The 120,461-nt window shown below is 43.1% G+C and overlaps 1 protein-coding gene across 3 annotated transcripts; it reads left to right on the top strand.

Moving 5' to 3' along the window:
* The first annotated feature begins 56,478 nt into the window (after positions 1-56,478).
* On the top strand, positions 56,479-103,987 carry LOC121291996 (protein IWS1 homolog). 3 transcript variants are annotated; one of them, XM_041213716.1, is made up of 16 exons: positions 56,479-56,633; positions 62,820-62,935; positions 64,709-65,072; positions 68,572-68,631; positions 69,121-69,748; positions 78,496-78,562; positions 84,649-84,761; positions 85,404-85,554; positions 89,245-89,327; positions 90,556-90,685; positions 92,091-92,208; positions 93,060-93,171; positions 95,995-96,066; positions 98,857-98,913; positions 99,202-99,313; positions 103,181-103,987. In XM_041213716.1, the coding sequence occupies exons 1-16, from the start codon at positions 56,597-56,599 to the stop codon at positions 103,304-103,306; spliced, it is 2,346 nt and encodes a 781-aa protein (XP_041069650.1). In that variant the 5' UTR covers positions 56,479-56,596; the 3' UTR covers positions 103,307-103,987. The 3 variants fall into 3 exon arrangements, with proteins under 3 accessions (XP_041069650.1, XP_041069661.1, XP_041069669.1); XM_041213727.1 differs by lacking the exon at positions 68,572-68,631; XM_041213735.1 differs by lacking the exon at positions 95,995-96,066.
* The last annotated feature ends 16,474 nt before the right edge of the window (positions 103,988-120,461 follow it).

Genomic DNA, 120,461 nt, shown 5'->3' with positions numbered 1-120,461 from the left:
TGCTATGTTCACCACCCACCTGCCTTCACTGGTATTTTACCAGTGGCAGGGCAGGGTTTGGACAGTCCGCCTGGCCTTTGGCTAATTGAGGCTCTTAATTACCAACTAATAGTCAATTAAAGGGCCTCCTTGTGCTGTCACTAGATTGTCCTACATTGGTACTGGATCACACAATCTTCTGAGTCAGAAACTCAAGGGCTATCAACTGAGCCACTTTTAGGAGAGAACTGGTATCAGGAGAGCATCTAAGAGTAATTTGGACGCTTGGTTTAACCCTTTTCAGCAATGCAACGTTAATCATTTCACTTTTCAGGAATGATTTTGAAAGGAAAAATCGCGAGAAAAACAGAGAACACAAACATTGTCAGAGTGCCTCAAAAAAGTGGTAAGTGACCTAGAATTCCAGTATGGCCAGTTAGAGTGAGACTGTGAAGGGATCTTCAGGAAATGGGACTGTTACAGTTTGGCTAACCCCCAAACTTTGTACTCGTGGCCAGCTTAGAAGGTAGCTTCCATCAGCAGAATCACAGCTCAGATGAGGGCTCAAGGATTAAAAATCTGGCTGTTTGCTGCTGGATTATGGTGGATTGATGCGATTTTCCCACCCAATTCCTCTGACTGAAGTTTTTGGCCTTTCCAGAACTGGGGCATGTCTCCTGTTTGGGTTTTGAAATGCAATGATTACTACATGTCTTGTCTGGCTTGCTGAAGTCACATGACCTCTGCGATGCGGCATGGAGCTGGGGAAGCCATGTTAGATTCAGTTCAATAAAGACATTACACTAGAAACATTATAGTCTTTGAACTCGTAACATGGTGTCAGCAGTGGAGCTGAGATTGAGCTTTGAAAAGTTGGAGAGAAGCCACAGCTACTGAAAAAGGAACACAGAACTGTTCAAAGCTGCTAAAAGCTGCTGAAAAAGGCCATTGACACATTCCCCTTTTCATAATGAGCAAAAGACACAATCTCCAACATGGTGGGATTTTGACCCATCTCAGAGATATGCCCAGGACTCCAGCTTATCTTCTGACCTTAGAACTTTTAAATTATTTTCATGTGCTCCTGGGCTTTCCATGTAACAATGAGCTATTACTCTGTGTGTGGAATCATGCTTGACTTGCACTAAGTGCGGTAGCGGGCAGGAAAAGTAATGTTTTCCCCGTCGGCCACAATGGCGGCTTTTCACGCCGTATCATCCCAATCCCGCCTCATTAATCAAGCATTCCAGGGAAACACATTGTTTTGATGGCGGGCGGGCTCTGATTTGCCCACCATGTCATCACCTTGCTGCTTCCTCATGCCGAGCTCTATATTTAAAGTGCAGCCGCATACACACCTCTCAGTATTTCCAGCCTAGGACTGCTGCACAGAAGACATGGCCCTGGAGGGCAAGAAGACTGCAGCCCCTCCCCCAGTCCAGTGACGCATCCCTGGAACACCTTTTGGAAGCTGTGGGGGCCGCCGTGATATCCACTACCCCCACTCTGGGTGAATGCCAGCAAGCAAGGTCATTAATCCAGCATGGGAGGTGGTGGCAGTGGTGGTCAACACCAACGACCTACAAAAGAGGACGGCCACCTAGTGCCGAAAGAGGATGAATGGTTTCACCCATTCCACCAGGGTAGGTCACTCCTCTCATCACTCTCATCTCATACTCACAAACCCATCACACATCCACAGGGATCTCACACCTCAAAGATCAACACCACTAACTCTCACACACACCCTCACATCTCCATCAGGCTCAAATCCTCTCAAGCTTGATTCCCATCTCATCCATGGCTCCATTCACCACACAAATAATCCATACAGTGCCATGCGTCCTGCTCACACTCTCTCCATCTGTTTCATGCAGGAGAAGCTGGCTCTAAGTATCAGGGAGAGGTCTCAGACAGCAGTGGAGTGACCCACATTAGGCCCCTCACTCACTTTGAGGAGTGTGCCATCGCGCTGACTGATGAGGACGTGGACCATGCCTGCGGTGACGGTGAGATTGGCGGTGAACACTCACATGAGGATCCGGCACCAAATTAGCCCTCTCTCAATGCAACTGTGAGTGCTCCCTCTCTCTCCTGCTTTTGATTCTGCTGCCATGCACTAATTATCTCCACTTTGGTTCACAGGAGCTGTGCCAATTGACCAACACCCTAATCCAGTCAGTCCCTCAGCTCCATCCAGGTCCCCACCTCCAGCCAAGAGGACACCTCCTCTATTGAAGAGCTGGAAATAAGCAGCCTGGAAGACCCATCACAGCGCTTACCCACACCCTCCACCAGTGCAGGGACACACACCTTGGTCGGACCTAGATCTAAAGCAGGCTCGGGTTCACAATCTGGTGGTTACCGTATGGACACATGTCCACAGCAGGAGGAGGCAGGTTCAGCTGAGCTCCCCAGCACTCGGAGGACTGCTGGGGAAAAGATATCTGTGAGGTCCGAGTCAGATGACAAGCCTCTGGATTCGACCTTCCAATTCATCCTGGAGAGTCAGCAGAAAGTGGGGGAACATCACACAGAACTGTTGGAAGCCCTCAACAGAGTGGCATATAAGTCGGAGGAATGCCTCTGCCTTCTCTCTGATGAAGTGGTGCTCACATGTGCAGATCTGGAGGTCCCCATGGGAAGGATGGTGGATACCATGGAGTCCCTGGTCCAGCAGAATGTGGAGATGCGCACAGACCTGCACTCCATCATGGTAACCATGGGTGAGTTCCTGCAATGGCAACGCGAGGGGGAAACAGGGCAGCTTGACGTCCCTCCAGGTGCTCCTTTCTCTCAAGGGGTCAGGCCAAGACTCCCGTGCACCCGAAGAGAGGAGGAGCAGAATCTGGACACTGCTGGATCATCCACTCAGGAATTTGAGGCTGTCCTCTTCCTCCAAGTCCTTCTTGCCTGTGACCCCCTCAGAGGGAGCAGCAGGAGGACAACGAAAGCAAGCCAGGGCCCCAAAGCTTGGGCTTTCCAGAGGACTGACACCAAAGTCATCAGAGAAAACAGGGTCAACCATTGCACAGACTGTCTCCACTCATGCTGTGGATGACAGGGCAGCACCTAGAAGTGTTTAGGCCTAGAAAAGTTAAGAAATTCTTATCGCAGTTGGTTGCATGGGCAAACACATTTTGTCACTTTATAATCTGAATAATGTGTAATGGTGTCTTTCCGCTTCATTTACATGCTTTGCAAGTCCTCCCACTGCATTCCCCCCCCCACCCACAGTAGTAGTTCAGCTGCATGCACCCAGCCCACGAGTGATTCTGGGGGGAGAAGTGTACGTGTGGCAGGGCCTTTCGGAGCCTCGTGCAAGCACTCTCCCACACATGTGGATCCTTGCTCCATGACACTCATCTCAATGTACTGACTGTTTTTAATGGGAGGTAGTGGCGTAGTGGTATTATCACTGGATTAGTAATCCAGGGACCAAGGTTCAAATCCCACCATAGTAACTTGTGGAATTTAAATTCAATAAAAATCTGGAATTAACCACAAATCTGTCAATTGACTGGTATGTTTTCTTGCCGACATGGGTGATAAATTTGACATGGGGGGATGATTCCTGCAAGCTGGGCTTATAATGATGTGCTATGTATTGCAATGAAGTTCCTGATTTCTGGTGGTCGGAAACATGGCCCTCCCTTGATGGGTGGAGTGGACGATTGCAAACATATTTCACAACGGCGTGAAACCAACTATTAGCCTTCCCCCCATGTTGTCCACTCACGCCCGCCATGACATCTAGCGCCAGTGAGCACAGGCAATTCCACCCTGTGCATCAGTGAGACGTTACTCTGCTCATCGGTGAGTCATTACTCTGTGCATTGGTGAGATGTTACTGTCAGTGACATGTTACTCATGTCAGTGAAATGTTAATTTTTGTCAGTGAGATATTATTCTCTGTGTCAACGAGACGTTACTCTGTGTCAGTGAGATGTTACTCTGTTAGTGAGACGTTACTCTGTGTGAGCGAGACATTACTCTGTGTCAACGAGATGTTACTCTGTGTCAGCAAGACGGTTCTGTGTGTGCCAGTGAGTTGCTATTTAGTATTTCAATGAAGTGTTATTTCTGTTTCAGTGAAATGGTGTGATAACGTTTTTGTGAATTGCGTCTGAGATTTTTCATTTGTACTTATCTTGACCTTTCCTTTTAATAAGGAACACAACCAGCTCAAAGAGATAACAATCTTGCAACCAGTGAGCTTCCTGCCTCTAGTGCGAATGTGAAAGGGATTCTCATCAAGCAAGTCTTGGAGTCAGGTAATAAACCAATCACATCACACACTAGGATATAGACCAATTATATTCTTGGGCTATGATACAAAAGGTTTCTCAGAAACATAACTTGGATGAGGATCATAACTGGGCTAGCTCTTTGGAAGAAGCATACAATTACAGCACAACTCTCTCCATAGCCCTGCAAAGTTTTCCCCTTCAAGTATTTATCCGTTTTCCTTTTGAAAGTTATTATTAAACCTACCTTCATCAACATTTCAGGCAGTGCATTCCAGATCATCATAACTCACTGTGTAAAAAAATTTAAAAGAAAGAAAGGCAAGATTTGTCTTTATACAGCTCCTTTCATGACCACAGGATAATCCAAACCACATTACAACCAAAGAAATACATTTGAAGTGTAGTCATTGTTGGAATGTAGGAAATACAGCAGTCAATTTGCACACAGCAAACGCTAACAAATAACAATGTGATAAGAGCCAGATAATCTGTTTCTGTGATGTTGATTGAGGGATTAGCTATTGCCCAGTACACCAGGGATAGCTCCCTACCTAACTTCAGGATAGTGCCATGGGACCTCTTAGGTTCACATGAGAGGGCAGATGGGGCCTTGGCTTAACGCCTCATCCGTTAAAGATGGCATATAATGTCACCCTATGAATCCCTAAAGTGACACCCTATGGCTCATAACAGGCCACATCCCTTTCCCTGCTCCCCATCCAAGAGATATCTTTCCCTAGACTGGGAATGGAGTGTAACACAAAGAGACCATAAGGCTTCATGGCAACTTGTGACAGTTAGTGCTGGAAAATGGGATTAGAATAGTTAGGTACTTGTTTGACTGGCACAGACTCGATGGGCTGAAGGGCCTTTTTTCTGTGCTATAGATCTCTGTGACTCAATGACTCTAAAACGGTCAACAGTGACATTCAGGACATAAGGCTGATCAGAGTATTGATTCTAGTGGTTCCTTCAGAGAGGACAAATGTCAATAATCTGAAATTTTAAATGTTGAGAATTATGAAGGATTTTGATAGAGTAGGTGGGGAGCAATTATTTCCAGTGGCAGGAGGACTGGTAACCAGAAGCCACAAATTTGAAATAAGGAGCAGAAAAACTAGAAGGGAGATGAGGAGAATTTTTTAGGCAGCATGTTGTTATGATCTTGAATGCACTGCCAGAAGGAGTGGTGACGGCAGATTCAATGGTAACTTGAAATTTGCAGGGCTATGGGGAAAGAGCAGTGAAGTGGGATTAATTGGATAACTCTTCAATGAGCCACCATGGCCTCCATTAATCAATGGCCTCCTTATGCGCCGTATGATTCTATTATCTGACCCAGATAATTTGAATACAGGAGAGGGACATCTAAGTGTGAGCAAAAAGGAAGGTAAGTATTCCAAAAATAAACCACTCCATTCACCCTTAGCACACCCTGCTTCAACTGCCTTACCAAGCTATATAGAATTCTTTCTGGAGAGATATTAGAGCCTTAGAAAGAGTTCTAAGAACCAGAGCTTGCAGTTAGTCATGCAGAAAGGATTAACAAACTCAGACATCTCTCACTGAAGTAAAAAAGGTGAAGAAGGGATCAAAACGAAGGTGTGAAAGTTATCAACAATTTTGAAGTTGTTTCCACTTATTTACAAAATGTATCCGGTGGGTATGACATCGGAATTATCACTGGAAGAATAAAGGGAGAAGCTAGCTGGATCATAGAATAATACAGAAGGGGGCCATTCAGCCCATCAAGTCTGTGCTGACTTCTTCAAACAGCAATCCAGTTAGTCCCACTTTCCCCTCTTTCCCCATATCCCTGTAATTATTTTCACCTTCAGATATTTATCCAATTCACTTCTGAAGGTTATGTTTGCACCATTCCAAATCCTAACCAATTATTGCATTTAAAAAAATCCCTCAGGCATAAGGCAGCCCTTGGCTTAACTGTTGATATAAAATAAATACTGTGTGTGGCCAAACAATGTGCATATTAAACAAAATGATTGCCATGCAAATTAATTTGGTCTCAGCTTATGATTTTAAAAGCTCTGGTTCTGTTGCCAATTATTTTAAAGTTGTGTCCTCTAGTTATTAACCCTTCGACCTTTGGGAGCAATTTCTTATTATTTATTCTATCTAAATCCTTCATGATTTTAAACTCTCTTAGCACTCCCTGTTCTAAGGAGAACAACCCCAGCTTCTCCAATCTATCCACACAACTGTAACTTGTAATTCCTGGAGCCATTGTAGTAAATTTCTTCCGTAATTCCTATGAGATTGCTCATTTGTTGGCTTTCCAGAAGGCAAGGTGGCAGGTGAGTTCTGCTAGCAGGGGAGGACCTTGACGGGATGGCATACAGGAGATCACTGATGAGCTTGCACACTGGAATGCATGCATTGTCTAGCCTGCTAGATATCCTCCTGTCACTGTCAAGAAGCAGGGAGGAGCCTGACTTCAAGATGGCAGAGGACATCAAGCAGAGCTTGTCCTCTTCACAGCCTCTGCTCCATCTCCCTATTGTACTCACAGACCCACAGGCACTGCCACGGTAGAAAAGCAAGAAAGATGTGCTAAGCCTTTTTGAATCACTAGTTAGGCCTCAACTGCAGATGGTACTGTAGTAAACATTCAGAACTGTAGTAAACATTGAGGAGGACTGAGGAGATTTCAGGAAGGCAGATTAATGAAATGGCAGATGCAGCTTAATGCAGAAAAGTGTGGACGGATGCAATTTGGTAGGAAGATTGAGGAGAAGCAATATCAACTAAATGGTATAATTTTCAAAGGGTTGCTGGGACAGAGATACCTGGGGGTGTACGTCCACAAAACCTTGAGGTGGCAGGACAGGCATTTAAAAAGCATAATGAGATCCTTGGCTTTATAGGCATAGATCACAAAAGTAAGGAAGCTATACTTAGTTTACAAATCATGGGTTAGGATCCAACTGGTGTATTGTGGCCAATTCTGGGCACCACACTTCAGGAAGGATGTCAAGACCTTCGAGAGGGTGCAGAGGAGATTTACTAGAGTGGTACTGGGGATGCAGAGCTTCATTTTACATAAAATGACTAGAGAAGCTGGGATTGTTCTCCCTAGAGCAGAGAAGGTTCCGGGAGGTTAATAGAGGAGTTCAAAATCATGAAGAGTTTTGATAGAGTAAATAAGGAGAAACTTTTTCCAGCACCAGTAGGTTGATAACTGGGGACACAGATTTAAGGTGCTTGGCAAAAGAGTCAGAGGTGACATGAGGATAATTTTCTTAATGTGTGTTGTTTCGATCTGGAATACACTGCCTGAAAGGGCGGTGGAAGTAGATTGAGGAAGAACTTTTAAAAGGGCATTGGCTAAATACTTGAAGGGAAATATTTGCAGGGCTATGATAGGGCAGGGGAATGAGATTAATTGGATAACTCTTCAAAGAGCTGGCACAGGCATGATGAGGGCCAAATGGCCTCCTTCTGTGCAGTATCATTCAATGATGCTACAATAAATTCGATGAGGAATATTGACATCTGATACATTCCATTCAGGAATTTCAAAAAAGGGAATTAAGGGTGCTGGAGATACGCACACGCTCAGTCAGCCTGAGGATCTCAGAGGGAAGAGTAAGAGCAAAACCTGGAAGTTGGGCACTCGCTGCAGAGGATTATCCTTGACACAGGTATAGCACAACAACAACATTTATATACAGACTTTAATGTGGAAAAAAATCACAAGGCAATTCACGGAATCAGACTAAAATGGATGCTGAGCCAAAGAGGAAAATATTATCACCATCAAAAAATTTGGTCAAAGAGGTTAGCTTTAGAAAGGGTCTTAAGGGAGGAGAGGAAGATGTGAAAACAGAGACTATGCTATGGGCATAGACCCCAGTGGTGGGCAAAGGGAGAGAGGGTGCATAAGAGACCAGAGTCAGTGGAATAGATAGTTCTGGGATATTCTGTGGCTGGAGGATATAAGAGATAGGGAGATACAAGGTCATGAACAGATGTAAACACAATTTTGAGAATTTGAATTTGAAAGTTTGGGGGATTAGAAGGCAATACAGGTCAGCAAGGACCTTGGTCCATAACATTGGTCCTCCACTGCAGCGCAGGCTGAACTCTATCGTTGACGCCATAGTTGGCGTCCAACAGGCTGTACATGAGATGGGTGCAGGGCAGCTTGATTTCACTCCAGCTTCCCCATCTCCTCAAGGAGTCAGCCAGGGACGCTTGTGCACCATAGGGAGGAGGAACAGCAGGTGTTCACCCCGGCCAATCAGGTGACTCTGGGAGTGTCCGGCCCATCCGAATCCCCTCTTCCTGTGATCCCAGCTGCTCCAGCTCCACAGGCCGAGGAAGTTACCACTGCAACACAGCAGGAACCTGTAAGCAGGCTGGGGCCCTCCATTTCTCAGTTCTCCAGAGGATGCCCACCAAGGTTATCACAGACAGGGCATAACAGTCAGCAGGCTGCCTCCATCTCCGCTGCAGATGTCGAGGGAGCATCAAGACATAGCAGTGGGGTTAAGAAGATAAAGAAGATGTAATTGGACAGCCTGGGCACGGGTTAATCACTTGTACTTAATGTTCACTATTGTAAATAAACTTCCAAGAATGTCTCCTTGCCTATGGCTCCTTGTTCTGATGAGCAGTGTTTGTGTCACTCAGATTTGAAACCTTTCTGCACAAGATAACGGCAGATGTCTCAGTCCAGAGCCTCTTCTCTGTGGACTGTGTAACCTTCAGACCAAAGTGATGGCCTGGCCTCATACTCCCTGAACACATTAGTGATGCGTGCACTTTGATGGTGCTTGTCATTGCTGCCAGACTGTTGTGGGCAGGCGTCATAGAGTTCCATCATTCTCTCTGTGTTCTCTCAGCAGCTTTTGAGGTGGGGCTGGCCCCCATCTCTTCAGCATCTGTAACCGGTGAAGCTGTGCTCCTGAAGGGGTCAGGTGCTGAAGGCTGACAAAGGATCAGGTGAATTTAATGTTTCACGGCTACGTCTCCATGATATAGCCCTGTTCACAGGGCGCAAGCAAGCTGTCCTCGGCCAGTCAGGAGTCAGGCATTCTCAGAGGCTATGTGAAGTTCTATGGAGTGTCCTCACTGCATGTTGTCATCATCCTGGAACCTAGTGACTATTAGGTCCTCCGCTGTGTCTCCATGATATGAGCCTGAGCACTGAGGGTATGTGCACTGCCATCAGCCACACAGGAGTCATACATTCACAGATACAAGGTGAGGATGTCAGGACTGTGCTCACTGCATCTTGTCATCATCCTCCACGAATCTTGTGGCTGTAAGGGCCTCCCGAACATGCCTGCCCTGTTTGGTCAGTGCGATGGCTTCATCATCAGCATCCTTGCCTTTGAGGTCCTCATCACCATCATCCCTTTCGATATCCTCCTCATCAGAGGATACATGCAGCTCCTCCATCTCCCCTTCAGCCAGGTCCTCCCCCCATTGTAATGCCAGGTTGTGGAGCACGCTGCAAGTGACGATGATGCGCGACACCCTCTGGGGACTGTATTGCAGTGCTGCACTGGACCTGTCGAGGCACTGGAACTTCATTTTCAAAATGCCTATTGTTTGCTCCAACAGGTTCTGGAGGCTTGAGCCTCATTGTACCGTCGCTCTGCTACAGACTGAGGCCGCTGCACTGGCATCATCAGCTACATCCTCTGTGGGGTAGCCCTTGTCCCTGAGGAGTCAACTCTACAGCCTCCCTGGATCCTGCAAGATGTCAGAGATCTGAGACCTGCTAAGGATGTAGGAGTCATGGACGCTTCCTGGGAATTGTGCGCAGACCTGTTGGATGTACTTGTGATGGTCGCACACCAGCTGAACACTCAGCAAGTGGAAGCCTTTGTGGTTGTGACTGTTTGTTGCCACTGGAGTTCTAAGCACACACGAGTACAGCTGATGGCACCCTGCACCTGTGGAAAATCTGAGATCTGCACAAATCCCAGTGCTCTTGCTTCCTGGCTTTCCTAATCCCGGACGAAATGCACAAAGTTCTGTGCCTTTGTGAAGATGGTGTCCATGACCCCCAGGATACACTTGTGCATGGAGACTTGCATGATCCCATGCAGGTCACCTGTGGACCCCTGGAAGGAGCCATTGGCGTGAAAATTGAGTGATGCAGTTACTTTCACAGCCGCTGACAGTGGATGCCCTCCATGTCCCCAAGGTGCCAGAACTTGCAGCGGGTGGCATATGTGACAGACCAGTTCCCCAGACGTGTGCAGTCTTCAGCAACACTTGTTCTCCATCATCTGCAGGAATGACAGGCACCACCTATAGACCCTGGGTCTAGTGTGGCACCTACGAGTGACGGCTCTCTGTGGATCTTCAGCTGCGTGCACAGCAGGCCCTGCTGCCTCTTCATATTGAAGCAGGTGTTCCTCTCTTTGCCAAGCTAGGCACCTCTGCCACTCTCTTCTTCTTCTCTGGTCTCTACATGCTATGAGGCGTACCGTTAAATCACCATGATCCTGATGTCCTCCTCCTGCAGGATCAAAGACACGTGTGGATTAGCATGGGCGTACTAAGAACCTCGCTGGGTTAAGTCTGAAGACCCCTTCATGCATGCAGGAGAGTGCTGGCCACTTCTTGGATGACCAATGTGTAGTGCGCTCATTGGCTGTCTGAAACCCCACCTACCTCCACTCCACTTGACCGATTTATGGCAGCTTCAGCCATTGGACTGCATGCTGTGCTCTCAGCTCGAGCACAGGCATTCACCTAAACCACATTGCAAGGGCTGTGAGAGCCTCCACCAGTGGCAGTGCCGGGGCCACCTTTTGCAAGGTGATTGTACAATTTGCCCAGCTGGCCAATTGCTCTGCTGCCCCCTAAAATGCACATTTATTTGCAGCCTGTGGCCGAGGGGTGAACATTTCTGGAGATTTTGTGGCACATCCATGCTTTTGCTTTGCTTGAGTGGGCAGAAAAACTTCAGAGGCCTGACTCCAAGCCTGTCAATGGAGCTGCAGCTAAATGGTCTAGGCTGCAGAAGTATGCTCACTTTTGACAAGTTTTTCCAAGTGACCACTTCCCTCACTCCCACCACCACCACCACCACCACCACCCCCCCCACCCCCCCACCCCACTCCCCCGGCATGTGCTTGAGTCGGCTGGGAAAAAGTGACTTGCCTGTGCCCTCTGCGAATGTGCAGTGCCTCTTCCTTGATGTCCTACAAAGTTGTGTGCACTCACCTCCGAGTTCTCCTCGAAGTTCAGGTCGCCAGGTGTACGCCTTTTAAAAGCAGTCATGAAGCACGTTGTTCTGAAGCTACGCTAACGTGGGTGGTAAATTTGGCGTGGGGGGATGATTTCAGCAAGCAGGCTTATAATTAGATGCAAATGTATTAAAATGACATTCCCAATGTTCAGCGGCGGGAAACGCAGCCCGCCATTGACAGATGGAGCGGATGATCGCAAATTGGTTTCACAACAGCCATAAACCAATTTTTGGCCTTCTCACCAAAGGGGCCAGAAAATTCCAGCCAATGGATGGTTGGTTGGGTCTTGGTGGCCCAATAGCATCAGGGAATCGGTACAGAGGCCTTACTGGATCAATCAGACACTGTCTTTCACCTCAAGCAGATGGGCTTTATTCATAAGCCAATTATTATCCAATATTGGATGGCGTAGCCAAGTTTCAAATGTATAAATCTTAAAACTTCTTAGCTGTCCAGGTAGGCTTAAAACACTGGAAGTATAAACTTTAAAGAAATACAGACTCGTGGCAATTTGCTAAGTAAAATAATGGAAGGACTAGATTGTATGCACAATGATTAATTAGACAGGCTGTGGAAAGCCAGGGGTTACGCTGAAAGGTTACACAAGGGTAGAACTAAGTTAGTTGTTAGGCCATTCTTTTTTTTCTAGAGAATAGGAGATCTCTGGAACAGGTTGCCTAATCATGCACTGAGTGCCCATTGCTCGGTACTTTCAAAAGAGAGCTGGACCACTTCCTCACTAGGGTGGAGATCACAACATATAAGAGGCAGATACCAAGTAAAGTAAGTCATGGCCAATGTGGTCTCCTACACTCGTTTCAATTGCTTTCGGGAAGTCAGAGATGATTTCTCCAGATTTATTTTCCCTAATTAGTCTTGGATGATTTTTATCTGGATTTTGACCTCTCCCAGGAGACTTTAAGGACCTAGGTGAGCAGAGAATGCTGGAATCATGAAGCATTAGGCATCATGGCTCTATGAGACAGGCTGGATGGATTACGTGGCCTCTGCCTGTCTGGCATCTTTCATGTGTTAGTGTGTAACAGACTAGAATGGATTATGGACAGGATAATACACAGACTGGGGTATATTTTACATAACATAACACATGAGCTTCAACTTCTTGAGAATATTTTCAGAGCATTATTTCTGTTTTTAATGAATTTCCAGTGCTATATATTTCCATGACCGAATATTAGAGGGGAGGGATGAGAGCACAAGTGCTTTGCTCACCAGCAAACACAAAGGCGTGGGTGAGGTAAATGTCTCAGCCTGCTAGTGGCCAGGTCAAGGAGCCAAAAACTTCACTGGTTATGTTTTGAAGGATTGTGGATTGAAATGACAGAATCGGGTCCCAGGTTGGACATTTCAGTGATAAATAATAAAGTCCACACAAGGTGGACACGAGTGAGGCCTTGCCCTCCATGTCTAGGTTTGCCTCTGAATTGTTCTCACATGCTTTCCTCATTTCCTATCTGACCAGAAGAACGATGATGAGTGCGCGGTGTGCAGAGATGGAGGTCAGCTGATCTGCTGCGATGGTTGTCCCAGAGCCTTTCATTTAGGCTGCCTTGTACCCCCACTCACAGAAATACCCACGTAAGTACTGGAGCTGTGGAAAAATACATCACTTCATAGATTCAAAGAAGATTGAAACACAGAAGGAAGCCATTTGGCCCACTGGGCCTGTGTCAGGGAAGGGGAAACAAATGAACTTCTACACTACCTGCTGATTCGAAGGCCCTGTGACAGACAAAGTGAGAGAGATCCAGGTTCAATCAGTTATCAGTGCCAGCTGTAGCTTAGTGGGTAACATCTAGCCTCTGAGTCAGAGTTTGTGGGTTCAAGCCCACAGGAGTTGAGAGCACATAATCTGGATAGGCACTTTAGTGCAGTATTGAGGGAATGCTTCACTGCTACATGTGCTGCCTTTTGGATGAGATGTTAAACTGAGGCCATGTGTGCCACTTCAAATGAATGTTTAAGGCCCACGACACCATTTCAAAGCCGGAGAATACTTCCCGGTGTCCCGGTTATCTGGTCAGCAACTTGTTAAGGCTCCTTCAACAGCACATTCCAAACCCATGACCTTTACCACTTAGAAGAACAAGGGAAGCAGATACATGGGAATACCAGAACCTGCAAGTTCCCCTCCAAGTCACAGACCATCCTGACTTGGAACAATATTACCTGTTTCTTCAATGTCGTTGGTTCAAAACCCCGGAACTCCCTCCCTAACAATCCTGTGGGTGTACCTAACCACGTGGACTGCAGTGGTTCAAGAAGGTGGCTCACCACCAGCTTCTGAAGGGCAATTAGAGATGAGCAGCAAATGCTGGCCTAGCCAGTGAAACCCACATCCCACAAAAGAATAAAAAAATTGTCACATTACTCTTTGTGGGACCTTGCTCTGCAAAAATATGGCAGTATCATCTCTTTAAATGTGATACAGAACCAATGAATTACTTTTGAAATCCAGTCATGGTTGCTGTGGAGGTAAATGTGGCAGGTAACTTGCACTCAGCTAGGTTCCCCAAACATCAATCAGACAAATGACCTTGTCAATCTGTTTTCATGATGTTGGATTTAAATGACAAATGACTAGGAGAACTTCCCTGCCCTTCTTCAAATAAGTCAATGATATTTTTTACATCTACCCAAAAGGGCAGACAGGTCTCAGTTTAGCATCTCATGCTGAAAATGACATCTCTGATGATACTGGGAAGGAGCATCAGTTTAAGTCATGTGCTGAAGTCTTGGTGCTGTTTCACAGATGTTAGAATTCTCTGGCACTTCAACCAAGCTGCCAGTCTTCAAGTGTGAGCACAGGCACTGGGGGTAATTTTAGCTCGTGGTGTTGCTGTAAAACGGACAATAGACTGATTTTCTGATCCATTTACTTCAGTCAGATTTGGCAGAATATTTGACTGTGGGGTGCATGACAACTGAGCACAAACATAATCCTGTCCGCATTCAATGTAGACCCTCATTATAAAGCTTTCAGTTATAATACTGCTGTTTCACATCCCATCTTCATTGTAAAGCTCTCAGTTATAATACTTTTTTACACACCACATCCTCATTGTAAAGCTCTTAGTTATAATATGCTGTTAAACACCCAACCTCATTATAAGGGTCTTACATTTGCATCTTAAAACTTCAGTTGTATATTCATAATAATGTAACAAAAACAAAAATAGCTGGAAAAACTCAGCAGGTCTGACAGCACCTGTGGAGAGGAAGACAGAGTCAAAATTAACGTTTTGAATCGGAATTATTCTTTGTCAGAACAGATGATGAATTATGAATTATTCATAATAATGTGTTTGATCTCCTAATGCACTCTTGGCTGTTTGTGTTCTTGCAGGACTTATTTTTGTTTTGTTTCTGTATCTGCTCAGTGGCACCTGGAGATGTTTGTCCTGCACTCACAAAGGTGGTGACACTCGAACTACAATGTCTGCAGTGTCTGAGAAGAATCAACAATCACAGAGCGCAGCAGGAGTCCAAGTAAGTCATGTCCCATTGAGCTCCACATTAACCCATTTTCTTTTATGGCACAAAACTTCAAAACAGCCAAATTGTGAATTAAACAATGTTTAATATCATATGTGGCATCAATACAGAAAAATTAAGACAACATCAAACTGCCCAAACCAGACCAAGAATGGCCAACCCAGTGAGCTATGTGCTCTACTGTCAGATAGAAATGTCATTATTCCCTAAATTGTGCTCAGACAAATCTCCATGGCAGTGATGCCTCATGGTTCAAATGATACCAGTCCCAAATGTAACCAGGTCTCCCTAATTTTTTTTCCTCTCATGACTGCCCCATGATGTCCTTATTTATATCTCCATAATACTGCCCAATAATGCCCTTATCTCCATCACAAGAACACCACCAAGTAGTCTTCTCATTTCCATCTCCAGGGCACTGCTCAATGGTGTCCTCATTTCCCTTTTGAGAATGCAGGGGCAAGTAGCAGAATTGATTGCTTTCTATCTTTCAGCTTGCTAACTAAGAGTAGGGGTAAAGGGCAGTTATTTTGAGTGGAAGAAAGTGAGCTGCCACCAGGATTAATGCCAAGATTACTGATGTTCATAATTTATATTAATGATTTAGACTTTGGAATCAAAAATTCAATTTCTAAATTTGCAGATGACACCAAATTAGGGAGATAGTCAATGCATTATAATACAATGTAACAAGTTACAAGAAGATCTCAATAAATCTGCATAATGGGAATATAATCGGCAAATTAATTTGAACACATATATGTGTGGGATATTACATTTTGGTAAGAAAATTAAGGAAGTTACGTATTACTTGGATAATAAGAATCTAAATGGGATAGAGGAACAAAGGGACCTGGGAGTGAAAATGCACAAATTATGAAAAGTTGTGATGCAGGTTATTAAGACCATAAAAAAAACAAATGAAACACTTATTTCTAAAAGGATAGAATTGAGCAAACTTGCATAGAACTTTGGTTAAACTGCACTTGGAGATGTCTACATTTCTGTTCACCATACTACAAAAAGGAAAGGATGCAAGAAAAGTTTACAAAGCTGACACCAGAAATGGAAGGCTATTTTTCTTAGGAAAGGCTAGGTCTCTTTCCTCTTGAAAATAGAAGGCTGAAGGGTGACCTATTAGAGGTATTTAAAATTATGAACATTTTGATACAGTACACACAGAGGGAAAGTTACCATGTGTGGAGAAGAGTAAAATTAGAAGCCATCAATATAAGACAGTCACCAAGAAATCTAACAGGGACTTCAGAAGAAATGTATTTATCGCGAGTGGTGAGAATGTGGAACACTTTACCACAGGGAGTAGTTGAGCTAAATAGTATAGTTACATTCAAGAGGAAGCTAGATGAGCTCATGAAGGCAGGCTATGCTGATAGAGTTAGAAGGGGAAGGATGGAAGGAGGTGTGAGTGGAATGTAAGTGTCATGGATTTGTTGGGTGAATGTTCCATTTCTGTGCTGTACATTCTTTGAAACTCTATTTAAAACCGATCAATAGTGTGCTCACTTTCATCTCCAGAATATTACCCTATAATGCTCTAACTTCTATCTATAGTCCATTGGCTAATAATAGTGTTAGCTACCTGTATTCTCATCTATGCATTTATCACCTCAGAATCCAGATCTCCAAGACATAATTGCTGACCTTGCTAACATCACCCTTCAAAAGTTAATCAAGAACTTGGCCAATGTCTTTATTTCCCTTCCATTCTACCCAGGGGGTGTAGCAATATCACTGGACTAGTAATCCAGAAGTCCAGGTTAATCCTCTGGGGACATGGATTCAAATCCCACCATGGTAGTTGGTGGGAATTTAAATTCAATTAATAAATATGGAACTGAAAGTTAGTAATGGTGACCATGACAACCATCATAGATTATTGCAAAAACCCATCTGGTTCACTAATGTCCTTTAGGGAAGGAAATGGCCATCCTTACCTGGTCTGGCCTGTTGACTCCAGGCCCACAGCAATGTGGTTGACTCTTAACTGCCCTCTGAAATGGCCTAGCAAGCCATTCAGTTCAAGGGTAATTGGGGATGGGGGACAAATGCTCACCTTGCCAGCGATGCCCTCATAAAAGATTTTTAAAAATTACCCTTGTGCTCTGAAAAGCTAACTTTGTAATCTGACCATGTCTCTCTCATCTCTCAGCTGCACTCCCCTCATTCCCTCATCATGTTTCCTGCAGCATTTCCTCATCTGTGTGCCGTACACCCTCCTCCCACCACAGCACATCATTGTTTTGCACATCCCAGTCCCTGATAGAGCATTGTCTCACCTTTCTCACTGCTTTCCCCTCTCAGTTTCCTTCCCATCCATTTTGCTGGAATTGGGAGCTGAATTTAATCCAGGATTTCTGGCAGTAGCTCATGTTGTCTGCACCAGACCCCTGATCTGCTCACTTTCCTGTGCAGTGTCTGTTTGTTTTCTGCACTAGGTGGTCTTATACCAGCAGAGGTTGGTGGGAGAGTTGGAGCAGCTGCTGAAATCATCACCATTCACCAAGAGAGAGCATCCTCTCAACACTGGACTCCCATCCACATCAATAAGCACACCGCCATCTTCAACACCCTCTTCAGCCTCATCCTCCTCTTCAGCCTTTTTCACTGGCAACGAGAAACAGCTGGTAACACAATGTGAATGATGCATTACCTGAAGTCTGTATTTGCTCCTTTGCTCAAACACCACAGCCTTTCCACTCAATCGCCCCACACTAACAGAGACTGATCACTGAGGCGCCCCCTCCTCTCACCCACTCTACAATCACAGCCTGGAGTCTGCAATTTCCCCTTCCCCACACTATCACAGCGTGAGCTCTCCATTACCTAACTTTCCCTACAATCATCCAGCATGGAATTTCCAACCCTCACCTGCCCCTCCCCATCGTCATGGTTTAAGGGCAATGTTCCTCACAGTCTTGGATCTGAGCCTTTTCTCCTTCATCAATTGTCTGGGTTCCCCTTCTCCAACCCCACCATAACAATCTTGAATTTGGGTTCCCTTCACCCAACCCATCCCGTGACAGTCTGGGATCTATTTATTCCCCCTCACCTATCCTACCATCATAATTTAGGATCTCTGCATTTTCTTTCTGTCACTCCACCACCATATTTTGGGATCTCAAAGTACCCCTTCTTCTCTTATTGTTGACATAAGATATTCCACTTACTTTAACAGGGGTTAACCCTAACCCCAATCCAAACCTCCTCCCTCATTCTTCCTACAGTCTGCTTCTCCACTTCTTTCTTCCCCGCCCAAGCACTCCCACCTGCACCTCCCTTCTTCCCTCTACTTCATTTCTAGCCTTCTTTCATTTCCTATTTCACCCGCTTTCATTTTCCCACTCTTCTTCCCTAATTCTATCACTGCTGTCCTTTCCCCACTTTCCTTTCTCCTTAATTGCAACCCTTCCCCCTTCTTTACCATCCAGACCCTTTTCTCTTTCCCTTCACCATCTTTCCTACCCAAGTCCAACTGCTCCAGGCCGTAGTCAGGAATTCCCATTATTGCTAACAACATTGTCTGTGAGGGAGTAATGATACTCCTAACACCTCATGTTCATATCTTCAGGTGCTGCTGCAGACTTGTGAAAATCAGGCACTCAACCCCAGTTGTGGGGTGTGCAAAGTTGGGGGAGATCTGAAACGCTGCACGCACTGCCATGGAGCCTTCCACTCGCATTGCCACTTCCCTACCACCCCAGAGAATACAAGGTATGTAATCAGAGCAACTGGGACAGCAGCCATTAATGTTAAAGTAACTATACTGCATGAACTCAGTCTGCCTGCTATTGGGTACGTGTTAAATAACTATATTGTCCGACACTCAATAAGAAATTAGAACCATCATTCTGTTTGGGACCTTTACTGACCCCATGACTTCATCTGTCTCACAGGATGGGGAGATGTATCTCCTGTACAAACACAACAGTGCTGAATACACCAACTGAGCCTGAGGTGCAACAGAAACCCCCAACAACACAAACCGTTCCAGTAAGTCAGTGATAATGTCTGAACCTGTACCACAGTTTAACTGTAAGTTTATCTAGCTGGTAGTCAAGTTGTATGTATACATACATTTGTATATGTTTTTATATGTTATAAAAGTACAAGGTATTATCCTTGCTTCAGTGGTAGCAGTCTGAGCCAGATGGCTGCAGGCTCAAGTCTCAAGAGATTTGAGCTCAGAATCTAAGCCAACACATGAGAGAGTACAGCATTGTCATCAGTGCTATCTTACAGATAAGACAGCAAACCGGTGGCAGTAATAGGAATGCTTCAGGTACCTTCGGGAAAAAACAGTACCAGTAAAGGAAAGGGGGTGTTAAGACAGTGGCAATGGTACAATTAAAATGTATTGCCCTGAGAACCTACATTTGATTGACCATGAGAAGATTTTGGAAAAACAACATAATTGATGTTCTGTCCAGAGGTTAAAGGTTGTAGGAGAAAATGCAGACTTTGAGTTATGATAATTCTCTGATCTTGAAATCCTGCTAATCCTACTTGTCACGTGCACTTGCTTTTGTTTTGGTTAAGCCTTTATGACTTAGTGAAAATAGGTAATTGTGAAATATGAAAAGGTTACTTGCACAGAATGTAATAAGCTATTTGTTGGAAGTTTATGATGATAAGAACTTGTTGTGAACAACTGTTGTTGTAAAGAAACTGTTAAGCTAATGGAAAGCTCATTCTTTCCTTCAATGTTCTTCTGATGAAGTATTTTTCCCCCAAGGGTGGGTAACTGAAAATTTGTGGAATCTATCTTGGTGACGCTGCCATTTAATGTGCAATTTGTGGTGTGTTTGACCATGGCTTGCCTGTTAATTTATGTTAATTCTGGATGTTAGAGTATGAGATAGATCGTTTGCTGTTTGTTTGCTTTGTTGACTCTTGTATAGTAAATTTCTCTTGTTTGTTTAAAGCCACAGAATGTTTGTAACTTTATACTCTTGGCAAATACCTGGGAATTCAAATTTGGTTTACTTTACAATAAAAGATACGGGTCCCTAACCCGATTGTAACAGTGATGGCAGGTCAGGCTTAGCTGTGGAGCTCCAACTGTTCAACATTCTGCTGACGCTCACTGCCTAGGCCAAAACCTGAAGAATGGGCAGTTGAATGAGCTTGTAGAGGCCAGCCAGTACCAGCACAAAACTGACCTGGAAGGGGTCAGCAGTGATAGAGAGAAAACCAGAGGAAAATGTTGAAGGAAAGAATGACCAGCAAATCAGTGGGTGTCTGTTGATTAACCACGCTCAAAATCTGAATTACATGACCAGGACTGATTAGCGCTCACCCCAGCTCTTCCTCAGACATTGTGATGAGGACCTGATCTACATTGCACACTCGGTGTAACATTCAAAAGGGAACATTCCAGGAACACATGAAAGGAAGAAAAAACAAAAACAGAATTACCTGGAAAAACTCAGCAGGTCTGGCAGCATCGGCGGAGAAGAAAAGAGTTGACGTTTCGAGTCCTCATGACCCTTCGACAGAACTTGAGTGAGTCCAAGAAAGAGTGGACTCTTTCAACTCTTTCTTGGACTCACTCAGGTTCTGTCGAAGGGTAATGAGGCCTCGAAACGTCAACTCTTTTCTTCTCCGCCGATGCTGCCAGACCTGCTGAGTTTTTCCAGGTAATTCTGTTTTTGTTTTGGATTTCCAGCATCCGCAGTTTTTTTGTTTTTATGAAAGGATGAAATGTTATTCTTAGTCAGGGTGTACCCATCATGTCTGGGTCATGTAACAATCTTCTAGAAATACAATGATCAGCCATCTTTCTTGATAGTGCAATGAGGGATGCACCCAGGTTCATTGACAGTCCTAGAATCCCAGCCTTGGATCTGATAATAAGAGTTTGTGAAATGGCCCTCATTCCCACAAGGCATAGGAATCCAAGGCAGCAAGTAGGAGACAATGTGTTAAAAGCAGAGCACACTGTCTGTGTATCCAATAAACAGGAGGTTCCACTGGGTTGCAATGGTCTTTTCAGTGCAATTGGCCAGAAATTGTCCAAACCATTAGAAAAGATCAAGGAATTTCATGTGCAAATTATGTCCAGCCCAAATCAACGTTCTGCAATTTTTTTGCGCTAGTTGAAAAAAAATTGCACTCAAAGCTGGCCCTCCTCACAAAACTGCCCATGCTCCTGGTTGACTCGCCATGGCAAGTTCCCACTCATTGCATCTATTTGCAGGCTCTTAAAGTTAAGCTGTTTTTGGGGGTAAGGACACCAATAAATATATTTTAGAAACTTCATTTTTTTTATTTTACTGTGGAACTGACTACTGTACACCAGTGAAACTGGCAAATGGTTTTCTATAGTTTTTTAAAGTCATTTTCAGTTATTTAAAATTGGGTTACTCAGACCGGTGGATTAGACACACTTTTACAAATATTTAATAATTTTTGATAAACCATACTAATAAACCTGCACCAGGTTACCACTCCTTTTTTATGCAAAAAGTTTTTAACAACAATTACATTCTAAAACACTGCCAGATTGCACTGGTTAGTGGTAGATTTTCCATTCATTGATATACAAAAAGGTTTGAACAGAGGGCTGAGTAAAAAATATCTTCTGAAAATGAAAGCAATTTGCACCCAATTCATCAATTGCACCTAAAGAGGGATTTCTTGGCCACTGTGTTCAACATTTAACTTCTTGTTTTTTTTTCTTCCTGTCTCTTTAGAGCATTGAACATGAAGCAGAAGTAGATTCATTCATTAATGAGCAGCTCTTCAACAAGGAGGAGCTTGACTCGATTCTCCGAGAGGTGAGTTCATAGCAAACGCGGGAAAAAAAGAAAGGATCAACCAAACGTGTAGGGCCCGTGCGTCAGATATTGTCTGTTCACACTCTGGGACTGGGTGGCACAAGGATAGTAGATACACTGTATACAGAATTGAAATTCTTAATGATAATTCTGAAAGACAAACTCCAAGTAAGCAAAAGAGAAAGAGAGATCTAGTCTGACTCTGATGATTGGTGTATCTGAAATCATCAGTAGGGTAATTGCTATACTCCAGAAAGCCAGTTGATGAAGGATGGAATGGGAGCCAATCTTTACACACTGTTATATGCATTTATTTACAAAGTTACACATTACAAGCCTACACCTCCTGACCCAACAACCCAATGTCAATCTGTGTTTATTTATAGAGGCATAAATGTATCCCCAGGTAATGCCCACCACCTGCATACATTAAACACAATGAATACACAATTAATAGATACCCTTCTTTCTCTTTAAATAAAAATTAAAGTTTATACGTCTAACCAAAATTTCAAAACAAATTAAATCAAAAACCTCCATAATCTGCACAAAGCATTACATTATAAGACACTCATTGCTACACTCCTGATAACCAGATGGTAAAAGAAGGAAGCAGTACCAGTCTTTACTTGAAATAGATTTATTCAGAGTGAAACATTACAGGTGTACATCTCTTGACTCCACTCAACACCAGTGGCAGTAAATGTCTCTTTATATGTGCTTAAGTGACCACTCAATCACTGCCCTTCATCTTTGTGTACTAACACCCATCCTCTAGGACACTCAACAATTTCTTTGTATATGCAGTTCTCTTTGTAAAACAATCTGATAGTTGATGACTTGCATCTGCCTATTTAATTTTAGAGGTTTCCTCTCTCTCCAGCATTTGATTCAAGCCAGCAAGGTAAATCCATAATATTTTCTTATTCTCACCTTTTGTAGAGTGTACATGATCCTATAATGAACCATTACCTACAAAGCAGTCAATGGAACACTACATTCAATATACCAATTGTATAGAATCTCACATAAAGGATTTGACAAATAGAATTCCACATTCTTTGCCTCCACAAGTGCCAGTGCTTCAGCAGCAAAAGTAATTTTAACAACCCTTTTTGTTTTCTTAGTTTTTCAAGCTAAAGGACAACTTTTCCCATTTTCATTCATAAGAAATATTCTGAAAAGCTGAACTAAAATACCCATCAGGAAGATTAGCGTGGGATGCATTCCTTTGTGTCATCTAAGGATATGAAATTAATTCCTCCAGATTTAATTTTTCAGTGTTTTATTTGCCCTTAAAATATTCTCTACTTTAGAATGTTTCATCATAGTACTTAACCCCAACGCATTAAGACTAGCATCTGGTTTAGTCTGAGACCAAACAGGAGGGCTTCTGTTCCGGGACTATTCTGTGACCTTTATTTAATTGTATAATCTATTCAAACTGTGGCCTCTTCTTACACTTTTACATCTGTCAAAACTACTACTGTGGGATCTCCCTCTTGCACCATCAGAAGATCTTTCTCTGGTATGGGACTGTTTTCTGATACAAGAGTTACTTCAGAACCCACTATCAGTGCTTGCACTGTGCTTTCTCATACTCCACTCTTTCTTCCATTCTGCCTGTCTATGGACCTTCATATTTGTCCATCATCCTGAACGTTCAACCAATATTTAAACTTGCTAGCAGCTTTTCCTTCATGTCCCACAATTGTCACATCCCTCCATTCATTAGACCCCTCTGGAACATATGTCACCCGAGTAACCATTGTGGGCAATTGGCCTTTGGATGTGATAGCCCTGTCCTGTGTGCCATGATCACTGCCATTATCCAGCCCTTGTTCTACCATATTCTGTTCCTTGGGACCTTCGTCACAAGACATATGAACATTTGAGGTACAAGGTACCTCATTTACTCCTATGAGCTGCTTAGATTGTGAGATTTTATAATTAATTCTGATTAATCATGAGAAATGAACCACAACAGTTCAATTGCCATATATGTGAAGTACTGTCTTACCATCATGATCTATCACCTTATCAGACCCTTTCCATACCCTATGACCCTCTCTTTCATAACATACCAGATCACCTGAATTAAGTTCTGTCTCAGAATGTCTCTCTACACAATGTCTCAGAGCTCTTTGAGTTTTCTGAGACCTCTGCCTTGATGAAAATCTGTGTTCCTGCATGTAAAGCAATCAAATGTGTAGAAAAAAAAATTGAACTAAATATCGTACTTCCTGGAGCAGCAGAACTACCACACCACACAGAAGACAATTTGGGATTTTGCCCATAGATTAAGTGATAGGAACTATATCTGGAGTGCACTGTGCACTGTTCATTCATCTGGAGTGAATTCTTTTGCATAAACTGCCCATGCCAGGGTGGATGTCAACTTGCAGTATAGTTGATCAACTGAAATATTATGCTTCATTTCATCAATCGCCACATGATCTTTTTCAGAGTTCATTGCTGAAATAACTTTCAGCTGTGGTATTCATGATCATAATGCCCATGTTTTGACACATGTCTCTGAACTCATCATTGGCAAATTTCCCACCAGTATGAGTCAGAAACGTCACTGGTGCCCCAGTTAGAACTGGTAGCCTATTCATCTGAGACAACTTGGTACAATACAGCAATTTAAATGTTAATATTGGTCCAGGGATCCCTAAATTGAATTTTGTCAATCTTTTGTAGTCTGTTCAAGTTTAAGATGTATTCTTTCTTGGAATAATCAGCTATTTTCCAAAATCTATCAAAATCTAACCATGCCTCGTAAACGTTTAACAGATCATCTTCCTTGTAAATTTCATCCAAGAACCCTAGTAGAAAGTCCAAATCTTCATCACTATCAATTGATGGACATCCATCTCACAAAATACTTTACTTCTGATTTAATTTTTTGTAGAAAATGAAAACACCCAAGCAATACCTTAGTTCCTCTTTGCCAGGGATGTAACCCATGTCCATATATCCCCTTCATTTTCCCACTGGTCATGTGGTTCAGACTCCAAGAACATAGGAGAGTAATCATAACTCAACAATTGCTTCCTGCCATTTTCCACAACAGCAAATAGCATTTTAGTTTCTCCAACCTTCACCTTTAGGCAACTGTCCTCTGCTACCATGTTATACTCTAGAAAGCCAGTTGGTGAAAGATAGAACTGACACTAATCTTCACAGATTTTTATAAGCATTTATTTAGAGTTACACATTACAAGCATGCACATAACCGAAGAACCACAGTTTCAGTCTATGGGTGGGATTTTCCACACCCATCCGCCGCTGGAATCTTCCTGTACCCCCGCAAGTCAATGGACTTCTGGCTGGGATGCCACCTCGCCCACGGTGGGTCCCACCCACAATAGGAGCGGAAAATCCCGGCTTATGTCTATTTATAAGTGCACAAGTGGATCTCTAGTTAATGGCTATAACCAGAACGCAATTAAACACAAGCAGTAAACAATTAACAGTAATATAGTAATCACTAACTGAGAGATTTATTTCTCATCTGTAAAGAATGCTCTTTCATGCAGATCTCCAATCCCGGCATAGAAATCGAACAGCTAAGGCTGCATCTCTTCAGGCTCTTTGTTATCCATCCAAAATGCGTCTCCGCACATTTCTACATGTTCAGTTGCACCTATCACTTCTCTCTCTATTCTTTTAATCCATGCGAACACACCTCCTAGAATATCCTTTTACAATTAGCACTATTCTATCCTGTGGATCCTGCTTACAATAGGAACCTTGGCTTGTGAAAACTAAAAGGTAGATTTATATTCTCTGAAAAACATTTTACAATAGAGCTGTTATCTCACACATTGACTGCAATAGAAGTATACCTGGCATGTGGCCGATATTAGGGATGGGCAATAAATGCTGGCTAGCCAGTGATGCCCACATCTCATGAATGAATTTTTAAAAATTGACTGTCCAATTATTAGTAAGCTAAAAAAAAATAAACACATTGCTTGGCGTCTTCTAGCTAGGTTTAAGATTTCATCCATTCTTTTGAATGTTTTATTTAAAAATGCAAATAGCCCCCTTGACACCTTTGTTTCTAAACTTCCCCATGTTTATGTAATTACCATTTCATACCGACTTCTTTCTATACATCAAAGCACCCAGACTAGCTGACTTTAATCCAATTAAGACACTTACATACACACACATAGGGCCGAATCTTCTGGTCGGCATGCCGAGGGCTGGCCTGACATGCCGACATGTAAAATGACATGCGGTGGTGTCGGGTGTGCGTCCTGACGTCATCACGTGTCATCTCAATATTTCGTTTGGTGGGCACACACCGGCCAAAATTTCAACGGCCTATTAAGGCCATTAAGCAAGTAATTAAAGTAGTTCAGAACACTGCCCATCCACAGGTAGGATGAGGTTTCCTGAAGCTTTTATAAAATAAATACATAAATTTTTCCACCTTTACAAGCATGTCCCAACTCATGTGACACAGTCACATGAGGGGGCATGTTTGAATAAATTTTTAAATCTATTCTTTATTAATTCTCATAACCATTCAATCTCCCTGAGACAGCTCCATGCCTCAGTAAGATTGCTGCGCTCTTTTGCCCCGACTCTCGCTCCTCCCTCCACCTGCACAAGTATCACTGAGCGCTTTCTGCTGCGCATTACGTTGGGCAGGCCTTAATTGGCACGCTCACATAAAATGGCGGTGCACAGCCAATCGCAGGCGGCGATTGGCTCCGTGCCCGCCCCTGCCCAGCCTGCCCTCCATAGGAAAAGCCCAGGAAATAGACACAGACATCACTAAACTCTATTTAAAAAAGAATGATTTCCAATAACATTATAGACATTAATCTCTTCATGACATCCAACCAAAAGTGAATCCACACATTTTTGCACCTTTGGTTGCACCTTACATTTCTTGCTCCATTCTTTTAATTTGTGTCTTTCTGAAATTTTACATTCCTCCTCACTGCTTGTTAATTCCCTGCTCCTTCTCGACATCAACAATTTTCAATATCATCCTTGCTCTGCCCAATCCAAATCATTGTCAGATACTGGGAAAATGATATCTGTACTATCCTTGAGGTACGCCATTGCTAACCATTTCCATTCTGAGCAGCATCCAATAACCTTACCCATGTTACCGCTGTCAATCAATCAGTTCCCACGAACACTTCTGCTGCTTGGTGTCTATTCCTTATTCCAGTTGTTTTTGCACTGTTTATTCCTCATTTCCAGCTATGTTATTCAGTGCCTCTTCCTTATTCCTATTGTTGTTGCTCATTGCCTGTTTCAAATTGCCACCATTGTTGTTCAGTGTCCATTCCTCATTTCCACCATTGTTATTCGCAGCTTGTTTCTTTTTTGGTACTCTAGATGTTTGCTATTTGATCTATATTTTCACCATTGTTGACCAGTGTCTGATCTTTCTTGCCACTGTTGTTGTTTGCAACCTGTTCCTCAGCCAGAATTTTGCTTTTCGGTGTCCATTCCAAGGGCAGAATTTTCTGTTCTGGGGACTAAGTGCTGTGGTGGGTGGGAAAAGAGGCATATCTCTCACCAGCCAAAATGGCGGGTTTCCGCACCAGATTGTATGCTTTTCAGCTCAGTAGATATGCATGAACGTGATCCATGGTGGATCTCATGGCTGGGCAGGCTGCGATTTGTCCACCTTATCGTGACTTCAAAGGATCATCTTTCCGAGACCCATACTTAAACTGCACTCGCACATCATTCACTCTCTGCCGCCTGGACTAGCCATGGTAAATAATGGCCCTGAAAGGAAAGCAACAGACTGGCCCCAGGTTTAGTGACAAAGTGCTGGGGTTACTTCTGGACAGGGTGGAGGCACTTCGGGACATCCTTTACCCCCAAGATGGAAAACGGGACTCTACCAACCTCACCACTCTGGCTTGGGAGAAGGTCGCCAGTGCAGTCACTACCAATGCAGCCCACAGGAGAAGAACCATCCACCAGGATAAGTCAACCTTCTTCTCACTCTCAACTCTCAAGCCCATCAGGCATTCGGAGGTTTACGGTCCACAGGACCAGTGCAAGGGAAATTGCCACTGACTCTCTCACACATTCATCTCTTTTCACATCCTGTGCAGCTCGCGACCTCAGCCTTTCCTCAGGACCCTCAGAAGGCAGGCATCCGTATCATCTGCCTTGGCATCTGTTCTGCTCACAGCCTGTCTGTCTGTCTTTATGCAAGACAAGATCACCCACAACAACAGGGAGAGATCTGGACCGGAGGGGATGCCTGAACTGAGGCCCCTCTGAATATGAGGAACGTGCAGCAGAGCTGGACAGCAAGAAATGGGACCATGCCTGCGCTGAGGGTGAGATTGGCATCTCCCAGCCCAGTGAGGACCCATCACCATTTCGCCATTCAGCTGACGAAACTGAGTTTTGTTGGTATGTTATGTTGGCCACTCTGCAGACAATCACTAATAACCTCATCTCTCTTTTAAAGGCACCAGCACAAAGAGGAAAAGAGGCACAGACAGCCAGCCCATCAGCCCAACCCCCATTCAACCATGGATGAGGTCTCAGAGGATCCACTACACGAAGACTCATTGCAGCATTCACCTACACCTCCACTAGCGCAGAGACATGCACCTCAGTGTGACCTAGTTCTGGAGTAGGCTAAGGGTCACAATCTGGTGAACACAGCACAGACTCGTGTCTACAGCAGGTGGATGCAGGGACATTCAAGGTCACTAGCACTCGGAGGACCGCTGGAGGCCAAGATTCTACTAAGTCCAAGTCAGATGACGAGCCTCTGGACTTGGCCCTAACACAGATGTTGGAACTGCAAAGACAGACACGGGAGTATCCGGCTGGGTTGTCAAGTCCCGTCACCGGATTGCAATGCATGATGTAGGAATCCATCCGTGTTTTATCTGATGTTATTGCTCTGAGATACCAATGCACCAAGGTCAACATTGGTAGGATGGCGACCGCCATGGAGACCTTGATCCAGGACCTTGCACCCGCTATTCAGCAGGATCTACATTCCATTGCTCTAGGCATAGTAGGATCCATCAGTGGCTCAACAAGAGGGCGACAGGGCACCTCAACCTCACTCCAGGAGTGCCTTCTGCTCAAGGAGTCAGGCAGGGGCCCTTGACTGCCCACTGGGACAAGGACCAGCAGCTGGACATCCCAGGGCCATTCACCCTGGTTACTCTGAGTGTCCAGCTGATCCTAATCCCCTCAGCTTGTGACTCCATCACCTCCAGCTCCACAGGCCAAGGAGGGTGCACCTGTCCTGCAGCAAGGGACCCTAAGCAGACCGGGGCCCTCCAGACCTCAGCCCTCCAGAGGATGCAAGCCAAAGTCATCTCAGACAATAGGGCATAGCAGTCAGCAGGTTGTCTCCAACTCTGCTGTGGATGTTGGAGAAGCACTAAGACATAGCGGCAGAGTTAAAAAAAATTAAGAAATACTAGAGCACAAAGGTAGCATGGGTGTTCACTATTTGTACATTCTTTGCACATATGTAAATATATTTCCGTGCATTCCACTTCTCATGTTGTATATGCCACTTCTTTCTGATAATATGCTTCATGGTCACTCAGGTGTTACTGATGCAGATGTGCCATCGGCCTCAGCTCCATGGTCTCCAAAACCATCTCGTTATAGTGCCTGTCTGCTGTCTGCTCTGCAGTGACTTGAGTGAAGAGTGTCTAAGAGCTTTGTGGTTGGCCAGGGCATTTATGAGTTTTGCTTCATAGGTTCATGTCATGGTGCCTCATGAGCTCCTTTAGTCCCCTCCATTGTAGAGTGATCAATGTGTATACTCCAGGTGGTTTCAGGCAGGCTTGAGTGTGCTTGACTTTGGAATGAAAACTCGCAGCTCTTATGCCCTCCTGCCTGCAGCGTTATCTAAGGTCCACGTGTACATCTGAACATCACCTCAGTATTAGTCCCCACCTTCCCACCTCCATGATGCAGAGCTAAGGACCTCATAGAAACATGCTGAACTTTGCGATTCCTGCCAAAAGGTTACAAGTGTGCAGTCTAGGTTGTGAGTGTAGAGACCCCAGAAGACTCACCTGGATATGGGAGGATGTAGCACAAAGTCAGAAGGTATGTCCACCATCTTCTGACACTAACCCTCTGCCATGTCTCGCATAGTCAATTGAAAAGGCAAAGTGCTACTTACAATGGCATCAGTGTGACTAGTTTCGGTGCGCATATGTAAGACTGTTGGAATGGAATTATGGAGCCCTCAGACGGGATCAGAGTGATGCTGCAATCGATCTGATGTGTGCTCTCTATTTTCAACGATTTAGGTCCTTAAGACCTAGGTGGAGTGTCTACATTTTCAGGTCCAGAAAAGCATTGACTAGACAGTGTAGGATAATGGGAGACCAGTAATGGAGACATAGTCATGATTGCCTCATCTATACCAGACTCTGCATCTCCTGACCCTTTCACAATCCACTGAGTGGTGAATTGACCTGCTGCATGCATCCATCACTGAGAGTTACAGATGACTGCGATGTCGGGATGTATGTAAATATTGGGGACTGAAGAGGATGAAGAGATCTGAATACTGTCCTTCAGGAACGATTGCCTGTGTGGAGAAACTGCAGGACGGATTCAGAATGTACCTGAGACATGAAGTAGATAGCCAATGAGTGATGATTGTCGTCCTTGAGGAGCCTTCATCCATGGCAGCTGGGAATGATGCAAGATGTACGAGTCATGGGAGCTTCCAGGGTATCTCGTACATACCTGCATAATCTGCTTCTCGTGGTTGCAGACCAGCTATACATTTAGTGAGTGGAACCCCTTCCTATTAACGAATTGAAGTGGCTGCTGCCAGGGAGCTTTTAAAGCCACATGAGTGCAGTCTATGGCACCCTGCACCTGTGGGAATCTGGAGATCATGGCAAATCCTATTGCTCTCACAGCCTGCCTGCCTTCATCTAGGGAGAATTGGATGCAATTGTGCACCTTGCTAAATAGTGCTCTGCAGCCTTTCGGATGCACTTGTGAGCAGATGCTTGAGAAATCTGACAGAGGTGCCCAGTGGAGACCGGGAATGAGCCACTCATGAAGAAGTTCAGAGCCTCAGTGACTTTGAAAGATGGATTCCCAGTCCCTGTGGCCTCAGCTCCCCCCAGATAATGTGGCAGATGTGAGCAACCATATCCCAAGACTGACACTGTCTCTCGCTCATCTGGAGGAATGAGAGGCATCTTCTGTAGACCCTTGGTCATGCCACATGCCTATGCACAACGCCTCTGGTAGCTTCTGCTCCTGGCTGTTGAGGGGGTCCCGCAGGCCCTTGATCATCAGGATGAGGCCCTTGCCTTTGCCCAGCCTGGAGGCAACGGGCCCTTCTTCTCCTCCTCCTTTTGTTGCCTGATTTCCAGGGTGAGCACAACGTTTCCTGCTCCATCTACCATGCCCTTGTGCCCGTCTCTGCAGAAGCAATGAACAGAAACATGTATGAATATAAGGCTGCAATGGTCACCCCACATTCGCTAACTAGGGAGTCTGTGTGGAGCCCGTGGATTCCTATCATCCCAGCCACTACATCCCCACTTAATCCCATTGCAGTGTTTACGGGCTTCTAGATCACCTCTAGTGCATCAATGCACATGCCCCCACCCCCTCCCCCCTCCCCCTCCAAAATGATACACATTTGACAGTGCTTTGACACAGGAGGTTAGATGTCAGTGAGTTCTATCAGGTGGCAGAAGCCTCGCTCAGGGCACTGTCAGGCTGCATCCTTTGGATTACACCACAGCCAAAACTTGCAACCATAGTTTGATAGTTTTTGGGGGTTGGATGGGAGAGTGTAGGTTCACAGAGTGAACATGCCAGCTGCAAGGTTAGAGAGCTTAGGGCCATTAGGCAGATGCATTTTGGTCCGTGGCCTCTTTTCAGTTTATCCCTTCTGACCCTTGGGATTTCCCACAAGAGGGACAAAGGGTCTTTGCAAGCCAATCCTACAATGGCCCCAATCAGGATTATACTCTCACATCAATGCGCTACAAGAGTTAAGATGCCACATTCCCTAAATTGGCTTTTGACTGTTCCTAACGTGTCTCAGCTGTGCCATCCTCTCAATTTGGAAAAACAGAAATTATTTGGATACCCCTTCAATTGACCCACAAATGCAGTGGTTAACTCCTCGCACAAGCCCTGAGAGCCCTCCCATGGCACTTTTTCCCCAAACTTGTTTCTCAACTGCATCATTGGATCAGCTTGAGAAATGCTGGTGCTGGGTTTTTACTGCCAGGCCAGCTTTGAGCAGCAACCCCCAAACCCCATGACCTTTGAGATCACTCCCATCATGCTGGAGGCGCATCATATTCAGGTTTCCCTCCCTCCAATCACTCTCCTTCCTCCCCCTTTCATCCTTGATCCCATCATGATTGTGGGTGATATCCCTGTCCTTCCCCTTGAACCATTCAATGTTGATGTCCCATTGCCCCATGTTTACCTGAGTCCTCCTCATCTTGAGGCCTTTTACACTGTGATTTACAGAGACTACCCCACCCTCCCCCTGCCCATGAGGCCATTGCGTGCCTGCCCCCACATTACTTATTCCCTATCTACAGGCTGCAGGTGCATCCCCTGACTGTGACTGTGCCATCTAGTATGAATACACCAATCGCCAGAACTGATGTATGTGAGGGACTTACCATGCCCACACCATGCTTGGCATGACTGACACAGGACTGACCAGCCCTCCCTGGACTGGGACCAGGACAAGCATGCCAAACACAGCCCTCTAAGCCCACCAGTCATGTGCTCTGTATGCACCATTTCCCTGTCTCCCCTCCCCCCCTAGCCATGTGTCTGTATGCAGCCTTCCCCAGTCCTCCTCAGTCATGTGTCTGTGTGCACCCTTCACCAGTCTTCCCACCACCCCCCCACAGTCAAGCCTTTGCCCTCCAGCCCCTTCCCCTGCCTCTGTCTTGTCTCACCTTACCCTCTACCACAGTCAAGCTTTTGCCTTCCAGCCATTTCCACCCTCACCCTCCCCCACTACCCCCCCTGCCTTTCCATTGGTCTGGAATGGTAAGCCTTAGCTCAGAGACCCCCACGCCTCCCCGGTGGCCTTGCTTGTGCAGCCTGGCATAGAGTCAGAGCAGCTGCGAGCGCAGGACTATGGAAGTCAGGTAAACATACCTCGAGGCCACAAGTGAAATGGTGCTCGCCAGGTGCACGTCACTTCTACCTGTTTCTGAATCACGGCAGTCTAATTAGCTGTCAATGTGGCCCTATGATCTGGGGTGGGGGCCTGGTTCTGGAGAGCTGCCTTTATAATGAGCAACCATGGTAATTAAATGAATGTAAATGTGATTCCTGGTGTGGCGCAGCACAGCAGGCTACCCAATCCACCTTGAAAGTCAGGAGCGGGCAATCACAAACTTTTTTTATGATGGCGGAAAACTGACTTTTGACCTCCCGTCCTACCCGCCATAACACTCACCGCTGATGGCACCAGAAAATCCCACCCCAGGTTTTGTTCAGGTGTTTGTTCCTCATTCCCAAACCACTTTTTCTTTTTTATTGTACTCTCTAATCTCATTTCATGTCAATTCACATTAAATGCAACCTAATATCAGACAGCTGTGTACATCTGCATTTTCAGCACCTAACGCTTTAAAGATCAGCAATTATGCCCTCTTTCCATGACCAGCCCACGCTCTGACCTTTTCCTTATCCAGGCCTGGGCTGCCCTTTTCCTTGACACTGACCTGGGAACATGATCAAGTGTGGCAGAAGAACAAACTGATACTTTTAACTTTGTTCTTTGATTTTTGTCATAGAACTCGATCGATGGCATCTTGCAGTGGGCTCTGCAGAACATTCCCCGGACCTTGTCCGAGACCCCTGGCCTTAATCATTAACAGAGGCCTTCTTCTGTGGAGAAGCTGACCTAACATGAACAGAAAGGTGCGGTGTGCAAAATCTTGCAGGTTTAGGAATATCAGTCGGTGAAACAGTAGCTGGTGACTGATCTGACATGTTGTGTCCCAGACTTGTAGATATAGGTTCATGTCAGTTGACGTATGGCCCTCCCAAACTCAAGAGCACTGAAGACAACTGGGGAGGTCATTGCTGAAGGAGCTAAAGATGGTTGGGCGAAGATCCAGGAAAATCAGCCATCTTCCCTGGATTGTCCCAACGTTCTTTCATTTAAAGGGGGCTGGCAATAATGCGTTGGGCAGCCGAGTTCTATGGTCGGTGTGGGGGTTGGGGGAATGAAATTTCTGGTGGTGCCCAAAGGGATAAGAATCTTGCAACAGGCCTCTCAGTTCCATTTTTCTTCCTTTCTCCCCACTCTGCTACGCAATTGTGGGTGGAATAGCAGAGGGAAAACACCCAGCCTAAACTGTGGAAATGGACTTCACCATAACTGGGGCAGCACTTCTCAGTCTAACTGCCCAGGTTCACTGGCTGATACTGTGTGCTGTGATTGTGATTAGTGAAGCTTACTTTATTAAGTATTTGATGGAGCAAAGAGGCTGAATGCTGATATCAAATTGGGGGAAAATGACAATCAGTGAGTAAGAAGACAGGTAATTGCTGAAGGGCAACAACAGCTTAACAGAGTGATGAAATGAGTAGCAGAGAAACGTAAAGTCACAAACTTTAAGAAAACCAATCGTGAAATGAAGTTGCAAGATAGGCTCGGAAGTTTAGGATATTTTTCACTCAGACAAAGAAGGTTAAGAATTGATCGGCTAGAGATTTTCAAAATTTTGAAAGATTTTGAGAGGCTACATATTGAAAGGCTGTTTGCACCGGTTGGTGAAAAGTGTGGGGACACAGTTTACAAATACAAGTACAAAAGGGGAAGTTGAAAGTATTTGTTAGAGGATAATTAGAACATGGAATGTTTTACCAAAATCACAATCAACAGAGGCACTGAACAATCAGTATCAGCCAGTGAATCTGGACAATGTTCACTGTCCTTTCACACTCTGTGACTGGGTAGGACAATGGGTGGGACCACACCTGGAGTATTGTACCCCATTTTGGAATCCATATCTAAGGAAAGATACACTTGTCTTGGAGGTGCTGCAGCAAAGGTTCATTGGATTGGTTCCTGGGAGGAGGTGGTTATCCTAGGATGAGAGGCTGAGTAAATTCGGACAATATTCTCTGGAGTTTAGAAGAAAGAGAGTTGATCTCATTGAAACATACAAGGTTCTGAAGGGGTTGATAGGATAGATATTATGGGGATGTTTCCCCTGATTGGGGAATCTAGAACACGGACAAAGCCTCAGGATAATGGGTCTATCATTTAGGACTGAAATGAGGAGAAATTTCTTCACTTGGATCTTTGTGAATCTTTATAATTATCTAACCCAGAGGGCTGTTAATGTTTCATCATTGAACATTTTCAAGAGTGAGATAATAATAAGAATATAAGAGATAGGAACAGGAGTAGACCATTCGGCCCCTCGACCCTGCTCCGCCATTCAATAAGATCATGTCTAATCTTCTTGTGTTTCGATTTCCACATTCCCATCTAACCCCAATAACCTTCGATTCCCTTGCCTAACAAGAATCTATCTACCTCTGCCTTAAAAAAATTCAATGACCCCGCCTCCACTACCTTCTGAAGCAGAGAATTCCAAAGTCGTACAATGCTCTGAAAGAAAAAATTCTCCTCATTTCTGTCCTAAAAGGGCAACCCCTAATTTTAAAACAGTGCTTCCTGGTTCTGGATTCACCCATAAGAGGAAACATCCTTTCGACCTCTACCTCAAGGCTGTTCAGGATCTTGTACACTTCAATCAAATCACCTCTCACTCTTCTAAACTCGAGAGGAAACAAGCCCAGCTCAGAAGACAATCTACTCATTCCAAGTATCAATCTAGTAAATCTCATTTGAACCACCTCCAATGCGCTTACACCCTTCCTTACATAAGGAGACTAAAACTGCACACAATATTCAAGGTACGGCCTCACCAATGCCCCTTACAAGCATCCTTACTTTTATAAAAATAACTTGAAAAACTCAGCAGGTCTGACAGCATCTGTGGAGAGGGATACAGTTAACGTTTCAAGTCTGTATGACCCTTCATCAGAACTAAGACATGTAGAAATGAAATGAAATATAAGCTAGTAGAAGGGGGTGGGACCAGTGATAGGGGGCCAGTGATAGGTGGAGGCCAAGAAGAGACTGCCAAATATGTCATAAACAAAAGGACAAAGCAGTGTTGACGGTGGTGATATTATCTAAACGATGTGCTAATGGGGACATTAAGGGAAGCAAGCTAGTGGCAGATGGCCCAAGTGCGGTTGGGGGAAGGGATCAAAATGGCTAAAAGGTGGAGATGAAACAATAAATCAAGATAACTTTAAAAATAGGAGGGAATAGAAAAAAAAGTTGTAAAAAAAATTATAAATTATTGGAAAAGGGGGAATCGGAAAGAGGGTGGGGATGGAGGAGAGAGTTCACGATCTGAAATTGTTGAACTTAATATTAAGTCCGGAAGGCTGTAAAGTGCCTAGTCGGAAGATGAGGTGCTGTTCCTTCAGTTTGCGTTGAGCTTCACTGGAACATTTCAGCAGGCCAAGGACGGACATGTGGGCATGAGAGCAGGGTGGTGTGTTGAAATGGCAAGCGACAGGGAGGTCTGGGTCCTGCTTGCGAACAGACCTAACATGTTCCGTAAAGCGGTCATTCAGTCTGCGTTTGGTCTCTTCAATGTAGAGGAGACCGCATTGCGTGCAGCGAATGCAGTAGACTAAATTGAGGGAAGTGCAAGTGAAGCACGGCTTCATTTGAAAGGAGTGTTTGGGCCCTTGGACGGTGAAGAGGGGGGACGTAAAGGGGCAGGTGTTGCACCTTCTGTGGTTGCATGGAAAGGTGCCATGGGAGGGGGCTGAGGTGTAGGGGGTGATGGAGGAGTGGACCAGGGAGACCCCAGAGGGAACGATCCCTGTGGAATGCAGCTGGGGGGGGGGGTGAAGGGAAGATGTGTTTGGTGGTGGCATCATGCTGGAGTTGGCAGAAATGGCGGAGGATGATCCTTTGAACGCGGAGGCTGATGGGGTGATAAGTGAGGCCAAGGGGGACCCGATCACAATGTTGAACACTTCTTCCGCCACCTTCGTCTCCGGGCTCACTTCTTTGGGCAGCAGTCCTCTCCCCGTTCAATGGATCCTTTTACCCGCCTCCAATATTCTCCCTCCTCCTGGACCCCTCCCTCTGGATTTTTACCTGCTCTTGATCTTTTCATTGAGCACTGTTGGTGTGTCATCAGTCATCTCAATTTCTCTGCTCCTCTCACCCACTCTAACCTGTCTCTTTCTGAACTTGCCTCACTCCGTTCTCTCAGGTCCAACCCTGATTTTGTCATCAAACCCGCTGACAAGGGTGGTGCTGTTGTTGTCTGGTGCACTGACCTCTACCTCACAGAGGCTGAGCGTCAACTCACAGACACTTCCTCCTACCTCCCCCTGGACCATGACCCCACCACTGAACATCAAGCCATTGTTTCCAGGACTGTCACTGATCTCATGTTCTCTGGATATCTTCCTTCCACAGCTTCCAACCTGATAGTCTCCCAACCTCAGAAGGCCCGCTTCTATCTCCTACCCAAAATTCACAAACAGGATTGTCCCGCCAAACCGATCATGTCAGCCTGTTCCTGCCCCACGGAACTTATTTCTTGCTATCTTGACTCCATTCTCTCTCCCCTTGTCCAGTCTCTTCCCACCTACATCTACGATTCCTCTCATGCCCTCCATCATATCAACAATTTCCAGTTCCCTGGCCCCAACCGCCTCCTCTTCACCATGGACGTCCAATCCCTGTACACCTCCATCCGCACCAGGATGGTCTGAGGGTTCTCTGCTTCTTCCTCCAACAGAGGCTCGAACAATCCCCATCCACCACCACTCTCCTCCATCTGACTGAACTTGTTCTCTCACTGAACAATTTCTCCTTAGACTCGTCTCACTTCCTTCAAATGAAAGGTGTGGCTATGGATACCTGCATGGACCCAGTTATGCCTGTCTCTTTATGGGGTATATGGAACATTCCTTGTTCCAGTCCTACTCTGGCCCCCTCCCACAACTCTTTCTCCGGTAAATTGATGACTGCTTTGGTGCCACTTCATGCTCTTGTCTGGATCTGGAAAAATTTATTAATTTTGCTTCCAATTTCCACCCCTCCATCATTTTCATGTGGTCCATCACTGACACATCCCTTCCCTTCCTTGACCTCTCTGTCTTAATTTCTGGTGATAGACTGTCCACCAATATTCATTACAAGCCTACCGACTCCCACAGCTACCTCAACTACAGCTCCTCACACCCCACTTCCTGTAAGGACTCCATCCCATTCTCTCAGTTCCTTCACCTCTGTTGCATCTGTTCTTATGATGCTACTTTCCAAAACAGTTCCTCTTGACATGTCTTCCTTTTTCCTTAACCGAGGTTTTCCACCCACAGTGGTTGACAGGGCCCTCAACCGTGTCAGGCCCATCTCTTACGCATCCGCCCTCACACCTTCGTCTCCCTCCCCGAGCCATGATAGGGTCCTCCTTGTCCTCACTTATCACCCCACCAGCCTCCACGTTCAAAGGATCATCCTTTGCCATTTCCTCCAATTCCAGCATGATGCCACCACCAAACACATTTTCCCTTCACCCCCCTGGCGGCTTTCCACAGGGATCGTTCCCTCCTGGACACCATGATCCCTATCACCTCCTCTATCACCCCCTACACCTCAACCCCCCTCCCACGGCACCTTCCCATGCAACCACAGAAGGTGCAACACCTGCCCCTTTACGTCCCCCCTCCTCACCGTCCAAGGGCCCAAACACTCCTTTCAAGTGAAGCAGTGCTTCACTTGCACTTCCCTCAATTTAGTCTACTGCATTCGCTGCTCGCAATGCGGTCTCCTCTACATTGGAGAGACCAAAAGCAGACTGGGTGACCGCTTTGCAGAACACCTTTAGTCTGTCCGCAAGCATGACCCAGACCTCCCTGTCGCTTGCCATTTCAACACACCACCCTGCTCTCATGCCCACATGTCCATCCTTGGCCTGCTGCAATGTTCCAGTGAAGCTCAATGCAAACTGGAGGAACAGTACCTCATCTTCTGACTAGGCACTCTACAGCCTTCTGGACTTAATATTAAGTTCAACAATTTCAGATCATGAGCTCTCTCCTCCATCTCCACCCCCTTTCCAAACCCCCTTTTTCCAATAATTTATATATTTTTTTTACAACTATTTTTTTCTCCTCCCTATTTTTAAATTTATTTCGAACTATTATTTCATCTCCACCTTTTAGCCAATTTCGATCTCTTCCCCCCACCCCACCCGCACTAGGGCCATCTGCCACTAGCTTGCTTCCCTTAATGTCCCCATTAGCACAAGTTTTAGATAATATCAGCACCGTCAATACCCCTTTGTCTTTTTGTCTATAACATCTTTGGCAGTCTCTTCTTGGCCTCCACCTATCACTGGCCCCCTTTCGAGCTCTCCTGTCCCAACACCTTCTACTAGCTTATATTTCATTTCATTTCTACTTGTCTTAGGTCTGATGAAGGGTCATACTGACTCGAAACATCAACTGTATCCCTCTCCGCAGATGCTGTCAGACCTGCTGAGTTTTTCCAGGTATTTTTGTTTTTGATCTAGATTTCCAGCATCCACAGTATTTTGCTTTTATCCTTACTTTCATGTTCAATCTGTCTCATAATAAAGGATAGCATTCCACTAGCCTTCTTAATTACTTGCTGTACCTGCATACTAACTTTTTGTGACTCGTACTAGAACACCTAGATCCCTCTGCACCTCAGAATTATGCAGACGTTCTCCCATTTAAGTAATACTCTGCTTTTTCATTCTTCCTGTCAAAGTGTACAACTTCACATTTTTCTATCTTAAACTCCATTTGCCAGATCTTTGCCCACTCATTCAACCTATCTGTATCCATCTGCAACCTCCTCATGTCCTCTTCACAACATACTTTCCTACCTATCTTTGTGTCATCTGCAAATTTAGCTACCAATCTTCATTCCCCTCATCTAAGTCATTGATGTAAATCATAAAAAAGTTGAGGCCCCAGTACAGACCCTTGTGGGATGCCACTCGTCACATCCTGCCAATCTGAAAAAGACCCATTTATGCATGCTTTCTGCTTTCTGCCAGCCAGCCAATCTTCTATCCATGCTAATATAGTACCCACTACACAAGGCGCTTTTATTTTCCATAATAACCTTTGACATGTCACCTTATCAAATGCCTTCTGAAAATCCAAGTACAACATGTCTACAGGTTCCCCTTTATCCACTGTGCATGTTACTCCTTCAAAAAACTCCAACAAATTAGTTAATCATGATTTTCTTTCCACAAAACCATGCTGATTCTTCCTGATTGCCTTGAGCTCTTCTAAGTGCCCACCTGTAACCTCCTTAATAATCGATTCTAATAACTTCCCCGTGACAGAAATCAAGCTAACTGGCCTATCGTTTCCTGTTTTCTGCCTCCCTCCCATCTTGAATAGAGGGGTTATATTTGCTACTTTCCAATATGATGAAATCTTTCCAGAATTTAGTGAATTTTGGCAAATTAACACAAGCACATTGACTACCTCATTAGACCTTAGGACCTCTTTTAAGACCTTAGGATGTAATCCATCGGGACCCGGAGGCTTGCCAGCCTGCAGCTCCATCAATTTGCTCAGTACCATTTCCCTAGTGATTTCAATTTTACCAAGTTCCTTTCTCTCATTCACCTCCTGATTGCAGCTATTACTGGAATGTTTTTTGTATCCTCTATAGTGAACACAGAAGCAAAATATTTGTTAATTTCTTCCGCCATTTCCTTATTATCTACTATTAACTCTCCACTGTCACTCTCTAGAGGACCATCACTCACTTTACTCACTCTTTTCCTTTTTAAATACCTGTAGAAACTCTTGCTATCCATTTTTACTTTTCTAGCTAGCTTCCTCTCATACTCTAATTTCTTTCTCCTGACTAAACTTTTAGTCATTCTCTGCCATTCTTTATATTCTGTCCAAACATCCTGCCACTCACCTTTGTGGAGTTATATGCTTTTTCCTTAAGTTTGATACTTAACTTCTTTAGTTAACCACAAAGGATGGGTCCTCCCCTTAGAGTTTTTGTTTATAGTAGGAATGTACTTATTCTGAATACTCTGAAATATCCTCTTAAATGTCTGCCACTGGTTCTCTATTGATCTATCCTCTAGCCTAGTTTCCCAGTTCACTTCAGCTAGCTCATCTTTCATACCCACATAGTTGCTCTTATTTAAGTTTAAGATATTAGTCTTAGACTACTCTTCTGCCTTTCAAACTGGATGTAAAATTCAATCATATTGTGGTCGTTGCTACCTAACAGTGCCTTTATTCTGAGGTCATTAATTAATCCTGTCATGTTACACAATACCAAGTCTAATATAACCTGCTGCCTGGTTAAAAATCCCTGGATTGTTACCTAAACCAGGTGCAAACTGGCATAGGCAAGTCAGGTTAGGAAGGTGAATTTGTGGCTGAAAGACTGTTGTGGGAAAAGTGGGTTCCAGTTCGTGGGGCACTGGCACCAGTACTGGGAAAAGTGGGATCTGTTCCACTGGGACAGTCTACAACTGAACCATGCTGGGACCGGTATTCTTACGAGCCACATAACTATGGAAGTAGAGAGGGTTTTAATCTAAATAGTGGGGACAAGGGATCAAATTTGGGAAGATGTGGTAAATCAAAGAGCAGAGACAAGACAAAAGAAAAAGGTATAATTACGGGAAATAAAAAACAGACCGTGATAGGAAGGAATAGAGAGTACAAATCTAACAGTAAATCAACAGATTAAACCAGAGGTTATAAAAAGAATAAAAGCATAAAACTAAAAGCTCTGTATCTTAATGCAAGTGGCATTCGAAACAAAACAGATGGACTGAGAGCGCATATAGAAATAAATAATTACGACTTGATAACCAATACAGAGACATGGCTGCAGGAGGACGTGGATTGGGACCTGAATATTGAAGGGTACAGGATATTTAGGAAGGATAGGAAGTGAGGAAAAGATAGAGGGGTGGCTCTGTTAGTTAATCATGGAATTAGCAAAATAGAGAGGGATGATCTAAGTGCAGGAAACCATGATGTGGAAACAATTTAGGTAGAGATGAAAAATGGTAAAGGCAAGAAGTTATTTGTGGGGGTTGTACACAGGCTACCTAACAGTAACTACATGGTAGGGTTGAGCATAAAGAAAGAAATAATTGGAGCTTGTCAGAAAGGCACAACGATAATCATGGGAGATTTTAATTTACATATAGACTGGAAAAGTCAGATGGGCAAAGATAGCCTAGATGAGGAGTACACTGAATGCTTTCGGGGTAGTTTCTTAGAACAGCATGTTTTGGAGCCAACCAGAGAGCAGGCTATATTAGACCTGGTATCATGCAATGAGATAGGACATAGTGAAGTAGGTAGCAGCAACCATAACATGATGAACTTTATATTCAGTTTGAGGGAGAGAGGAGTGGGACTGAGACCACGGTTTTAAATTTAAATTATGAGGGCATGAAAGCTGAACTGGCTACAGTGATTTGGCAAATTAGGTTAAGGGGTAGGTCAATAGAGATGCAGTGGCTAATATTTAAGGGGATATTTCAGAACGCACAGAATAGATACATTCCAATGAGTAAGACAGAGTCCTAAGGACGGAGACACCATCCATGGTTAACTAGAAAGGTTAAAGGTAGCATCATACTTAAGAAAAAAGCATATACTTGTGCAAAGATAGGTGGAAGGCCAGAAGATTGGGCAGAATATAAGGAACAGCAAAGAATGACTGAAAGACGAATAAGAAGGGAAAAATTAAGAGTATGAGAGAAAGTTAGCCAGAAATATAAAAAGATAGTGAGTTTTTATAAATATTTTAAAAAGAAATGAGTTAACAGAGTGTGCGTTGGTCCTATAGAAAGTGAGTCTGGAGAATTGATAATGGAAAACAAGGAGGTGTCAGATGAATTGAACAGGTATTTTGCATCAGTTTTCACTATCAAGGATACAAGTAACATCCCAGAAGCAGCTATAAACCAGGAAATGGAAGATTGGGAGGAAGTCAGGAAAATTAGTCACCAGAGAAGTGGACTGAGTAAATTGTTGGAATTGTGGGCTGACAAGACCCCTGGTCCTGATGGACTTCATCCTAGGGTCTTAAAAGAAGTATCTAGTGAGATAGTTGATGCCTTTGTTTTAATTTTCCAAAACTCCCTAGATTCTGGGAAGGTCCCATTAGATTGGAAGATATCAAATGTAATTTCATTATTCAAAAAGGGAAGGAGAAAGAAAGTGGGAAACTTAACATCTGCCACAGGGAAAATGTTAGAAGCTAGTATTAAAGAAGTTATAGCAAGGCACTTGAATAAGCTCAAGGTCAATAAGCAGAGTCAACATGGTTTTGTGAAAGGGAAATCGTGTTTAACCAACTTATTGGAGTTCTTTGAGGAAGTAACATGTGCTGTGGATAAAGGGGAACCTGTGGATGTACTATACTTAGATTTCTAGAAGGCAGTTGATAAAGTGCCACATCAAACATTATTGTGGAAAATAAAAGGTCATGGTAACAGGGGTAACATATTGGCATGGAGAGAAGATTGGCTGGCTAACAGGAAGCAGAGAATAGGCATAAATGGATCCTTTTCAGTTGGCAAGATGTAATGAGCATGCCACAGGGATCAGTGCTGGGACCTCAACTGTTTACAATTTATATAAATGACTTGGATGAAGGGATTGAAGGGATGGTTACCAAATTTGCTGATGACACAAAGATAGGTGGGAAAGTAAGTTCTGAAGAGGACATAAGGAGGCTACAAACAGATATAGATAGGTTAAGTGAGTGTCCAAAGATCTGGCAGATGGTGTATAATGTGGGAAAATGTGAAATTATCCATTTTGGCAGGAAGAATAAAAGAGAAGCATATTATCTAAATGGTGAGACATTGCAGAGCTCTTAGGTGCAGAGGGATCTGGGTGTCCTAATGCATGAATCACAAAAGGCGAGTATGCAAGTACAGCAAGTAATTAGGAAAACTAATAGAATGTTATTATTTATTGTGAGGTCAATTGAAAACAAAAGTAGGGAGGTTATGCTTCAGTTGTACAGGGCAATAACGCGACCACATTTAGAGTTCTGTGTACAGTACTGATCACCTTATTTAAGGAAGGGTGTAAATGTGTTGGAAGCAGTTCAGAGAAGGTTTACCAGACTAATACCTGGAATGTGTGTGTTGTCTTATGAGGAAAGGTTGGACAGACCTAGGCTTTTATCCGCTGGAGTTTAGAAGAGTAAGAGGTGACTTGATTGAAACATATAAGATCCTGAGGGGTCTTGACAGGGTGGATGTGGAGAGGATGTTTCCTCATGTGGCAGAATCTAGAACTCGGGGTCACTGTTTCAAAATAAGGGGTCACCCATTTAAAACAGAGATGAGGTGAAATTTTTTTCACTCAGAGCATCATGAGTCTTTGGAACTCTCTTCCTGAAGAGGTGGTGGAAGCAGAGTCTTTGAATATTTTTAAGGCAGAGGGGGATAGACTCTTGGTAAGCAAGGGGGTGATAGGTTATCAGCAGCAGGTGGGATGCAGATTTCAGGTTACTATCAGATCAGCCATGATCTTACTAAATGGCAGAGCAGGCTCGAGGGACTGAATGGCCTACTCCTGCTCCTTGTCCGTATGTTTGTATTTTTAATCTCTGAGCAAATCAAGGGATATGGGGAACAAGCTGGAAAATGGAGTTGAGGTAGAAGATTAGCCATGATCATATTGAATGGTAGAGCAGGCTTAAGGGGCTGAATGATCTATTCCTGCTCCAGTTTCTTGTGTTATTATACTCAAGTGATTACTGAGGCAGAGAGTACAGCATCATCCAAAAGGAAATTGAATTAAGTATTTGTAAAGAAAAAATATTGAAGGATACAGGAAAAGGGCAAGAAAATGGATGGGCAACATAAGAGAATGACAACACACTGATTTCTCTGGTATTTGATTAAAACATCGACCATAAATTCCTTGAACTTTCTCAGATATAAACATATCTTCATTTTTGTCCACGAGTCAACAATAAGGAGCAGGTCAGGTACAGCGAGGATTAGAAGTAGAGTAAATCTTCCTCTACACTGATCAAACACTTACAGGTCCGATATAGCCTAGATTAGATATAGTTAAACCCTCTCTACGTTGACCCGTCAAATGCTCCCAAAGCAGATACAACATGGGTCAGACATGTAAAGCTCCCTCTACACTGTTCCTTCAATATTTCATTTGATTTTTAAATGTCCTAATACGGTCCAGTAGTAATGATGGCGAAATTCCTATGAAACTGACAACTACCTCTGGAGTCTCCACATGTGCGATTAAACACGGAAATCTAGAAGTTGGTATCAGTGATTCCAGGCTTACCCATAGGATGTGCTGTTGAAATCCTTCACCCCACCATCCAACCCCCGCCACAATAAAATAGAAATCAATGAACTGACAAAAACCTGCTCTTTTGGTCTATAAGCCTTGCTATACAAACATTTGAAAAAGTCACATGAAGTGTAACTGGGTTTTTAATTCATAATTTCAAGTTCATAATTACTGCTAAAGAGCCTTATCATTCCTGAAAAACTATTTTTATATTTGTAGAATGTCAAATTTCTCCATCATGAGAAAGCTTGTTTATGATATTTCAGTTTCTACCTTAATTCCATGCCCATGTTCCAATCATTTATTTTGCTTTCAGTAAAATTTTAATCTATAACTGAAAAAAATCAGTGCTTTTTACTGCCTGATTTGCTGTCTGTGAGAATATTTCAATGTGATTGGCTGTTTATCCTGCTTGATGACATCACTGTTGCTGAATACTGGAGATTCCCTTGACCTGGCGCAAGTTCAAAATGTCTTTGGCAAAGGGGAAATCCACACCATAGAGATTGCTAGATCTGTGGACTGCTGTCTTTGAGGTTAAGGGTCGTTTCACTGCTGAATCTGAAATCTGGGCCAAATTAAGGTTGACATAAGGATTGGAAATGTTTGCAAAATAACCTTTAATACATTTGTTTAAACTACTTTTGTGTGCGAGAAACTGAATTAAGACTGACCAAACTGAGTTCACATTGAACCCTTACAGCTAAAAGCAGATAATTTAATCTAATGAGTGTGATAGAGGTTAAAAGATAGTGCCTAGCCCACTGTCCCACCCAGTCCCAGAGTGTGAAAGGACAGATTCTCACCCACTATATCACCCAATCCCAGAGTGTGAAAGGACAGTGTCTGACCCACTGTACCACCCACTCCCAGGGTGTGAAAGGACAGTTTCTGATGAACCAATGTTCTCATAAAATCCCTTTGATCATCCCGACCTACTATTATGATTGTAAGTTGAGAACGTCATCCTAATTTCTATCATTTCTTTTCTGACATAGCTGCACCTGTACTGAAGAGGAACAAACTAAACATTATTCTGCCAGTGAGGAAAATGCCAGTCACTGTTGGTCAACAACAAGCCCAATTGATTGTACTTTATTCTGAATCATTACCTATCCTGTACACAGCTGAATTTCGCACAGCTTTAAGTTATCTGGTCAGTGGCATTTGGGAACAAGCAAACATTGCTTAGAGTCACATCATGATGTTTTCCTGCAGCACACTGTTATCTGCTCCTCCTTTTTCAGTATTTTACTCTGGTATTACAGGAAAATTCTGTACAAAATAACTGCTCTCACCTTATTGATGTGGTTGACTTTAGCATAAGAAAATATCCGATGGAGCCTCACATAGGAAGCAAAGAACAGACATTGAAGCTGGATTTTCATGATCCCATCCCATTGTGCTTAGGTGGGGCCTCCATCTAGCACCCTGATCGAACCATTACCCTGGCCCAGGTGGGGGAAGTGACTAAAAACTGGGAAGTGGAAGTGATGGGTTTCAAGGCAGTTTTTAAAGCAGAGGTGAAGAGGAGAAGCAGTTGAATAGAGTAGAGCCAAGATGGCCAAGGTCTGCTACCAGGGAAAGTGGATCCACAGGAGTGCAAAATTAAGGGCATGGAATAAGGCATAGAGCTAAACATTTGCAGAGATAGGGTGTATCATAGGGTCTGTAGGGATTCGTCAACTTTAAATTTGTTATTGGGAACCAGAATCTATGTAAGTCAGTAATGAGGACTCCTGAGGGAAATGCAGCTGATGTGGTGGGGTATGAGCGAGAATGGACTTGGTGCAGGTTGGGAGCTGATCTGCAGTTTTTTTTTTAACAAGCCGTAGCTTCAGGAGATAAGAGTGGAAGTGGTTAAGGTACCAATAAAGGCCTTAGACTTGAGGTTAAGTCTTTCCTCTCCTCCCTTTACTTACCATTGTTGGCAGCGGCGACAGTAACCAGTGTTCGTCTCTATGGAATGCCTTTCCTAAAGCTCCATGCCTCTCCATCTTTCTTCCCAGTTTTTTTCAATTAATCCTTCTTAATCTTTCCCTTCCTGGCTCAGTATCCATTACCCTTATGCTTATCTGGGAAGTCTTGGGACATTTTATGTTAAAGGCACCATATCAATGCCAGTTGCTGTAGTTATTACAGGTACAATCAAACCCAAGTGATTTGACCCTCTGGGGGAAGAAGGGGAGAGAGTTGACCGAGATCCCTGCACAGACCTGAGTTACCAAACATTAGTACGGACCATCTGCAAGTAATTAGTTTTTTGTTGCATACGATGAAGAAGTGATTGTTATCTTATGAAAGGTAGCTTGGACAGGCTATTAGGGTGAGGGTGCCAATAATTCAGCATGAATTATTCTGATTTACAACATTTTTATCTTGTGATTCGCTTTGCATTGATATATATTTTTTGATTGTGTGTTTATAGTTACCAACCACGGTAAGATTTGCTTGGAACAGCTGAGAGTTAAAGATTCTGTTTAAGATCAATTGAATGTACCACTACTGTGACTACAGGTGTACACACTGGAATAAAGGAGAAAAAAATGACAAATTAGTTGACTTCAATTTCATTCCAGACTGTTTAGTAAATAATTTTGAGAGCAGTATACAATGTTATGTTTCTGGGTCATTTCTACCCTTCTTAATTAGATTGGTGTGGCTCTTGGATTGGATTTAAGAGAGCTGAGATGAGGGCCATGCCAAGAGGAATCGCCAGGGTGACAAAGAATAATTGTTTTAATTGAAACAAGAACTACAAAGGTGAGGGTGAGGGCATGGTTGAGCAGATCAATAACTGCAGAAATATCATGGTAAATGGAGGACCAAAGACTAGATAGTTGAGATTTCGAAAGTGCAGTTGTTAGTGAATTTTTTTCAGGGACGTACAACAAAGGATATAGGTTTGGAAGAGGGAAGGTGGAGGACCCAACAAGAAAATAATCAGATTTGGCCTTGTTTGTAGTTTTTTATTTTTTTATTCAATCGTGAGATGTGGGCATTGCTGGCTAGGCCAGCATTTTTATTGCCCATCTCTAATTACCCTTGAGAAGGTGACAGTAAGCTATCTTCTTGAACTGCTGCAGTCCATGTGGTGTAGGTGCACCTACAGTGCTGTTAAGGAGGGAGTTCCAGGATTTTGACCCAGCAACAGTAAATGAACGGTGATATAGTTCCAAGTCAGGATGGTGTATAACTTGGAGGGGAATTTCCAGGTGGTGGTATTCCCAAACATCTGCTGCCCTTGTCCTTCGAGGTGGTAGAGGTCGTGGGTTTGGAAGATGATCTTGAAGGAATGGGAGTAGGGAGTCCACTTGAGAAGGCAAGGTCAAGGGAGTGGCCATGAATATGGGCTGGGGAACTTATATGATAGGAGAGATGAAGGGAGGATAGGAGAGATTAAGGGGGAAAACAATGAGCTGAGAGGAGACACAACATGATGAATTGAGATGGGGGTTAAAATCACCAAGGATAAAAAGTCATTTGGTGTATTTGCTGAAGGAGGAAAGTAGTGAACATATCTTGGTGAGAAAACTTTTATGGCCCTTGGGTGGGCAGTAAAGAATGAGGATTTTAAATGAGAGGTATAAGCAGTGGGACAAACGTGAGATGCTCAAAGGAGCAGAAAGTACCAGAGGAGTAGGGATACAGATCAAGGTTTAATTTGATGATCAGAGACACAATCTGGACAGGGTAAGTGGTACAAGATATGACTGGTGAGGGCAGGTTTAATTTAGGAGCAAGATGTCATCACCTCTCTGCCAGATCTTCATTAAGGCCATCATATCAATGCAATCATCCACAACAAGCTCGTAGATGGCAAGGGTCTTGTTCACAAGTGAATGGATATTCTGGAGGGAGATGCAGAAGGGACAGTGATAAAGTTCACAGGATGAGTTCAGGGAGGGGTGGGTTGGACAGGGAAAGGATTGTTAAGATTACCCCACAGCTGGTGTGCTGGGCGGGAAGGTTGATGAGAGTAGGATGGGACAGTTGGGGTTGCTGCTTGTAGGAGACAACAACAAGTGCCCTGATGAGCTCTTTGGGGGATGCCAAGAGAGGTGCAGAGGGAATGTATAGAGCTATCTAAAAGGAAGTCAAGCTTGGGACAGCAGCAGGAAGGCTGAGGAGTATGGTAGGGTTGGGTAAGGGATTTGGGAGGACAAAGTAGAAGAGGGGAGAAATGAAAGGAGACATGATGATGGGTGAGAGAGTTTTAGGGTGGGTAAAGAGAAATGGAGGAAAAATAATGATAGGAAAAGTTAGTGATTGGCTAGGGTCCAGGGCAATCAAAATGTGCATGCAATAGACACAGGGAAAACTCAAGTTACATAGGCTTGGTTATGTAGTAATTCTTCGAATACATAAAAGCCTGATGGTAAATGGGAAATAATTAGGAGACAATAGAAGGGAGTTCAGAGTTAAAGTCAGAGGTCCAAACGTGGGATAAAGTTGGCTTAGGAAGGCTGGCGTCAGCATGAGGCATCAACTAACTGGTGTCCAACGTGAGTGAAGTTCAGAAGCTGTTTGAAGGGCAGAACGTTGGAAGGTGCACTGAGGTGTCATTTCTGTGTGAATTAAGACCCAGGAGGTGTGCTGAATTGTTTGCAGAACATAAAGATGATGGCAAAGTTGGGGATCACTGTAAGATCCAGAAACAGTGGAAAAGTGTACATCAGCCAGGAGAGTGAATCTCTGGTCAAGAAGCTGACTATTGTTGAAGCTGAAAAGCTAACATGACCAGTAAGCCAGTCACAGGGTCAATGGGAACAGCAGCATTGGGGGAAGGTCAGTAAATTGATCAAAGTTGCTTTAAAATTAAGTAACAGATCAGCAAATCAAAGACACAACTGTGTCTTACAGTGTATTCCGGTGCAGCAGAGTATTCGTGATCTCCAGAGAAGTCCAGGAATTTGGAAGCTAAGTTTGAGGAAAAATCCATTGCTCACTGAGGAAAGCAGGAAGCAGGCATGGTTGGGAGATGGGCAATGACAGTTTAAGTTAGCAGTTAACTTGTTGTTAGGGCTAAAATGCCAAAGGGCAGAGCTGCATAATAAGGAGCTCCCTAGGGAGCTGGCCATCCAGGATCCATGTTGAATTAGCAGCAGCCAAACCCTAGGACTTTTCATTCATTCCCCAATGGTCTCCTGTGGTCAACTCTCCTCCCTGTGTACTATGCTTACCTCTGCGATCAAGGATGAGGTTCAGAACCTGAGGGCAGCCTGGAATGAGATTAAAAAAACATTTTTCAAAGTAGTAGTAGTGTTAAGAGGTATAAAGGCAGATCTGCAATATTATCACTGCTACAAAATACACTGAAATAGATTAAAGGTTATGAATCCCACATGCAATACCTACACGAGAACCACAAGTTTCATCCTTCCATTGCAAACAACTGTTGGAGGGTCCACTGCAGTAAGTAACCTATCGTGATCTTTCTACTAGCTGTCAGAATGTGTGGTCCTTTCTCTTCCTCACAAGTTGAAGACCATAAGACCATAAAACATAGGAGCAGAAATTAGGCCATTTGGCCCATCGAGTCTGACCCACTATTCAATCATGGCTGATAAGTTTCTCAACCCCATTCTCCCGCCTTCTCCCCGTAACCTTTGATCCCCTTACCAATCAAGAAGCTATCTATCTCGGTCTTAAATACACTCAATGAACTGGCCTCCACAGCCTTCTGTGGCAATGAATTCCATAGATTCACCACTCTCTGGCTAAAGAAATTTCTCCTCATCTCTGTTCTGAAAGGTCTTCCCTTTACTCTGAGGCTGTGCCCTCGGGTCCCAGTCTCTCCTAGTAATGGAAACATCTTCCCCACTCTATCCAGGCCTTTCAGTATTCTGTAAGTTTCAATCAGATCCCCCCCTCATCCTTCTAAACTCCATCGAGTATAGACCCAGAGTCCTCAAACGTTCCTCATATATTAAGCCTTTCATTCCTGGGATCATTCTCGTGAACTTCCTCTGGACCCTCTCCAGGGCCAGCACATCCTTCCGACATACGGGACCCAAAATTGCTCACAATATTCTAAATGTGGTCTGACCAGAGCCTTACAAAGCCTCAGCAGCACATCTCTACTTTTATATTCTAGTCCTCTCGAAATAAATGCCAACATTGCATTTGCCTCCCTAACTATCGACTCAACCTGCAAGTTAACCTTAAGAGAATCCTGGACTAGGACTCCCAAGTCCCTTTGCACTCCAGATTTCTGAATTCTCTCTCCATTTAGAAAATAGTCTATGCCTCTATTCTTCCTACCAAAATGCATGACCTCACACTTCCCCACGTTGTATTCCATCCGCCACTTCTTTGCCCATTCTCCTAACCTGTCCAAATCCTTCTGCAGCCTCCCCGCCTCCTCAATACTACCTGTCCCTCCACCTATCTTTGTATCATCTGCAAACTTAGCCAGGATGCCCTCAGTTCTTTCATCTAGATCATTAATGTATAAAGTGAAAAGTAAAGTACATATGGAACATATTTGAATTGGAAAGCAGGATGTCAGGCCTCCGCTGGAATGGAAAAAACAACAGCAGTCTGCGATACATTCGAGGAGACTAATTCGACACAAACCGTATCCCCAGTTGTCATAACTGTAAAAAAGGATGTAAATAACCAAACAATGAAATCTCCTAATACTACCACTTTTCTATTGTTATAGTCTACTCACCGCTCCCTATCTTTCTCTGGATAATTGCTTGCTTGACAGTAGTAATGTTTGTTCAGGATACTTCATACTTTCAACATTGCATATCTATCAGACAATTCCACTAACTCAGTACTTCCCATGCACCCTTACTCCCCCTGCAGATGGTCACCGACTTCTCTCTATCCCAGTAGCCTAAACTATCTAATGCTGCCCCTTGGATTACCACGTACAATGCAGAAACAAACAGCTTCCCTGATGCTGTACAGTAGAGCCAATTGTTCCTCAAATAGACATTTTCTGAAACTTAGTGCAAATTGGCTGTTCTTGCATACCATGGCAATCCATTATGGCTCACTATTCACAGTTCACACCCATCACAAATGATTTTGTTCTCTCACCCATGTCTGTGTATTTAAAAATCACAAATTGAATGGAACTAAATTCTTACCAGCACCAAACCTTTGCAAAAATCAAATTCTGCTTTCTGTTCTTGCACAGCTATTGGTTATGGAAAAATTCCTGTCCAAATGCATGTCTTAGCTTGACCCCCCCTCATGGCTGCACTACAGTCTAGTGGCATTTTGCATTCTGCTGGTTTCTGACAACTCCATATTCTGTATACTGCTACCAATAATAGGATATCCAGCATGTGTAAATACAAAAGTATTGTTATGTGAACCTCATAGGTCCTAGCTATGACTGTCTTTTCGTGAGAGCTCTTATTGCCATGAACCTTCGTAGGGTTGCCATCTCCCTCTGTCACTTTTTCAGCCATGCCCCTTTCACAGCCAACACTCAATCTCCTTCCCCTTGTTCAACAAAGCTCCCCATACGAGAAAAGTAGCTCCTACTCAGTTCAGATCCACCAGAAAGACAACCTCATCTGAAGCATGCCCCCTTAATCGATCATGAATCTGAAGGCATATCTTTCTCATTTGCTGCCTACTTAATTCCAAAGGTACAAGTTAACTGGAAAAGTTGTGTTTTAATGAGGATGCATGACATGCAATATATTAAAAATAGGTTTCCCCCACTTGCTATTGGGAAGAATGATCCACCCTCAATCTGCCACGAACTTAATAACCAGCCTTCATCTCGACATTGGGAAGCTGACATTTTGCTCTCCCACTCAATTAAGTGCCCCCACCCACCTTGTTTCTAACTCCCAGAAGCTTTGCAAGATTCCTCCCAGTGTTAACATTTCAGGCCATGACCTTTCCTAAGAAGTACTATTATCTCCAGAAATGAAGACGGAGAATTTGAAAGGAACGTGTTGGAGATGGACCATGTGAAGATTGGAGCAGGGTGGAAATTAGAAGCAAAGTTGGTGAAGTTTTCCAGTTCTGATGGAAACAGGAAGCAGCATTGCTACAATTGTCCATGTACCGGAAAAAGAGTTGAGGAAGGGGGGCCCGGTTCAGACTGGAACAAAAAATGTTCCATATATGCCACAAAAAGACAAGCATAACTAGGATGTGTGCGGGAACCCATAGCAACACCTTTATTTGGAGGATGTAAGATGAGTTAAAAGAGTTGTTCAATGAGATAACAAGTTCAGCCAGGCGAAGGAAGGTGATGGTGAATGAAGACTGGATAGACCTCCATTCAAAGAAGACGTGGATAACCTGCTGGGTGGGTGGGTGGTGGTGGAGGTGGAGAGAGACTGGGCATCTATGGTGGAACGGTTAGAACCAGGAAATTGTAAACTGTTAAAGTGACCAAGGGCATCAGAACAGTTGTAGTGGGGGCAGACTGTACAAGGGGAGAAAAAATAGAATCAAGGTAGAAAAAGTCAGTTCAGTGGGGCAGGAACAAGCTGAAACAACAGGTCTACCAGGGTTGTCCTGTTTGTGGATCTTGGGAAGTTGTGGGCCACATGGGGTTGGGGACTATGAGGTGGGATGCCATGGAAGGAAGATCTTCAGAGGAGGTCAGTGCCAGTCCTGGAAACAATGGATCAATGTTGGGTGGTGGGGCCATGGTCCAGGGGGAGGTAGGAGGAAGTGTTGGCAAGTTGGCATTCAGCCTTTCCTACAGACGCCAAACAATAATAGTGTTCTGATGAAAGGTTACAACCTGAAGTGTTAACTCTGTTTGTCTCTCTACAGATTCTTCCAGATCTGCTAATTATTTCCAGCATTTTCTGTTTTTATATCAATTTACTTGTATTTCTTTCAATTATTATTCTGTATCCACTGCTGAGGAGATCAAATGCAGATTGGATGATTTCCTTCCTGAACATCTCTGTTCAATTTGCAAGCAAGGCCCTGAGCTGTCAGTCACCTGCCATTTTACTTCTCCTTTGTGATATCAGATGTGGCTCAGTTGGTAGTGCTCTTGTTTCTGAATCACAAGGTTCAAGTCACACAGAGCTTGAGCACAAAAATCAATGTTGACAATGCAGTGCTCAGGGAGTGATGTTGTGTATTTTGGATAAGGCAGCAAACTGAGCCTCCCTCTGCCTGCTTGGATGGATGTAAAAGATCCTGTGGCACTATTTAAAGAAGAGCAGGTGTCCTGGCCAATATTTATCCCTCAACCAACATCCATTAAAATAGATTATCTGGTCATTATCACATTGATTGCTGATGATTTTATTTATGTTGTTACTGACAATTAAGGTATTAATTATACTGATGATTGCAATGGTGATCTTAGTGATAATTGCAGTGATTATGTTACTAATGATTACAGTGGTGTTGTTTTGATGATTACAACAATGATTTTACTGATGATTACAGTGATGGTGTTTCTGATGGTTACAGTGATGGTTTTACTGATGATTGCAGTGTTCTCCATCATCAGTGTCAAGAAAACTGTAATTATGGATTGTTGGGTGTTGTCTCTCCACTGTGATCAGACTCAACAACAGACCTCTGGAAATAGTCAGCAAATTCCAATACCTTGGATCTATGGTGACAGACAGTCAGCCAACAATTTTGGCTAACAAAATGGCTATGTAAAAACAACAAATTGACTAACAGGACCAAGACCTTATCTATAAGGCCTGCATATTCAGCACATTGCCAAATGGCAGCAAAGCCTTATTTACAACCTACAGTAATGACATGGATGGAGGGATTGGCTGTATTTTAGCAAAATTTGTTGATGATATAAAGATAGGAGAGCAAATTGTGAGGAGGATACAAACAGTCTGCACAGGGATATAGATATTTTAAGTGAATGGGCAAAAATCTGGCAGATGGAGTACAATGTGGGAAAATGAGACGTTTTCCACCTTGTCAGGAAAAACATAAAAAGAATATTATTTACAAGGAAAGAGACTACAGAATGCTATGGTACAGAGGGATCAGGGTGTCCCTATGCATGAATCACAAAAACTTAGCTTGCAGATACAGCAAGGAAGGCAAATGGAGTGTTGGCCTTTATTGCAAGGGGGATGGAGTATATAAGTGGAAGTCTTGCTATAACTGCACCTGGAGTACTGTGTATAGTTTTAATCTCCTTACTTAAGGAGGGATATACCTGCAGTTCAGAGAATGTTCACTAGGCTGATTCCTCAGATGAATGGGCTATCTTATGAGGAAAGATTGAGCAGGTTGGGCCGATAGTCATTGGAGTTTAGAAAAATGAGAGGTGATCTTATTGAAACATATAAAATTGAGGGGTCTTGGCAGCGTAGATGATGAAATGACATTCCCCCTTGTGGGGAATCTAGAGCTAGGGGATACAGTTTAAAAAGGGGTCTTCCATTTGAGATAAGGAGGAACTTCTTCTCTCAAAGGAATGTTAGTCTTTGGAAATCTCTTCTGGAGAGATTAGTGCAGGCTGGGTTACTGAATATATTCAAGGCTGAGTTAGACAGATTTTTGATAGACAAGGAAGTCAAGCATTATGGGAGACAGGGAGGAAAATGGAGATAAGGCCATAATCAGATCAGCCATGATTTAATTGCATGGTAGAGCAGGCTCAGTGAGCTGAATGGCCCACTCATCCCATTTCTTATGGCTTTACACCTACCAAGGTCAAAGGCTCAATAACTTCCATCTCTGGTGTCTACGACGTATCCTTGGCATCACATAGAAAGGCAAAGTCACAAATAAAGTCATCTTTTCTAGGGCAGATATGCTAAGCATCAGACCACTAATCAAGCAAAGAAGGTTTGGCTGGCTTCGGAATGTGCACAGGATGGAAGCTGGGGATAAGCTATACAGGGAAGTAGCCCGTGCCAACAGACAAGCAAAGCTCGATTCAAGCTTCCTGTCAAAAAAAACATGAACGCCCTCAACAACATTCATGACAAATGGGAAACTCCAGCTGACAATCAATGTATATGGTGACACCAACTGTGGGCAGGAGTTCACCACCACCAAAATGATATGTATTTTTAGAAACTCCAAAACAAACAACTGCCCCAAAAACAAGGTCGAGATTATTCCGCACTACAGGCAATGGACGACTTGAAGTATGGCAAATTTGGCCTTTCCAGAATCGACTTGTTCAGCCAAAGATCTCACGTAAGCTCACTAAAGTTCCGAGGCCCCATCCCCATCAGGACCAGCTCTGAACCTGACGATCGTGCGCATGCGTCTGGTCTGAGCCGCCATCAGTACTGATCACGTGCTTCGTAACCTCTGACCCGCGGGCATGCGCAATGCTGCCGGGGCTGTAGGCCGCAGAGCCACTTGTGTTTGGTGACGAGAGGCCGGGCGGAAGGTGCACGGTGTCGGGGGCTGAGCCGGAGCGGGCTGTCGTCTGCCCGCGGCCATGGATTTAGAGGACGAGTACTACCCGGATGGGGAAGGTAAGAGCCAGGAGGGCCCGGGCTGGGTGTGTGTCCGCGGGGCCTTGATCCCGATCCTGGGCCGCTGATGAAAGCGGAGCCCCTTGTTGACAGGCGGCCAGTGAGGGCAGGGCCCTGATCCTGATCCCGGGCCTGGGCCGTTAGGACCCGTGTTTTGTATCAGTCTGCTGATTTATGTCGGCCCAATGGGTTCCCAAACTTCAACAACATCCTATATTTATATAGCGTTTTTTATGTAATAGGACGCTTCACATAGACCATTATCGAAGGAACACTGACAGACACCAAGACGTATAAGATATTAGGACAGATGGCTAAAAGCTTGGTCAGAGAGATAGGGGTAAGATGAGTCTTAAAGGAGGAGAGAGAGGTTCAGGGATGGAACTCCAGAGCTTTGTGTCTGAGGAGCTGAAGACACGACCGCAATGTCGAGGAATCAACAGTAGAAGAGGCCAGCATCAGAGGAACGTCTAGTTCTTGGAGAATTGCAGGGTCAGAGGAGACCCAGAGTTGTGGTTAAGTTGGAAGAAGCCAGGAATGGTATGCTCACCGCCCCCAGATCCTATACTCAGGCGGAATGCTGGCATTCAACCAACTAAAACCCACATAGCCTTCCAGCACACAGTGAGTGAGTGCTAAGGTGTCAGCACTCTTGCTTCTGAGTCGGAAGTTCGTGGGTTCAAGCCCTACTCCAGAGACTTGAGCATGCAATCAAGACTGACCTATCAGTACAGTACTGAGGGAATGATGCACTGTCAAAGGTGACATCTTTTGGATGAGTTGTTAAACCCAAGGCCCTGTCTGCCTTCTCAGCTGGAGGGTGACAACAATAGTAAAATAATGTGGATACTGGAAATCTGAAATAAGATGCTGGAAGCATTCAGCAGGTCAGGCAGCATTCACAGAGAGAAACAAGTTAATATTTCAGATCAATTATCTTTTGTCAGAACTGGAAGATGTTGGAAATTTGCATTTTTTGTGCATTTGCAGAGCAAGGGAAAGATCTGTGATAGGTTGGAGGGCAGGAGTGATCAAATGCCAAAAGGGATGATAGTACAAGGCAAAATGGCTAATAATGGAACAAATATGGAGATAAAAGATGAGTTGTCCTAAGTTGTAGTTGGTTGCAGAAGAACAAAAAGTATGAGCTGAAGTGGTGGTGGGAGGAAAAGCATAGCAAATCTGGCAAAGCGGATAAGTTGCTGTGGCAGTAGAATGGCAGTTAGACCTTGGGCATGCACAACACCCTGCTGGCTATAGGGAGTCCATGTCCCAAGCACTAGCCAAACACCTCTGTCACTCCCAGTGGCACTGGTTCAGCCATCCTCCATTATCAACTTCTGTCTTGAGAGAAAATGAAAGCAGTGGTTGAGATTTAAGATTTAAATGAAACTCATTACAACTTCTGGGTACCTGATAGAAAGATGGGTTGCTGACCTTCACGTTTTCATCAAGCTTATTGGGAACAATGTTGGCTAAGGACATGGGAGTCAGGTTGGGATGGAGATTTCAAGTGGAAAGCATCCAAGCCTCAGTGTAATGCTTGTGGACTGAACTGAGGTGTTCAGCAAAAGAATCACTCAATTTGCAAGTAGTCTCAGTGTAATGGAAGCTGCATCATAAACATCAAACACAATATACACTAAGTTAAAAGATGTACAAGTCCCAGGATGTGTTTAGAGCACTGGAGGGTGGGAAGGGAGGAGATGAAACCAAGGGGTTGCATCTCTTGTTTTGTAAGTAATGGTGCCAGAGGCAGGGGAGAAAGTGTTGGAGATGATAAATGTGTGGGTGGTGTTCGGGAAGGAATGGTCAGCAGCAACAACTTGCTGGTAAAAGATTCTGTGATATTATTCGAAGATGAGCTGGTGAATTTTCTCCTCCAATATTTATCTCTTGACCAATATTCATGCTGTTTGAGGGAGCTTGCTCTGTGTAAATCAGCCGCAACTACCGTACAGCAGTATGTACACTTCATAAGCACTTCATTGTCTGTGGCATCTTGAGATGTACTGAGGTTGTGAAAGGCAGTTATATAAATGCATGTATTTTTTTCTAAGCTTCCTGTTGCTTCTCCTTGCGGACTGTCCCATCCATTTGGCCACTGCCTTGCAGGTTTAAATGGAAAGAATTCCCCCTCCAGTGATAAGTCTGCCCTTCTGATTCTGTGACTGAACCAGACTGGTTGTTGGTTAACAGTAGTGCTCTGGAGTCCTGCAGACTTACTCAGTTTAAGGTTACTTACTGTGCCACACACTTTATTCTGCTCCCCCATCACTAGATCATGTAATTTTAGAGACATCTCAGCTCCAAAGTCCCCTTCCACTAATGAGCAGGGACACCAATATGTCAGTAATCAACTGACAAGTACATTAGAGTCATCACTGACCCTGTGCTGGTAGCATGGACCATCCAGTAGTGTGTTCCAGTCAGGCAACTGTTTGAGTTATGGTGACTGCTCACAAATGAAAGTTGTCATGATTGGGTTCAGGTAGTTTACAGGTCGAGTATAGATTAAAATCACTTTCACTAAGGTATGAAAGTCGACTAAAAGATTTATAAAAGAACATTCAAACTGGAAATTTTTTGTAATATGATCAATGATTTATTAAACTGTCTGGAATGAAATTTGATTCAGCTAACCCAGCATTCTTTTATTTCAAAATCTGGTAATGCTTGTAATCCTAGAATAGGCACTTTCAGAGAACTTCAAACAGGAACAGTAGCTCTCGGCTACCCAAGCAACACCAGGCTTATTTATTGATGACAACTGCACAGATATTAATTAATTACAGTTTAGACAACTAGGTTAAATCAGAATAGTTCCTGATTAATGAAATTGATAGGAACCTTTCCCATACAGGCAGTCAGAGTCACCTTTCCAAACACTAATAATCATCCCTTCATTGACTTTATGCAGCAAAGAATTTAAGTGCTTGTATTTAATGGTTTCCACAAAATGTTCCCCTTCATGTCAGGTGATTGGACATGTTGGTCAACTGTGCGCAGTCCTGCACCTTCAACTTTTTGTGCAGGCTAAAAACAGCTAATAATTATATCAGAGTTTTTTCACATGCCAAAGGTGCTTCATAACCGTAGGTCAGACCTGAGTAGAAGCGAGGTCAGAGGAGGAGGCCCAAGGTGTTAATGATCAGGCTTTTGAAGGTGGGGGATGTAGAGAGTGGAAATTAGACAACTGACTGTCAAAGTTTAAGTATCCCCAGGCGGACGTTGGAGCCTTAACATATCAGATTGTGTGTGTGTGACTGCAAAGATTCAGATACTTCATGATGATGAGTTTGCACGTGCTGTGTGTAAGCATTCTGAAAATCATGGTCTGTATTACAATGAATTTTGGTATTGTGAGGCTAATTATTTTGTGTAGTTGGTGATCTTGCTGATAATGATCACAGTTTTTGCCTGTGAAATGAACAGTAATACAGGCCTCCTCGCATTGAGTGGTTGCAACTTATTTACTTATGTGCAGGTTATGAATAGGTAAAGCATTATTACAGGTGTGCTAGCCTGTAATTCCCCATTTCAGCATTTGGTGCACCAGGTTGTTGTGGTGACGACACCTTCACTTGTACTGCCCCTGTGCCCCTGCTCATGCACACTGTTGTACATTCCTCTCAAATCACCCTTGCATTTTCTTTTGAATATGCTCACTGTTCCTCTTGCTGAGTTTCTCGCATCATTTCTTGAGTCTTCTTCCCATTTGAAGCCAAAGCTGTTTCTTTGACAACCTGTTGCATCTGTTTTGGGAGGATAGTATTTCCTTGAACAAGACCAATTTTAAGCTGGGGAAGTATATTTGATGATGTACAGTATGATGTATATATACTTAATTGCTAAGTTCTAGCTCATTGTTCCCAAGCTTATTCTCTACTAAGTATTCCTGTGTGGAGTTCAGATTATACTTCTCTCCTGCTCAGCATTGCTGTTGATAAAAGGTACCAAATTCCCAATTCTTGCTGAAGTAGCAATCCTTAAGTGTACACTCTCTAGACAGAGAAGGATGTAATGGTGGAATTAGGTAGGGGTGGATGTAGTAATGCAATGAGGCTGCATGATAAAACCCACGCTGTGCAACAACAGTGGATGAAAAATGTTCACTAAGCAAAAAGACTGAGCAGGGGACCCCCAGTATCATTTAGTGGCCCTTTAGAAATAACAAGCCAGACAAGAGAACACACTGCATGTTAAGGCTTGGTTTTTTAAAAAGAGGCATTTAAATGGGGTAGGAACCAGGAGGTCTACATAACGTAGCAGTAGTTTTAGGGATGGGGGTGGGCAGACTACTGAGAATAGGTGGAAATGGGCCATTTACTTAAAAAAAGTAGGGGAGTCAAAGAAAACCAAGAAGTGGCACCAGGGCAGGCAGGTAGTCAGAGACCCAAGTTAAACCATGGTCTTCATTTGCCTTTTCAGGTGCACATACAGGTCCCCATGGCACTATTTGAAAAGTAGGAAATTCTCCCATTACCCTCAACCAACTCCACTTAAAAACAAGCAATTGGTTATTTGGCCCTCTAGTTACAGTTTGCCAACCTGAAATGACCCATTTATCCCGACTCTCTCTTTGTTCATTAGCCAATCCTCTGTCTGTGCTACTATGTTATCTTTAATGCCATGAGCTTTTATCTTGTGCAGTAACCTTTTTTGTGGCACCTTATCGAATGCTTTTTTGAAAATCCAAATAAACATGTGCTGGTTTTCCTTTATCCACCCTGCTTCTTGCATCCTCAAAGTACTCTAATAAATTTGTCAAACACAATTTCCATTTCACAAAACCATGTTGACTCTGCCTGATTGTATTATGATTTTCTAAATGTCTTGCTCGTACCTCCTTTATAATGAATTCCAGCATTTTCTCAATGATGGTATTAGGCTAACTGGCCTATAGTTTCCTGCTTTCTGTCTTCCTCTTTTCCTGAATAGGAGCGTTATATTTGTAGTTTTCCAATCTGCTGGGACCTTTCCAGAATTTTTTGGAAGATTACAATCAATGCATCCACTATCACTGCAGCCACATTTGTAACACCCTAGGATGTAGGCCATTAGGTTCAATGTAGGCCATTAGATTTAGGAGACTTGGGAACCTTTAGTTCCATTAGTTTGTCTCATACTTTTTCTCGAGTGATTGTGATTGCTTTAAGTTCTGCCCTCCCTTTTGTCCCTTGACTCTCTGCTATTATAGGGATTTTATTTGTGTCTTCTACCATAAAGACAATAATAAAAATACTAGTTCAAGTTCTGACATTTCCTTGTTCCCCATTATTAATATCCCATTCTCATCCCTTATGAGACCAGCGTTTACTTTAACTGCTCTCTTTTTATGTACTTGTGGTATATAGTGCAAGCATTGAGGCTCCTCCAGTGCTAACTCCTTGATATCCATTCCTCCCTCACTCATAGTCACGCCTCCTGCCCCTGATTACGGGTGTGGGGGGAAAGAAACATACACAGGGATGATGATAAGAGTGTCTGGATTATTGCCAAAAGGTAAGATTCTGTGAGTATATCAGGCTGTTGCTTGACTAGTCGGTAGGACAGCTCTCCTAGTCTCCCAGAAAGTCCCCAGATGTTAGTGAGGAGGACTCTACAGGGTTGACTGTTCTGGTTGTGCCTTTGTTGTGTCAGGTGCCAGGTAGTCTGTACGATTTTATTCTTCAACTTTTTCAGAGCGGTTTGATACAATTGAGTGACATGCATGGGGGCAGTTAAGAGTCGGCCACAGAGTCATATGTATGCCAGCCTGGGAAAGAACCCAGATTTCCTTCCTTAAAGGGCATTAGTGAACCAGATGGGTTTTTTTTTACATCAAACTGGTAGTGTCATGGTGGTTGTTACTGATTCTAGCTTTCTATTGTAGACTTATTTAATTAATTGAATTTAAATTCTCTTGTTGCATTGATGGGATTTAAATGCTCATCTCTGGATACTAGTGACATAACATTACCGTACCTGATGTTTTGACAATGTTCTAATTCACCCTACCTAAGTTTAGTAGAATATAGGAAAAGAAAGAACAAATTTCCACCTTAAGCCATCCTAAAATGCTTCATAGCCAACAAAGTACTTTTGACTGTGCTGGTTATGTGCACTAAGGTATCAGGAGGGCTCTGATAGTGACATGCACAGGCACTGGTGCTGTGACAGTGACTGTTGCTTTACTTCAAATAGATGATGGTGGAGCAACGCCAGTACAAGATGAACATAATTCAGACTCGGATGATCAGGAAGACTCGACTGAACACCGTGCTGCATCTGAAGGCAGCAGTGTGGGACATCACTCTGAGGTAAGAGTTTCATTTGTCATTCTGGTCACTTCCCTGTGGTAATGTCCACATAGTCAGTTGCTCAAGGCCAGTGGATGCAGACACAAGCGTATCTGGAACATAACTGGTTTGCCTTACCTCACCAAATCTGGCTGGACCACATCAAGTGCTCTTAGATCTCGCTGTCCTCTAGCCAAAGCAAACCACTATTCTTGGATCATCCTGGAGCGCAATAATAACCTATGGCTTCATTTCTCTACGCACCTTCCAATAACAAAAATGACACACTCATGAACTGTCCTCAACATCCTATTCAATCCTGAGTTGAGCTTCTGACCCATATCCTGTCTGTCCCACAAGGATCACCTGTTATGACACAGCCGATGGTAAATGCTGAGCTGCTCAAATCCCAGAGGGAAACTTGAAACAGCTGCCACAACTGTTTTGCAATTTGTAGTTTAATTTCGAGACGCGTGCCTTGAATTCAGCAGTAATAAGTCTGCCAAGTCTTAGAGGTTTTGTTTTACAAAACTTAATTAAACATTTATTAATAGAAGAAAAGATTTTAAGCACATACATAGGTATACAAATCGCTCTTATGATAACTCCTAGCTCCCCTAATTAATCTGACTCCCAGTTACACCTCCGTTAAGGCAACAGTAAAAACAAATAAATTTCAACAGACCTAGGCAAAGCGCACAATACCCTGGACAGTGACGTTCACAGTGAGTTTTCTTCACTTCGGTTCCTGTAGACAGCAACTTGAGGTATACAGGCTGGAGGCTTTTCACACTTGTTCACTCTTAGAATGCCTTCTCCTTACGCACAATCTCAGCTCGTTTATACATTCTCCATTTTTTAATGTAAATCCCATTGTTCCAATATGCCTTTGCAACTTTACTTTTTCCCTAACAAATCTTTCATAGTACTCATATTATCAGTAATCTTTGGGAAAAATGAACATATTGTTTGGTATAGCCTCTTATGGCTTGGTGTAACACCTTATCATCTCTTTGAAATTCACTACTTTGCTCTATCTAAAAATGCTCTATCCATTTTTGTCTAATTCAATCTCTGTGAAGTGTTCGGGGTATTTTGTTCTCTAAAAGGCACCATTTCATTGCAAGTTGTCGTTCACCTAGAAGCTGGAACACATCCGCTCAGTTCTTGAAGTTGCAATTTTTAACTTCAGCTAGGATTGAATCCTGCAATTTATGGGAGTAACAATGAACCAAGCAGCTGCGGACATGAGAAGGAATGTTAATTTTGGGAGAGAAATCCTCTGGATAAAGATACCACCTGGTTTGATATTGAGGCATATGGATCATGCTCAGTCCTCTTATCCTACCAGCCCTGTCCTCACCTTAAATTTAAGATGCTCATCCTCAAGTTCTTCTTCATTTCACTGCAGCTATCTCCATAACCTCCAGCCTTTTAGCCCTTCCTTCTCATCATCTCCATCCCTGGCCTTTAACACATTCCTCATCCACCCTTTTATCTTTCTGTCAATGATAGAATTCTAGTCACAACAGTCCTATTTCTGGAATTGCATCTCTAAACAGCTCTACTTCTCCACTACTTGCTGCAACTTTAAAAACCTTTCCGTGCCCTATGTTTTCAATAAGCCTTTCAAGTAATACTTTATAATTCTCCCTTGCTGACTTGGCATCCTCCCTTTTATTTTAGCTTCTTATTTTTTCCAGCTCCATTTCATTCCATTGTTAAAGACACTTCATAAATGAAAGTATTTTTAAAAGCCCAGTCTTTGGATGTTTTCATTTGCTTCTGTTTCAGGATGAAAGCCACAAAGAAGATCAGAGTGATGCAGAAGGCATTGACGGCCCTGGCCACCCACAGAGCAGGGAGGACAACCACGTTAGCAGTGATTCCGAGAGTGAGGAACCCAAGAAGGCTCGTAGTGTTGAGCAATCAGAGGATGAAGCAGGCAGTGATAAGGAGAACCACTCCATAAATGAAGACAGCAGCGGAGAGCAGGAAGGGAGCCGTGATCGAATGAATGACACAGATAGTGAAAAAGATGTGAGAATATCACTGGAACACAATGAGAGCCGAGGAGCCAGTGAGGACGACGGTCCCGTGCCTCACATTGCATCCAACAGTGATGGTGAGCAGGATGAGGAAGATGGGGAGGAAACAGGTGTGTACTGGTTAAAGGAAATCTGCCATCATTCAGTAGTTTCTAAAAGTACACAGGATTAAAAAAGACCTCTGCATTCTATCTGTTCTGGTTCATGTGTCTAATGCATATCATGTTCCACAGTAACTCGCATGCCTTCTCTATCAAATTTTCCTCCAAGCATTAATCCAACTCTTTCTTGATACAGTCAGCCCCTTTCCACATGCCCATTCCATACATCCAGCATTAAAATAATAAAAAAGTAAAATACTCTGGATGCTGGAAACACTCAGGCCAAGCAACATCTATGCAGAGATGTTGTGGACAAAGAAATCAACAAGTTGCAAAAAAATGTTTTGGATTGGGGAAAGTGGATTTTAGTAAAATAAGGCAGAATCTGGCCAAGGTAGACTGGGAACAGTTACCTGTGGGGCAATCTACAGAGGAGCAGTGGGGGGGGTGTTCAAAAAGGAAATGGGGAGGGCACAGGCTCAACATTTCCATTTAGGGTAATAGGGGTAACAAGCCCAGAGAACCATGGATGACCAGAGATATTCTGGTTACGATGAGAAGGAAAAGAGAGGCTTTTAGCAGGTACAAGGGAAGCAAATCAACCGAGGCATTAGTGGAGTACAGAAAGTGCAGGTTGGAGATTAAGAAAGCAATTAGGAGAGCAAAGAGGGGTTATGAGAAAGCTCTGGCTGGTAAAAGTAGGGAAAATCCGAAGATATTCTCTAAGTATATCAATGGGAAGAGGATAACCAGGGAAAGAGTAGGGCCCATAAGGGACTAAGGGGGCAATCTATGGGTGGAGCCAGAGGACATCGCTAGCGTGTTGAATGAATACTTCACGTCTGTCTTCACCCAAGAGAATGAGGATGAAGGTATCAAACTCGGGGAGAGAGACTGCGAGGTTCTTAAGCAAATTGATATAGGGAGTGACAAGGTATTGGAGGTGTTGGCAGGCTTAAAAGTGGACAGATCTCCAGGTCCAGATGATTTGTGTCCCAGACTGCTGAGGGAGTTAAGGGAGGAGATTGCAGGGGCTCTGACCCAAATTTTTAATTCCTCTCTGGCTGTGGGGGAGGTGCCAGAGGACTGGAGAACAGCTAATGTGGTTCCGCTATTTCAGAAGGGTTGTAGAGATAAGCCATGGAATTACAGGCCAGTGAGTCTCACGTCAGTGGTAGGGAAACTATTGAAGAAATTTCTAAAGGAGAGAATCTATCTCCACTTGGAGAGGCAAGGTATGATCAAGGATAGTCAACATGGCTTTGTCAGAGGGAGGTCATGCCTAACAAATTTGATTGAATTTTTTGAGGAGGTGACCAGGTGTGTAGATGATGGTAGTGCAGTTGATGTAGTTTATATGGATTTCAGCAAAGCCTTTGACAAGGTCCCACATGGGAGACTTATATAGAAGGCAAATACACATGGGATACAGGGTAATTTTATAAGGTGGATTCAAAATTGGCTTAGCTGTAGGAGGCAGAGGGTGATGACAGAAGGATGCTGTAGTGACTGGAAGCCAGTGTCCAGTGGCATACCACAAGGATCTGTGCTGGGTCCCCTATTATTTGTCATTTATATAAACGACATAGATGAATATGCGGGGGGTAGGATTAGTAAATTTGTGGATGACACAAAGATTGGCTGGGTGGTTATCAGTGAGGTTGCATGTCATGGGCTGCAGGAAGATATAGATGGGATGGTCAAATGGGCAGATAAGTGGCAGATGGAATTTAACCCTGAAAAGTGTGAGGTGAAACACTTTGGAAGGAGTAATTTGACAAGGAAGTGTTCAATGAACAGCATGACACTAGGAAGTTCTGAGGAACAAAGGGACCTTGGTGTGTGCGTCCATTGATTTCTGAAGGCAGAGGGGCATGTTAATGGGGTGGTGAAAAAGGCATATGGGACACTTGCCTTTATCAGGCATAGATTACAAAAGTAGGGAGGTCATGTTGGAGTTGTATAGAACCTTAGTGAGGCCACAGCTGGAGTACTGTGTGCAGTTCTGGTCACCACCACATTATAGGAAGGATGTGATTGCACTGGAGGGGGTGCAGAGGAGATTCACCAGGATGTTGCCTGGGATGAAACATTTAAGTTATGAAGAGAGGTTGGATAGACTTTGGTTGTTTTCGTTGGAGCAGAGAAGACTGAGGGGTGATCTGATCGAGGTGCACAAGATTATGAGGGGCATGGACAGGGTGGATAGGGAGCAGCTGCCTCCCTTAGTTGAAGGGCAGTCACAAGGGGGCATAAGTTCAAATTGAGGGGCAGGAGGTTTAGGGGGGATTTGAGGAAAAACTTTTTTACCCAGAGGGTGGTGACGGTCTGGAATGCACATCCTGGGAGGCTGGTGGAGGCGGGTTGCCTCACATCCTTTAAAAAGTACCTGGATGAGCACTTGGCACGTCATAACATTCAAGGCTATGGATCAGGAGCTGGTACATGGGATTAGATAGGTAGGTTAGGTGTTTCTCACGTGTCAGTGCAGACTCGATGGGCTAAAGGGCCTCTTCTGCACTGTGATTCTGAGAGAAATAGGGTTAGCTTCTCAGTTTGATGACCTTTGGCCCTGTTCAATAACAAAGATCTAAAGAACCTGTGTCACCTCCCTGGCCCCCACCCCACCCTACCTCACTTAAAAATATTAGTGTAGTTGTGAATTTGGCGATCAGAATAGCACCTCCTGATGGTATAACCAACAGTTGGTGAAAAAGCCCTTCCAGGGACTCGCACCAGAAATGGTTTTACTTTAAACTAGGCTGATTTGCCAGGCTCATGTTAAAGCTTACACCCCTATTGAGGTTAACCATCGGCAGATTTTAGATGCACTTAACTATCGAATACACTTACATTATAGGGAGCCATTCATGAGTGGTTGGTGAGCCCACAGTGGTTTTATATCAGTGATGAATGCTGAGGAAAGTAAATATTTAAGATTTGAATGGGACAGTGCTCTTAGTAAGCATTTGACAATACCATAACCAGTGATAGAACCAAAGATCTATTAGCTTACAGGCTCCACAGCCACTTTCTGTTCTCCAGAACTTCACTCAGAGTTAATTCTCACATGAACTAAATGTGTGTTGACAAACCATCCTTTCACGAGCTGATCCTGTCATTGTCTGATGTGCAATTTCCAGCCGAGATTGTAGAATGGAGCTGGGAACTGAGAAACCTTGTTGAATTCTTTTTCTGCCTCTGATACTTCGATTACAGTGTCCAAATGCCTCCATTGTTAAGGTTCGCTAACTAAGCAAAAAATACCAATGAAAACTTGCTGTGTCTGGGGACAGGTGCTGCTCAAGTGGTACCTTTAACTACACAGCCATCACTGAAACCTCAACTAGAATAAGGAAAGGATATTGACAAATGGACTATGTCGTTTGCTCACCGAGAGAACTGGCATAGACACAATGGGCTGAATAGCCCCTTGTTTGCTGTCAGCTTCCATGATTGTTATTTGCTTTCTTTTTATGAAATTCTTAACACGGGTGCTCTATTTCAGTGAAGAGGAAGAAGCCAGTCTTGTCTGATAGTGAAGATGAGAAAGAAGTTCTGAATAAATGTGAGTATTCAGCAGTGAATCAGGGCAGCTTCAATGGGTTTTCAATGCAGAAAAGTTAATCCTGCCTCCAATATCACAGAAAACATTTCCTTTCATATGGAGATCTCTGCTTGTGAGCACATTGTGTACAGAATTCAGACAGTTTCTGTCCTGGTTTCAGACATGCTCTAGCTTCAGTTTGTGTTCGTTGCCCTGGTCAGACATGCAATTTTTTTTAGCTGAGAAGTTATCTTCCCTGAAGGTGTTACTACTTGGCTGCATTTTTTAAAAACTGCATCGGAAGGTGTGATTTGGAGTCATCCCTCACAGTGTCGTGATTACTACATCTAAAGATGAGTAATCTGCCCTTTCATTTTTGGAGTGTCGTATTTTTAAGATGGAGGATAGTTATGTGGTTGTGTCATTCCCTGACCCGGTTTTATAAAAAAAATGAACTTGATTCAATTCACAGGATTGGTCTAACTGAGATGTTCCCTTTCTTTCTCGCAGCTGCAAAGAAAAGTCGTTTGATGTCGGACAGTGAGGACTCAGACAGTGACTTTTCCCCCACTAAGAAAAAGCCCAATGCCTCAGGTGGGGAGGAATCAGACAGTGACGCTAGTGTTTTGAAGAGAAAACAAGATGCCTCAGCTGGCGAGGATTCCGATAGTGATGCTGACGTTGCTACGGCAAAGCGCGTTGTTTCGGACGATGACAATTCTGACGACGATGCCGACATTTCAAAAGCCAAACACGTGGTCTCTGACATCGATGACTCGGACAGTGACTCCAATGCCAATGTGAAAAAGCAGGTTGTTTCTGATGCCGAGGATTCTGATAGCAACACAGGTATTAGGAAAAAGCAGGCCTTCTCCAATGATGATGATTCAGAGAGCGACACTGCTCCTAAGAAAAAACGTGTCGTATCAGAGGAAGAGGACTCCAACTCGGACAGTGATGCCCCTGCTAAGAAAAAACGCGTCCTTTCTGCTGGTGAGGATTCTGACAGTGATGCAGAACCAGAAAAACAAGAGTCTAATGGTGTCTTATCTGACAGTGACGAGGACGAAGAGAATAAGGAACCCTCTCAAAAAGCTGAATCTGGCCTGTTCGGTAGCGACAGTGACTCTGAGGATGAGTAAGTGAAAGTGCTTTTAAAGACAATGATGTTTAGTATTGTAGACTCGTGGCAGCATTTCCCTGCTTATCTATCCCAAATTGTTTCATAATAATCTCAGTAAAATCTAATGGACATGTGGTAACATCATAGTTTGTCCAGTTAAACTGTGAAGAACTCCCAGCAGTACAATACTGTCTTCAGCCCTCCCAAACTATATAATACTAGGCTTAAGTATTGATAAGTAGCATTAGGTTACATACAGGCCGATCTGGATATGGTAACAGAGCTGTCACTGTATAACCCTGGGCTTACATCTTGGCCTATTAGTGGGATGGGAGAAATTTAGAAACATGAAAAATTTACAGCATACAAGGATGCCATTTGACTCATCATGTCTTTGCCAGCCAAAAAGAGAACCGTCCCGCCTAATCCCACTTTCAAGCTCTTGATGGGTTGCCCTGTAGGTGACAGAACTGTATATCCAAGTATTCTTTCATAAATGTGATGAGGGTTTCCACCTCTGCTACCATTTCAGGCAGTGAGTTTCACACCCATTGACCTCTGGATGAAAAGTTTTCTACCCAACTCCTCACTTATCCTTCTGCCAGTTATTTTGAATCTGTGTCCCCTCTCTGCTAAAGGAAATAGGTACTTCCTATTCACTCTGTCAAGGCTCCTCATAATTTTGTACATCCCCCCTCAGCCTTCTCTGTTCCGAACATCCCCAGACTATCCAATCTTTCCTCCAGAGCTAAGATTTTCTATTCCTGACAACATCCTTGTAAACCTCCTTAGTACCCTCTCCGACCACATACTTCCTATAATGCAGGGACCAGGGCTGCATGGAGTACTCTAGCTGTGGCCTAAATTGTATTCTAGCAGAACTTTGCTGCTCCTACACTCTGTTCCTCAGCTAATAAAGAAAATTATCCTATATGCCCCCTTAACCATCCCTCTACCTTGCTAAGTTCAAGGATCTATAGACGTGCACTCTAAAGTCCCCCTGTTCCTTTACACTTTTTGGTATCCTATTATTTATTATATATTCTTTTGCCTTGTTAGAACCAAGCATCATAGAAGATTGTCACTTGGTAGTATAGAACTTGAATATTGCTGAGAAAAGAGATATGCTGTTGTTTTGCTTTGCATTCATTAGGACAGACGCAAGAATACCAAATTTCAAAAGGAACAATAATTGATACTGCATGAAAAAATTCCCCATGGCAATGCCTTGACCAATCAAAATTGACTTGTCTTTTTTGAATTTAAACAGAATCTTGAGCAATAAATGTTTCCTGGTACGTTCTCCATGGCAATGCCTCGAAAAATCAGAGTCCATTTGCCAACCAATCAGCATCCTTTTCTCATGATGGATCAATTGTTGTTCCCTTTGAAATTTGATGTTCTTGTAAAATGTCCTGATGAGTGGAAGACGAAAGGCTTCGACAGCATGTCTAATTTTTCAGCATCACAAAAAAAGTGAATCACGCATTAAAATGGATTGTCTGTGGAGAGATCTTGCATTACCCATAACCCATGGACATTACTTCATTGAAGAAACCCACTGACCTCTAAGCAGTAATAGGGCATGATCTGAAACTCTCTGGTTTGGATGTTGTAGAATGGACCTTTTTGTAATTCCATTTGAACTCCTCAATTAGATTCCAGTCCTTAACTAACTTCTAGAAGTCTGTTATTCTATTTATAAAACATCTTAACTATTGAGACCCATATCTCAATAGATATGGGTTTTTGCTTGCTCATTCTTCTGCTGTCCATTTTAGACAATAAGCCATCATTCAAGCAGGAGAGCTGTCAGATCACTGACAATCCAGCATTTCTTTTGCACTTACCTCGTGCCTCTATTGACATCCACTATCTATTAGCCCTGCTTGTTGTTGCTAGCCATGTTCAATCATTGCTACATTGCAAGAATATTTTTCAGACTTCCTGTTTCGAGAAATATGTTGTAACTTGCTGTCATTGGCCAAATTTCTAATTTCTCTAGATAATGCTTTGAATTCTGTTGCCTTATTTTCCTGCCCTTTCTGTTCCCAGTGCTTAGCTTTCATTCACTGCGTTTTAACATTCTTCAGCGTTGCTGGACTTAGGAACATAGGAGCAGGAGTAGGCCATTCAATCCTTCAACCCTGCTCTGCCATTTAACTAGATCATGCCTGATCTTCTACCTCAACAGCATCTTTCTACACTATCCTCGTATCCCTTAATGTCATTGGCAACTAAAAATGTATTACCTCTGCTTTGAACTACTGAATGACTGAGCCTCCATAGCCCCTCTGGGGTAGATAATTCCAAAGATTCATCACCCACTTACCGAAGAAATTGCTCCTCATCTCAAACCTAAGTGGCCTACTTCTTCTTATTCTGAGACTATGGGCAGAATTTTACACTGATCAGGCGGGTGCGTACCCAACCCAATCAGACGTGAAATTGCACGAGATGACGTCAGGTGAGCATCCTGACGTCATCACATGCTCGCGCGATACTTTGGTTGGCGAGCACACACACAAGCCAGAAACTCGCCTGCCAACAATTAAGAGGGCAATTAAGCCCATTAATGGAGCAGTTGACACCAATTTTTCGTGATCCGTCCAACCTTATGGTTGGTGGACGGGTGAGTCGGCTAGGCGGCCTTTACATTTTTCATGAAACCTCATCCGGGGCGGGGTGAGGTTTCTGTTATGAAATAAAATAAAAACCTGTGGGCAACATTTTTATCATCCATAATTTCAGGTGCCTGATTCTGGTGCTAGGACATTTTTTTCCAGTTTTTTGAAACTTTATTTAATGGTTTTTCAGTCTGCAGCTCCCTGAGGCAGCTCTCTCCCTTCAGGGAGCTTTCTTTCAGCACTAGCCCACGCCCGCCTTGATGTCATCACCCGCCCTCGTCCCACCCCCACCCCAGCAGCACTGAGCATTTTAGCACGTGCCTCATGCTAGCTGGCCATTAATTGGCCAGCTGGCGTGAAATTGCAGTTGGGGGCCGATCGCGGTCAGCAGTCCATTTCCTGGCCAATTCCAGACCCGCTGATTGTGCCTGCTGATTGCACTAAGCTAAAAATTCTGCCCTGTGTCCCCGGTTCTATGCCCCTCCAGCCCGGGGAAACATCCTTTCTGCATCTACCTGTAAATCCCTGGAAGAATTTTGTGCACTTCAATGAGATCACCTCTCATTCTTCTAAATTCTAGAGAATACAGACCCAATCTCCCCAGTCTTTACTCATAGGACAATCCCACCACCTGGGATTAGTCTGGTGCACCTTTGTTGCACTCCCTCCATGACCAGTATATCCTTCCTTGGATGAGGAGACCAAAACTGCACACAGGACTCCAGGTGTGGTCTCACCAAGGCTCTATACAACTGCAACAACATACGAACAAGGAGCAGGAGTAAGCCATTCAGCCTCTCGAGCCTGCTCCGCCATTTAATAAGATCATGGCTGTTCTGATAGTAACCTGAAACCTGCATTCCTCCTACCCCCGATAACCTATCACTCCCCTTGCCAAGAATCTATCCACCTCTGCCTTAAAAATATTCAAAGACTCTGCTTCCACCGCCTTTTCAGGAAGAGAGTTCCAAAGTCTCATGAATCTCTGAGTGAAAAAATTTCGTTTCATCTCTGTTTTAAATGAGAGCCCCCTTATTTTTAAATGGTGACCCCTAGTTCTAGACTCTCCTACAAGAGGAAACATCCTCTCCACATCCACCCTGTCAATACCCCTCAGGATCTTATATGCAATACTTCTTTATTCCTGTATTCAAATCCCCTTACAACAAAGGCTAACATACCATTTGCTTAGTAATTGCTTGCTGCACCTGCATGTTAGCTTTCAGTGACTTATGAGCAAGAACACCCAGGTCCCTTTGTACATCAGCATTTCCTAATCTCTGCCCATTTAAGAAATACTCTGCATTTCTGTTTTTCTTAACAAGGTGGATAATTTTTCCACATTATATTCCAACTGCCATGTTCTTGTCCACTCACTTAGTCTGTCTAAATCTCCTTGAACCTCCTTGCATCCTCCTCACACCTCACATTCCCACCAAGTTTTGTGTCATCGGCAACTTTGGAAATATTACATTTGATCCCCATGTCCAAATCATTGATATAGAATGTGAATAGCTGGGCCCGAACAGTGATTCTTGTAGTACCTCACTAGACACAGCCTGCCAGCCTGAGAATGATCCATTTATCCCTAGTCTCTGTTTTCTTCTGTTAACCAATCCTCAATCCATGCCAGCATATTGCCCCAATCCCATGAACTCTAATTTTGTTTACTAACCTCCTGTGTGATACCTTATTGAAAGCCTTCTGAAAATCCAAATACACCACATCCACTGGTGTTCTACCTTATCTATTCTGCTAGTAGCACCCTCAAAAAATTCCAACAGGTTTGTCAAACATGATGTCCCTTTCATAAGTCCATGTTGACTCTGCTCAATCTCAGCAATATTTTCTAAATGTTATCATATCCTTTAGAATAGATTTTAGCATTTTCCATACTGCTGATCTAACGCTACCAGGTCTGTAGTTCCCTGCTTTCTCTCTTCCTCCTTTCTTAAATAGTGGGGTCACTTTTGCTACCTTCCAATCTACAGGAACTATTCCAGAATCTATAGAATTTTGAAAGATGATCACCATTGCATCCAATATCTCTACAGTCTCCTCTTTCAACACTGTTGGATGGAGATCATCAGGTCCAGAGGATTTATCAACTTTCAGCCCCATTGCGGCATTACTTTTTTTACTAATACTAATTTCTTTCAGATCCTCAATTTCACTAGTCCCTTGGCTCCCTAGTATTTCAGGGAGGTTTTTTGTATCTTTCTCGGTGAAAGCAGACACAAAATATTTGTTTAGTTTCTCTGCCCTTTCCTTATTACCCGTTATAAATTCTCCATTGTCTCCCTGTAATGGGCCCACAGTTGTCTTTGCTAACCTTTTCCTTTTTACATACCTATAGAAGCTTTTACGGCCTGTTTTTATGTTCCTTGCTAATTTAATTTCATGTCCTCTTTTCTCATTTTTAATCAATTTCTTTGTTCTGTTTTTCTGAATTTTAAAATGCTCCCAATCTTCAGCTTACTACTTTTTTGGCAACTTTGGCAACCTCTTTCTCTGATCTGATTGAATCCTAAACTTCTCTTGTTAGCCATGGTTGGAACACTTTTCCTACTGGCTTTTTGAGCCATTGATTGCTCTATTCCTCATTGATGGCCATTTAGTTGCTTATGACAATTGAATTATGGTCAAAGGGTGAGTATTCCTACAGTAACCAATAAAACACAATTAAATTGCATTCTGTGCAGGTTCTGAGAGAAGTTCACTGATCTCTGAAAGGTTATGTGGGTTTGAAGTTACATTCAGATCAGCCATGATCTTGAATGGTAGGGCAGGTTCAAGGGGCCGAGTGGCCTACTCCTCCTAATTTATAAGTTCAGCTTTCACCTAGCTTGGCAAGCCTTTGACTATCTCCTCATAGAATTTTATTTCTATTCAACATTTAATCTTTATTAATGACTGGTTTATGTCTAGTGGTTAGGCCAACTTGTTGGGTTAAGAAAATACTGTGTTTTTTAACAAAAACATGTTCTTCCATTTGGCAGACTGGTCAGATCTCACTAGATGAGAAAGTCACACTGGCTGTTTGATATGTTCAGTGCATAGTAAATTAGAGTTATGGGTGTTTGATATGCTCTTTACACAGCTGTATTAGACATAAGAGAACATTTGGAAATTTATCATTTCCATTGACTAGGCATGTTAGAGATGAAAAGGCTGCACTGATGGGATTGTAGAAGAAAAATCCTTAACATAGCAGGCTAAAATGTGAAATTCCTCACCACAGACTATTGGAGTAGGGTCCATCATTTTGAATTTTAAAGTGTATGAAGTAGTGTCTGAAAGAAGAGAAAAATTAAATAATGCGGGGAATGTGCAGAGAGTGAGATTAGTCTGCATGGCTCATGCAGAGAAATGCTGATGCCAATTTGGGTATCAAATAAGTTGTTTCTGTGCTATGATTTTCTATGATTCTGTAACTTATGGGAGGGAAGCCTTGAACAACAAATAAACTGGAGTTCTTTATGGAAATGACGAAGCTTGTTGATAATGTAGAGTTCAGCAAAAATGTTTGATATGATGCAGTGATTAAGCCATAAGGTAAGAAGGTGTGGAAGAGGAGACAATGTGCTGAAGTAGGGTGAAAATTGTCTAAAGCAGAGACAGCAAAGGGTAGATGTGAATTGAGCTGGATTGACAAAGTCACAGGGTCCAGTGCTACAGCCATTACTATTCACAGTGCATGTAAATGATTTGGAGCTGGGTGAAGTTAAATTAGGGAGAAGTGCACCTGAACACTAGGGAGCAGTTGAACCAAACACACAGGAATCTAGACAGATGAGCTAATATGGAAAAGGGAAAGGAAATGAACAGTGAGGATATAAACTAGGTGGTAGAAATATGTAGCCAATCAGTCAATGTTTTCAAAGAGAAGAAAGACATTTCTGATATTTACCCTTCATCCAAACAAACATCAGGTACTTGCACCATTCCCTTTACTTTAAACTGAAGAACCATAGGACATAACACAGGTGAGGGATCTGTGGCATTGGTGAATAGCTCACTGAAACCAACAGTACATGGTGTGGCAGCATTATGAAAACCTAATCTCATCTTGAAATGTATGGCCAGAGGAATAGAGCATAAATGAGAAATAATGGGTAGATTTCCAGTTTGCTGTCCAGGTGGAAGACTGTTTTGTTGATTGACTGGCTGTTATAGGAACTGCCCAGTTTTCCAATCCACTGAAATCAATAACCGATCCATGTTGTCAGTTTTACACCTGGTAAGTCTGGACAGATCACTGATACAGTCACATCCTGGACTACACAGTTTTGGTCACTGAACTTGAGGCATGACACCTGTGGGCAGCGATTGAAGAACCTGGAATTTTTTATGCGTGAGAAGCCCCAAATGAAGTATTAGTTGAAGTATTCGAGATCCACAGGGGACCAGACAATTTGAACCTGTTTGAATCGTTTGTATCAAAAGCTCTAGGGCCAAGAGATAAGGACTCGAGATTAGAGGAGGGAAGGTGTAGATGAACTAGATTTAACTGTTTGGGTGGCAAACATGAGACTGGGGGAAGGACCATGACATATTACAATGCCAGTCTCCTTTGTTTATTACCAGAAAGCTGCAGGTGCCAGTGGAGCCCCAGAGACAGTACTCCTGTTCCTTAAAGCTCCAGAATAAGATAAGTTTTAAAAAAAACTTGCACTTTTGATGGCAGCTTTCAGTGATCCAGCCTGAGGACACAGTCATTCACAATCATATTTCACAAGGAGGCATGAAACAGGTTGCGGATTTGCAAATTTAGAGGGCCAAATGCAAACTTCATGCTTACACCCTTGGTACCAACAGAGGAGCCCCAATCAATATTGCCTACTTCTGTTATGGGGTGAGCACACAGGCACTGCCCATCATATTGGGCTCTTAGATCCCCGTTTTACACCTGTAAAACAAATCTAGCAGGATCAAATTTCTAGGCCAAGAAGTGGACATGAAGGCAGTAGCATAGTTAGTGTGGAAAAATTCAAGGGAGCACTGAATAGGCATTTGAGAAAAAGAAAGAATTTTACACTTAAGTAGCATGTTTCATATCCTCGGAATATTTCAAAAGTGCTTCATAGCAGGTGATCCCATATATTGCTACGGATTTTACATTTTAGACTGCACTGTGAAATGCAACATGGGATTGGCTTCAATGCTATAATTGTAAATTCAATATTTGCAATTTGACTGAAGATGAACAAAAATATACAGGGTAATATCAATCATTGATGCTGTTCACACGGATGTTTGCTGCATCCACAGTTTATTTGAGTGGGTTGGATCTTTCTGCCACTCCACAGCATACATATTTCAGACCCTAGAAAGTAGTGACCTAACCAAAAAATAAAGAATTTAGTTTTATATAATATTTTATCATGTCCACAAATAAATACTTTTGTAGTGCAGTTGTTTTGTAGGCAACAGATTTGGCACAACAAGGCTCCATATACTGCAGTGAGTTGACTAGTTATTTTGTTCTGACCTTTGGTCAACAAATAAATGGTGACAGATCAGCAGGAAATCTCCATGTTGCTCTTCAAACTGTGCCATAGGATGTTTGATATCTGCTTTGAGACTTAACACTAGGCCTCAGTTTCAAATTTCATCCAAAGATTGGCACCCTGTACTTCATGGAAGTGTCAGCCTAGTTTATGTGCTCCTGTTGAGAAGTGAGGCTTAAAGCCATCATTATTTGATTCAAGAGGGTGAGAATACTGAGCGAAGCAGATACTGAGAGCGTACAGTTGGTGGATATTAGTTTCTGGTACCACCCTGATGGATTGCAACTTTGCTTTCCTGCTTCTGCCTTTCCCATGTTCTTGTCTCTGATGTTACTGGGCAATGTATGATTTGATACATGCAGGCATTAAAATGTTTCCATGTATTTGAGCAAAAGGAGATGTCAGCTGTTCTAGATTCTAGTGCAGATTAATTCCCATTGGAGGTGCCCAAGTTTAAGGGATTGTCAGTGGCAGATGATGTGTAAGTGCACAGTGATCTTACAGCTCGTTGAGAGGCATTGGAGATGGAAGGTGAGAGAAGTCCTTCCAGTATAGATGGCGTTTCCTATCGGTGGGACTAATGTCTGAGTAACCTGTAACATTTTCCTCTGCTTCCTCTAAACAGGGCTGGTGTTGGAAACTTGATAGCTGACATTTTTGGTGAATCGGATGATGAAGGGGAAGAGTTTACAGTACGTATAGAGTTGGTTTCTAAATACTGTGGTTCACCTGATTTATTCTCACTAGTAAAAGGGGACCTGCTTACTATTGGAATCTCCCAGAGGAATAGTAAACCCTGCCAAAGAATGTTATTCAATTCTTCAAAAAGATTATTTTAATTCCAATAATGAATGTTTACAATCTCAGTAGACAGAAGGCCCTGGGAGGACTTACTATACAAAATATTCCTGTCTTCCTATCTTTAAAAACGTGTTAGATAGCTCCTTAGTTCTGTGCAATATTTTCGATCTGCCATGTAGCCTGCTCCCATAAACCAGGTTACCCTAGTTTACATGGGGAAGGTCATAGGTCTTCTAAGAGCTGGTGATTGGGCTGTTGTGTGCTTTTGCCAGTGCCTGCACTGCTGCACACTGCCACTGACCAAGGATTACTGGGCACTTGGCCAGTGCTGGAAGATCAGTGCTTGTGCAGTGTCAGTGTTTTGGCGTTGCTGCATATTATGACAGTGATTTAGGAACTATTGTGCAGATGGGAGGCAGTGGTGGCCATGCTTTCAACTGACCATCATTTTGTATTGTGTCCTTTTTTGCTGCATCGGTGTGCTATTATCTCAGGTTCCAGCCACCCTCATAGCTATCTAAATGAGGATTTATACTAATTAAGATGATGAACTTTACAACATAGAAGGAGACCATTCAGCCTATCAGATCTGTGCCAGTTCTTAGCTAGAGAAATCGAAAACTAATCCCACTGCCCTTTATACCTTACGAAACACCTCAATTGTTTTGGCATCGATTATACTCTGAGCCAGTGAATTCTAAAATCTCCACCCTTTTTGGATTCACTTTTAACCAGTTTATCTCAAGTTCTTAGATTTTATCTCCTTATTATGGTTTCCACCCTAAACTGGACCTAAATGGTCATGCCCATTCGTTTAAATGTACACAAATAGCACTTTTCACAACCTTGGGGCAACCCAAGTGTGGCAAATTGTTTGTGCACAGCAAGGTCCCACAAAAGGAAGTGACAGAAATGGCCTACCATCTTGTAATCTGTTTTGGTGGGGTTGATTGAGAAGCAAATGTTGGCCAAGTTATCAGGAGAATGTACCTCGTTTAAGCCTTATCAGAAAAACAGCACCTCTAAAGATGCAGCACCATCTCAGTACTACAGTCTAGATTTATGTGCCAAATACCACTCCAGTTAGTGAGTCTTCATTCCTTACAAATTGGAGTGTGGCCTAATACCCAACAACAGGTTCTGTTGAAGGGTCATGAGGACTCGAAACGTCAACTCTTTTCTTCTCCGCCGATGCTGCCAGACCTCCTGAGTTTTTCCAGGTAATTCTGTTTTTGTTTTTAACAACTTAAATACTCGCAAACATACAAATTAGGAGCAAAGTAGACCACTCGGCCCCTCAAGCCTGCTCTACCATTCAATAAGATCATGGCTGATCCGAATGTAATGTCAACCCCACATTCCTGCCTACCCCAGATAACTTTTCACCCCCTTCTTAATCAAGAATCTATTTAGCTTGGCCTTAAAAATATTCAAAGACTCTGCATCCACTGCCTTTTGAAGAAGAAAGTTCCAAAGACTCTCAACCCTCAGAGAAAAAAACTCTCCTCATCTCTGTCTAAAATGAGCAATCCCTTATCTTTAAACAGTGACCTCTAGTTCCTGATTCGCCCATAAGAGGAAATGTCCTCTCCAAATCCACCCTGTCAAGACCCCTCAGGATCGTAAAGGTTTCAATTAAGTCACCTCTTATCTTACTGAACTCCAGCAGATACAAGTGTAGCCTGTCCAGCCTTTCCTTGTAAGACAACCTTGACTAGGAATTAACTTATTCAGCATCTTCAAAACATCCCAAGCTTCTTCATGGGAATGTAATAAGACTAAATGAGTCACGAAAGGAACTATTAGGGTAGGTCAAAGAGATAAGTTTTAGAAATAATCTTAAAGAGGGAAAGGTTAGAGTGGGAATCCAAAGCTTTGGGCCTAGGCATCTGAATGCAAAGGAGGCCAGAATTGGAGGAGTGTGGACATCTCTGAGGGATCAAGGGCTGAAGGATTTGCAAACAAGAATGTGGAGTTTAAAATTGGGGTGTTGCTTAACCAGGAGCCAATATAATTCAGTGAGACAGGGCTGATGAGTGAATCAATAGAATCATAGAAGCTAACGGCAGAAAAGGAGTCCTTTTTCTGTGCCAACAACTTGTAGGTGATGGTTTTCCCACGTGCCTGTTGGACTTGTCATTATCCCCACATAGCAAGCCATCAGTTTCAGCCAGTACATTTAGGATCTCACCCATAAAAAGGCTAGGTTCAGAGGGAAGAGCAGAGAATTTGGTCTGCTTTTGGGAACCTCCAGGAACTGGCTCAAGACTGATGCTGAAAGACCTGGGAACTGGTCTATTCCCTGCTGTATTTGCCTGGGGTGCTGCATTTTAGATAAATATTCATACACAGGAAATTATTCTATATTAGCAGATCAATCCAAACAAAATCACACCTCTTCCCATATTCCCTGATGCATCCTCACATGACTTATGGTGCTCTGTGTTTGTGACTGTCTATGCTTCTGAAACCCTGGCAAACTTATTATTGCAAGTCATTCCTTTTATAGAATTGAAGATTTGATTTTATATAGTGCCTTTTGCAACCTCAGGAGAAGCCAATTAAGTACTTTTGAAGTCTGGTCACTGCTATAGTTAGGGAACACAGCAGCCAATTTGTGCACTGCAAAATTGTGCAAACAGTATAATGGGTCCTCTTAAGACTGCAGGCAAATGAGTTTGGATGATCTCAGGTTTACTGAGGGTAGAACCTGGAAGGCCAGCCAGGGGTGTGTTAAAATAATCAAGTCTAGAGGAAAAAAGGCTTGGATGTGAATTTTAACAGCTGATGAAGTGAGGATGGAGCAGAGTCAGGTGGTGTTACAAAGATGCAAGGAGGCAGTCATAGTGATTATGCGGAAAAGTGTTCAGAAGCTTTTCTTGAGGTCAAATATAACAGCCTCAGATAGTTGCCAGGGAGAGGGATGGAATCAGTGCCTAGAGAATCGAGTTTTTGTTGGGGACAGAAGGCAATGACTTTGTCCTTACCAATATTTAGGTGGAAGAAATTTCTGCTCATCCAGCACTAGATGCTGAGAAAGCAATCTGTCAAATTGGAGACACTGGAGTGGTCAAGAGAGGTGTAATGAGGTAGAGCTGGATTTCATTGGCATACATGTGAAAATTGACAATGTTTTTAGATGGTGTTGCTGAGTTGTGGTATATTGATGAAAATAGGAGGATGCCAAGGTATGTTTTCAAGGGGCTGGGTAGATCTTTGAGGGTAACATAGATAATGAAGCTGTTACAAGAAAAGAAGCCATTGAAAATGATTCTCTGATAATGATTAGATGGAAATGACGAACCAGGCAAGTGCAGTCCCATCTGGCTGGATGATGCTATAGGGAGATTGGAGGAGGATGGTGTGAGCAGCCATGTCAAGGCCTTGAGCAGTCAAGAAACAAGAGGAGGAATAGTTTACTTTTGTTGCAGTCACAAAGGATGTCATTTTTGACTTTGATAAGAACTGTTTTGATACAGCGGCAGAGGCAGAAACCTGATTGGAGAGATTCAAAGATGGATTTCAAAGAAAGATGGGCATAGATTTGGGAGGTGGCCCCTAGTCCAAGAAATTTGGAGAGGAACGGGAGGTTTGAGATGGGATGGCAGTTTGCAAAGAGGTGGTCAAACTTTGGCTTTTTAAGGAGAGAAGTAACGATTGCAGATTTGAAGGAGAGAGGCACAATACCTGAAGAAAGAACCATTAACAATATCAACTAATGTGGGAGCCAGGAAGGAAAACTAGGTGTGAATAAGGTCGAGGGAGCAGGAGATATCTTTCATGACAAGATGAGCTTGGAGAGACCATGAGGGAAAGTAGGAGGGAACCAGAGAAAGATGAGAGTTCAGGGCTACGCATTGGGGAACTTTAGGGAAAATTTGGTCAGGTGGGCTAAGGGAAGAGAGAGAAGCAGCTGATTGGATGGTCTCAATCTTAATACCAAAGAAGCCTTTGAGCTCCCCAGAACTGTTGATGAGTGTCGAGTTGAGGGGTTTAAGCAGATGGTTTGTAGTAGAGAAACAAAGTAGTTGATAATCCTGAAATATGAGCAGTTTGGCAGATGACAGAGGACCTGCAGGTGATTTTTGTAGTCTAGCCAGATCTGACAGTAAATAGCTAAACCAGCTGTCTGCCATACTTGTCCAAGTCTGCAGCACTTTGACTTGAGGGAGCTGAGCTGAGGGCTGTACTGGAGGAGGATGGCCAGGGAGAAAGAGAATAATGTTTTTAATGGAGGCTGGGGCATCAAAGGTGAGAGTGTGATTGAGCAGATGTGTAGCAGCAGAAATGTCATGATGAATGGAAGGCCAAAGACTATATTGTTGGGATTTTGAATGTACAATAATAGGGAAATTAGTAGAGAGTTTTATCCAGGGAGGACACAGAATTAAGTTGGGGGAAAAGGACATGAATGGAGAGCATTTCAAGAAAGTTATCAGACACACCATATCTGCTGGTGTAGCTGTTACATTTTCAGGACTTTTGACCAAAATTGCACAGAACAGATTTGGAAATGTGTGAAAAAGTGTTGTGTTTTTAAATTAAAGTGGATTGAAACATTTTTAAAATTCTCCTCATAGCCATAAAACAGAGAAGTTTATATGAAGATCAGCCAGACATTGAAGGTGTGTTTTGCAATGACCAAGGACAATGGATTAACTATAATCTAATTTCAGAGATCCTACAATCATCCACACCTCATGTTGAGATGACCCTATTCATTTAATTCTAACATGAGGTGTGTGCCAGGATTTTACTCTTTGAAGGTGAGGAGTGTTGCAAGGTAGCCTGTTCTGTTGACCAGTGTTCTGAACTGCTGAACAGTTGTCTGTAAAATTAATTTAACAAATTGAATCTGCCCTCAACTCACAAATATGGCATTAGCTCATTTATCAAGAGATCAGAGAAGTACTTGTGAAAAACACCATATCCAACCCACAAGGGGAAGCTATTGTTAAGCTTTATATTGGAAAGTATAGGCACACTCTGGAACATAAGATGCAGGCACCAATTATGGAATTGACCAGCACTGCTGAACCCCAGAAAATAACTGAGGCAGGCCTGAAATTTCCAACAGTAGCATCACCCATCAGTTGAACAGAAACCCTTGTAACTAAACTTTTGTTGCTGGACTTGACAGGCTCGCTTATGACCCAGGTCATAGGTGATAGAAAAATGAACAAAATCAAACCATAGAGTTTAGCTCCATTTGAAAAGTTAACACCGGCACAATGGGCCAAATGTCCTGGTGGGCCAAGTCCTAAGGTGTAAACACTAAATTCTGGGAGCACTTAATGAGACACTGTAGAAGTAATTTTACTGTTTGTAACCCATGCTTTACCTGACTTTGAAGTGCTTGATGGATGGTGTAAAGGAGCTTTTATTTGGCAACAAAGTCTTGCCCAGGGAGTTTTGATGCTGACGTTAACTGTGAAATTCTCTGCGTATGTCATCCCTTGTCAATTAAAACAAAGCAATAAAAAACTGTAGATTTGAATCCTTCAGACTGTCTTGTCTTACTGTGTTCTGGAGTGTATTGGAGCACCATACTTAACTCCTTTTTTTCTTTCTAGTCTTCTTCTTTAGATCTGCTGCTAAATATGTTTTTTAGTATCCAGCATGAGACTTGCAGCCCTGAGAAAATCAGGTGCTGGTGTAGTCAATGTGCAGGGTTGCAATCTACTACAAGAGATGTTTCCCTAATGGATTTTTAAAAGCCATGATGTGAATTATATCTTTACTCTTGGTCTTTCAACTTGTTGCTTTAGGACTGCAAAGCGAGCAACTAGACTGCTTTAAAAGCATCATGGCTCCTCACTCTAACACTCTTGGTGTGCCAGGCCTGTAGTGTAAAGTGCGTTTATTGGAAAGGTGCAACAGAAAGAAGTTGATTAGAGCATGTTCCTTCCAGCTGTTTTCTTTCAGGCTCCGTCCTACAGGTGTTGTCCATCTCTCTAAACTGTATCTTCCCTCTCAGGGCTTTAACCAAGAGGACCTGGATGGTGAAAAGGCTGCTCTCGAGACAGAGAGGAAGAAAATGGTTGCTGAAGAGTCCGACTCGGACAATGAGGTTCGAGGGAAAGGGCGAGAGTAAGTAAAAGCTTCGGCTCAAAGTTAAAGTTCGTACATCATGACAAGGGTCAGCTTCTTGTGCTGTGGCTGCTGGGATGTGATTGTTGAAACTTACCTGAATGACAGTTTATATTCTCATGTTTTTGAGTTCACTGTTGTGTTTTAAAATCTCTTTGCTGGTAGAAAGTGCTTGATTGCATCCCAGTACCCCAAAAAATAAAACTTTGCTTTAGAAATCCCAGGGGAAGACCAGAGCACAGCCCTTCAGAAAATAGTAAATCAACAGTCGGTTCAGTCCTTGTGATATTGGCAAATAGTGGAGAAGCCCAGTCTGTAACTTTTACTATTGCACATTCTGCAATGAGCATGCCCACCTGGTAGAGAATTACAGCTTCACCATTGCCTTGGAAACATGATACATAGCCAGTTATGTTACAGTCCACTATCCTTTAGAAAGGTCTATGTGGTTAGGGTGGGTATAAGACTCTCTACATTGATTGAATGAGGTGGTATGTGCACCCCCCCCCACCTTAAATTTTAACCAATTCTATCTAAATAAGGATTTATGTTGCTGGATGCCAATGAGGAAATTCCAGCCGGCCTTCGCAGCACTAACAGGAAGAAAATCCCTTCGTATTCATGAGTTTGTTTCTATCGCAGCTCTGATTTCGTGTCTGACTTTGAGATGATGCTGCAGAAGAAGAAAGATCAAAACCGGAAGCGGCGACGAAATCGGGATGGCGGCACTTTTATTAGTGACGCGGATGATGTAGTTAGTGCCATGATCACCAAAATGAATGAAGCTGCAGAGGTGAGTAACAGCAGTGCTTCAGCATTTATTAATAGTGGAGCAAAACAGAGCTTGGGGAATCGGTCAAAGGGCCTTTGGGAAAACACATTCAGATTGGGAGTGTGCAGTGTCAGAGCCAAAGGTTTGGAGGTAAGTCCAATGTGGTTGGGTGCTAACTGAAGTCCGACAATAACCCTGCACTCTGAAGGTTTTGGCTGAGTGAGGCGAGTAAGGGAATGGGGATTGGGAATAGTTATATATGTATATACAGCAAAATCTGTAAATTAGGGGAACCTTATTAGGCGACTTAGAATTATAGAATCTCACAGAAGGAGGCCATTCTTTTCTGTGCATCTTTTCTGTGCCAGTACTTAGAAAGAACTGTCCAAGGGGAGGTGGTGGCACAGTGGTAATGTTACTAGACTAGTACTCCAAAGGCCCAGGCTAATGTTCTGGGGAATCAAAAGCTAGTCTCAGTCATGGTGACCATGAAACCATTGTCAATTGTTGTAAAAACCCATCTGGTTCACTAATGTCCTTTAGAGAAGGAACACTGCCATCCTTACCTTGTCTTACCTACATGTGACTCCAGACCCACAACAATATGGTTGACTCTTAATTGCCTTCTGAAATGGCCTAGCAAACCACTCAGTTCAAGAGCAATTAGTGATGTGCAACAAATGCTGGCCTTGCTAGTGAGGCCCACAACCTGTGAAAGGATGAAAAAGAAAATCCAACATGCTGACTTTTCTCCCATAACCCTGCAAATTAGTCCTCTTCAAGAACATGTCCAGATATTTCACATGGAATCTGCTTCCATCACCCTTTTTCGTAGTGCATTCTAGGTCTTAAAACCATTCCACTCACTTGCCAGAGGAAACAGTTACTTCCAACTTACTCTATCAAAATCCCTCATAATTTTCAATATCTCTACTTGGTCTCTCACAATCTTCTCTGCTCTAAGAACAATTTTGGTTTCTCTAATCTCTTCACATAATTGAAGCCTTTTATTCCTGGTGTCATCCTAGTAAACCTCCTCTGTACCCTCTCCAAGACCGTGACATCCTCCGTTAAATGTGGTGCCCAAAGTTGTACACTACTGTAGCTGAGAACCAGTTACTCATAAAGGTTTAGCATGACTTCCATGTTACTGCATCTGATGGATCTATTTACAAAGTTAACAACCCTATATGCTTTCTTAACCACTTTATCAACTTGTCCTGCCACATTCAAAGATTTGTGAATAAGCATCCACAGGTCCCTCTGCTTTTGCACCCCCCCACCCCCGGTCCATCAGAATAATACCATTTCAATTTTAACTGCATCTCCATGTTGTTCCTCTCAAAGGACGTAATTTCACACTTTTTTCTGCATTAAGTTGAATCCGGCAAGTGTCTGCCCATTTCAACAGTCTGATTATATCCTCCTGAAGCCTATTATATCTCCTCACTATTTATTATATTGCCAAGTTTGTATTATGCATGAACTTTAAACCAAAGTTCAGGTAATTTATTTCAAAAACAAAGCAATGTTCCTAGCTCCAGCTCCTGGTGGAATCCTGTTGCATATTTCTCCTCAGTCAGTCCTGCATCAGGTCCTTTTTGCACAGCCGTCTTTATTTGCAAAATGGTTATTGTTAACCAATATGTTAACCATATTGCAGTTAACCAGATGAGTCAAATAATCTAGGATTGGCCTGATCTCCTACTGTGTTCCTCCAACTTGGATTGTATCTAATTCTGGAGCCCTGCTAGTGTGTTTGGAATTCATTCTATTTTCTAATTGCTGGATTTCTCTGTTCATTGCCTTTCCGGAGTCTTTTTTCCGCTAAGGAATCCAAAGGTCTGCAACATTGGCATCCTATACAGGGCAAGGTAGCTGCAGTAGGGTTGGAGTGCCTGAGAGATTGGAGCCAAATTGGATGGGGATTAGTCAGGCAGACCTATGTATGGGACCCGGCTCTGTGGACTACAGCTGCTGATGTTTGAAACACTGGATGGATAGAGGGCTAATGGCAGTACATCATGACCTGATGTATTGGTGGAGTGAGATGTAGGATTGTTCAGTGCAGTTCCAGGCAATTGTCAATAAGGAGTCCTTTACCTAGCATCTAGAATAGCAGAGAAACTTCACTCCTTGGGATAGAACTATACAGATATTTAATCCCAGGGATTTGGTTTCTCTGCTATGGTACCGAGTGAAGACTACTCCATTCCACAGAAGCCACTGGTTTCACCCGCAGCCACCTCATGCAAACCTGTGTCTCAATATTTAGTTTTGATCAAACTTGGTGGATTGGAGGCTCTCCATATTTTGTAATTTGCAATTGACCATCGTTGCATGGTGCTGCTTTGTCTCAATATTACACTGCAAATTATTTGGGACTGTTAGTAAGCATTTGTTTTGTGGGAGTGTCCATTTCTACAGTTTCAATATAAACAAATGGCAAATACTATTTTGCATAAAAATTAAACTGAGATGGCTTCTCTGAACATTTAACTTATGGCGTGTTGCATGCAGGCTGTGAGCCATCTTGTAAAGTACCTGGGATAATGCGCTAACATGTAGTGCCAATTTGAAGAATTAATTGTTCGGCTGACAGACCAACTAGCTATATTATAATCATACGCAAGGAGTTTTCTCTATGGGGCTTTTTTTCTATCAGATAAAATGAAGTGTTGGCAGCCGACACAAGTCCCTTAGGGCAAATAAATGAGTAAACCGGAAATGGCTGTGGACTCGAGATTTCAAAAGATCAATACAAAGACAGTATCACAAGCAGACCAGTTGCAAGCAGCAGCCAGATTATCCAGGAGTACAAAAAGCAGATAAGATTAAGGGGAGGGTTATACTTGTAAGGAACTCCATAGAAAAATGGATTGATAGCATCTTCTGCAGAAATTACTGAGTCCCAAGTGATGGATTGGTTCCATGGTACTTGCTTCTGGGCTCAAGTAACTGACAGGTACATTGAAGGAAAGGAATTCCAGGATAATAATCTCAGAATAACATCCTCCACATGCTGAACCTATTAGAGAGAAACATATTGGACTGATTGATGCGTGGTTCAATGCATGGTACAGATGAAAGAGGTTCAGATGCTAGGCCCGTTGTTACCATTTCTCAGAGTTTGGGAGACTGTTTTATTGGAATTCAAAATTTAATGATGGAAGCACAATCAGCACAGCTGATAGGTTAAGTAAAACGGTTGGAAAAGATTTCATCTAGAGAAGCCACAGGATGTGAGAGTAATAGAATATACACAGAAGAAATAGAATTGGGAGAACAACAGAACCAAGCAGTAGAAAGACAGGAAAGAGAAAAGAAGCAAAGATGAAACATGGGTAGAATATAGTGTAAAATATAATGTTCGAGGTTTTCTTTCATTCCGGAGCAAGAAAATAGTACAGGATGACACTAGGTGATTGGTAGTGGCATTGGAGAAGTAGTGTGTGAAGGAAATGAAGCAATGAAGTTAGTAAATGTTTTGTAATTATTTTTGCCATTAAAGGGGTGGTATGGGGAAGAGAGATGCCTGGAGTAGGAGTGAGCAGACTGGATACCCTGAGAATACATATTGATTTGGCAAGCTGAAGATCAGTGGACATCTGGTTTTGACAGTCTCAAGACTCTGGTACTCCAGGAGGTGTCTGCAGTGAAGTAAATCCCGGCATTCTTATTCAATGGCCTTTTCTGTTCTCTTTCCTGCAGGAGGATAGACAGCTCAATGGCCAGAAGAAGCCAGCCTTGAAGAAGCTGACTCTTCTCCCCACAGTAGTGATGCATTTGAAAAAGTAAGATGAGATTTACCTCTGCTCCTTTAGTTTTTGGTATAACATAGAGCTGAGTTTCCATCAGTAAGCTCTGTATTAGTGGTCCATCCACTGATATCTGAGCCATACAGATAGTGGGGATGGGGTGGGGAGGCTGTAGCTTTGATGTCCTTTCCAGTTAAATAGTCTACAGGTGCTCACTGACCTCACACATCAAAAAAGGTAACTTGGATTGGGGAATCAGAAGGCAACTGAAGCCCACGGAGCTGGACTCGATCAAGAGTTAGCATTTTCAGGAGAGAAAAAGTCTTGCAAGATTGCAAACTCAACAGACCAATAATTTTGGGATAAAGTGATTCTCATTAGTGACTTACCTACCACTGTCAGTGCTTGATATTGAGGCGATCCATCAAAAAAACATTCAAAGTAAAAATTATTCCAATCACTGCTGATTGGAATTAATATTTTGAGTACTTTTGCTATATCTACTTCCACTTACATCTATTTATGTAGAGACAAGCTGTCTAATGCCTACAGTCCAACTTAAAATGATAAGAAAGGACCAAAGAACTTCTGGTAACAGTGAAAGGTCATAATATCCTACATGTCCCTATTCCTTTTGTGAGGCTTGCCATGTCCCTCAGGTGCTGAATCAGTCTATAGTTTGTGTACATACAGCGATTAACTTGAATTATTGGTATGAAACAGAATTTATTTTTTCAAGACTCTTTTTAAAAAAAGAATGGTTCCCAGAATTTGGCCGATACTGATAAGATAGCATTTATTGCCTATCCTTAGTTGCCGTGTAGAGGTGATGGTCTTCTTCTAAGACCACTGCAGTTCTTGTAATGATGATGCTGCATTGGATAAGAAATTTCAGATAGTGACAGTTTTCATATTACTTTGTACCGCTGCCAGTTATTAGGTTATAGAAAAAGGGGGGAGAAAGGCAAAAACTTAGACTTGTACAAGGGTGCTAGGTGGTGTGTGACAAAAAAAACTGCTGGAGTTATCTGTTATATAGGAAAAGAGGGAGGTGTTAAAACAGCAACAGATTTAATGTAACACGAGTGAAGAAAAACCCTCAAGCTATTACCTAGATCACCAGTACAACCTAAAATAACTTGTGTAACCCTTTGAAGGGTTACCCTTTGTAACCCTTTCTTGAGCAGAAATCTTTGAGAATGATCATAATCAAATTGTCTTGTTTCTGCTTCCTGGTGATGCTCTTCACTATCAACTTCTGCAGACAGGATTTAAAGGACACATTTATTGACAGTGGGGTCATGTCTGCTATTAAGGAATGGCTCACCCCATTACCTGACAAGAGTCTACCACATCTGAAGATCCGTGAGGAGCTTCTGAAGATACTGCAGGAGGTAAGAGAGAGTACACAGCATATTAATAGCCTGTTATTGTCAATATCTGTTACCTGCCTCAAATCCATGTTTATAAAATTATTTCTATGTAACCTTTCTTCTCCCTGTTCCCATCCACTTCTTAGTGTACATTTCCTCCCATACTTCAATAGCAATACTGGTAATTACCTGTTGATGTCTTAGTATGATAGCATTTCTCATAGATAACTTTCCTTCAAACTCAAGATTTTTTTTATTTGTGCATGAGAGGTGGGGACTGCTGGTAAGATCAACATTTATTGCTCATCCCTTGAGAATGCAGTGGTGAGCCACTGCCTTGAACAGCTGCAATCCGTATGCTCTAGGCATAACCACAGTGCTGTTAGGAAGGGAGTTTGAGGATTTTGACCCAGCGACAATAAAGGAACATCAATATACTTTCAATCAGGATGCCATGAGACTTTGAAAGGAATTTAGAGATGGTATTGTTCCCAGGCTCCTGCTGCCCTTGTTTTTCTAGATGGTGGAGTTCATGGATTTGGGAGGTGCTATTGAAGAACTCTTGGCGAGCTGCTGCAGTGCACCTTGTAGATGGTACACACTGTAGCCACGGTGCTCGATTGTGGAGGAGGTGAATGTTTTAAGGTGCTAGGTGTTTTATCCTGCACAGTATCTTGCCTGGATAAGTCATGTTGGAGCTACACTCATCCGGGCAAGTGGGAAGTATTTCATCATGCTCCTGACTTCCATCTCTGAGATAGTGGAAAGTTGTTGGGGAGGCAGGAGGTGAATTATTCACCACAGAATACCCACCCTGTGGCCTGTTCTTGTAACACAGTATTTATGTGCTAGTCCAGTTAAGTTTAAGAAAGGTGAGAGAGGAAAATCATGGAATTATAGACATGTTAAGGCCAGCATGTATTATTCATCCCTAATTGCCCTTGAAAAGTTGTAGAACTTGCAAGGCCATTTCAGAGGGGAGTAAAAAGTCAACCAGATTGCTGTGGGTCCAGATTTAGATATAGGCCAGACTGGATAAGAATTCCTTTTCTAAAGGAAATTAATGAACCAGATGGAGTTTTACAGCTGTCCAATAATTTCATGCTCACAACTATTGATATTAGTTTTTATTCCATATTTTATGTAGTTAATTGCATTTAAATTCCTCCTCTACCATGGTGGGATTTGAGCTCATGTTTCAGATCAGTAATCCAGGTCTCTGGATTACTAGTCCAATAACATAACTACTTTGCTATTGCACTCCTCCTTTTTGCTCTCATCAATCCTCTACATATAAGCAGTTCCTACTTCAGCTGGAACCCTCTGTTGGTGGCTTTCTTAACCACTCTTGCCGAGTAGTTAACTATGTTGCCACACTAACTTTCTTTAGGATCTTCAAATGTGATTGACTGATGTGTTGTTACAGTTGCCCAGTGTGAGCCAGGAGACTCTGAAGCATAGTGGGATTGGACGTTGTGTGATGTACTTGTATAAACATCCCAAGGAGAACAGAAGCAACAAGGAACTGGCTGGAAAACTTATCAGTACGTTCATCTTTACTGAACCTGTACTTCCCTCTGAGTTTTATTCCCTTTATTTTCCCATTTAGCTTTTCACGGGGTACATTTCCACAGGTGCCCTTTATCCAGGTTCACTGTGAACCTAGCTGTTACACTATTCAATTGAGGAACCATTACATCAGAGTTTAATCCTGTCCCCATGAGATGTCCACACACTGTACAGAAAGAATCCAGACAAATAGACACATGCACGTGTGCGCGCACACAATCATACAAGACCTTGTACTTGTGCACAAACATTGTCTTTACATAGATTGAAGTGACAGAATTTCCATTTTTGATCTCTTGAGTGGAAAAGATATATTGGGATTGTGTCTAGTTTCTGAAACGGAAGTGGTGCAATAATACCGTTGCCACAAATGCTGACTCTAGTGCTGGAGCTCATGTATCACTTGCAGGAAGGACTGTTCTGAGTTGGCTCGCCACTCCTAAAATTGTCCACTTTCAGCTGCAGCATAGTGCACAACCACAGTCAGTTCCCACTCTTAAACCACCATGCAAGGGGCCATCTTCTGTGGAACATTAGAACAGAGGCTGGAAGAGCCTTCACTGCACATTGTCCAGCAGGCATCACTGGAAAAGAATCAAGAGCAAAGTCCTGGTTCATTTTGTCCACCTAAAACAGTAACCAATTGTGGACAAATTGGTTTCACCCCCTGATCTGGGCAGGTTGGAGGAGAGAGGTAGGCATGCTTAGTTTTCTTAATATACATAATTGTGAGTGTACCAAGGCGAACCCTATTAAAAGATGGGATGAAGCCTTAATTTGCTGGTTTTCTGTTTGATATTATAGCGTACATTATTTTTTTACCTAGATGAGTGGTCGAGACCAATCTTTGGCCTGACGTCAAATTACAAAGGTATGACGCGGGAGGAACGAGAGCAGAGAGATATTGACCAGATGCCAATGCGGCGACGCCTGAGCAGGTATTTAACAGTAGAAGCTCAGTGTTAAACATGTAGTACTAGAGATGTGTTCAAAGAGTAGACCGTACCCCTTTCAACCCCTATCTTGTAATTTCTTAGTGAAGAGTTGAAGAACAAATGCACTTGAGGATTCTTCATTCTATCTTCTATCCTATCCTGGAAAATGTTGAATTGAATCAAAATTTTAAAGGGCAATTGTTACGCTGGAGAAATTGGCCATGGTTGGTGAAGGTTACAGAGAGGGAGAGGTTAAAAGTCCATGTGTGAACAATTTCCTGCAAATGAAATATCTCTCACTACCTTCCAGACTGATCCCTAGCTCTTGCCCTGCAGTCTGGACAAATGTATATACATAAAGTGATTGATGAATTCACCCGATTCAAGGGGACAGAGGCATCACCTGAAGTACAAATAAAAGGACACTTGAAAGTGTTACGGTCTATATTTGTGATATTCGGGTTTCCAAAAACAGTTTTTCTTGGTATGTATTACATGATCTACAGTTCATTCAAATTTGGTCGGTATCACTTTCAGGTGGTGTATATTACACATTGGTGGGTGACTTCAATTCACTTCTGTGTTCTGCATTCTGATGCACTGATCGCATTGCAACAGGAAGGTTTGGTCTGTTAGGGAACACATGCAAACTGATTTTTACTGGGTGCAGTTGGTGTATTGGGATCTAAACTTGGTTCTTGTTTATAGTGCACAGTGATGAAGTGTAACTTAGTCATCCTATCCTTGATTTTGATTGTCAAAGATCAGTTCATTGCTGATTATTCAGCTATGTTGGGTACTTATATATTTCATATCTACTTCCTTTAATAGCATTTAGAAGTTCAGTTTAAATTAATATCCAGTTACATTTATAATGCAGCTGACACCAAGTTGGAGACTTCATGGGCAAACCAATGGAGCTTTCAGTTGCATCCTTCTCTGGTACCCTCCAGAGGAGCAGGCTGGAACTGGGCTGCAAGCATTTGCTGTGATACTGCTAACTGACTGGTTATTTGTGTTTAAAGGTTGTAAATGTACTAACCACTGAATTCCAGATAGAGAGCCCATCTCAGACTGAGCTGGGTTTACACTGGTAAATTATTTTTAGTTGTTGGCATGTTAGGTATTAAGCTGCTTCTCACTCGTTCACGATCCACATAGAAATGTGAAATGCTGCCATCTCCTGGGGGAAAGATATCCTCACCGGCTGGTCCAATGGCCTTTCCTATTCTGTGTAACAGCTTCATTCTGCGACAGCCCAATCATCAGCTGCTCTATTCTCACAGAGAAAGATTTCATTGGCCTTGCCTGCTAGTTAGTAAATATAAGTCTCTGCCTTCAGTCAATGGAGGTATAGAAAGGGAAATTTTTTTTTAAGGCTAAAAAGCTTGAACACTATCATGTACTGAAGCCATAGAAGTTAACAACTGAAGGAGGCCATTTGGTTCCAACTAATTGCTAGATCAATTCAAAACTAATCCCATTGTCTTGCTCCCCCTCTCTATATTCCTTTGCACCAAATATTTAAAGGATGGTAATGACTTATTGTAATTCTTTAGAGGATCCTATGGTTAAATGAATCAGGTAGATTGTTCAAAACCTATCTGGGCATGGGTTCCGTCCATATCGGAAGATGGGTCCCTGTCTGTCTTTGTTTTCTTTCTGGTCTGGTTGGCTTGGAACTCTACCACGCTGATTCAGTTTTTTCCTAGGATGTTCCAGTGTTATCTCCCTGAACTGCAAAGCAGAGGTTAGAATGAGGTTGTTACACAGAATTAAAGATCGCTCTCTCATTAACATGACAAATTTCATAAAGTCCTTGTCTTACCTGGCAATGACTTCTCCATTGAAGAGGCATTGCCTTGCATTATTTACCTCACTCCCCAATGAAGGCACAGTGCCTTGGATATCCCTCCTCCTTAATGCCAGCAACCCAATTAATATGTGGAGGTTGAATGTCTTTCAAAGTATGGAGAAAGCTTTAGGCTTTACCCACTATGTGTAACTCATTGTTTCCTGGTATGGCACTAAACCTGAGGAAAGTTCTACTGCAGGAAGATGCAACACTTTGCTCAATTTTACCTTGGTAGGTAAAAATCGCTGCTGTGGTTAAGTTTCTAGTTGAAATGCTGGCACTTGGGTGATTAGTCTGATTGCTTTGTTTCTTTTCTGGTACATATTCACATGCTTACTTGCAAACAGCTTTTTGGATTTATTGTCAGGCTTGCCTGTATTAAATATCCACTGTTGAGTTTAAAACATCTTCACAGGTTAAAGGAAGTTTACTGCATAGAGATATTGGTGTTGGGAAAGTGTGAACAGGGAGCACAGTTATTTATCCATACCACTGGGAAATGTGTGATCATTTGTGCCTCCACTAATCATGTAGATTTAAATTTAAAAACAAAAGTTTTTAACATTTTTTTCTGGGAGGGAGACCACCAATTGGGTTGTTAAAATGGGATGAGCAGCTCTCATTCTCACCCAGATAAAAGAGATCAAAAGAGCCCAGTAGTCCCACAGAAATACTTGTATGAGTGGAGTACAGAATCCAGAATGTACACACATCATTCCCACACCTTTTATTTCACCAACCGTTGCTCTTTCTCTTAATTTTATTGAGTTCCTGTCACATTGTGCACTCTGTTTCTATCACCTGAGTTTGTGTTTTGGTTTAGTTTTTCTCCACTCTGCTTTACATTATCTTCATCACTCTATATGAACAGCCATGTTGCGGAGTGCCCATAACACCTACAATCTGTTCCTTATCCCCAATATGGCTGTCCACGTCTGCTACCCTAAACTCTGCTTCATTCGTTTATAAAGAGACCCTAGGGACGAAGACAGCGATGATAATGCAGCTGATGTCGTTTCTCCAGATCAAGGACGCTACTACAGGTTTTCAATTCAATGATTTTTTTGTTTCATGTTATAATTTATGGGTTCATTACTTATCTATAAAGATTCAAAATTTCCTAATAACTTACCAAATACTTGAGCTGCCCTGTACAGCTGTTCCCTTCTGCCTGTGGTTGAATCTGTGGGGGGAAAATACTCTCTTCGATTGCTCCTGACTTAGCTTCATTGAACCTAGCTAAACACGCAACCCAAGCTCCTTCACTGAAAATAGGCTGGCTACAGGCCACTCGGAAATCAAGTTGACTGCAGGTTCCACTAAAACTGGGCTGGCTACAGGCTACTCTGAAACTGGGCTGGCTACAGGCCATTCTGAAATTGGGCTGCTGAAGGTTGTTCTGAAACACACCAAGGCCTGAAATTGGTCTGGCCATAAAAAAACTTCCTTGACTGTGGATTGACTAACAAGATGCTCATTGCTTGTTTGAGGATACTTTATCAGTTCCAACATTTTGTTCCAACGTTAGGTAATTGGTAAAGCCCTAAAGTGGAACAGCGTGCTATTGGTTTGGGGAACCAGGTTATAATTTAAAAAGGAGCCATACCTTATGATTTTTACAATGATAAAGCACATGTCTGTTACTCACTGTTCAGCTTCATCCAGTGGCTTTAAATAGAAAATTGATGGGGTCGATCTTGAGCTCTTTATAAAGTCTAAATATGAGAATAGAACAGGGCACATGTGTGTCCTTTACTGTGTTGTTGAGGAACAAGGAAAAGGTTATGGTTAGTCAGGAGACTGAACTCCAGTAATGTGGAAGTTATTTTCTCCTGTCTCTTCACATTTGCCATACATAATTCACCACCAGCTTGGGTGGACAGCCAGCTTAGCCCAGGTTTCTGAATGAAGATTGAGCAGCCTTCTAACATTTTCTCATAGCTGCTTGGCTCAGTAGGTAACAAACTCTTGACCGTGAATTAGAAGGTAATCCATTCAAGCCACGTAGCCTAGACTGATACTTCAGTAAAGAGAGGGTTCTGCATTTTCAAAGAGCAATTAGAACCTAAGAAATAGGGGCTGGAGTAGGCCATTTGGCTCGTCGAACCTGCTGCACCATTCAGTATGATCATGGCTGATCATCTACCTCAACTCGACCTTCCTGCACTAATCGACTTCTGTGTTGAATGTACTTAACAACTGAGCATCCATTGCTGTCTCGGGTAGAGATTTGCAAAGATTTGCAACTTTTTGAGTGAAGAAATTTCTCCTTATCTCTGTCTTAAATGGCTGATCCCTTATTCTGAGACTGTGATCCCATGATGGTGTCTTTCTGAAGAGATGTGAACCCGACACCCCATCTGCCTGTTCAGGTGGAGGCAAAAGATCCCTCAAAGAAGTAGGGCCCAATGTCCTGACCAGAATTGTTTACTCAACCAACACCACTGTAAACAGATTGATTAGTTTGTAATGCATCTTGTCGTGCACTAATTGCTAACTGCATCGCACTTCCTTACTGCGTTGTGCTTCAAAAAACATTTTGGAAAACCCTGCAAATGTCAAAAGCAATATATAAATGCAGGTTTGTTCTTTCCTGCTCCTCCTTCCTACGGGGTGAATGGGACACAGCTTTCAACTCCGAGTTAGCTGAGCTGAAGAACTCATTGGGCAGAATTTTCTTCCCATCGGGGGGGAAAGTTGATGGGCAGGCACGTGTGGGCGCGCTTCCGAATGGCGCCTCTGATTGGAGGCGTGGCGCCATTTTACATGGGTGGGCCAATTAAGGCCCGCCCAGCGTGACGTCCGCAGGGAAGTGATATGCACTCCTTGTGCGGGTGGGGGGAATGCCTAAAATCGAGAGTGTGCTCTTTCGTGCACGCACACGAAAGAGCGCATTCATCTCTCTGAGGCTAAGTGCTGCTTCAGGGAGATCACCTCTACTTTCAGCAATATTCAAAATAGAAAAAAAAAATTCCCTGACATGTCCCCTCATGTGGCAATGTCATATGAGTTGGTACATGTTCATAATTTCCATAAAAAATTTATTAAAATTTTTAAAACCCTACATGAAACCTCATCCTGCCGGTTGATGAGGTTTCATGCTTTTTCTAGTTGCCGCCGGGGCTCCTGGCCTGCCCGCCAACCTTAAAGTTGGACGGGCAGGTCCACTAATTACTTTAATTGAGGTCGGCGGGCCCGCAGCTGATTTTGCTGCGCCCCCGCCTTCCTGAACATTTAAATGGGGCACGGTGACATCGGGAGTTCCGCCCACCCCGTCCCCGCTCGCCGATGGTAAAATCCTGCCCATTGTGTGGAGATGCTAGAGTCTAGAGATGCTTCCTAACTTTATCCTTTCTGGTGCAATAGAATGATGCATTTTGTATATAAAATACATCAAATGCACCAAGTAGGAAGCTGTATGTGCAGGAAGGAGGTCAAGAAATCAGAGTGGAATCTCAAAGTCTTGAATAAGCAGAATATTCTGTGGTGGAAAGGACATGATTTGGGGAGTAGAAAATGTTAGCATCCACTCTTCTGATCCTTTGTCAGAGTTGCCATTTACCCAAAACCTTTGATACTGATCCTTGGAAAATGATGGGTTCCTGTACATATCCCTGACTCTGGACTTCATGTAGTATGACCTCTGAGTGCACAGTTTAGCTATTGCGGCAAACCTTGAAATCCTATATATGCAGAAAGGAGGATAAGGGAGCTGCAATTTTATGTTGGTTTCTGTTAAGTAGTCTCAGGGCCGTGCATTTATCCAAGTCCTGCCTGTAAATACCTATACATTGTGAGGGGAATGAAATAACACTGTTTTTGTTTTTCTTTAGTTCTGGTGGACAAACCCCACGCAGAGATCTTGAGAAGGTGTTAACAGGAGAGGAGAAGTAAGTGATGCGTGGATCAAGTGAGCGAGGAATCTGGGGAAACAGCAACCATTGGCAATTTAAATAATGGTGCACAAAACCAAGATTTGATGCGAGGTGTCATTCACTCATCATTCCCTTCATAAATGTTACTTTTTAAATAACTGAAATCAGGACAGGCATGGGATTGGGATTTTAATTATTTTAGAGTCTTCAGTAGGTATGAATGACAATCGAGTATTCTGCATACAATGGATCCGATCTTCAAGCATCCTCCACTTATATACTATATGCATCTTTCCATTTCAGAGCACTGAGACCTGGCGACCCAGGATTCTGTGCACGAGCCAGAGTGCCATTACCATCGAACCGTGACTATGTTGTTAGACCAAAGTGGAATGTGGAGATTGAGACAAGCAGGGTGAGTGATAAGAGTTTGGGGGGGGGCAGTGGGTGGGATGAAATGTCATTCCAAAAAAGTCAATTCACAAAGGAAAAGACTTCCAGGCGGTGCAGTGAAATGCTGACACCCTAGAGACTAGAATGGATTCATGTGAGTTTGATTTCCCCACCTCACCCATGTTGAGTGAGGAGATGCTAGTTCTGTTCTGTGCTTCACCATATTGAAGATAGGGTTAGGGACTCGGGAGATCAGATTTTTGCTAACAGCCAAAATCTAGAGTCAGATTGGCTGGGCCACAGAGGGAAGAGGTAACTGGGCCAACTTTTTGTTCAGATCTTCTCGATTGGGGCTGGGCACAGAAAAGGAGGGCACATCTTTCTCCTGAATCCTCCACTCAACCCTGAAGCATATCCTGGTTTGGTAGCTAGTGGGGCAACCACATGCTGATCGTGTTCATAAACATGCTGCCATGACATTGCCAGTATATGGTACTCCTTGTGCTCTTGCTCCGTGTTGAATAAATCCACAGGACCTATTGTTATGTAATTGGTGTCTGGGCACATCTAACTTGTCAGTAATAGTTTACATGTGTAATATTCCAAGTTAGTAGCATACTTGTCTGTGTTGCTGATTTGGTTGATGCCATAACTAATTTAAAACTGGACTGATGTCATGATACCATTCAGATCATTTATGATGCTGATTGTCCTCGACTGTTCTCCTCTCTAATCACCACCATGTCCTAGACATCCCACCAGACCCTGGTTCGAATGCATTCGAAGTAAGATTGACGCCATATCCACATTTGAGTGTTACTTCCCTTTTTTTCTTATTAGTCATCAAGGAAAGAGGTAAGCTGCTTGGAAAAACACAAGATTGTTTGCAGAAAAGAGGAAGCTAAGCAGGATGCAAAGAGCTGTCAAATTTAGCATTGACAAGGATAGAATACCACTGTAGGTGGGTGACCGAGGAAGCTGCTTGAATGGTACCTGTCAGGGAGGTTTGGCCTGACATATCTGTTCCTTGGCACATGCCACTGTTGCATGATGTTGCTAATATTATGCCTCTGAGGGGCAGCAAATTGCTTCTCGCTTCATGATCTGCACTGATTTTTCTCTATTGCTGTTTTTTTTGGGTAGAAAAATATTTTTGAATACATGGAACCTGTGTTAAGGGATTTTAATGTATACAATTAACAGAGACAGTGAAGGAACGGCAAAAATTTCCAAGTCAGGATGGTGTGTGTCTTGGAGGGGAACTTGCAGGTGGTGGTGTCCCTATGCGTCGGTTGCCCCTGTCCTTCTAGGTGGTAGAGGTCGCAGGTTTGAAAGGTGCTGTTGAAGGAGGCTTGGCAAGTTGCTACAGTGCATCTTGTATATGGGTACACTCTGCTGTTTGGGTGTGCCAGTGGTGGCCGGAGTGAATGCCTAAGCTGGTGGAGGGTGTGACGATCAAGTGGGCTGCTTTGTCCTGGATGGTGTCAAGCTTCTTGAGTGTTGTTGGAACCAAACCCATCCCAGCAAGTGCAGAGATTTCCATCACACTCCTGACTTCTGCCTTGTAGATGATGGGCAGACTTTGGGGAGTCAGAAGGTGAATTACTCACCACAGAATTCCCAGCCTCTGACCTGTTCTTATAGCCATAGTATTTATACAACTGGTCCAGTTAAGCTTCTGATTAATGGTAAACCCCAGGATTTTGATATTGGGGGATTAAGTGACACTAATGCCGTTTATGTCATGGGGACATGGTTAGATTCACTTTTGTTGGGGATGGTCATTGCCTGGCATTTGTGTAGCATGAATGTTACTTGCCACTTATCAGCCCAAGCCTGAATGCTATCCAGATCTTGCTACGTATAAGTATGGACTGCTTCAGTATCCATGGAGTCAGGAATGGTACTGAACATTGTGCAATCATCAGTGAACATCCCCACCAATGCCCTTATGATGGAGGGTTGATCATTGATGAAGCATCTGTAGCTGGTTCAGCCTAGGACACAACCCTGAGGAACTCTTGCAGTGATGTCCTGGGACTGAGATGATTGACCATCAGCAACCACAACCATCTTCCTTTTTGTTAGATAAAAACAAAAAACTGCGGATGCTGGAAATCCAAAACAAAAACAGAATTACCTGGAAAAACTCAGCAGGTCTGGCAGCATCGGCGGAGAAGAAAAGAATTGACATTTCGAGTCCTCATGACCCTTCAACAGAACTGAGTGAATATTAGGAGAGGGGTGAAATATACACTGGTTTAAGGTTGGGGGGGAGGGGGTGGGGTGGTGTGGTTGCTTGTCCCTACAACCGCCCCCCTCACCTTAAACCAGCTTATATTTCACTCCTCTCCTAATATTCACTCAGTTCTGTTGAAGGGTCATGAGGACTCGAAACGTCAACTCTTTTCTTCTCCGCCGATGCTGCTAGACCTGCTGAGTTTTTCCAGATAATTCTATTTTTGTTTTCCTTTTTGTTAGGTATGACTCCAACCAGTGGGGAGGTTTCCCATTGACTTCAATATTATTCGGGCTCCTTGATGCCACACTCGTTCAAATACTGCCTTGATGTCAAATGCAGTCACCTCTTGGGTTCAGCTCTTTTGCCCAGTCTCTACTCTCTTCACAACTTTCTCCGCCAATTGACTTTGTTCTTGAGGATATTGATTTATGCTAGCATAGGGTTCCACAAGCATCAATCATCCTGTTATTTCATGATTGCTGGAAAGCTGTGGACCTGCGGTGAGGTGGGGACACCCCAACCAAACCAGTTTTTTTCTGATGGGCTGCCAGCATGCAGTTCCTAGCAGGAATCACTAAATAGTGATCATGAGCTGTGACTGAGGTCCCACCTCCTTCGCCGCCAAGGAATTCCAAAGCCAATGTTTTGCTGCCCAATTTAGATTAGCTAACTCAACACAGTTCAGAGTATAAGCTTAGATTTTTTTTCTGCTCTATATGGCTGCGCACCATAGTAAATAATGCATTTAGCTAGTGATACATCAGTGGAACCATCCAAATTCTAGTTCGCAGTTTAAAGCATCTGAGTCCTCAAGATACATTAGAAGAGTTGGGGCTCTACACTTGAGAGACAGGTAGGATCAGGTGTGACCTGACTGAGGTTATCAAGATGGCAAAGGAAATAGATTATGTTTGAATTGAGTTTGTTTCAATTTGATAGGTTATGGAGGATTAGAGGTCACAATTTTAAATTGTACGAGGAATGCAGAATCGAAATTAACTCCTTGATTAATTTTCATTGTTGTCTGGGCGCGGTTGGAGAGCACTTCTTAGATTTTTTGTTCCCAAATTTGGCCTGGGTTTTTAAATGGTTTTTCACCTTTCCCAAGAGATGATGGTTTTTTGGGTGGGCTGGAGAGAGTATATATTGTGATATATCATAAGTATGTGGACCAGGCCAAATAAACAAGATCTTTTCAGTTCTCCAATGTTTGTAAATTTGCTTTCAGTGTACTATTACAGCCATTTTGAAGAGCGCCGAATACTTTCTGCATCAGTCAGTTTTAAGTTGCCATTTCGAAAAGCCTAAAACATAGGTTTCTTTTATGAGCATGGTGAAACCTTGTTAAAAGAGTATTTCTTTGACTCAGGATCATATTTCATATCAAAGGACTTCAGTTGCGTCATTGGGGATGAGAGCTTTAACCTACTTGCCCACATTCAAAGTCAATGTTGATTATGCGTCTCAGGCAGAGATGTGCGCACACGCGTTAGACTGTATGATAACTCTTCAAATTGTTTGAAAATGCAGGAGAGAATTTGCTGAGGGGGTATATGTTTGCACATGTAAGTACTAAAGTGACAGTAATATACTTGCCTGATGTTGGCATGTGCTCATTGATTTTGTGTTTTGTTCCTTCCACCCCAGGGATCAGTAAAGAAAACATTGAATCGCCTCGACAAACAAATGCGTCGATTTCAAGATATCAAGAAAATGACCAAATCGTCTCGGGCAGTAAAGATCAGCATCGAAGGCAATCGCATGCCCCTGTGATCCTTATTTATCAATAACTGTACCTGGAGCTGATGAATGTAGTGCAGCAGTGTACATACAAGATTGTGTACTCCTACCCATCCGGCCCAGTGGAATCAATATACCTCCTCTGTTCTCTTCTGTTTTCAGGCATTCTTTTTAACAGTGGTTTGTTGAAGTCTTGGAATGTTGAACTACGGCTAGCTGTAGCATCTGAGCCCTGGATACCCTGTCGCCGTTCCTGACTGCAGCACATTTGGTGAGCCCACTCTACACATCAAAAGGATAAGTTTTACTTATCTGCAGACTGCATGTATAGAGGTTGGATAGACTTTTTTTTTCTAAGCAAACTAGTGTCCAGCGTTAGAGGAACGCAGCTGCCTGGCATGGAGCCAAGTTGCTGTCCAATTAAATGGAGTGCGGGGGGGGGAAAGAAAAGGACTTTCATTAAATATAGATGTGTGCTGTGTTTGGATGTATTATTTGAAATATCTGCTGTATCTGCCAGATCAGCACACCTCTCACATCGTTCTGGTCTTTAAGTTTTTCAGTAAGCCCTCATTAACTGGATGAGTCTGTAGGTGGATATCTTGGTTAAAGGTTGGGCTGATCTTCTTGATCAGGCAATTTGTGATGAAATACAATGTGATTGTAGGCACATGCCACATTTTTTAAACAAATAAACCCCTCTTTGTAAAGGTTTGTAGTTGTCAGTAGTCAGTGGTTGACTCCTCACGTACACTTCTTCCTCCTTTCATGTTGTAAATGGAAAGTAATGTAATAACCAGAAAATGGCTTTGAAGGAAACTTGTTGTGTAAGCCAGAGCTTCTCAACCGGGCCCATGGCCCACTGGGAGTTCCTGAGCAGGTTTTAAGGCATCCACCAACATGAACACACGAAGAATGTTGACAGCTGATTTTATGAACATAATTGGATCATGGTGGAAACAAGAAATGAATCTTTGAGTCATGGCCTCTCTCTCTAGCACCAAAAGAAACGGAGAACATGTAGGGAAAAGAAATTGACGTGATAATAAACCAATCAGAATCGGAGTTTGGACAAGTGGTAACAATTGTGCTGTCAATGAAAGTGAACCAAAGCTGGGGTCTCTCTGTATTCGCACAGGTTGAAGTACGAGAGAGAGAGAGAGAGAGGAAGAAAAAGCTAGGCAGTCTGCATGTGAGAAAGTAGCAGAGGTTGGTGTTTGGATGCAGCCTGTCAACAAAGACCCTGGAGGGGGTGGGGGGGTGTTGGTGGAGGAGGAGGAGAGAGTGGTTATGTTCCTTTCTTGTTTCCATAGTGATCTGATTATATTCATAAAATCAGTTGGCAGCATTCTCTGTGTCTTCATGTTTTCTTTGCACTTCTGATTACTCCTTAGATGCATGACATGCTTGTGATTTCTCTCTCCCTACCAGCACTCCCCCACCCCTTCTCCCAAACAGTTACTTCTGCTACAGCACTAGGAATTACAATTGTATTCAATACTATATTTATACAGTATAGGCATTTAAAAAAACACTTGCTTAAAGCACAAATAACTTGCAAATTGGAAAGTTAGTGTTGAGAGATATTTTTGGCCAGTCAGCATGTGAAGAAGAGAGAGAATCTCCGCTCAAGAAAGGGAAACAGTGGATAGCAGTCATAGTGTAAGTAAAACAAATTGTTTAATTTGTAACAGATTTTTAAACAGGAAAGCTGCTTGTGTTGTAATGGGGGTCTGTGGAATATTTATAACAAGGGAAAGAACCTCAAACAAAAAGGTTGAGAACTCCTGGTGTAAGCCAATTGTTTTTGGGAGGAAGAAACCCAGGAATAGTACATCCTTTTGTCATGACATTATGTGTCAGGTTCTATACAAGTTTCAACAAATTTCAGAGTGCATGTTAACCTTTCTAGGAAGTTGCAAGGATGGTAAATAGTTTGGCAGGATAAATTCTACAAAAGAGGGAAATAAGCAGATAGATGTGAAGAGGTATGTAAACAGTGCCTTTCCTCATTCTAATTTGATTTTTAAATAAAAGAACTCTGGATTTTGAAAATAAGCAAAGACCCTTTGTCTCAGAGGGAAAGGGATAGACAGACAGACCTTTCACTTGCCCCTAGAGGGAACTTATAGCAGTGGTGGTACAGTGGATGGAGGATTCTGGGTGAGATGATAGAAAAGTGAGGTGAAGAGGAGGGAACAGCTTGAGGGGTCACTCAAAAAGGACTGGATAGGCATAACAATGGGAGGGGTTAGTGCAATGGTCAAGGTAAAGAAGGTAATAGAAGGAACAGAGTGGAAGCAAGATGTGAGTTAGATAGGGAGGAAATGGACAGGGAACTGTTGAGCCACGTTGTCTAACGACGACGACCCCCCCCCCCCCCACCCCTCCCAACCAGAAAATGAAGCCTATTCTCATTGGCTGCTTCTTTCTCTGCTACACCAAGCCATGTTAAGCACCACTTTGCACATGAAATAACAAGTGAACAGATACACAGAAAGAAAGGTAAACGGGAGACCATATTCTCTGATTTATAGTGTACATTGCCGCATTAGTATTAACATCTATATAAGACAGATAGGCACCTTTAAAATTGTCTGTTTTAACTAAATTCCACTGATAAATTATCAGATTTTTCTAGGCTGCTAGGTTAGTGAAAGAAAATCTGCCCATTTCTCACTGTCAAAAGCAAGACTTCTCTTTCTCAGTTGATCCTGTGATGAGCATGTGACACACCAGTGCAAAAACACCACCAGACTAATTCACGCACATCTCAGGACCACTTGTAGCATTAGATCTTGGAAAAGAAACAACTCGAGGTAAGTTATTTGGTGATATTGTTCATAGGCTGTGAAATGTCGCCACTTTCTCAGGGCATCTAGGATGGTGAATTATATGCAAGCACATGCTGCAAATGCATTAAAAGGAAGAATGCAAATATTGATTTCTGCCCACTCCCACCTCCAATCCTGCGAAACCTTAAATCTACCAGAAGCCATAGAATTGGGAAAGAATTTACTGGGTAATAATAAGTGAGCACTTCATTTTGCTACTCACTACTGACCATGGAATTGAGACTGTGTACAACTGCTTTCAATCAGCTTTTCAGTGGATGTGGAATAGAATCTTTCCCCGTATTCTAGGAACATTGGAAATACACTGTAAAAACGAAATAAAGACAGCATCAAGTTGGTGTGATTGGAGCTTGATTGTTGGCTGTATGAAACTCAACTTTCTGTGCACCAAAATTTGAATAAATATATCCCTTTGTTTTCTGTATGTTTGTGACTAGCTTAATTGAGCCTTGTTTACATTTGTTTTCTTGATTTAATGTTCAAAATAAAAAAGTTTTTTAGCCAGTTTTTCACTGAATTTATCCTGATTTTCCGGTTTAGTTGAAAGCAAACTAAAAAACACCAAAAGACAAGGTTTATAAATCGGTAATAAAATGTATTAAAGGTCCTTAGAGATGTAGTTGGTCAGTTCAAATTTTGATTTCTGAAATAAATAAGAGGAAGAGAATCTGTCTGCAGCTGTCTGCTGGCTTTTTTTTCTCTTGGTTGGAAGGATACATACTGTATTATACTAAGTACCACTTCAAAAGCCGTTGATCACTGACGAGATAGATGATTAACTAGGGTTGTATGCAAATTTCACAGACAGAAATTCTTAATTGTTTTTGTCTAACTGCAGAGAATGGACAACTCAATTGATTATTTGTCACATCAGGGGGCTGTTAATAAGATGCAGTTTTGTCCTGAAAACACTAAATCAAGGCAAGGTATTGTTCCTTTGAAGTTCTTGCGATGGACAGCTCCTAAACTAGTGACTCCTGATGCTCAGGAAAAAAACGATGGTCCTCTTCCAGTTCACTAGGTCTTCTAATACTGTTCGTATGGAGGCAGCTAATAAAGACTGCGTGCTGCTTAGATGAGCTCTCAAATATAAGTTCTGCTGTAAGATTTCTTCCAGGTTTATTATCACTGAGTTAGTGACATCTTTGTCTTTGTTTCTATAATGGAGGCAGTGCAATTTAAAAACACTCTAATTCCTTAGTGCAATTTTAGTAAACCTGGTTTGTAATTTATACTCTTGAGTTGCACAGCCAGATAGGACATTTGTGTTCACTGGTTGAAAACATGAAAGGTATTATAAAAACAAAAAACTGCGGATGCTGGAAATCCAAAACAAAAACAGAATTACCTGGAAAAACTCAGAAGGTCTGGCAGCATCGGCAGAGAATAAAAGAGTTGACGTTTCGAGTCCTCATGACCCTTCAACATAACTGTTGAAGGGTCATGAGGACTTGAAACGTCAACTCTTTTCTTCTCTGCCGATGCTGCCAGACCTGCTGAGTTTTTCCATGAAAGGTATTACGTTCATTTCAGAAGGCTAATTACTGTTATGAAGTTTATTTTTGATCCTTGTAAGTATTGCATAAATTTTGAGTATATGCTTTGGGTCAGGGACTTCAGTATTTATCACAAAATTGTGAGTGTTTGTGCCCACAGTCACATCTTGCCCAAGAAAGAATAAAGTGCCAATGGTCCTGTAAGGTGCATGGGCTTTGCTTGGAGTTTGAGATCATGGCTGGGAGCTTAGGACTTTTCAGCTTACTAATTGAGATTCCTAAGGCCTTAATATAGAATCTTCTAGCTTCTAACCTTATCTGCTGTAGGTTGCGGATGATCACCTGATGAAGCGGGCTACACAGGGAGTTTTCCAAGAGCATCCTCTATGTAATGTTGAAACATCTATTTTTAGATTCATCTATATTCAATGATTAAGGAAAATTACAGAAAAGGTGACTCATAACATCCTAATGGCCAAATTATGTGTTGCTTGGCCTATAGACCTGGCCTCGAGAGAAGAAGCTATCCTAGATTCTGCTTCTACTCTGACCTCCCTGTGTAATAAAGATGATGCATAATTGCTAATAAATGGTAGCATTCAAAAGAACAAAAAGTAAGAAAGGAAATTCAGCTATCAGCATTTGCAAATCAATTTATTTGTTCCATATCCAAACTGCATGAAAGTGCTGGGTTATAAACTGGAGCACTAACTTACGATAGTGCGATATTTATATATTGCAACACAATCAGAATCCGTGACCGTGCCAGGCTTTATACTGCAGCATGAATGAGAGCTACCAAACTGTCAATTCAATTCAGACTAGAGTCTAAGGAGGGAGCAGTTCTAGGATATTTGATGATTGATTACCTTGCTGCTGTTAGCTTCAGTTCTTCCCTTGTTTCTTTCACATGTGAATGGCATTTGTTTCAATGTTAAAGCATAGAAATTATTCAACAGAAAACAGCAAATGAGTGTATTAAGCATTCATCTGCAGCTATCACCAGCAGTAATTTTTAGGCTAGAATATTCTCAACTGTACTGTCTGCTGTTAAGCAACCTATGGTTGATAAATTGACAAGCTAATCTTCTAAATGACGTTAAATGGTAGCTTTGAGATCTGCTGCCCAGTGTCACAATGTTTTCTCCCCCCATTACTTAGTGCTTTTGTCATGTGTCTGCTCTTTAATTGTCTTTCTCTTGTGCTAGTGTTCATTCACAATAATTGACTACGCAGAGAATTCAACGTCTCAGTGGCTGTACTCTGACAAAGTGACATATATCCACGATAAGTAACCAGGTACTCTAGTATACATACCATATTTTCCTGCTCTGGCGCAGCCTTCACGCCAGCTAATTAAGCCGATCAAATACCATGTTTGTCAATATAACACTGCATAGGGTCCCCCACTATCGCCTTGACAGGAATTCATATAGTCATCTTTGAACCCAGCACAGAACATATTATCTGTAACTGACAAATTTGTTGATTGTATGCAAACCTCCTGTTCAACGAAGTTGGACTCTCCTCAAGAATCTGCTTCCTTTGTGGGTCAGGCCCCAGCCACTCACTGTCCCCACTTTCCCATCCTGCAGCAGGAGCTGACCTAGGTTGTGGTTGGGCAGACAAATTGGAGCAATGGAAATACTAAAATTCACAAGCTGATTCAAGTACAGAAGGGCAATGTCATTGTCATATCTTATTGGGTCATACTGAGGATGGATCAGAAACTTCTTCACTAAAACCTTCTCCTCCCAGAGCTCCTTTCGAAGTTTGTCATATTCACCTGGTGGAGTAAGAGCAGGTTGAGAAGCTGCTTATATCATTGAATTGATGCAATTATCTGGAAAATGCTACCTGAATGGGTGGTGAATACAGATTCAATTGTCACTTTCAAAAGGGAAAAATAAAAAATCGTATGCCTATAATAAAATGACAGTGGGATTAATTGTATAGGTTTTTCCAAGAGCCGGGACAGGCACAATGTTTGTGCTGTAATATTTTTGATATTGTCTGAAGTAGCCTTCATAATGCATGTGTTTTAGGCCTTTGTCAAAATAAAATTAACCCCACTGTTCGCTGTTCCTGCTCAACTTCTATGTTAAAGCAATAAGTTAGCAACTGAACCCTGCAACCCAGAAATTTTTATACTTATTCTATGTTGAGTTAGCTGAAAGTGAAAGGTCAAGAACAAAATAAAAGGTAAGTAGCGTAGCCAGAGTGATAACCAAGAGAGAAAACAGAACAGTAAAAGGAAGTGAGGAACATAAATGGAATCAAGAAAGGAAGGATAAGGAGGAGAGGCAGGGGTAAAGGAAAGAGGCATACAGAAATGGAGAAAAGAAAAACAATTGAATAGAGACAGAAGTAAAGGAGACCGACATGAAGGAGCAGCAGAAGTGGAGAAGGAGAAACATGCAAGTAAAGATGAGGCAGCCAAGAAGTGTGAAGAGACATGGAAGAATGACTGAGAGTGAAGTACAGGAGCAAGACTAAGAGACAAGAAAAGGAATCAAAGAGATGAGAAAGTAGTGGAATGGAATGAGTGACGGAGGAAAAAGAAACATAAGTGGAGAGAGAGAAATGTATTGGAGGAAAAGTGATATATAATGAATAAGACAGAAATGAAAGAGGAAGAAAATGGTACAAGAAAAAGACAGGAGTGGAGAAGGAAGAATCAAATGAGAGCAGAAGGAAGTGAAAGCTAAATAGAAGAAACAAAAGAAATGGAGAAAGAACACAGGTTGAGCTGAAGGAGGAAAGATGTGATTGCAAGGAGGAGTGGCAAGTGAAGGAGTTAAAGGGCAAAAGGATAATAAGACAGGCTAAAAAGAGTGACAAATGCAGTGGAAGTGAGATAGAAATGGGGAAGAGAAGCAGAAACTAAATGCTGATTTTGGAGATTAACATAATTTAAAGAACAATATATCTGTCTCTTACCTGCCATAACTGAGCGCGGCAGCACCACGTCAAAGCAGTGGGCTGCAGTGACAACCCAACGACTGTTAATCAAAGTCCCACCACAGAAGCCATCATCATATTGATTATTTATCAACACCTGAGAATAGCAAAAAGGTAGTGAGTAACGTAACTCAGTATTGTGTGCAAAAGAAACGAGTTCAGGTTACGTCTTTTTACAGCTGGAAAGGTTAAGCGTGAGGTGGTAGATTTAAAGTTCTGAACAATTCTGTTGGACCAAGTAGTGATTGGTTTTATCTGCTTCTCAACAATATGTTAACAAGAGAGCCTAAATTTAAGATTGAAAAAGAATTAAAGGAGAGATCAGGGAAAAGTTCTTTCCACAGAGGTTAGTTTAAAATATGGAATTTTCTGCTACAAACCATTATTCAAAGAGTACATTGGTATTATTTTAAAAAGAGTACCATAATTGCTTTTAAAAAGGAGGAATATTAAAGCATGGGATTAGACCAGATAGCTTATGCAGAGAAAATCATCAGCTGAGACTAAATGGAGCAATTTCTGGGCTGGAACTTTCTATAGCTGAGATTTTAATCAAAAACTGAGTCCTCACCAGAAGTGAAGTGATTTCCATCTGCTGGGCAAATCTTCATTACTGATACAAGTGCACTGTTTTTGTCAGGCTACTAGCCTAACAAATTCTGCATTGCATGGGGCAGACATGGTTGAGAGGGGGCAGGGGGACGGGTGGCTGCTGGAGGCAAATCTGGTGCAATATCTGTACATGAGTGTCTGCAGTAGATTAAGAGGGCCAGTGCAGCCATTTTGTTGGTGGACCACCTACACATTGTTTCTTGAGGAACAGAATCTCCAAATTTTCAGAGTTTGAAGTTTTGCTATCTGAAATTATGCAATGCAGACATAACATCTTTGGGATGGGGGAAGGAGGCCTGTGAAGGTAAATATAAGGAGGTGTGATAGCCAAGAGCACCACATCTTGGCGATCCTAGGATAGCAGCTCAACAACAGAAGAAATTTAATAACCTCACTAGGCTCATCAAAGCATAGAAGCCAGCCATAACCAGCACTAAAGCAACATTTAAATTATGTTAAAAACAAAAAAATAAAAACAAAAAAACTGCGGATGCTGGAAATCCAAAACAAAAACAGAATTACCTGGAAAAACTCAGCAGGTCTGGCAGCATCGGCGGAGAAGAAAAGAGTTGACGTTTCGAGTCCTCATGACCCTTCGACAGAACTTGCGTTCGAGTCCAAGAAAGAGTTGAAATATAAGCTGGTTTAAGGTGTGTGTGTGGGGGGCGGAGAGATAGAGAGACAAAGAGGTGGAGGGGGGGGGCGTGTGGTTGTAGGGACAAACAAGCAGTGATAGAAGCAGATCATCAAAAGATGTCAACGACAATAGTACAATAGAACACATAGGTGTTAAAATTAAAGTTGGTGATATTATCTAAACGAATGTGCTAATTAAGAATGGATGGTAGGGCACTCAAGGTATAGCTCTAGTGGGTTTTTTTTTATATAATGGAAATAGGTGGGAAAAGGAAAATCTTTATAACTTATTGGAAAAAAAAGGGAAGGGGGAAACAGAAAGGGGGTGGGGATGGGGGAGGGAGCTTACGACCTAAAGTTGTTGAATTCAATATTCAGTCCAATATTCAATACTCCCTCCCAGAAACATGATAGGGTCCCCCTTGTCCTCACTTATCACCCCACCAGCCTCCGCATTCAAAGGATCATCCTCCGCCATTTCCGCCAACTCCAGCATGATGCCACCACCAAACACATCTTCCCTTCACCCCCCTTATCGGCATTCCGTAGGGATCGCTCCCTCCGGGACACCCTGGTCCACTCCTCCATCACCCCCTACTCCTCAACCCCCTCCTATGGCACCACCCCATGCCCACGCAAAAGATGCAACACCTGCCCCTTCACTTCCTCTCTCCTCACCGTCCAAGGACCCAAACACTCCTTTCAAGTGAAGCAGCATTTCACTTGCATTTCCCCCAACTTAGTCTACTGCATTCGTTGCTCCCAATGTGGTCTCCTCTACATTGGAGAGACCAAACGTAAACTGGGCGACCGCTTTGCAGAACACCTGCGGTCTGTCCGCAAGAATGACCCAAACCTCCCTGTCGCTTGCCATTTCAACACTCAACCCTGCTCTCTTGCCCACATGTCTGTCCTTGGCTTGCTGCATTGTTCCAGTGAAGCCCAACGCAAACTGGAGGAACAACACCTCATCTTCCGACTAGGGACTTTGCAGCCTTCCGGACTGAATATTGAATTCAACAACTTTAGGTCGTAAGCTCCCTCCCCCATCCCCACCCCCTTTCTGTTTCCCCCTTCCCTTTTTTTTCCAATAAGTTATAAAGATTTTCCTTTTCCCACCTATTTCCATTATATAAAAAAAAAACCCACTAGAGCTATACCTTGAGTGCCCTACCATCCATTCTTAATTAGCACATTCGTTTAGATAATATCACCAACTTTAATTTTAACACCTATGTGTTCTATTGTACTATTGTCGTTGACATCTTTTGATGATCTGCTTCTATCACTGCTTGTTTGTCCCTACAACCACACCCCCCCCCCCCCCCCCCCACCTCTTTGTCTCTCTATCTCTCCGCCCCCCACACACACACCTTAAACCAGCTTATATTTCAACTCTTTCTTGGACTCGAACGCAAGTTCTGTCGAAGGGTCATGAGGACTCGAAACGTCAACTCTTTTCTTCTCCGCCGATGCTGCCAGACCTGCTGAGTTTTTCCAGGTAATTCTGTTTTTGTTTTAAATTATGTTTCCCATTTTCTTCATCCTTGGGTTACACACCACAGGGGAGATGCATATTGATCAGAAAGCTGCTCCTGTCACATCTGTTTGGTTCCTGCTGCTCAAATGCAGTCTTTCTCGTCACAATACATTGTGAATGCATCACGTCATAACTTGTTCTGAAAATGCACTGACCATAAGACTCGTTGCATTGTTTCTGTTAAGGGCCTTGAGTTTCAAAGCAGCGGACATCAGCTACTGCTGAAGTGAGTCCCCCTGAACTGTGCCTCATAACACTGTCCTCATAATAGAAATAAAGTGTAATACAGCAGGGAAAGGACATAGTCAGCTGGAGTGTGTGATCATTAGGGAGCTTAGCATGGAATTTTCAGGGAGCTGAGTATGATATTCAGGAAATTTAATTTCGCGCATGCAGAGAGTTGCGCGTCCAATACTCATTCCAGCTTAGTGTTTGATCTTCACGGAAATGAGCATGCAACATTCAGCACTGCATGGGTAATCTTCAGGAAGCTGAAGATGTGATGCTCAGCAAACTGGCAGTATTTGAAGAACTCAGTGTGTGATTGAATGAGAGAACAACATGAGAAGAATGAAAGTAGGAGGAGGGGTTACAATGATCTCTGAGTTGGGACCATTACTTCTAAACCTTTAATTTCCTCAGTGGCCTCAGTCCAGGTTTTGCATGATGTATCAGGACAAATGTTAGGGGCCCTGCTTTAGGACGTACTCTTTCTCTTTTGTTGTAGGCTGCCATTGCAAGCATAGTTGAAGTGAAAGGTTAATGTCGTCATGGTGAAATACTGTAAAACCTAGGTATCGTGTATCACTAATATGCCCCAACATTGAGCAGGTACATTACTTTGAGCTGATTGTGTACAAGTTGTGAATAAAGAACAATTTCAGGCAAAAGTTAATGGTACTGAGTGAGCCCTGCTGTATAAGAGGTGCTTATGGCCTGTACTTAAAATTGTTTAAGATACTGAGAGGAGGTAATTGTAACTGCCATGAATGTTCAATTCACATAGTTACAGGAAGGTAACCATTGGTTTCTTGATCTTGTACCATTATCAGATAATTTCCATTGATTCCTCCAATTAAAAAGGCATTCATGCTGCTACCCATCTCATTGGGCATCCTTCACCAACCCATCTCAAATAGATCCTTCTCTCTGCCTCACTTTGTGCAGCAAGGTGCATTGTACACTGATAAGCTCCTTTCAGACATTGTGAGGCTTACTGCTGTAAGAGCCACAAATCATGATGGCGACCCCTCTAAGTTTCCACAGGCCTTTAGATCCTATATTCAATTTCCTATTCACCAATGGGTGAAGTCCCAGAACAGGTGCTTTCCTTGTTACTAAGACTGACTCTAGAATTAGAAGATCCAACATGTGGTCCTCATGTGTTGCTTCACCTTAAGCCAAGCTTATACCTTAATGGACTATCTAAGCTCATGTGATAAAAACAAAAAAACTGCGGATGCTGGAAATCCAAAACAAAAACAGAATTACCTGGAAAAACTCAGCAGGTCTGGCAGCATCGGCGGAGAAGAAAAGAGTTGACGTTTCGAGTCCTCATGACCCTTCGACAGGACTTGAGTTCGAGTCCAAGAAAGAGTCGAAATATAAGCTTATATTTCAACTCTTTCTTGGACTCGAACTCAAGTTCTGTCGAAGGGTCATGAGGACTCGAAACGTCAACTCTTTTCTTCTCCGCCGATGCTGCCACACCTGCTGAGTTTTTCCAGGTAATTGTATTTTTGTTTTTGTTTTGGATTTCCAGCATCCGCAGTTTTTTTGTTTTTATCACTGATATGATTGGAGTCGGGTTTCTAGCTTATCTGCCCACTCAAGCAACGCAGACTTAATAAAGTGCCACCAAGTGCTCCAGAGCTTTTCACCCCTCGGGCACACTCTGCAAACTAACAAGCATTTTAGTGGACTGGAGAACAGTTGGATGACTGGGCACATTGTTCAATCTCCTTGCTAAAGCTGGCCATGGAGCAATCACTGGTGGAGGTGCTCACAGCCCCTTGCAATGTCAGCATCCGAGTTTGGACCAGTCTCCCCCATGTTTCAAGCTAACAGTGCAGCCTTGCAGTGTGGGTTTGGAGAATGCCTGCGCCTGAGCTGAGAGCACAGCATGTAGTCCAGTGGGCAAAGCTGCTGCCAATCGGTCAAGTGGAGTGCGGCAGTGGAAGGTGAGGTTTTGGGCAGCCATGCAGTGCACTATTCTCTGGCCATCCAGGTGGTTGCCAGCACTCTCCAGGATGAGTTAAGGGGCCTCCAGATTTGACCAAGACATGTTCTTCGTACACCCATGCCAACCCACACATCTCTCTCTCTATCATCCTGCAGGAGGAGTACATCAGGATCATGGAGCCTGGTGACCTAGCTGTATGCCTTATGGCTTACAGACAGTGAAGATTACAGAGAAGAGAGCAACTGAGGCACCTGGTTGCGCAGAGGGAGAAGCAGCACCCTGTGGAAGAAGGGGCAGCTGGGGCTCCCGCACATGCCACCGAAGAGCCACAGTGAACCGTCACAGGTCAACACTGTCTTTCATTCCTGCAGATGATGGAGAAACAGTGTATCCAAAGATTGTGCATGTCTAGGGAACTGATCTGTCACATCTGCCAACCACTGTAAGATTTGGCACCATGTGGACATGCCAGTAACTGTGAAAGTGACAGTGGTGCTCAATTTCTATACCAGTGGTTGCTTTCAGGGCTCCAGAGGTGACCTCTGTGGGATCTCACAAACCTCCATCCATAAATGCATCCATGAGGTCACAGATGCCATCTTCATGAGGGCACACAACAAGACCTGGAGAGCCAGGATGCACGAGTAATTGGATTTGCCCAGATCTCGGGTTTCCCACAGTGCAGGGTGTCATCGACTGCATTCATGTGGTGCTCGGATCTCTGTCGCAACAAGCAAGGGCTTCCATTTGCTGAATGTGCAGCTGGTGTGTAACCACCACAAACCCATCCTGCAGGTGTACGCATGGTTTCCAGGGAGTATGCACGACTCCTACATTCTCAGTAGGTCAAAGATCCCTGATGTCGTACAGGGTCCACAGCGGCTGCAGGTTGGCTCCTCAGGGACAAGGGCTACCCGCAGAGGATGTGGATAATGACACCCGTGTGGCGGCCTCAGACTGCAGAAGAGCAATGATATAATGAGGCTCATGCTGCAACTCTCAACTTGGTGGAGCAAACCATCGGGATGCTGAAGACAAGGTTCTGGTGCCTGGATCGCACTGGTGGAGCTCTGCAATACAGTCCACAGAGGGTGTCACGCATCATCGTCGTCTGCTGTGCCCTTTACAACCTGGTGCTGCAATGGGGAGAGGAGCTGGCTGAGGAGGAGATGCAGGAGCTCGAGGTCTTCTCCAATAGTGGTGATGAGTGTGAGGGGGTCCTCAGAGGTGACGATGACAGCAATGAGGCCCTTGCACTGGTCAGACGAGGCAAGCGCGCTCCGGAGGCCCTCATAGCTGCTAGATTTGTGGAGGATGATGACAACATAAGATACTCCATAAGACACCATAAGATACTCACATTGCATCTGTGAACATTTGACTCCAGTCTGGCTTATGGCAGCGCACATACCCTCTGTGATAATGCTCCTGTTATAGAGACGCAGCGGAGACCTGACTAGTCACTCGATTACAGGAGGATGATGATGACATGTAGTGAGGACACTCCATAGATCTCCACATAGCCCCTGAGAATGTCTGACTCCTGTCTGGCTGAGGGCAGCTTGCTTGCACTGTGTGATCAGGGAAATATCATAGGGACGCTGCCATGAAACTTTGAAAGCGCCTGATCCTTTGTCCACCTTCAGCACCTTAGCCCTTCAGGAGCACAGTGTCACTGGTCACAGATGCTTAAGAGATGGGGGCCAGCCCCACCTTAAAGGTGCTGAGAGCACACAGAGAGAATGATGGAAATCTGTGACCTCTGCCCATGACATTCTGACAGCAATGACAAGCACCATCGAGGTGCAGGCATCAGTAATGTGTCCAGGCAGTGTGAGGCCAGACCATCACTTTGGTCTGAAGGCTGCACAAAGCACAGGGAGAGATCCTGGACTGAGACATCTGCCTTTATCTTGTGCAGAAAGGTTTCACATCTGAGTGACATGAATGCTGCTCATCAGAACAAGGTTCGATAGGAAGGGAGACTTTCTTGTGGGTTTATTGACAATAGTGAACAATATGTACATTATGTGCAAGTGATTAACACCCATGCCCACGCTGTGCAATTACATCTTCTTAACTTTCCTAACCCTGCTGCTATGTCTTGGTGCTCCCCAGACTTTCACAGTGGAGGTGGAGGCAACCTGTTGACTGCTTCACCCTGTCTGTGATAACCTTGATTGGCACAGCAACTGTGACATGACCAAGTCCAGAGGCTCATCATTTGACTTAGACTCAGCAAATTCCTGGCCTCCAGCAGTCCTCCGAGTGCTGGACACCTGGGAAATCCCTGCCTCTGTGTGCCTTGGATTAGACAGTGTGATGTGCTCACAAGATTGTGATCCTGAGGCTACTCTAAAGTTAGGTCCTACTGAGGTGCGTGTCTCTGCGCTGGTGTAGGGTGTGGGTAAGCACTATGATGAGACTTCAGGAAGGGTACCTCCTGTAAGGAGCACGCCTGCCGGACCTGATGATAAGTATGCCTGGCTTGTGTGGGTGGTGAGTGGTCCCATGGACGAGATGAGGACAATGACAGTGTGTGTGAGAGAATGAATGGTGATGTCCCTCGAACTTGCAGTGAATGATGGCCTTGTGGATGTGTGCTGGGTTTGTGTGTGTGTGAGTGGAGAGTGATGAGAAGAGTGACATACCAGAGGAGATCATTCATCCTTTTGTGGTACTGGGTGGCTGTCCTCTTTTACAGGGTGTTGGCGCTGACCACCACTGCCACCACTGCCCAAGCTGGATTAGTGAGGTTGCTGCCCATCCTGTGGCCAGAGCTGGGTGGAGGACATCACAGCGAGCCTGCATCGCATCCATAGGTGCTTTAGGGACGTGTCATTGACCCTGGGGGCTGCAGTCTTTTTCCCTTTCAGGGTCTTGTCCTCTTTGAATCAGTCCTGGACTGGAAGCACTGAGAAGTGCGGGTGTGGCTGGACTTAAAATATGGCGCCTAGCTTGATAAAGCAGCGAGGTGATGGCGTGGCGGGCAAATGAGACCCTGCCTGCCATGGAAACAGCATGTTTCCCGGGATTGCATAATTAATGCAGCGGGTTTGGGGCAATGTGATGTGAAAAGCCACCATTGCAGCTTAGTGCAAATCTGGGACGAACCTGCCCTCAGGCTTGACTCCACCACCTTCTGACTAAGAAGCAAGAGCGCTGTTAACTGAGCCATGGCTAACATGAGCACCTTGGGATATCCTAAAAATGTGAAAATTCTATATAAATGCAAATTCTTCCTGAACTGCAATTTTAAATGATTCTCTACATGTCACCTCTACAAACACTAATTAACACTAATCGGAGCACAGAGCACACCCCTCCATGGAAATCTACGACTTCCCAACCTCAGACAACTGTTTAAATGGTGGGGAAAGTGATTTGATGGGTTTGTCAATCCAGGAATACAAGCGGGTACTGTCAGACACATATACTGTCAGAATGGCTGTATCAATAAACAGCCCTGAAGCTCCCTAAAGCTAGCATCTCAGTCACACGATCATCACAGTGGAATAACTAAAATAGGTCAAACCTTAGAAACAGGCATAGAATAAATTAGAATATTTTGTACCTGGTCATTTGGTGTTGAAATTCCCTCTTTAAAGTGGAAATTTTTTTAACTTCCCAGTTTCTGCTGCGAGACGTTAATCAAGTAAACTCTAAAATAGGAAAGACTCGCAGATGAGTGCACCTCCCTTCTGTTAAAATAAACTATTTTGCTTGTTTAAATATTTGTAAATTGAAATCATCAAATCCACAGCATTTAATAAAACAATGCAACTTGATCCAATATATTAGGTAAATTTCATAGCTAGATTGGTCAAGTTTAATTTTTGATTCAATCATTAAGAAAGTTTTGTACTTAACTTGCCCCGTCCATCTGCTAAATTCCAATTGATTAAAACAAAACACAAGTTGATAACTAACTTACTCCAAATATCGACTCAGTGAATCAATACTTTGGAATTCCTATATTTTTCTCAGTGGATGTTCAGCAGATGCAAGCGTCAATGAAACCACAACAAGATGGCTGATGGCTCAGTGTGCCTCAGGTTTAATCCCTGGTCTCCAGTTGAGTTAGCTGATAGGATCCATTGATTAAGGTTCTGCAGTCTCTCTCAGCCCAAATTAGGGAAAAGTCAGCCTGGGTTCTGTACGTAATCACACTGCAGTGTCAGGATAAGGCTCAGCTGTGATGTCTTTCCTCCCTGTCCCCATGCTTCCACCACCCATTCAAGATATTGCTGACACTATCTACTGTAGGGGTTGGAAGTGTCTAGTCATGATGCGCTGGCTGGTCTTTCCTTGCCTGTCAACTTTATATGTTCATAAATTGTAATGAGAGCAAGAAAAGTGGAGAATGATCAGCTGAATGATAACTTGGGGAGGGGGACAGTGGAAAGGCTGATTGTCAGTAGTTGTAAGAAGGGGCAATATTGCATTCTTTCAGCTTTGCACCAAGTTGAAGGACAAATGAACATTACCCATGGCCTCTGGTTGGCACTTCAAACCCGAGAAAGGCTTTTCTTTTGTATCTGACTATCCACTATAATTGCACAGATCTCTTTGCTAGCCACAAATGATTTATTCTTTCATGAGATGTGGACATTGCTGGCTGGGCCAGCATTTATTACCCTTTCCTAATTTCCCTTGGGAAGTTGGTGGTGAGCTGCCTTCTTAAACCGCTGGAGTCCATGTGGCATAGGTACACCCACAGTGCTGTTATGGAGGGAGTTCCAAGTCTTTGACCCAGTGACAATGAAGGGACAGGGCTAAAGTTCCAAGTCAGGATGGATACTCAGTATTATTCCCTCTGTGGCTGCACTAACTCCCCAAGGCTATTTACAACCCTTAAGTGCCAATTGTTACTGAGTGATGAGCTGTCAGTACGTTGCATGTTGAA

The sequence above is a fragment of the Carcharodon carcharias genome, chromosome 2, assembly GCF_017639515.1.
Source record: "Carcharodon carcharias isolate sCarCar2 chromosome 2, sCarCar2.pri, whole genome shotgun sequence".
In the NCBI taxonomy this organism is placed as follows: domain Eukaryota; kingdom Metazoa; phylum Chordata; class Chondrichthyes; order Lamniformes; family Lamnidae; genus Carcharodon; species Carcharodon carcharias.
The sequence above is the reverse complement of the archived record's forward strand: the minus strand, read 5'-3'. Positions and strand labels throughout refer to the sequence as shown.

Coding starts and splice junctions, on each gene's coding strand:
- LOC121291996 (XM_041213716.1), top strand. CDS start 56,597: ATGGATTTAGAGGACGAGTACTACCCGGATGGGGAAG. Junction 65,073..68,571: donor GGAAGATGGGGAGGAAACAG/GTGTGTACTGGT, acceptor GCTCTATTTCAG/TGAAGAGGAAGAAGCCAGTC. Junction 98,914..99,201: donor GTGTTAACAGGAGAGGAGAA/GTAAGTGATGCG, acceptor TTTCCATTTCAG/AGCACTGAGACCTGGCGACC.